Genomic DNA, 144,179 nt, shown 5'->3' on the forward strand with positions numbered 1-144,179 from the left:
GGTTTCGAATTGGACTATAGTGATGGATACGTATGAGAAGCAATATAAAATCCTAGAGGATATTTGTGCGATGGCGTCCAGACCGGACCCTATAACCTGTAGGGGCCCCATAAACCTACACCTGAGTCGCAAGTCCCAGACACTATTGAGGCTCTCCCTGCAACGCGATGGACCCGACACCCGCACGGTGAATCCATGGAATGCTGAGAGGTTTCGTCTCATACGAATTAAAATGAACATTATTTTATGAAAGAAAGTAAAGGTTACTGAAATGGTACAGCAAATTTTTTTACACGTTTTTTTCAATGCCGAACGTATTTCTGATAATTTTGCAAAAATTCATTATCTTTCCTACATGTAAGGTTTGTGCGAAAATAAAAAGCACTTTTTCTTATTTCTGACGAATCGTCCGCTAACTGCCTGTTTATTAAGTCATTGAAGATTTATTCTGTACAAATACGTGTGTAATTAAAAACTAAATTTAAAGTCAATTCTCTCAAAGATGATCAAAGTAGCTTGAAAGATTAAAAATAAAAAAAGCGATAGAGAAATAGACAAAAAAAAAGGATTTATGTTTTATACATGGACTTAACGTTATTTATGCAAAGTATGATAAAAGTAATTTTATTATATGTGCAGATTCATGTTGTAACTGATAAATTCCTTATAATTTATAACCGTTATCCTATTCCTACCCAGTGTGATAAGAGACGCGAAAGAGAGTAAATTTATAAACAATACTCAGTTTTATGAAACGATAAAATATAAAATTATAGGCGTTCTCAAATAGTTATGTTTATTTGAATACATATATGAAAGGATTTATCAATCTCACAACATTTTTTTAAACATTTCAAATAAGGCTTCCGCTATGATACAAGAATTGTTGATCAATTTCCCTCAAACATTTTGATTCTATATCTAAAATAGCCAATAATTTGATAGAATTCGTAAATTATGTATTTTTACATATGATATTACTCAATAAAAATATGAAAGCATACTATTTGTTGCTTCCGCACCCTTTAATTCCAAATGTATTAAAAAACAAGAATGAAAAGAATACATGTTTAAAAAAAAACATTTCGTTTAATTTACATTTACATTGTATAAATTTCAAAATTATCATAAAAAAAATATTCTTTCATTATTTTGTAAAGCAGGAAGAAAATGTTATCTTAATGGAAAGCGCAAAAAAAAATATTATTATGTGCCAAGGAGACTAAATAATTTTTTTAAAGTTCTTTCATTTTATGCATTTACTATGCTATAATAATATTTCACAAATTACTTTTTAAATTAAATATATATAAAGTTATCATATGAAATACAATGTACCACAAACGAATCAATTAAATCTAAGCAAAACTTTTTTTGTTGAGATATGATTTACATAAACAGGGTTTGAACTACGTAATTTTAAGTAACTATATATATATATATATTATCTTGAAACTATGTAATACGAAGATATGAGTAATATCCACGAGTCAGGCGTGAGATAAATATGGACAAGGCCTAGTTTAAGAAAATAAATTTATATGAATGTATATAATAAATATATAACTACGTACATCTTTATTCCTCGTGTCATATGTACAGTTTCTTATCGAATTGTGTCCATATAAAGTTTAAAGATCGGACGAGAGACGTAAGACCTCGGATAATTATTTCCTCTTAATCTTCAAAGCTAGTTTTTATATATAAATATTAAATACAACAATCATTACAATACCTCGCGTCCCCAGCAATGAAGCGTGGTGAAACAAAACCCGATTCAGGAAAAGAAAAGGAAAATGGTTTTGCTATTTCATCACCAGACGTCGCTACTTTTAGAACAATCTTTAAATAAAATTATATTAACTTTAGGTTTTCTGTGCTCTCATTGCTTATATATTTCAAATTAAATTCACATTCGCTAAACTTTTGAAGAAAAAGCTGAACCTATCCGTTCTCTAACAACAGGAATTACTTTAGGTATATAGGATGCCTAACATAAGGGCTTATTCCTTTATGTGTTGTTTTTTAATTTAAAAAAAATCTTCGTACCTACATACATTATACATACATGTTGTCAATATTACAAATACAGGAAAATTACAACATATCCAAAAAATTGATTATAACTACTTTCAATGCTTAACATATGGAAGGAAAATAATTTTGTTTTTTGAAAATGTCTTTCCTCAGAAAAAAATATTGAGAGCATAGTAAGCAGTAACAGATGTAATGATATAAAATTTGATCTTTTTCAATTTAATCATATAAATAACCGTTGCACAAAATAATACAAACAAATTTTTTGCGCAGTTTGTTTTTGAGTAAAATTCCTTTAATATAAATAGTAACTCTAAAAGGAAGAATTAATTTACTAGAATTTATGCAAACCTTAATAAAAAAAATCCGAACTATAATCGAAACTCGAGTCTAAGGTTTTAAAACTTAACAAAAAACATCATTTTCCTTAATTAATCAATAAACGAGGCAATTAAACAAATTATCCATCACAGATTAAAAACTAACCTTATATTTTTTTTATACTAAAGACTTGCTAAATAGAAAGAACTTTTTGCACCAACGATATTAAAATCTATTATTAAAGAAGAACAGTCGATATTCAATATCAACCGGCTACTAGTATGACAGCACTCCTGCCCTTTATTTGCGTGCACATAAATTATTTATTATTGTTATAAAAAGAAATTGAGGGTACCGTTTGGATTATTAATTCTCAATTATAAATTTCGCTATCACGGACGCTCAGTAGGAAGGTAATTATATAGGGTTTATATAAGCGATTGTAAAATATTCAAAACAGTCGGCTCTGTGAGACGGTCGCGTCACTATCAGCTAATTAAGACCGTCGCTATAAAATTATCAGTGTAATATGGTGACAAAAATTAGCACGGTTTCACAGAATATTCACAGTGATAATGAAATTGATTTGGATCAAGCTTTGGACATCGCCGGTTAGTGATTAACGTTGATTTTTGTTTCCAAAATGTTTACACCATACATACATACATATATATATTTACATTAGTTTTTTAATTTACATGAAAAATATTTTTATTGAACATGATAATAAGCAAACGTATATTGAAAACAAAACGAGGGTCAAATAAATGTTTACTGAATAATAATAAACGTTTTATTGATGAACATTTATTAGTCAAAGATTTTTGAAATAAATTTTGAGTGCAAAGAAAAACATTTGTGTTATTTCTCTGTAATAAGATAGCAATCATTAATCTAAGATAACAAATTTGATTTTATAAAATTGCAATAAAAATAAATACTCAGATGACCCATTTAATGTTAAACAAAATACAAGCGGTTTAATTTCGACCCTACTAACAATAAAATAGGATCTATTTAAGTTTAAACTATTTAAAAAATCATTATTTTTTTAATTATTACACATATTGCATGGAAATATACGTCGCTGATATACAACAAAATTTTTATACAAAATTAATGTATATTTCTATAGTTTCATAACAACAAGGGTTTATGTAGAATAAGTCTGTTATGATATTTACAAAGAAATCCACGAGCGTTAATTATATGCGAGTATGAGAACTAACCGGCATTAAGGTTGAAGATGAGTAAATTTATATCGTTATTTATAATTAATAATTTAATTTAACTTAGGTGTGTAGCCGTGTAAACTATGCGAAATTTTTTACAGGCTTAGGTTGGTACAACATAAAATACAGCTTGGCATTAGCTCTATTTCTGATAGCAGCAATCATAGAACCCACCGGATACTCCTTCATACTTCCAGCAGCAAAATGCGATTTACAAATGACAGATTCACAAAGAGGAGTCATTGGTTCCATCCCGTATATTGGTAGGAACGCCAATTTAGTTTTTCTTTTAATTTATATAATTCTGCTCATAACTGAGGTACATTAACAAAACTTTAAGAAAGGTTTTTGTTCTAGGTGTGGTTGTGACGTCATTTGTTTGGGGTTACTTAACTGATACCAGGGGAAGAAAATATATGGTGATTTACAGTTCACTAGCAGCAGGAATATTCGGCCTCGCAGCATCGTTCATGCCCGAGATCATTAGTTTTACCATATTTAAATTTTTGTCATCCTTGTGGTACGTAAAACTCAATTTCAATTGTTTTTTTAATTGTAATAACCGCTTTATCTTTGTGTATCTTTATCTGAATCTTGTTTACGTATAAGCCCTTTCGACTGTAATTTATTTTATGATATAAAATATTTCTTTAATAAACAAGTAATAATCAAAATATACTTATTATATATCTTGCAAAATGTGGATAGCTTTTATATCTATTTATTGAAGTCTTTATGGGGGAAATCGTTGAAATCCTTGACAATGAATCATATCACAATAAAAAAAGATTAGCATATTTTTTTTCTCTACTATAAAGTGATAAAAAAATATTATAATATGTGGCTACAATGTTAGCTTCTTTTATTATTATACTGTTACTAACTGTAGGTTTCCTTACTGCGACTGTTGTTGCTGTACAAAAAAAACTGAGCAACTTGAAAATATCTTTAAAGAATTTAAGAAACTTCAAACCAATAATAACAGAATTAAAGGATAAATTTTAAAGTACATAATAAATTCTGTTCCAGTATTGCTTGCCCGGCTGCAGTGCCATATAGTTTCATAGGAGAAATTTTACCGAAGAGATACAGAGATATAACATTGTCTATTACAAACGCGATGCAGATTACCGGATCCGCTGTTGTACCTTGTAAGTATCTGTAGAGATAAATTGGAATAAGGAAACTTGAATGATAAGGTATAATGACAAGTTTCAAAAATACGAGTGTTCTTCTTGATGAAATATCTGGTGTCTATATTTATATGATAATATAAATATGGACACCTTTTTCCTTAATGAAAGTATTTAATGCCTGGACGCAATACGGTTCTTGTCGAAAGTCATTCCACAACTATACAAACAAAATTGTTTCTCATCTTTTAAAAATCTCTTGCAAAAGACAATTCTTCAAGTATTATTTATAAATCTTATCTGCAATTCCAGTATTGGCATGGGGAGTACTGCCGCTTGATTTCCGAAAGGACTTCGGGTTGTACTATTATCGTCCGTGGAGACTTCTGGCCGCTTTGTATTCGTCATTTTTCATTATTAGTGCTATAATAATGAGTTTCGGTCCAGAGAGCCCCAAATATCTAATGTCACAAGGAAAACACGATGAATCATTACGAGTACTTCAAACGATATATGCGAGAAATAAAGGCAACGAAGCCAGTGACTATCCAGTAATATTATTGAATAATTAAATATGCTACTACTCAGTACCAATGTAAAAATGTTTGACTAATAATATGTAAAACTACTAGAGTACACATTTAAATGAAACTAAGTTTTTTGAATAACTATTCGTTTTTTCATTATTTTATTTCTATATTTTGGGACGATTCGATAGTTGTCAGCAACCGTGATCACGGGCAGACGAGCTGAAACTATCATATTCACAGTTCAATAAGTAACGCGTAGTTATCCGAAATACTAAGTTTCATTTAAATGTTTCATTAATGAAATTTAGCTTGGAATTGAAAAATATTAAATACATACAATATTTTTTTGATATATAATCGTTATTAATAATTATGTGTTCTTTCAGGTTAAAAGACTCAAATTGCCAGATCAGAAATCAGACGGCAGTCAATCGTTCCTGCTTTCCCTAAAGAAACAATCACTGCCATTATTGAAACCGCCATATTTAAAATGGTTGTGTCTTAATGGCGTACTGTTTTTTGGAATATTTGCAACGTAAGTTGACTATTATTAAACTGAGATTTTACAATATCTAAGTACCTACGTAATTCGAAAATATGACATGCGCACCTATTTGAAGGAGGTTTGTTAAATTTTAAGAGACCATAGATCAGTTTCCAAGTTCAATAAATCAAACCATTTTTTAGCTTAAATGGACTTTACATGTGGCTGCCGGACGTTTTAAACCGCGTGTTCTCTGGAAAAAGCGTTGGTTTGACGGCTTGCGGCGTTATAAGGCAGCGATTAAACGAGGTAGGTAGGTACTGTTGAGTCAGACAACAACTACCTACATAAGCCTAACGCGATAATACAAACTAGACTAACTTGAAAGGTATGTATTAGTTAATTTTACCATGATTATGATTTATAATTTTATTGTTATTTTTCATTTCCAGACGTTGGGTTCAGTAACTGGTGAATGCGATGACTCCATTGATCCAATAACGTTTAAAATCAACACAATCGCAAACATATCTTGCGCTCTGATCGCGTTAGGCATCAGTAGTACAGTGAAATTCATCGGCAAAAAAGCGTTATTGATATCGGTCTATATAATTATTGGAGTATTTTGTATATTAAATAACTTTGTTACCGAAAATATGGTGTTCGCCGTACTGCTTTCGTCCGTGCCAATAACTGGCTTGGCTATTGGACCTATAAATTCATACGCAGTGGAAATCTTTCCTACACATTTAAGGTGCTCAAAATTAAAATTTATTATATAACGATTACCCTTAATATTTAGAATTATGTCATTATTTTAACATTAATATTAATAATTTTAACATTAATGTTTATTTAATTGATAAAACCATAACATTTTTAATAATTATACGAAATATAAGTGTCATTTTCTTGCTTGGTTAGTAAATATTCTCAACTCATAAAAATACTTAAACTTTTAATAGAGGAATGGCTATAAGTCTATCGATGATGGTCGGACGGACTGGTTCTATAGTCGGCACTAATGTCGCTGGACTTCTCATCAACGCGGCATGTGAAGTCACTTTTTATTTGTTCGGAGGTCTTTTAGTATGTAAGTATGGATCTGTGATTGTCTTAGGATAACCCTAAAAAAAATGTTCGTAATGAAGAAGTGGTATATTAATAATTTATTTCAATTTTTTCACAATATGTTAGACTGTATTGCAAATATATTTATAAAGGGCCTGAGGTGCTAAATAAGTTTATATGGCTTAAAAAATAAGCGTACTAGTTTCTATCAAAATAGTTTTAATGCAATATATACAAAGTATGTTTTTTTTCCAGTGTGCGGTTTCCTCTCCTTTTTGCTTCCAACATCAAAATCAAAACCAAAGAACTTGATGACTGCCCTTTGAAACTCTCAAGAAAACATTATATTATCTTAATTATACCAAAGCTCATCATTATACATCATTTTCATTCAATTTAAATAGATAAGATTAAGATAAAAATATTTATGTATTATTTTAATGTTTACATAAAATTCTATAAAACAAACATATTTTTTTATTATTATCAATTTAATCTATTAAAGTTTATAAAAAACTTTAGTAAAAACACGATGCAAATAAAACAAAAAATCAAGATTAATAACGATGTCTGCGGAACGGAGTTTTGAGAGCGTATGTTTTGCGTCACTTGCCATCTGTTGATGTCGCAAAGGAGGCAAAACCCTTCTTTTCCGACACGGAAGGAACATTAAAAATTTGGATAGCTGTTCCGCGAACAAGGTGTACGGTAGAGAGACAGCTTAGCAGACTCAGGAGACTAAATTTCTAACGACAAAATCTATGGGTGAAGTCGCGTCAGTGGTCTGGCCATAATGAGATTACACACAAAATTTATTCATTAGAACTTATAAAAGTTTCATAAAAATGTGATCGGAAAGTTTCCAAAAACCCCCGAAGAATATGTTTTAACTAACCAATGAAAAAATAATCTCTATCGACCATCCTTACGTAAATCTTGTAACTGCAAAAAAAAAAACTTTGTATTCAAATTCGAACTCGCAAAACATTATTATTCTATTCTTTCTACCAAACCTAATAACTTATAAAAGTTTCATTTATTTTACAGTCAAGAACTCGTGGAGCTTACACATTTGACTTTGTACCGTTTTTATTACAACTGCGTTAGTTATAAGGCTCATATTATCAGTGAAGAGCCGCATGTGTCCTCGACTGTACCAACAATTCATACTTTTCGTTCCTATAACCCCCCTCCCCCCTCTTAGGCTATTGGTTGACGACGCCCTTAACTAATTCTATTTTGTATAGAAGAATTAAATCACTAAGAGACTGGAAGATGGTATATAATATACAATAAAATAGAAATCAAAGTACTCAATAACAAATAATAACATTTTAATAAAAAATCCATTACCATTATTTATTTATAATAACCATTAACCAAATATATTTTGTTTGTATTAATATTATAAATAGAGGTTTTGTCTTGAAATAAACTCTTTGTGAAATACCTTCACAATATTTAACCTCTTAATCACTATTCTTCTTGACTGTACAATATTTCTGTACAAACCCCTCTATATATTCAGTACCCATTCTCTCTTGGATCATCTTCAGGGATATAGAGAAGACCTCGTGAGATATATCTCTATCTCTGGCTAGAGTCGACTCTTCGCAATAGAAGCAGTTGTTGAAATAGAGTCCTGTGACTCCTTCCAATTCGGAGGCTGTAGCTACATACACTGTTGTTGCCGCTGCTTGTTGCTGAAATAAGGTTATTTGGATACATAGAATACACTAAGGCTTCAATGGCACCAGATTTAAAAAAGCATAAAAAAATTTATTTTATTTTTATAAAGGAAAATCATAAATGTGTTCGTGTGTAGGAAGCCTTATAAATAATTTATCAAGAAATATAAAATTCAGTACATTGTAAATTCATTGGCATCTTATGATTTTATTGACTTTTAAAAATCAAATCATTAATTATGTATTGACATTGCAGTGACATTAAATTATTTAAAAGAAAATAACTAGTCAATAAGATGCTAACAAAAATTCAGTATATGAATAGTTTTATAGGTCCATCCATTCCTAGAAATTATCATTAGAGTATAGAAAACATTTAACTTAAACCCAACTGACCAATGATTTGGTAAACGGTCGAACAATAAAAAATAAAACTTGGTACAGCCACCAACTCTTTGGCAGATTCGTTGAGACCATGTTGCCGGGATGTAAAGAATTCACAGCAATGCCCTTTTGTTTCCACTCTTCACTTAACATCTGTTTGATAAATTTAAATTAATTTACAATTTATTATCATTATCAATTTGTACAAAAACAAAATAATACCTTGGCAGTTATAATATTATAAAGTTTTGAATTTCCGTATGCTGTCATAGCGCTGTAGGATTCTTTGGGATGTGCTAAATTTTGTTTTACAAATACATTTTTAAGGCTGGCTGTTCTGAAAACAATTATAAAGAAAATATATAACCAATGTTAGCTACAAACAGATCGGCTATAAGAAAAATGCATCTCACCTATGTGACTCGGATGATACAAAGATAACCCTTGAGCCTTTTCTCAGCAACGGTTCCAACAACATAGCAAAGTACATGTGTGAGAGATGATTCACTTGGAATGTACGATCTAGCTGGTCTTCTGTCTCTTCATATGGCAAACCAAAGACACCAGCATTTAATATGAGCATATCAATGTGACTGGAACAACAAATCAGTATGAATTTATAAACACAAATTGTGAATACAATAACATTGTTTTAAGTTCAGTAAACATGTGTGTGTCTCTTAAAAGATTCTCTATAACCATTGTCATTATAGTTGGGAATTACAAATTTCTGTTAAAACCATACATGCTTACAACGATGAAATAAAAAATATATTATGAATAACCATTGTATGAACATACTATAAACCCTATTAAAATACCGAATACAAAAAATATATACTACATTTATACATTTTGTGTTAATAGAGCTAACAACATTTTTCGCTCTTAAATTATAAAAATAGCCTTAGATGAGATTATCTAAAAATATGTTTAGAAAATCACAAAAAACTTACTCCGAAAAAACGGTTTTAACAGCTAAGGCACACTTCTTCACGCTTTTCAATGAGCTTAAATCCAATTGAATTGACTTCAAATTTTCTTCGGAAACATTTGTTTCTTTTACAATATCTTCAATGGCTTTTTGAGTGGCTTCTAAATTACGATTTGCAAATAAAATATTACAGCCGTGTCTAGCTAGGGACTTTGCAGTTTCATAGCCTATACCAGCATTACATCCTGTTATAACAGCATATTTGCCTGATAAATCTACTCCATGTAGAACCTGTAATCAGAAATAAATTATATCTATTAATAATAATACCAAAATAACAATACATGTCAAGGGAGCACTAAATAACTAAGAGAAATTTCAATGATTAAGATATATAATACTTCAAAAGAGTATTAAAAATAATTTGTTAATATAATTAAACATTACCCCCTTGTTCACACAGTACTTTTATTCATCTTAAAATAAATTCAAAAAAGAAAAAGCCATAACTAATATGCCGTGAGAACTTGACTGATGAGAAATATGATGAGATTTAAGACTTTTACGAGTATGTATTACTTTGTTACTTAAAAAAAATCTACTCTCTCCATGATCATGGTTGCTGCGAAGTAACCGAAACATCGGGAGTATGTAGTTTTTAAAATAACATCTGATAAGTAATAACTACCTGAAATGCTGTGGTAGAACCATCAAACCGCTGCCTAAAGTCATTTACATGTTTTTTTTCTTCTTTCGAGAAGGCCAGTCGTGGGTCCACATATGTCTTGTTACCGGTTTCCTGATTAACATATAGTGTCTTACCACTTTCATCAACCGTCTTACTCCAACCGAATGGCAAATCTTTTGGGATTACTTTTTTACAACCGGTTCGAGGATGTGTCCATTGTGTTTTCTTATTGCACGAACTGAAAACGTCACAATGAAAAAATATTACTTTTACAACCAATTTTAAATAAAAATCATATGATCTAATCATTCAAAGGCCATGTGTTATACCATATAGGCCATGCATACATATTTGTAATCGAACGAAAATGTTTCTTTTTATTTATAATATAGTAAGCATATATTTTATACTCACTTGACAAAGTATACATTTCCATCCTCAGTAGACTTTTCCTCCCAACCTGGAGGTAGTTCATCCTCACTGTCTGAATCTAAATTATGCATTTTTATTATATGAAGTTGTTCGTCCAGCCCAATTATCTTATCTCTTGTTGTATACTAATGATCTGAAATCAACTCATTCACTCAATTATTATCCAAAACATTTTAAAACTTGAATGACATTTTCAAATGACAAAAACTAATAACTAATAAGACATCAGTTTATTCATATTGTAGTCTATAAAACAATTCAATAAGTTCAAAATAGAAAAGAAAAAAGTGAACAAAAAATATTAATTGTACTTAGCAATTAATATATTTCAAATTAATTTTTCAAACATACAGCTGTGTATTTCAGGACTTAATTTTATTACATATGTATTATTGAATTAAATATTATACAACTCTCCTTTTAAAATTCTATCAATCCAAGCCCTTTATAGAATATTGAATTGTTATTAATAAAATATGATTGCAATAAATATTTTTGGCACTTTTTTCAATGGTGTAGAAATGCATTTGCAACATTTCATAAAACATTTTTTATATTAGTTTGATGAGATCAATTTGTTATGTTTTCTCTTTGCATACAGACCTAATTAATTGGTCTTAGGTTAAACTAGTTAATACTTTTTTTTTTCATTAATATGATATAAGCATATTCTCGTTTCGTAAAGATTATAAGAATGTCGGTGTAAATTTTTGGTATGTATACCAAAGTAAAAAGAGATTTATCACTATAACTTTAAAAAATTTGTGTCCAAAATAAATATTAATTTTTGTAATTACCAAAAAATAAGTAAATTAATTAAGAGTTTATATAACAGATATTCAAAATTATTTGACTGTTAATTATTTTTTAAAGCAATTTTGACAACTATAGATTATGAATGCAAAACATGTATCCGATTTTAGGTTGTGTGTCAAGGCTTAAAGTAAATTGACAAGTGTAGATTAATTTTGCAAGAAATTAAAAAAATATCACAAATATTAGTACTTTTATTGTCCAACAAAATTATTAACTTTATCTCCTTTAATTTACGCATTTTTTTATAATGTCAAAGTTTTTACTAATGTCAGTGTTCTTGGCTTTATTCTAAATTTCGATCTTAAATAATGCTAGTTCGGACGCTCCCAACCGTCATTGAAAAATGGTTTCAATGCAATCTCTTTCTATTTAAGTAGTTAATATATATTGCTTTGACTTGAGAATAGCTGTGACATCAGGAAATTATGTTTGTGAGTGAATACAGTGTTCGGATGTTAGTGCGTCAAAATTAATCTTCTCACAATGGGTGACAAAATAAATAGCGAGTATTTTGTACCAGGAGCAGCAGCGTTCAACTACAACAATGTGGTAAGTTACAATATTTAATTACCTTGAGAAACAACATAAAATGTACTGTCCCTACAACTGAATGTTTTTAATACATATTGCTCTATTTATTCACATAAATTACCACTTCCTGTGGGGTATTAAGTAGATAAATTTGATTTTAAACTTATAAATACAATAGCAAGTAATATAAAACATATTTTTATGACCTTCCTTTCCATTACATTAACATAATATAAAGTAGGGTAGTACAACTTTTTTATCAACTTGTAAAATATATAGAAACATAAAAGTAAGAGAATATTATATTATGATGTACATATAACTTTATATTTAATGATTGTTGGTTAATTTGTTTTAAGTTGAAGATTAGTAAATGAAATATATTTTATCATGTATAAATCTTATTTATTAAAACAATAAACATTGGAAATATTATTGCCAAGCTGAATCATGATACTTATATAAGTGAGTAAACATATACTTAAATTCTTAACATTGGTACTCTGATTTTTTGTCATCGATCACTCTCAATCGGTCCTGTATACTTCAATTACATTTTATGTTGGTTGCCTCTACAAATATAGCTTTTTGTATTTACCAAATCAGGCATCAGGTTTAAAGTAAAATGTTACAGTTTTCATGCATTATCTTTATGACTTCAGAGAAACTAATCATTAATTATCATGGGTAAAAAATAACATCAGCTTCATTTAGTTGTTAAAATTATAATTTTCTAATATAATGTATATGTCAGGGTAGGGTCCAATCCATGGTTTTTAAAAAGAGTTACGTCAGCATAACTGATGTCATCAATGACTTTATTCTTGAACGTCATCAGGACCTCAAGACTCTTGATGGTAACCTCGTAGACGGTTTGATAAATCCCTTACTTCAAAGAGGTCCGATCCCTCCAATAGCTCGAATGAGACTATCCATAATCTGTACTCCCGCCTTTATTTATACCAATGCAGGCTTTAAATTACCTATTTTAATACATTTAAATTGTTATATACTGAACCATATAACGAATTGTGTTTTTAAGAATGAAGGAATATTGAGGTAAATAAGATCTGAATGAGGGTCGATCAAATTATTAACCACTCAATGTTTATAAACATACAAGTAGTACCTACAAACCCATTATTCAATTTAAATTATAAATAGATACTTTTAAAATGACTGGCCTAAACAATATTTACATTTAAGAAAAACTAATATTTTTTCAGATTATCCTATGCAAATTTTATAATTTAAAAAAAATAATATGCTCCTGATATTTCGGTTACTTTTCAGCAACTGTGATCGCAGGAAGACGAGACATTAACACTTTAAAAATTATACTTGCTATAAATCACTGACAGCTTCTAGACCAGTGGTTCCCAACCGCAATGGTCCATGAACAACCAGTGCACTCAAGAAGTGGTCTGAGAATGAATTCAAAACTCTTTTAAATTTTATAAATGTTTTAATAATATCTTTTTGTTGATACGAAATACATTGAGTTTTTTATTAAAGTTTATTTTCTAAGTCATTCATTTTATTTTTCTTTTACATTGTGGTCCCATTCGAACAACGAAGAATACAATTTGGTTCCTAGTCAAGAAAAGGTTGGGAACCGCTGTTCTAGACATGTTAAAGTCGACTGGAGATATTGTGTTATTTAGGTATTCTTCAAACTGAAAACAGAAAATTAATGCAATTCATTTTTATGATTGAACTGTTTTTTCTATAAACTATAAGAAGTAACAAATACAATATGTCAAAATTTTTGTTATATCTTATTAATTATTTTCAATATTAAAATATGTAAAGTCATATTATAATAATATGTAATACATAAAAGGAGATCATTTTTACAAGATAATTAAATGCCTTAATTGTATTCTCTGTTTATTGACTTAATAAATTTATGTAATATACATTTAAATTATTTTTTTTTTAATGTTCTCAATTTATAATTTAACATAAATATAAAATACAATGTAACTGAGATATGTATTTTAACAAAAAAATTCTAAAGAAGCTTTATTATATTCTTGATATGTTTCGTACTAGTAATTGTTTTCACCAATATATTTCTTTTAATTCTTGATAACACTTTTACAAATCATTATTACTGGCTAGGTTTTTTTTATTATAAAACCTTATTTTATAACCAAATTTAGCCTCTTTCATTATTTGACATTCTGTACTGAGACAAATTATTTTTTTTAATTTCTTGGATTAAGTTCATCTAAATTGTGTCATGTATTTGCTTACTTACCTTAATAATGTCATGATAATGAACGAATTTGAAGTTAACTCGAACATGTTCTCTATCTATCTAATACCTGTAAATTTATTTCCTTTTATTTATTTATTAATAATATATTAATTTTAACTAACATATTTTAAAGTTAATTTAGCGGCTTGTTGTTATAAATACCGTTTAAAGTTATATGTCATTAACTTTCATTTTACTTTCCATTAGTTTATAATATTTAATTACATCTGTTAGTGCTTTGAGATTATTGTAGTGTTTTATAACATAATTAACAAGTGGGGACTTTCATGATTTACTTAACAGTAAATTACAGATAACACAACACTTAAGATGGCAACTAAATTTATAATTATTATAGAACAAATAGTATGATACCTTTTAATATATAATTTTGCCTACATTAGTGTAAAAAATAAATTTAAATTTTATCTATTCTTGAAAGTAGAGGAGAAAAAATCTGCTAGACTAACATATAGAGTGTAATTTTATACTAAGTATAATATTAGTTTAAATGAAACTAAATTTTTGGATAACGAAGCGTATTTTATTATTTTAAAAAGTACGTACTACGGACGTTTCGGTTACTTTGCAGCAACCGTGATCACGAGCAGACGAGATGTGATCACATCTGAAAGTCTAAGATCTCAGAATATTTGTTTGTTTGACTGTATTTAATCTGTTGAATTCAGCTTGGAAATAAACTCTTTCTAGTAGTAAGGTTGCCTGGTAGATATAACTACTAGCAATTAAAACTGCTATTTGTTCCGCCTGTTTTTATGCCTTCAGTGTTTTGATTCTGTACATTGGTGATAAATAAAGATTTTAATAAAATGCTAACTACTTAAGATATGTAAACTGACTTTACATTGTTGAAACAAATTTTGAATTTTATAGAAAACAAAAAAGAAAGATCTTTATTCAACAGCTTCTTGCTGTAATAGATGGATTGAGATTTTATTCATTAAGAATTTTATTACTAAATATCCATTTGAGTTTTATTAAAACTATAAATGACGTTATAATGTCATAGAAAGTAACTTTATACAAGTTATCTTTTCAATTAATAAATATTATGTATTTAAATGGAATGATTTCATAGTTAAAATCTATGATTTTTGTGAAAAAATTTAATTATTAACAACAAAAAAGAGATATTGTTTTTGGGTTACTGTAATCAGTTGCTTTATATTACCCTAATTACAGTTATATTTAAGATTTTATTGTTGTTATTGTTGGTTTAAAATATGGCCTTCATCCGTGCAAAGACGTGCACAGTATATTCTGCCAGTGTCGTGTAGAAAGGAGTTACGCTTTTAATATCGTACATATTTTTTTTAATTTTATTTAAACCAGCGTTAAAATATAATACAAATCGGTATCACTGGCTGGTTCGATGCGGGAATTTAAAAACTATAGCATTGTTAACAATTTTCTACATAACCGACAATGAGCTCGTCGATGAACAATAACTGGAACGTTTCTCCCACGACAGTAGAATAACGATGTGGGCCAGACATTTGACACAATTCAATTTGTGCGAAATAATCACTCGCTAGTCGCTGTGTATTAATTGTTGGATGTAAGTTTTTACTCTTTCGTTTCAACGAACAATACGATAAAATGAGAAAACGTTGTTAATTGCTGTTTCAGCTTGTTTCGGAAATAAAAAAATTCATTTAACTTACATTGTGAGATATTATTGTCATTTATTTTTTTATTTTAAACTTTAATTTTTATATATCATATTCATATTGCTCCTTATATTATTCTTTTCTAACGGAAAGTATTATTTTCCTAGTAAGAGAACAAAGTAGTTTGCAAAGTAATTTTATTGCCATCGGCATTGCATGTTCAAGGCGTACCAGGGGCGAGCTGGCGCTTGCGTGTGCTCATATTTAATAGATATACATTTGACACAAAAAAAAAACGTCGCTGCGGCGACGAAATTTGAACAGTCTCTAAGTACACCTTGTAGGGATGTATGTCATAACTCCCGCTATTGAAGTATTTGTTAGAAGTTACTAAGAATGTTTTAAGTAATTGACGCGGTAATAACTTCTAAGTTTATTTAAATAAGTTCCAAGTTTCAACCTATTTGTTTCAGTATAAATACAAGTATTAATTAATTATCTGTAAGGTTTCGTGGACGTTAAATATTCTGTTTTCGTTGTTAATAGTTCGCGTGTCTGCGGCAAAATCATCCGACATCTATCAAATTGGCAGTAGTGTTCTATGTTCAGTTAGTATCTACGGTGCTGTTTTGTCTTGCGGAACGTCGTTTTTGTGTTTATTTTAAATTGTGCCTGTGTCATTTATGTGAGAAATCTCAGATGCACTGACATGTCATGTGAAGAATGAAAAGAGTGTGTCCACCAAAATGGAAAGTGATCAGAACGGTGCGTGTCCATGTAGTATAGCAATATATATATCACACCAGTGTGGGTAAGATAAGTGGTACCTACATGCTATAAATTTAAATGTATTAAAATATTTAAACTCCTATAATACGATGATATATTTTTGTAGCTATAATAAATATTATACCGTCGTTACCCGTGATCGTGAGTGTTTTATAATTTATAATTAGTTTCTTTAAATGGGTTGAACAATTAATTAAGTGGGATGATTCTCATAAAACTAACGTCATTTACATTCTAAATCTACTTCTTCTATAAAAGGTGGATCTCGATGTGATGTTTTTTACATAGAAAATATTTTTTTTTAACTAGGTATATATATATATAAAGTTTGAACTCATAATAATAATAGGATGTTCAACTTTTGCTAAAAGGTTTTACAAAAAGGATTCGGAAGTGAAAAATATAAATCTCTCGACAATTGTTTGAAACAGTCATTTATTTTAACAAAAATTTAAAAGATGTTAATCGGTGCTGAATATTTTTATGTCCTAGATAAAAGTAATATTTTTTTGTTACACTTTATTTTTCTATATCCTATCATATATATTCATTATAATTGATGTTTTAAAAACATGACTTGCAAGTATTATTACAGAGGAAAATAATATTATTTTAACAATTCAAGGAGATCAAATTTAAAACTTTTGTATGTATCCGTTCGCCGTTATAACACATGCGTGACTAAAGTTGTACAGTTTGCTGAACTTGATCTATTAGTTCTAGTAAAATTCAAATAGCATTGCATTAAGTAATAACTGTATATGCAAATAGGCTTTTACCAGCCCTGGTACATGTGACGTAATAATATCGTCCTTTAATTTGGTTTTGATAAAAAAGGAGGTGACTTTTTACTTGTTATAGCGTTAATAGATCTCTATTCTAGTCGTTACGAATGGTACTTAAATGGAATTTAAAGATTTTTGATATCAGACAACTAGAAAATCGACAACAATAAATATTTTTTATTAAACATTCAAAAATCATAAATACATAAAAACTATTGACATATATTATATTATGATAACTTTTAACGATGTTTCAGTCCACAATAGCTCGCTTACATCACTCGTTACACAGCATTTTTCTAGTTATATTTGTGTAGTACACATAATAACAATAATTGCGAGTATTAGACTACAGTACATTATTCCACTTCCCCGTTTCTTGTATGTTAACCGCAACGCGTTCGCTGAGTCGCTGTTTAGAAGTTAAGTTTACGCGTAGTAAGGAATATCGCGGACTAGCGACGGTTTTGTGCTTCTATTGTTTCGAATGAATTTTATTTATTATATATTGTTACTAGTATTACAAGTCACTATACAGGCCTTTAACAGACGGTCTGTTGCTGGAGTCTTAGGTTATCTATAGGAATAGAATACATTTTTTTTCTTTTGTGACCTCTTTTAATTTTTTGATAAGAAACAAAACGGCTTTTAAATATACATCAAATGGAACTATTTAAGATTTTTTTTTAAATAATTACATATGTTACGGGTAATGCTAGAAGTTGGAGTAAACCTATTATTACCGGGTTGACTTAGTTCTACCTAAGCTTCTTGGATAAAGTCCGAATAGTAAATAAAATAAATTTTAATGCGTGGTTTACCCACCTAATTGGAAACAACTAATGAAAAATAGGGCATTCCACAGTGGATTTAGACGAGCTCCTTATAACGCCATGTTCGGTAGCGATGTCAAGGTGGGTTTAGCGTTGCTTCTCTTCCAAAAGAAATTATTGCCAGTATTCACACTGAGGAAGAACTTGAGAAAATGTCAACAGAATTTACTACCGGACCTGAATCTTGTCCAGAATCCCAAGCAGAGGGACCAGTATCTAAACTAGAATCTCAAGCAAAATTTACTTAATGTAGAGCTGGAATCACAGAATTACCATTTACAGAACAAGAAGACGAGAAACGAATTCGAAACAGAAGTTGTAAATACTAAAGAAGGTGGAAGGGAAGTTTTACTACATAAAAATTCAGAAGAAACGGCCAAAAAGAAAGACGAAATGGAGTAAATTTATGCAACCTAGGCACAAGTACACAAATAATAAACTTGTGTGAAATAGGAACAACTCAACAAAATATAAATTATGTGCCCGTTTGAGCTTAGAAAATCAAGCTAAAAGAATGAAAGCTTTATCTAGTTTAAAATTTCCTCCATGTTCTGTTGGAGATACGGTAAAATTGGAATACTAGATGTCGATAGGAGAAGAGGCGAGTTTCGGAAAAGATAGGCTAGGCCTGAAACGAACGCGGTACTGTGCAGGAAATATTCTCAAGGAATCAGTTTTCGGTGTGCCTTGAAAATATATCACCAGAAAACAAAGTTTATGAGAGTTTACAAATGAACAGTCACCAGTTTCAGGAGGCCAGAGTATAAATAATATAAAAGGCGTAATTGCAAAATATAATGTGCTGCAGAGAAGTGTTTATGCAAAGCTACAGGAAATGTTGCGCCTCAAAATGTCACAGCAGTTTATGTTGCTCAAATAAATAATATCTATTTTAATAAAAATTACGGCTACTAGTTTTTGCTATTAAAGCTATTAAGTTTATACTCTTCAAGCGATTACGTTCCCCTTTATAAGTTTTTTAAGTAATAAATGTTAATAATGCTTTTGGATTTCATTTCGCTAATTAATTAGACAAAATATTACCCAGCCAGAGTTGGGTGGACCTAGATGAGCATGGGTAAACCCCGAATTTAATTTTTTTTATTTATTATTCGGACTTTACCCAAGGAGCTTGGGTAATACTAAGTCAACTCTACCTAGTTTTACTCTACCTTCTAGCATTACCCGTAACAGATATATTTTTCTAGTGGGTATACCCGTATACCGTAGTTACACATTCTTAAAAGTGAGGAATATACTTTAACGAGCGTAGCATTTAATTAATATAATTAAATATACACGATATATAATAATCTGTCGACAGTTGTGCAATGATAGTAATTTTAATTTAATTCACAGATAATTAATTAGAATTATGTTCCGTTATTCGTAATAAGTGAAAGCAGCTGCAAGACATTTATGGTTGCGTCGCCTAATAAACTCTGAACTTACCAAGTGTTTGCATAAAAACTAAACACAGACAGTTGAACGTTTCTTAATAATATGTACGAAGATTTGTCTGTGAAAAACTTTAGACTGTCTGTTTGTCTATGGAAACTCATGGTAATGGCACTGTATAATCAAACAAATTTTATACAACCATAGCGATGGTAACACATAAGACATGCATTGAATGCTTTAAATTTTCTTCCTTATAAATATATATATATATATTCAATTATTATTTAAAGAATATCGTTTAATTGTTTACAATGAACATACATATAATTTTCAATTATTCAAACTGTTTTTTGTTACTTCAAATACGCTAGGAACATTTTCTTAGAATTCATTTTATTTCAGTCCGATTTTAATGAATACATTTAAAATATTTTATTTTATAATTTAAATTGTGATGTATGATTTTTTTTTCACTATTCACATAAGTTTATTGAAAAGTATTTTCACAATGCTATCCGGCATAGTATACCCTAGTGTCTCGCTATTCAAAAAAAAAATCTCTTTATAAAGTAAGTATTTAAAAATAGAACATTTTTGGTATTTAAATCGTCACAAAAAGACATATATAGATGTAACCGTCAGAATACTTGTGTTATGTTGAAATATAATAATTAGGAACAGAACAAATTCTGCATCTAATGTTTATTTAATGAATTTAGTGGCTCCTACAAGATATAGGTGTACAGGTATTTTGGCAATAAATTTGCGGCCTCGAATGTTAAATTAAGGTTTTTAATGTATTCCTCCTACAGATTACATCATCGTATAGGATTTGCGTGGATACAAAAAAAAAATACTTAAGAATTTAAATAAAATTATTTTATGGCCAAGTATATAATGAAACATATGTGAAACACATGCTATGTAATTGATACAGTAACTAGTAAGTAATTATATAAAATTGCTTGTTTATTTCTTACTCTGTTCGGGGCAATGATGAACAAAACAATAAAAAAAACACTATCTTAAGTATTCATAGTACATATAGAGCAGAAATGTCTCACATCGTTATGGAAAACAGCTAATACTCTTACACTTTTGGACCGATATTAACGAAACACAGCTAGGGACTAATGCTATTAAACTGATTTATAAATAAACCGAGGCATCAAATTTGTTAATCCGTTTGAGAAGTACAATGCCACGTCAAACTTATTACCCTCTTTTTCGTCGGCGGTTAAAAATAAAATATATCACTGATGTGTTGAGATAGTTTTCTGTACACTTACTGTAAGCCTGCATCGGCACACTCAATACCAATGTTAAGATACGAAACCTCTCAGCATTCCATGGATTCACCGTGCGGGTGCCGGGTCCATCGCGTTGCAGGGAGAGAGAGGGGCTTCAATAGTTCCTGGGACCTACGACCCAGGTGTAGGTTCAAGGGGCCCCTAGCTAACGCGCTGATAGCATGGTCTTTGGGGATGTTGTTTTCCCAAGGAACCGTAAGCTCTATTAATATAACGGCCATTATAATATGCCAAGATTTATGAATGAAAAACTGGAATCGCTCCGTCGCGTCGTAGTGTGTGGACAGAAACTGATGCTAGACATACAGAATAAATATTACAATTTACATAGATACTTATAGCTAATGATATTATCAACGATCAATAATATGAAGGTAGTAATTTTTATTTGTTAGATTTTAAATTAATATCGATTTTTTTGCTATCCTTCTTCCTATAATCTGTTTATTGCGACTTACGCATCAACATGCGAGGATATATTAAATGCACTGTATTGCTACATACAAAAATAAGTATTTAAAAATATTTTAAAGTGTACAACATTTTTAAAACCGTTTAATTAAAGAAATATTTTTTTGTTTTTTTTAATTGCTGTTCTGAAACCACGTAGGTTGTTGAGGATCGATCTGTAAAATGTAGGACAAAGAATGTCTATACAGATCCGAGCTTCCTTATATCTATTAAGGTTAATTGAATACTTTTTTTAATTAAATCTAATAATTATGTTTATGTATACAATTAATTCTATCAGATCTGCTTACTAACGCCACATTGACGTTTGTGTCTCAACAAAATTTTGTGTAACCGTATCGAATCTAATTATAATATTACATAAGTGTGATATAATTATGGAGCCGGTACAAAATATGCGACAATAGCATGTTTTACGCAATACATCTGATGATTTATCTCAATTAAGATTGAACTGATTAGATCTCGGTTGCCTTTCTCATAGATTAATCTATTATAAATAAAAGTTCCATATATATCACATTAATTGTATACATACAGTTATCTCAAGATATTTTATTTGATTGGTGTTATTATTGCATTTGTAAATAAAATTTTAGTATAAATTATTTATTCATATAAACAGTGTAACGAAAGCCAGATTCAAACGGCGACCCAGTTTTTAAAATCGACAGCTCTAGATAGTTTTTTTGCTCGTTGCTATCATAATGCAATAGCGATTCATTCTAGGATTGCATTAATTATCAACAGTCTGTGTGAAAACATTCTAATTTTTTTCTGTATTATCCCCATTTTTTGATATAACGGATCTGTGACAAGTTAATGGTTTATTTTTTTTTTGTTATTCGTTAACCGACTTTATCGTTATCGTTTCTATATAAGCATAAAATTTCATCAGATATTAAATATTCTGTCATGTCAGTCATGAATTAATTCTTTCTATAAAATTTTATTTTATTTCCTCATTCCAGTGGGCAGTGACACTGTTAGTGCTTTATACTTTATAAGATTATTACATAGGCGATAGCTGTGGATCTCGGTTCTTTAGAAAAAAAAAAAAACAATTGTATGTATGTAACTTCTACGAGGTATTTTTGCACTAAATTCCAATAACATCGGTGTAATCCTTGAAACCGTAGCAAAGCAGATAACTATATGCTATCTTATATAATATTTATATGTGTATATATAATTATTCAGTCTAGTTCGTTTTTAAGGAGTTTATAATGTTTCGATTGTTGAAGCTAATATTCTAAGCTGAAATTTTAGTTCAGAAAAATAACTATTTTAAATATGCAGATAATGATAAATTTACTAACACATATTTTTATTAGGCCAAGTACTAAGCGGCCCGAAACTAGAATCGAATATAGTACGTTAGCACTTTAATATGAAAGTCCAGGAATATTTGGTGTAATCATGAAAGATACAAAATTATGTTATAGGAGAGCATATAAAAGTAACAGGTATTAACGCTTCAGTTAACAAGAGTCACATCTTCATCTCTTACGTTCTGTTTAGTCTTGATTGTAATGTTGTTCGTTGAACCTGATGTAACTGATATGCGTTGATGTATGCTCCCTTTGCGGTAAATGCTTGCAGCGGACCGGACTCCGATAACACGCTCCGGGGCTAATAAGACCACTTTCCTTTAATAATAACTTACTTCCCCTGACTTTGTTCGCCGATTCTAATGTGTTGTCTTGATTCAATAATCAATATTAGTGGGCTTTTATTATATATTTTTTTTATTTTGTTTGTTTGGAAGTTTTACGAAAAATGATTTTACATTTAGTAAACATATATAATTTTATTTGTATAAAATATTTAGTCTTTATAAGTATGTCAAGATTAGTGTTAAAAATGTTGATGTCCTCGAATAAATTGTTTTTAATTTTTTTTTTAAACTGTATGTTTTTACACATAAAGATACTTTCTCTGAACAAAGACGTTAGCAAATGCTAGGTTTCAATGAAACCTGAAAGTCGATAATCAATAACTTGTCTAGCCTTTGCCCGGTACGATTAGTCATTAATTTGAAAGTGGCAACACTGCAGTTTAACAAGCTTTCTTATCAATATTAATATGCTTTATAACTAACATCAGTTGCTAGTCTCGCGACAGGAAGTTGAGATCAATTATATATTTATCTCTAGCTATAAAATAAAATTTTAAAGAAGTAATGTTTAGTTCCTCATGAATTCAGTCTGCTAGTAATTGCTACCAAAAGTTTTTGTAAAATTTAAAACGATGAAATACGACTATCATATAAATTTGATGTATATGATGAGGTACAATGTTATATTTTATAAAATTGTTAAGCTTCTGTCCACTTGAATGAATCCTAGATGGTATACTCATCATTGGAAAAAAATGTGTGCACTGTAAAATTTGTGACTGTGTCCAATAGACTTATAATAATGTAATCAATCGCATATGATAAACGTAACCATTAATTAGAAGAGTCGCGGCCCCGTCGTCATATTTCAACTTAGCTCGCCCTACAAACCTATATAGACCAATCCTTTTTACATGCCGCACCACGCGTCCATGATAATTTCATTCACGCGAACCTATACAGTTGAATCATTGAACAAACAGATGATTAATGAATTTTAATACTTTACATATGTTAAGATTAGATACTGTGAAAAAAAAATCTATTATATACGATTTAAATAGTAAAATAATCGTACATGCATTTTATACTAAGTGACTGTATCAGAAGAGTCATATTGGTTCTTTATAATATTTGGTTTAACAACTGTTAAATCCATAAATAATTAAAACAAAAGAAATAGAACAATTTTGTGTAAATTAAATACATCGTTGAATTAACATTCCAATAAATTTATGGATTTGAAATAGTTATAAAGATTATATATTTGGTATTAATATATTCCTTCAAATCTTCTTTACTTCAAATCTATTTTACGTTTATACATGAACATAATTTATAGATAAATGACAATATCCTGGTTTGAGAGATAATGTGATTTATTTATTAAGGCCTTCCGACCGCAGCTGCGCATGGAGACCTTCGGATTCGGCTAGTACTAAATTTAAAGGAAATGTTATGTGATATTTCATGTACATTACACGTTAATACAAGTTATGTAACATTATATAGATAGATAGTAATAGATCTAATTAAAATAGTCAGTATATGACATTTGTATAAAACTTATACGCAGTTTGTGTGTTCCATCTTAATGTTTTTAGATCTCACCGTTCCCTTTGACATGTGACGTGGTGTTTAAAGAAATATTTTAACATATTATCGAATTTTCAAATAAATAATGTCTTGAGTTAGTTTATACAAAATGTGTTCATAGATGATATCATGTAATTTATATAAACCGCAAACGATTACAAATAAAATTGACCAATAAAAGTTATTTCGAAATCTGCTAATGAACATTAAATTTTAAAATGATCCAAGATACCAGTGTTTGGAACAGTCATGATTCTTTACAAATGTAATTTTAATTTATTTAGTGAATTTTAATTTCATTATTTCCGTAAAAATTATATATTGTTTTGATCTTCTCCATTATAAACTTTGCTTGTGTAATAGCGTTTTAAAATTGCGGATTAGTTTAAAATCATATTTAAAAATTATAATAATAATAAAGTGAATTACATTTTAATATGCACTAAGACGCCGATCAATTTTGACTTCTCATCCATTTCCACGTATTCGTATATTTCCACTTATATAGTATTAAAGTATAATTCGTCTGGCACTGCGTCATGCGTACGTCAAATAAACTACGTATATCCCCGCCGGGCGTGATTTGATCTTTAACGATTCATAAATCACGTTTTTTTCACCTCCCACGTATCGGAGAAAGTGAAATTAAAGACGTGTCGATCGCGGTCCCAAAATTAACGCTCGATATATACAAACTTATATGAGGGTATACACTCTCTCACTCTCGATAACTCATATTATCCTGGTGGAACGTAAAAAAATAAAACGGTTTAACAGTAAGTAAATTCTGTCACAAATAACCGCTGTCTTTGAACGGAGAAATTACAGAAAAGTCTGTGGTGAAGTACCGCAAGAAAACGAACTACGGCGCAATCAGAATACTAACCCATCCGATGAGATGTAACCTGATGTCAACGAACTTATATCTAGGCTTCTGTTATGTTTAACATCCAACATTAAATCGATATAAATTAATTGAACGAATAACACGAAATCGTGACCGAATAAAAAATATAAACATACCATTATTACTAGTGTTGTCAGTATGGTAAACGTTAACAAGCTCTCGTCGTACTACCGCTAAAGACGGTGTGTGTTTAATAGGCGAAAGTGGTTGCGTGAAAAGATCGTGCGCTCGCATTTCGACGCCGACATATTGCATTTCTATTTCTTATAGACTTCCGAATATCTTTTGAACTGTGATCAGTTACTCCTAGACCTAATACAATATTAATTATCATTTGATTGGTAACTCACAATCAATTACCTTTCCTACTACAGACCGATTTAAACGCTGTTATTATATTGTGTCGTGATTTGTTCTGTTGCGATGGTGTCACATTTACACAATTCATTGTTAACTCGTGTTACGAAAACACTGATATGAAATTGCTTTTCGTCATATGATTTAATAACTAACTGTCTTATATACGAGTTTGGCCATGCAGAAATTGTTCTTGGACGGATATTAATTATTCTTTATTTACTTAATAGATTAATAAGTATATATATATGTGGTAAGTTGATTTGTGTATGCTTGAAAATCTCAAAATGTTATGCACCGATTCAGATGAAATATTGACAGGACATCCAACACGCTTTAAGGATCGTTATCTTTTTTTATAACATACTAACGTACCACTAAATGCGTCATTAACTAGCCAAAACTCAGTAGCGGCACAGGACACGAAGTTAGAAAATTAAAGAACAACATAGTTGAAGCAACGATTTTATCAGAGCTTTTCAATGATAAAGATGTCCTCATTCTCTGAATTCCCATGATCCCGATCGATACACCATTTCAATTTCAAAGCTTGTAATTCTCAATTCGATTAGCGTCCTCAGTCACAATTAACAAAGCTCAAGGTCAATCTTTAGAAACGTGTGATTTAGATTTAGATATGGATTGCTTTTCACATGGACCATTGTATGTTACGTGTTCCCCTGTTGGAAAACCAGATACTGTCTATATCTACATAAGCAACGGAAGAACAAAATATATAGGTTTATATATATATATATATATATATATATATGTGTGTTTGTGTGTGTGTACGTGAGGGCGTGCTTGCGTGCGTGCTTGGTGTGTGTGAAATGAATTGAAATCTCTTTATTATAATTAGAAGTAGCATCTGGATAAGGATATTCTCACTTAGGAAGTGAATAAAATAATCTTAATTTCAATATGTAGTTTTATCCAGAATAATTTTAAATCGTTTTATGATATTCAAAATGGTATTTTGTTTACTTTTTAAACATTTGTAGGTTAACGAAGTGTATGGACCATTGTCCATACGCTTCAATTTAATAAAAAAATGAATAAAATCAAAAATGTTTACGAATTTTCTGTACGGTTCGTTTAGTATAAAATAAAAAATAAATATAAGGGCATTGTTATGAGTAAAAAGTAGAAAAAGCACTCTGAGGTATTCTCATCAAAAACACCGACGAAGAATTAAATGTTTTATAGTTACAAGCAATATAATAAAAAGAAAATGTTATGTGCATAATACATACAGCTTTGTTAAATAACTTAATTTAAATGTAAATGTGTATCTTTAATGTTCATACATTATTAAAATCTATGTTCCACTCACTTCAACCATACTTCGTCAAGAAGATGAAGATGTGGTATTAGCTCTACAGTTACCCACAAAACACGTTGCCTTAACGCTAGAAATTTAATTAATTGAGAGACTTAATTTTATCAACGTAACGAATAGTAATTGTAATGTTTTTTTTTTATATTTTGGTAATACTCCCCCTTAATTCCCTTTAAAGTTTTTGCTATTGTATTATAAACTCTTTAGCTCATTAATATTTATGGAGGGCAAGATCATTCACCTTTACCTTTTGTTGAAAAGATTAGCTAGGAGTCGTCCCATTCTAACTCAGAAGGCGGATGCAAGCGGGTTATCGTGTCACTTTCCTCGCTTACCGCCAGAAGCGCAAGTTTACAACTAGTTTTATATATGCTCGTACATTGTCTAATCAAAAATCTTAAAATAACACATGACTTCCTCGACGTATAGCTTTCTAAACGATGCCATTGGTCATACAAACGTTGGTCATGTAATTATGCGGAGAGCACTTCAAGTCGGCAATCAAATGCTTCAGCAATACACTTAAATAGTAAAAAAACTGGTTTGTTTAAACGAAACGAATCAAAACATACTTTCTTCGTAAGTGCATTGTCAAATTTCTCTGTATGTATTTGTGTCATGGGCACTGTCCAATAGGTGTTCATTTTTAAATCACTCTTATGTGATACTTTTCTAAACTGGTTTATTCTTTATTGTAACAAATAATTAAATATACATATTTATAAATATTATTTGAAAGCTGTATTGACTATTGAGAGACTTTTGACTGCGTCGCTTTCTGCTTAGCCAATGTTAATTAAAAACGTAATTTCGTAGTCGTTTGGTCTCAGTAAGCTAACTGCCATATTATAATTATTTGTAACAAATTAAATGTGAAATTGTACGTTTTATTATGTAGTATAATTTAATATAAAGATATGTTCTTTCTTTGATATTTATATTGAAAATATAGACGCAGTATATTCTCATGGGCTATAGTTAAAATCGCATACTGTTAATAGTCGAATTTGAAATTAATTGTTTCAGGAAATCCTCTATATAAGCAACATTTAATACCCGATTATAGCATGATAACCGTTATTAAGGGTCGTTTACAATCATTGTTAGGAAACCTGTGTTTCTCACTGAGTAATGAGCATAAGTATGTTATTCTAACAATTACAGTTTTTTTCGCAATCCTGTCTAGATAGAATGTCGTTGTAGCGCATGTGTGTCAATGTTAAGATCTGCGGCCACCCACTCTTGGTCTAAACCTCTAAGGGAAGGTTACATAGGTAACGTCTGACCTTGCAACTTTTGTTTTTTGCCTGTAATTAACTACACCCACATAAGAATCGTCTTCAAGGTGTAGAGCTAAGTTACAAGTGATGGAAGTCATGTTTCCTATTCTAGGTATTTAGTTATACTAAATTGTATGTTTAATTTAGTAGAATGAATATAAATTATGATATTTCTGAAATAGCTTTCACAATGTTATATAATTGTCTCCCTGTAAAGTCCCATAAAAACAGGGAAAGTATGTAATCGGACGGCAGGCCCCCGAGCGCGGTCACGCCCATCCTACGGTGACTGTGGAAAGAAAGTGAAAACGGCGAAATTGTCGTCTTTTCGAAATTACGTTGTTTATTGTCTTGACCGTTCGTATATAAATAAAATAATACGTCTCTTTGTGTTGTCATTACTTTTAGTATTATAAATATTATATTCTTATAAAAAAGGATACAATTATATTCTTGTAAGAAAATACATTTTTATATTTTTTTAGACTACAATCAGAGATTTCATTACAATTGACAGCGAGCTAAAATTATAGGAATGAATAAAGCTAATTTAAAAAACATTTCGGACAAAATTTTAAGACACTAACGAAATCTCTGTTGGTACCTATTTAGGTACGTAAGTAACAATATTTTTATCACCATTATTAGCTGCGATTTCGTATACATGGCCACCACGCCAACATGTAATTGTAAATCGATCCAAACAGTTACATGCCAGCTGAGAGCGACGTGCTATGATTTTAATAGTCCATTAAAACAAGTATTGATGTAATTGCTCTATAGTTTTTCGTTAATACCTCGGCCTAACGAGTAAAAGTAGTTTAGGGGTCTTCGTGAACGATTTCACTGTCATTTGTTTATAATTTTTTCTAACCAATTTTCTGCTTTCTCATTTTAAGTATTCATAGATCTGTCAACATTAGTGCTACCGTTGGAAGGGCATTTTTTTTTTATTAATGTTTTTCACACTCGGTTGGTTCGTTAGGCCTTCATGGTTGTTGGACATTACCCTTGGCTGTGCCACCACCAGAAAAACTTTAAAGAAGTTGTAGGTAGCAATTAAGAAATGCCATTGCTGTTTAATATTTATAACGAATGTGTTTATGCAGTTGTTTGACCTCTGTTTCACAGGAAAATTGTATTAGAATTCAATGGAAGTAGACTCACTTAACGTATTTAATTCATTTGTAACATACGTCACTTTAAATGATTAATGGGATATGCGTTATACATTTTGGTTGCAACTTGAGGTTATTGTTACCTTATAAGCTATTATAATGCAGCCGAATTCTTTATGGCCAGTGATCCTCAAAGTTACGATAGAAATTTTAATATTTACTAACCGACTTTTTATGCTCGATCAAGTGATGTTATCGTAAACCTATAAATCGTATTACAAACATGATTATTTCAAACCGTTTATTTTTGGTAATCTAGCAAACAAAATACAGTTTTTGAATGTGACAGATTTTTTTTTCATTTGAAAACTTGATGAGGATTATTGAATAATCTCAGCTACAGTTAGCGATATAAAATCTGCTAGTATCTCTCTTGTTTCATTCACATCGAATGTATAACAAATATCTAGGACAAGTGTTGTATTGGAGTCCGTTGCACACACTGCTGTGGATTACGTGAAAACCAAGAATATCGTAATCTAAGTCGATAATACTTTCGGTTATTTCGAAATTAAATGGCATTATTCTGTTTGAAACACACTTTGTGATATTATTTTATAACAGGTTTTTTATCGTGATTTTGTTAATTTTTACCCATCATACAGTTATCACAAGTTTGTATCTTACACCACATACGGAGCGTTAAGTTTTTGGTCGATAAGTCTCTGCACATAGATTATAGAACGAGGCACGGGAAAAATTTTATATGTACTGTGACGGTGCAAACTTGTGCTAAGCTTACTGTTTTGACGGAATGAACAAATAAACATACATACATCTCAAAAAGATATATTGATCTTAATGTTAGTATATACATTTTATTAGCAAACGTCATAGGTTTATGAACACATTTCTTCGCGCGTGTTATGCGCCGTTTACTTAATACGGTTGTTGTTAATATGAAATTATGATTTAACAGTAAATATAGTTTCAAAGAAGGCGGGCCGGAAGGCACTTCGGTTTTACGCAACCGTCCGTCCTACATAGATCACTTCTGGTTGAACTATTAAAATTTTACAATCTAGACGTGCTTTAGATGTCTTCGGTTAAACCGACAAAGATGAACGCCCTATCTCGATTTTCACAAATTACGAATGACTTTGTCACTTTTTTGAATACATTTTTTGTTTTAATGTAATTTAATTATAACACCCTCACACAAAATTTCGTCTAATATATGTTGCTAATATTTCGTGAAGATGTAATAACATATACAAACCTTATTTACATGATAAATATTTTTGAAACATACTATACTTTGTAAAACATATCCCGCAAGTTTTTCCTGTAATGAAATTAAACGTAACCGCTTAGAATGTATGTTATTTATATAATATCAGAGGTAAGTGAACACCGTCAATTTTAAAGTCACATATAAACTAGATTTATCATCAAAGCGAGATGAATCTCAAACATAATATAGTAGTAAACGTTACATAACCCTCTGAACATAACAAAGTGTCTTTAAGTACAAACTTGTGCTACTTCCATTCCACTGTTGTATTCATAATTTTTATTATGCGCCATACAAATTGCCCAATTTTATTTAATTGTGTATGATCATATTGTATTTTGCAATTCTTTGACTTAATATACACTTATTGTTATATAATTGTTTTGATCTCTGCTTCCGAATGTACTAAAACGTTGAGAATTTTTTGAGGAAATATAAATGATATTGATTTAAATATATATTTTATTTATGTTATTTTAAATATTCTCTTTGTATGTCAGAAATAACATTATAAGTGTGTCTTTTCGGTGGTAGGTAGTGAGGTACATAAAATTTTATACATTACGGTTTAAGATTTCATAAGAACCGTGGCTTTGGTTGGAATGATGATAAAACTAAAAATATTTTTTTCTAATACTTCAGTTACTTTCTTAATCTGGCATCTGGCTTTGGCATTTATATATTTACACATGCAGGTTCATGCATGCCACATGCACGTAAGCATGCAAGCAATGAAGCTAACATCTCAAAAGGGTACATTTTATTGCGCCCGTGTCCGGCTTTGCTAGTACTTCGCTTTACATTTAAAGGGTTCTGCTGTTAAATGATTAATGTTTTACATCAATGTAAACAGTTTTAAAGAATTTATATAGATTTTTTTTTTAAATTAATTCATTTACTAGAAATGTACTACAACTTGACTTATGTAAGGTAATCATTGAATATATGTTGCCATTTTCTAATTCTTTTTTTCATGAAATTCTACTACAAGGACCCAGTTTATTCATTTAGGCTTTATTCTAAATGTCTTAAAGTACAAAAATGTCCTGAAGTAAAAGATTATCAAAATTATCAAAATATAATCATCAAATAGTAATGTTTATTGAAACATATTTTCAATACACTTGTTAGTTAATATGCAGCAACGCTTCCTCGGTTACGTCTAAATAAAAAAATATCGAACGAAACATTCATTGAAGGTCTCGGTCGGATCACGAAGCAATCCGCTCCGAATACTTCCTGATACTGATCAATACCTATTATTGAATATATCATTTGTCTGACGTCATTAATGCAGTCACCTCCTGTGATAGGGCGTTATGGAATGCCTCCAGTCTCTACAAAACTCTCACGGTGTCTATATGTAATGTCTATATGTTTGTTGTTTTACATTGCTAATGAATTCTACGTGCGTCGTCTGTGTGTATGTGTGTGTGTCAGGTTGTATAACCTAACACATTTTCACAATTATCTCGTAACGTGTTTGATTTAAGTTAATTTATTATTCGTATTGCCTATGGTCAGTTCTCTGTCGCGTTGTATCGCATCGTTGAATGTGTGCTTCGTTAATTGCATTAGAATATTGATTTTCTAATTGACTTTGACAGGAACGATTAAAAATTGTTCCTTTAACAAAATCAATAATTATGCTCATTGGATGCAGTCATGCGACGTTACTGACTTAATAAACGAATTGCACGGTTGTTTGTGGAAAATTTAGAATAATATTAGTTACTATGGAAAATATATTAATAATATTGAATCGTTTTTATACTAATTTGGTAATAAAAAGGACTTTATTCATAATTTATTACGAAGATAATTCTGTTAATTGAATATGTATAATTACTGGGTTATGGAAAGTCTCGAGCGCCACTATATTTTTGCAGCTTTCAAAACACTTCACTCATTGGTTGTATGTCATTAAAGAGCTTTTCATACTGACCGGTCCGACGACATTGACATTTATATGACTATATGACTATTAAATGGACGGAAATCCTAAATGGAGCTAAAAGAAAGTTACAGCCGCATCTAGTCGGATAAGAATTATAATCTTTGTTGATATACAAACTATATGTAGATATAAAAAAAGTATTTACTTCGTTGGATTATTTCATCTTTTTTTTTGTATAATTTTTAGTTATGCGGGTCATTAGTGTTAGAAAAATTACCATGTTGGGTGAGGTCGCTTGACATATGTACGTATGCGGTTCGTGAACTCACCCACGGTGTATTTTACAGCTATGTATATTAAATTCGATAGCATACAACGCCATGGTGAATCACACGACTATATTATATGGTTTCCCACCTCGTTACATATTAAATTTGCACCAGTATCCACAAAAATATAGTTGTTTTGATGTATGAAGTGACATTTAAAAATACTATAATTATGTTTTATGTCTATTATGTTTTTCTTAGTAAACAACTGGCAACGAATTGTCGTTCAACCGATTCTGTACTAGTAATTCTGTTTAAATACAGTGTTTATACACAATTAAATTAATGACAAGTATGATAATTGTTTCAAGCCGAAGTAATAATAAAGCATAATTGAAGTGACGTTTGGTCTTTTTGAAAAATGGCGACATGTTTATATATATATATATCATCAAAGAAAAATTTATATTCCACATCAAAATCTACAGTTTTAAGACGCTGTTAAAAAACAAATATTTGAGTTACTGCTAGTTAATATACCTAGTATTATGATCATTATTTTAATTTTACGAACAAATATTATTATAACGATACTGTATTTTTATTATTCCAACATCACTGAAAACTTTTAAATTGATACTACGAATATAATTTATATCGATAGTTCTAAGTTTCAGGAACTCGCCCATCAGACGTGATCTAGCGTGAATTCTGAAAATTATAAAAAATAAATAATATTTTTTGTATCCCTTATAAAGTATTCAAACGCATGTATAATCTTTTTAGCGATTTTTTTTTTTTAATTTTTCTTCATGTATTCAAAATGTAATTTGTAAATACTGTTGAATGTAAATATCTTGTTAAATGTAACAAAGAAATTACTGGAAATTGTGTTCTTAGTAGAGTTAATCGACATTCTTCCGCAACAGAATGTGTTGAATAGTTGACTTTCTTAAATAAACCTTAGTCTTAACAAATGCCGTACATCATCAGGAGCACGCATCACTGGCCATCGAATACCAGGAGAGAAAATGTGAATAAATAATACTTATACAATATATTCGATACAAGAGCCCGGTCTTTAACGATATGTCGTTAAAATAATGACAATGTACTGTTTTTTTGTCATTCACATTACGAAGTGTCGTTCTGTTAAGCCATTTCAATATTACTTCATAAATAAGCAGTAAATAAATTGACATCATTAACTAATGTATAATGCTGTTTGTATTTATAGTTTCTGTTTGGAACTACAAGGAAATTATGTTTTCGTTTTATTTTGATAAATTTATTTATTTATTATTTTATCCAAAACACCTAACATTATCTTCAGTTTTATGGTTTTTAAATATATATGTTACACAAACTCCTAGTATATAGTCTAAGATGAAAAAAATTTACTTTTTGCGACAATAGTAAAAATGCGGTCTATTGTGTTCTGTTTATTTTCCTTTGCGTAATCTCTATTGTGAATTTAACGGAGGTGAATAAACCTTAAGGTACGATAGAGTCCTGTTTTATGTGCCGATCGTAGTACATAAGGGCACGTCTGGTCTCCGCTACGTCACGTCTCCTGGCCTTGATGGTCGCTGTACAATCGCACTGCGTCGGTTTTACTCGCCTTTTCCCATCCCTTTCGCACCCTATGTCTACCTTTCAAACTATCTCGAATTTCCACACGCGAAGTTCAAGGAAACTGACTCAGCTGTGTTATTATAGTAAAATAATGTGATCGAAACTGTGCTGTATTTGTAAGTACTTGAAAGTTCATTTCCGCATGCGTTGCTATTATGTTACGAGTTTCGACTCGCATACGTCATAGTATAGTTCTTTCTCTTTTTCTCCGTCTTGCACAGCTGCCTCCGGTCAGTAAGTTAAAGGCTGTCGTACTGTGAGGACGTTTGTGAATTTAACATTTTGCTACGACTGTCAGACGCGATTAATCCAATGTTAAAAAAATAAACCGTATAGTCGAAACGTTTTAAAATTAACTTGTCAGTAATAGTTGAAAGTGATTATTCGTATGTGAATTATAGGAAAGTAATACTTCACTTTCCCCGTACGATAGTGAACCGGTTGCATATATATTATCTATTGTTTGTTTCCAAAACATTTTAGGCTTATAACATATCATTCGAGATATCAGTGTAACGCGATGTATCGGTATGTAGAATAGGGTACGGTTACATTTACTTGTGAGTGCATGTGTTACGGCTCAGTGGTTCCATGGCCCTGTGTCCACTGTTCCATTGCTAGCGGTCCTGTGAATCCATTGACTGATGGGAGGATACCTCGCGGTTTGGCTTCACGTACGTCATGCGGGCCCCCGGGACTACAAGTGAAATTGGATTTCTAAAAAACGGCTACCACAGAAACATCAAAGATTCTTGCACCACAGGTTCGTCTAGCAGTCATTCCTTCATTAACATCCTTTTGGTTTCCGTATTTGAGGGTATCTTAATATATTGCTAAATATTCACGATATTAAATCCTATAATTATGACCGACTCGAAGTTTCCAGTTTATTATGCTAATGTGCACGTTAAATGCATTCTTGTTAAGATCTAAATTATAAAAAATATATTTGTCTAAAAAAAGTGGCAAGCTAACCTCGGAGTGAACTCTGTTTATAATTATATTGTAGTAAATAAATACAGTAGCGATTGTAATGGGATCAGTAATGTTTTTAAATGAAGATGATATAAGCAACAAATCTTCAAGATGCGATAAGGAATCTTTAACCTAATATGTCAAGGTGTAGGTGATACGTGTTTTACTTATGTTGAATGCAAAAGTTTCGCGAACAACTAACTTGTCTGACCACCCGAAGGTTAAGCACCAACATAGGTACGTGTTGTGTAATTTGACAAATCCATTGTATTATTCTTTTAGAATGATATTGAAATAATGAAATTTCATCATTATGTATGTAATTTTCATCAAATATATGAATGGTTAGAAATGTCCCGATACGATATGTTTGTATGTAATAGTGTTTTGTTTGGTTGCAGCTGGGTAAGGTCCCCTTTACTAACTGTAATATGAAGTTTAATTGACCATTCACTAACATCGAGGGGCCAAAGAACTTATTATTATACCATAATGCATTTATGTATAGAAACGGGAAAAGATCGATTGTGTTTTGTTCTCAAAAAATCCCCAAGAAATACGTCAATGTTCGTAAATTTTTAAGTGTTTCTTGATTTACATGACAATAACGCTTATCTGTAACAAATACATACATATATATTTTATTTACCTTTATTTATATAAACCATATTTCTCAGCACAAGTTTCAATACAATTTAATATATTTTTTTATCTCTTCCTAAACAAACGTTCTTTAACCCCGGAAAGTAATATCGACATGGTCGCCACCTGACGCTAAAAGTGCAACTCATTTTACAGCTTCCCGGATATAGACATTAAATTAAAATATGTACAAAATGTTTTCTATAACGCTTTAACGTAATAAATAGTCATAAGGTAATACAGTTAAACTTAATCGATATACATCACGGACGCTAAATACTAACGTTTTAACTTCAACGTTCCGTTTATTCGTCGTTTATGACGTGCTACAATCTCACGTGAAGTCGGCACGTGTGGGTAATATGAAGTTTTATTTAACGCGATGTCTAAACCTAACCACGTTCAATGTTCATGGTACATAATTACTCGCAGTTAACATAGTTAACGAAACATTTGAGTATATTTAAGTAATCATTCAAAATAACGATTTTATGTCGCAACTATGTATTTCATTATTTTAGCATATTTCCTCTTCTTTTTTTTTTTTTTTTAAGAATGTGCTTTTGAAATCGTAATTGACGCGATTCATTTAATAGGTACGTAAATTTATTTTAATAACTGATCATTATATGCTTGACTATCCTTTCCTCATGACTTTGTCCGCGTTGTCTTTGGAGGGGTTTCAAGGTCAAATGTTTGCTTAAACAAACCTGGCAGCGATAAAATACTACTGTTTTAGGCTTTGATTCCGCAAAAACTACGTGTATCAATGGGATCATTTAAAATATATTTGTTATTTTCGTGGATTAGCTATATAAGTGTAAAATTTCCTGAAAATCCGTTCAATACTTTTCATGTAAACGTGAGGGAATTATCTGTCCTCAAAAATATTCACATTTTATTATTATGGGATCTAAAATTTAGGATGAATTAAATTTTAAAGGTTATTTCTCCGGGAATTTTATCCGTTAAAAAGTTAATATTCTATCATGTATAAAAGCCTTTTTATTATGTTTCATTTCATTACAAAAATTTATCTGTGTTAGCTTCATAAAAATGGCAGGAAAAAAAATCGATAATTTTAAATCGTATTTTTTTCCATCTTCAATATAATTATATCACAAGATCATCAGCACATTTTCCTCTAAAGTTCCAACAATAATTAATATTAAATCGCTTATAAAAGTAGTGGTAACATTTTTTTTATTACTTGTTAATTCATACCCGTGCTTCCAATCTCGTCTATTGTGAGAGGCCGTCCTTGCGACGTTTGACATTGAAGCGGATATTTTGTAAAACATTTTCTTTTTAATAATAAACACTGTGAAATAATAAAAGACGAGTACTTGGCCTAGGTTTTGTTATAATTTATATTATATTTCGTCAGTGTAGTTGAAACAGTGGGTAGGTTAACAATATAATTTTTGTTAGAAAGGGCAATAAATGTAGTAAAATTATAGATTGACGAATTTTTCTACATACTGGCTCCCTGATATTTATTACAGATAATTAATTCTTTATGAGTGATATGCACAAAATCTTACTAATTTAAAATGTTGTCAAATGAGGTTAGAACAGTCTGGAAGCTAAAATCTAGTTAACCCGATTGTTCGCTTAAATTGAACATAGATAAAGGTCGTAATCATTGTCCACTAATAAATCAACCGGTAAACGTGGATAGCGTCTAGTTAACAGCGGCCCCTTATTTGTATTAAATACGAGCGCGTAACTCGGTAAGTGTTGTTCCACTGCTTTCTATCTCTTTATCTCGGTTCTAGATATCGCCGCGGGTGATATCGTTTCGGTTTATATTTAAACTATAGCTAATAACCGCGACCACGTCTTCTTATATTCGTGTGTTTTGAGTGATGTCTTGTGTCGCTTGTTTAAATCGCATTGCCATTAGTTTTATACTGACTTTAAACTGCAGAATTTATTCATTTTTTCACTTTTCCATGACGCTATCGTGCACTGTCTAGAGACTGTAAATTTTTCATTACATGTTATCGATTTGAATATTATTTTAATTAATTATTTTAAGGATGATTTATTCGTACTTATACGGATAAACGGCATCCAACTTTTCATTCATGTACTTACCTTTGTTGATATTATCATGCCAAATATATGAATGAAGAATTGTTTGGTCTATGCCAGATCGTGGTATGGGTAGAGATGCTAGGTAGTAAGTATGAGTAACTTAATTTTATTCGTCAATTACATAATCATAGCCGAAAAATGTTTTGGTCCATTTAATAATTAAATTTGACATCTTCATTTAACTGTAAAGTTGTGATAATTAAAGTATTCTACTTATTTAGTTTATCTTAGAAGATAGTCGTTTACCATCATAAGTTAACATAGAACTGTGAGAAATACAAACTTTCTTACTCTAGAACGGAATCATGATTTTTATGTATCGGTTCATTGATTTAGTATTTAAGATGTAGTAATTTTACATATAAAATAGAAAAATAAAAGTAATTTTGAATAAAGAAATGAATTAAAAAATATATCTTTAATTATTTTTTTTACTAATGTCAAATATATACAATATTATTACAGAAATGTGTAAAAATTACGTGTGGTTATATTATAAAAGAAATCATTTCTAAAAATAATATGCTATTTGAACTTACTAACATATTAATACCAGTCAATAAACCGCGCCGTCTTGACAACAGGACAAAAAAGAAAGTGCTAAATGCTTCACATTGACGTACCGTTCTGAATACTAGACTAAGACAATGGCTCGCCTCGTGATAAATGGTTCCTACTTTGGACGACTGGTACCAGAATATCTTTTACATTGTTCGAATTCTATCTTATTATTGGTCAGTTAGGTAATCGCATTTGAAATTTAAATTTTCATCAACTAGAATGACCGTCAGTAGGTGATGAGTCATTTTTTGATTTACGTTTCTACTTTTCTTTGAGCCGCTATCATCAATACATTATCTCTTATCTATTTGTCAATGTCAGAAATATAATTCATAAAGCTGCTACTATGAACGAAATCGTGCTGTTTTCATGTATAACGTGGCAAATCAGCAACATTATATATATGCATTTGAATCAAAATATATCTTAAAGAATCATCCGTTAAGTTGAAGGTTAAGAATTTGAGTTTATAATGTATTAAGTAGCACATTGCAAATAACAGGCGACCTTGCTTTAAGTGATTTTATATCAATTCAAGACAAATTATTTCCTTTGTGAAGGGAGAGTCGGCCAGCGAGAGCCGGCGATCACGTTCGATTGCGCGGTAGAAATGTCGCTCATGCGCAACGCCATAGCCGATGGTTGAATGCTAGGTTGAAAAAAATTTAACCTAATTAATCTATCTTTCATAATTGCCTCTTACTTTCGTAAGTAAATTTTTCCTTGTGAAGTACCTGTTTTAATTAATTTGATAGGTTAATATTTTTAAGATTATGTACTGTCTTTACTGTCGCATTTAAAATAAATATTTTCTTATCATGGGTGTATGAATGTTTGTTCTTTGACACTTGTTTTGAATAACTTATGATACTTTATGTACTAAACTTGAGACGCACACTAACCACATAAATAGTACTAACATTTGTCTTACCAATGCGGATATCTCTAAATACAAATACGGTAAACTCATCGTCTGTCTATTTGAAAAATCTGTTCCTATGGGAATATCGATATGTTGATTGGCATCTTTTTATTAGAGACCACAATGCTGTTTATATTTACATGAAAAAACGTACGATTCAACGGACCGTTTGACATTGTGACTCTGATGAAGGTCGTGTACAATGCGAGCCGGTTTACAATAAGAAAAATTATTGCGATTTACCTGAAACGTGATGACAGAGATTGGAACTCTAATCTTATGATAATAGATGTTAGTTTAACAAAAAAATACAAATGAATAACATAAATTTTTCATAACAAATATTCCTTATTGTCAATTACATACGTCAGGGTAAAACTTTACATATGTCTGTATAATATTTTCTTTAAGCCAACAAGTTTATTGTAGTTCTGACGTAATCTCAACAATGTATAGCGCACATTATTATATATGTTACGACTTGCGAGTGATACTATGGCTTTATTAATTATAAATTTGAAATATTTAAAGCTATTCAATTACATAAGATGCTCATATAGTTCGTTTGCTTAATACTATACTTACGCAATATAAACGATATTCATCTAAATATTCTGACCAAAACGAGTTGTATTAATTATATTCGCAGCTTATATTATCGCTGTGTAGTGAAATATTACACCATGTATGTACTAAACTATCTTATTTATTTTCAGGTAAGCTGAGAAATGGCCGTACCTACTTATTGAGACTTCTTTCACACTATACATAGATATGTGAGTTTGTTTGTTAAAATAAACTGTTTGTTCTCTTGATTATGTTTTATTATATATGTGTTTAAACTACAATTTCATGCAGAATGTAGAAATGTATTTAAATTCTATTTTAGGGACATAATCTATATACACGTTGATACAAATTGTCTTTCTTATACAAGACATATTAATTTATATACGTATTTAGAACCTTGAGACAAACGTAGAAATATCGAAATATATGATTAGTTATATCTCATTAAATAGAGTTTTTTCATAATGTATTGTTAGCTCGAATGTCTCAGGTTTAATTTAGTTTTAACCATCGTAGACTACAGATGAGAATTAAAACGTCATACGATGAGGGGAGTGAGTAATTCTTGTGTCTGTACTACGTGCGACCGGTGTTAAAGGGGAAGCCGGGCCACTAACCCATTTATGAGCTGTGGGCGATAATTGAATTACGTCTCTGACGCGGATACCATCATAGTAGTGGCTTGTGTATTGTAAACACTGAGATGCATTATGAATATAGCTGGAACGCATCCACAACTACTGCTTTAATGCAATTTGTGCTGCGTTACGTCACAGTCTTTTGAGATTTTACCGTACGTCGATTTCAATATTGTTCGCTCCGATTGTAAGATGCAATCTGAAATATTTTATCGTTCGACTTATCCGTTGGAATTTTGATAAGATTGTTAAAGAATATTGTATTAATACAATATAAATTCTTTGTTTTTCGTCCAATTTTTTTTTTTTAAATCGAAATAACTCGTCTAAAATGGTGTAATTAAAAGAAATCTGTTTAATTATTTACTATTATTTTTAATTTTTATCATTTGACGTTATTACACGTCACATATTTTAATTGTTTCGCGTTTGAAATCTCTCTAGTAGTTTACGTGACGGTCACCACGTGCGCACATATTAATAATTTAAAATATTATGAAATAAAAATATAAGTTAATTTTTTTATTATTCTGTGCTATTTTGAAATACTGATTTTGATTTAGAACTGGCTTACATTTTACAGTTAAATAAATCTATGATACGTAACTATTTGTGTTTTAGAAAGTACATAATAATCAAGTTATAAAATAATCCTTATTGTATAAATAAGTCTCACGTTTGTGATACTATCGGAACGAGTAACATTAAAGTTACATTTTAGTTTATAATGTTAGTTTAATCTGAGACACGTGCCTTGTCTATCTTAGTGAGTTAGTGACTCGGGCCACACAGAGAGTGTCACAGATTTAAAAGACTTATATTAAATACAAATTTATTTGACATTTTGACTGGTGAGACAAAAATGGATGTTAGTTATTACTTATTGACTTGTAACGAGAATTTAATGCCATTCTTATATAAAATTTCATTTTGTCTGTTCATTTAAATTATTATTTATTATGTTGTAATGTCAATCAGTAAATAATTGCAGTGTATATAGTCATGTAAAGCCATAATGACCAGAGTTGCCGTTCGAGGCGCATGGTGTCGTCACAGAGCGGTGCGCGTGCGCAGACCGTGACGCTGCTTCCGTCAGTATTTCCGTCCCCCACCCTTTAAATCTCCCTTCATATGTAAACCTTTTGGGTTACAATGATTTCTATGTATTGATCTCATTGGAACTGAATTACCGTCATACTATATCAACCAAATAATACCCTAGATCTTGTATTTTGTATCAAATATTTCGTAACATTTAATCCAAATACGTTGTTTTATATACTAGAAATTTAGTAAAGATTAAACGAATCAAATGAATTTATGTTTAGATTCACACACGTGCTTTATCGACTCGATTAAGGATTATGTATCTCAACGAGATAATTTGTTTGAAAAAGCGATGTCGTAGTTCGATATATGTAAGTCGCATCATAGGTAAATTAATTTCTAGTAGTATGCGTCTACGGATAATTTCAATAGTCTCGTTTGTGACATTGATACGTTATACCGCTGTATTAGATTTCGCTTTACCAACACAAGTACACAAATAGGTACCTACGGTCGCTCTAACTGGGGCGTGGAGAAATGGTCGGGTTCTCTTTTTGAGACGATATCAATAACGCTTTACCCACATTCGTAACCACGTTTTAACACACCGTTAAGAGAAAGGACGTGGAGATTTTTATATTCATTTTTAAATAATCGTTTCCTCGATATCAATGCGAACGAGGAAACAGATATATTAAATATAAATAATATTGTAATTAGTTTTAAAATGTGAAGACTAGGTCGCTTAAAGTAGAACGCTAAATAGAAGCTCTTCAAAAGTATTCACAATTATACATTCATAAATATTTAAATGTTATAAAACTCGAATCGCGGTCTGATTTTGCGAAGTGAAAATGTCCTCGAATATTTTGCAACGATAATTAATTTATTCATACATATGTAATTATATAAAAAATAATAGAAATATTCCCACGTGCATATTTTATTATGTATACATTGGAGGAATTCACGAGAGAGTGAGATATTAATTTTTAATTAATAAATAACATTTACTGATTAGATTATTTTCAGATGATATCTAGATAGATTGGACTAGAAATTGTGTATCTATAGACTGAATCGAGCCCTGTATAATCTGTTATCAGCACGTATCTCAGTCTTTTTATTGTGTGGTTCACGCAAAATGTGTGAGTTACTCGTTAAATGTAGCGTCGAATAGAAAGTGTTGCCTAACAATACTTTGTAATGTCGCCCCTCGGTTTAAGCAACGCGACTTGAATACGTGTAGTATTATAAGACCGATATTAATCCCATGATCAAGTAAGTAACCAGAACATAAATCGGAACAGTCGGTGAAAGTGTCCGACTCTAAGAACAATCGGTCACAAATCGAAATGTCACATGTATAATGTTTGAGAATGTACCACAATGCAATTGATGCATACAGTTTCTGTTGAACGTAACGCTGTACCTACCATTCTGATGCTATTTCTGAGTTACGACTGTTCTATATATGGGATTCGTTTAACATAGACGGGTTTATTCGTTCTTGTTTAAGGAAGTTACATAGGATAGAGCTGTGAGGGTGAAAGAATTATGTTAAAATGTTTACCGTCGACCCAGATTATGCGCGGGGCGCTCCGTTACTATTTGGTGTAATGGTCATAAAAAATAGTTGTATAATAAAATAATAGCTGAGTAATAATAATTAACTATTTACTTTACTTTGAAGTGTGGTTCACAATATACGTTTAAGGTATAAATAAAATTTCGTCGCATAAAAGATCGAATATTTTAGTTAACTAACGAAACTTTGTAAAAAACGACACACTTTTTCTAGTTGGGTTTTTTTTGTATGAGTGAAATTTCAAATTATATCGGCTAGCGGTAAACATTAAACGGTCGAAATAAGTCAAGTGGCGCTGGAAAGGAAAAGGGACTGATCCGCTGTATTCAGAAAGTTGCCATCAGATTTTTACATCGAATAATTAAGATTCAGCACACGGTAAATTGATCTCAAACTAGTAGTAGGTAGAGAGTTTTAAAAAGAAATACTGAATTCAAAATTAAAACTCTTGTTTAAACACGTCCACGTCTGTGCTGTTAGAGCTCTTGGACTTTCCGAGTCGGACAGTTCTGTGAAATAATGAAAGGCCCTTGACCCGCGGAACATGACGTCATTTTAAAAAAATCTTGACGATAATAATTATAAATAAAAACGTTCTTTTAATTGTTTTATAACTTCTCACATATTTATTATTAACCTAAGATTTCGTTGGCTTAATTATATTGTTCTTTTTTTCGTTCAATTTTTCACCACCAGAGGAGTTAACCGTTTTCGCACTAACTTCATGTATTTGGTGGTTTTTAAGTATATTTTTTAAAATCATTGCTTTTTTAATTATCTCATTTCACCAATACAATCAACAACTGATCAAAAGAGTCTAGATTTCCGATAAAGTCCGTTTTAAAAGAAACTATCACTGATATTATCAATTGAACTTCCATCAACAATACTACTGGTATTTAATGTGTTATCAAATCTGTGATGAATGGACCGTGTTTTGAATAATTTGTTAGGACCGGTCACAATCCAGACGCCTCCGCTATTAAGACACTCGAGTTGGTAACGCGAGTGACTCATGCGCATGTTCTCGACTGCCGGTTTATTAATGACGTCTATAGAGGTCTTAACACATGGGACGATGGCATACTTACATTTATTATACAACGAAAACAAACGAACTTTTACAACAAATTTGAAAACGAAGTGATCCTTTGGGAACAAAACAATATGTTTTATTCAAGACATCCTCTTAGTGATTGAGTGTTTAAACGTCTCCCAATGCTTGCCAAGTGTGATTCTCAATGTTTGCTGATGAACCCAGTTATTAATGGCCCTTACAAGTCAAAGGATGCTTGTGTGACATCAATTACTTCAATTGCTCTTATCGTTGAGTGCTGCTGTTGGCGCCTTAACCTCAACAGTATTTTATAAAAAACTTAATTAAACTCATATTATAAATAAATACAAGATCAACACATAGCAGTGTTATTTAAAGTCGCATTATATTTTATAGTGAATTTCTTCAGGTATTTCGTTGTTATTCATCAACGTCTGATAGACTGATACATCTTAAGTTACAAGATCAATCGTGGTATGGTTGAAGTTATCATTGGCTTTCGCTTGTCGATACGCTGCGTGGTTTCAACGCAACGGAAAATATCTGGTTTAAGTTTATAAATCTGTAGTAAATGTCTGTGTCACGGTAATGGGATTTTTAAAAACCCGTTCATTATGACTCGTTATGGTCAGAAACCGTTCATTACGTCTTATCGCTAACAATGATTTTCTCTTACAGCTATATATATTATATTTCATATCAGTGTCAAAGTTATATAAATATATTTTTCCGACCAAGTTTTAAAGAAGTTTTTGTTCAATAAGGTTCTAATTATATTCACCCTTTTACTAAGGGTTCGCTGTGTCATTACTATAATCCCGTTATGAAATAGACGGTTAATATCCGGTTATCGTCGATATGCAACCATCGCCAACATCTTATTAATTTCCTGACAATAACTAATAGTAATACAGTTAGTTACTCTTACTTTTACCGAGCAATGTTTTGCAATAAAACTATATGTTTGGAAATAAGAATACGCGAATGTATCATGTTGAAAGCAGTACTGACTTCAACAACTAACACGAATGCGGTAATGTGTGTGTACGTATGGGTGATGTAGTTATACATGTTTGATATTTATTTACACAGAAAATAGTCGATGGTTGAGGTAATTTTAATATGAGAATAATGCGTTGACAGAAATTTATAATGCTCATTGCCTGTTTCCAAATGACATCCGCTTCCTTAACAAAGGTGCGGGAATAAAGTAGTTTTTGATTAACTTTACATTCATTGTCTTTATAAATATATTGCCTTTGTTAAATCTTGAAGGTATATCAAATCGTACGGGTCATTATACCGTGTATCGAGACGCCGGCCTTGAACAGCAGACATTTGATATACTAAGAAATCGACACCTTTCATTGTATTAAATACATTGAAATATATAAGTATAGAAGTTTATAGGTAAACATAATTCCGCTACGTCATGTTTTTTTACTTTAGACGAGAAAAGTTCAACTCCTGAAACTTTTAATAAAGTACTTCAGTTGTAAAAGAAAACTCGTGAGTGTGCACATCAGGGTAACAACAGAGTTTACCGACAAGAAAACTTAGATATATTGCTTTTATTTAATATAAACAATATTCAGTTTAAATAAAAATGGTTGAATTATGAACACGTTTATTAAAAAGTTAGTTTCGCCTGTTAACGCTTATTTAACGTTACATCTGCGGAAGTGTAGGCTGAATACACGGAACTGAATAAAATATTCAAATTCCTAGCAATCAATCGGTGGCTAGTTGTTGATGGATTTAAGGCTATAATTGTTGAAGGGAGTGTTTAGGACATGTACTTGGTAATGTCTCGTTTATAAGATTTTGGTTATAGGTGTCACTTAACATAACTCTTATGTAGTATATCTAGTTTGATTAATAGGCTATCTATAAACACTAATTTTTATAAACGTGCTCAATTTTGATTGTCCAAAGGCGAAGGTCATTGTACTCGTTTGTTACAGAAAAATAAAACAATTCTGTAGTTATAAAAATTTGTTCTTCTTCTTTCTAAAATATAATCTAGTTAACTGTAGATTCATAAACATATTTAAAATGTAATAAAATAACTTATTTCACAGCTTCAATAAAAATAATATTATAGTACAACTGTTTTGTATTGTTAATACTGTAGCCTCACCGACGTTTGTTACCATTATTCGGTGTCAACTTTCATACATCCGTTGAGCAATACGATGTGCAAAACACGATGCAAAGTAAATTGCACTCTTGTTCGACTGTCACGTGTTGTAACTAAGATATGAACAGTGTTGAATCATTAGATTTGTGTAATCTGCGACATTTTTACAACATTACAGAAATATGAAATATTATTATGCAATGTAATCATGGGCTAAAAGTAAGATTACCGTGTAAATCATAATTGTGTAAGTATAATTTTAAAGTTGTCTACGAATGTTTGGTTTGATTGATTACAATTCTCAATGTAGGCGATGTTTTTAAAGGCCGTATGAAAAGAGACCTTCATAGTATATTCGTATCTCGTGAATCGGTTTCACTTTGGCGTTTCGGATTTAATTGTGACTAATTCTCGGGCCGTTGCAATTCATCAGCGGAAAGGCTGGTGGGTGCAACAATCGCACGCCCACGCCGGATACAAAACAATACCCGCAAATGGTATAAACGTTGTAATAAACATCCTACGGACAATTTGCCGGATAGTTATAAAAGTATACCTTAAAAGATGGTGGAGTATGTCCGTTTAAGACGTGACTCTCATCACAAATTGGCTGTAATAATTAAGTTTATGTTATGCAATTGTTATAAAGGGCTTGTGCCTGTCATTTCGTCTACTTTAAGTGAAAGTGCTCAAGTCATAACATCCTCGAAGTAGTTGAGAATGCACTCGCACCTCTGAATTACTATAGGTGATGTCTGAATTACTGTAGGTGAACCGTGATCACAGGCAGGTGGAAGTGTCGCGTGATCACCGAAGGGACCGAAAGGTCGGGATTATGTAGTCATAAAATAATAAAAAAACGCGTAGGATTATCCGGAAACCTTAGTTTCATTCAATGAGAATTTCAGTGTACGTAATACTTGATCCATCATGAAGTGTTGTTAAGACAGTTCAGGAGAATATTATCTGAATATCTGTTATTTTTTTCTCTTTCTATAATTATATGTTTCAATATTTTTCAACGAAGGGAACACGTTAACTATTAATCGATATGTGGGCGTCGACTGTTCTGTGTCCTCACTACGACGTCGTCAAACTAAATACATACAGTTTTCTGTTTTTTCCTTATAATTCATCGCGGGTAGTATATAAATGTAATACTGGAAATGTTTTACTTGTAGTTTGAACGTACTAACTTCTGGAAAACTTTGACTTGATTATTTCAAACTCTCAACTTTTAAAACACCGTCTCATTTATGTTGCCCCGTTTCCGACTTCGCCGCGTTCGACTCGTAAGCGGACGTAATTATAATATACAACTTATGAAACTGTAAAAATTTTACTCTTAATTACATATAACTCGATAAGAAAATATCGAAAAAAAAAATAAAGCTATTGTAAGCTATTGTTAAATATTAATCTATGAATAAAATATAGATTAGTACCAATGGATCCCTCGCGCCGGAATGAATTGGCAGATGGTGGATTTCTTTTTTTTATTTATTAAGAGTTTTACACAGCTGCACGTATTTACAATGGGTGGAGCATTGGCCCATTATTTGGCGGATATTGGCCATGTCCTGTGATTATAGTTGTAAAGCTTGAAGTGCTATTGAGCATAAATATAGCCTAAGTTATTCAAATAGACTGTCATTTGATTACGTCGTACGGAATGCTAAGTGAAATGTTATACTGTTCCCGGGGCTGCATTGATAAATATACGTTTTGCTCGGTGTAGAAATAGGCCTTAATGTGCAATAAATTACGTTATTGTATAAGTTTCAGTGACAAGAATGTTTGAACATTTTTGATAATATTAAATCACTGAAATATGTTTGTTCACAAACTTGAGGTAAAAGAAGATGGCTTGAAATATTCAAATTATGATTATGTTGAACTTAATTATAATTCTTGTTGTTAATAAAAATTATTTTATTAGTCGGATTTATACGTATCTGACATCATCGGATGCAGGTAGTTGCGCAATTAACCTTTATAGAATGTCATCAAAAGATGCTGATTACAAAATGTTGTTGGCTTGACTTGTATATTGAATTAAGACATTTTATGTTATGCTATCAAGGAATACGGACTAATTTGGAATGAATGTCCGCAACAGTTGGTGTAAGGTCCCGCTGAGCAGATGTTACTTTCGAGGATGTTGAAAAAAAATAAGGAAAGATGACTCTGGCAGGTGCTGGACCAATACGTAGCATAAATATCGAACTAAGGCAATGCTTGTATTAAAATGTTGTACAACATAAAATACAAGGTGTTTTCTCTATCGTGTACATTATGCATAACTATAATTTCAATTTAGCAAATTTGAATTAAATAAATGCATATTGTGAAATAAGATAAATAATGTACTTCCATTCAAAATGAGGTTCTATTATTGAACATGTAAGCTTTGTTTTTGCTTGATGTATTAGACTCTTATATTCAATAAAACATGGCTTAAGGTTCTTAATTATCGTATTCTGTACAATTCCCAACGACGTAGGCCTTAAGATCCAAATTTATGCTTTAAGGTCCGAAATTTTATGTATATAAATGTTTTTATTTTGTTATATATATACATATTTAATTCAATGCCCTTAGTTTATTCGTATTTATTTTTTATCGGAACGTTTTTGAGGTAGGTTTTACCAGCTTAACCATTACGTCTGTTTTTGCTCCAATTTATATGAGCTACTAAGAATAAAAAAAGCACGGACTCAAAAAGCTTGGAGTAAATTTATTTCAATGGGCTAATATCAAAAGCAACCTCGTTTCGGGTGTTTTGAATACTGACGGCAGAACAGAAAACAAGAACTTTAACATGTAGATATATGCAGTACAAGTTTTCGGATATCAAAGGTCCTTTTGCAGTTGGTATTTATTTGTTTATAAATTATATATGTGTACAGTAACTGACTTCAATGTCATTTTTACTTTGGACAAAGTGCTAATATATAGAAACCTTGTACCAAACATTATTTTTGTACACAAAGGCCACAGTAACTCGTTGTTTTATTACAATCATTTAAAAATCCTGATATTCATATATTATATATAAGTATAGTATGTATTCAAGTGTACATGCTTTTGTTTGTGTTAACGTGTGTATTAAACTTCCAAAATATAACAAGAATTTTATATATGATTATTAAAAAATATCTCAATTAATTTCTTAGCATTTTCTTTGAAATGACATACTTTATACAAATTTATTGATTTACTATAGCGAAACAAGTATCAATTTGACGTGTATTGAGTGGGTAAGGCATATGATCTCATGAGCTATAAGCCACTAAACTACAGATAAAATTATCTTCGAGGTCACGTCTAAAATGTTACATAGATATGGTTTGTTTATGCTCGCTTTTATATTACATTAAAATAAAACACAAATAAGACTTGCAATAAGACAATTTTTATATTGTTAAAGGGATCTCTTTATATTGTTTTTGTCAAACTAAATTTGTATTTAATGTCTCAATAAATATAATTATTATTGTACAGTTGGTTTAATTACAATATCTGTTAGTAATGTTGTTGTTATCGGTGAAATAATATTTCGTTATGCTTTAACATATCTTAGCATAAGGAGGAATAGAACGAGAAACGTGCCAAGCGCTTACCAAGCTCTCTGCAATTATATTTTTATATGTGTGTATAATTAGTCATCATTAAATATCAGTTTTGGATCACGGAAGGTGGTTTCGTTGAAGCTAACAAGCCGTGTTCCATTTACCGATACTACTTCCCGCGTACGTAATTATTTATGTATAAAAAAAATATATATCATAATTCTATTTAAAAACTGTCAGTAATTACAGTTATATTCGCGAGATGATATGAGATATAACGTTAGCTGCTAAATGAACAAGTAATATATTTCTATAAATAAAATATTATAACTGAATTAAATAAAATAATTTCACAAATATTGTTTTTTTATAACGTTGGTATTTACTATTTTCTATTTCATACCTGCTTTTGTAATGTGTTTTGTACTACTATAGTAGATTTTAGCTAGTAATATAATTACGTTAAATAGGCGTCTGTTGTCATAAAAGTGAAAGCTTTAAACGCTTGGATGAATCTTGTCTCTGTGGTTTATTTTGATGGTGAACTCTTTAAAATCTTATTTCGTATTCAAAGAGTAAAGCGATCTCTATATTTCAAATTATATTTGGACTAATATTAAATTCTTTATATATTCAAATGTACATGGTCTGTTTAATATTATCTGTCGTTTTATATATAATTATACCTAAATAATAATATTATAAATGATGTCAAAACAACTTTTACTCGTTGTTATAACATAAATTTATTAAATATTTCTCATATTGAAGTTAGTATTTTAATGAACAATTCCGATGTTAATATATTTGTCTCGGAGTTGTATTTATGTTCACATACACACTTTCACTTGAAATAAATTTTTAACGGATCTGTGGCCGGTCTTATCTTATAATTCTCTTATTTTAATGCTTTTGTAAAATTCAATTAATATGGTATAATATTTACGTTTAAATTTCTTTTTTCATATTAACCAAAATTATGTGGGAAGCGGATAAATTCGGCAAGACCTCGTATGGTATTAAGAACTAAACGTGGTTCACTTAAATCGTTTTCGTCATTTTCACTGACTTATTAACATATAGCTTAGTTTATTTGTAATAAAATTAATTTAATGCCTTCAAAGCAAATCACTCTTATGTTTTTTCTAATAAAGACCATAATGGCACGTGTAATGTTAATCTTATTATAGATCTTCCTTTAAATAGACAAAAATCGCAATATAAATTGCGCCTACGTTTTTATTTGTGTGCCTCTTTGTGTACAAAATAATGGGTATGTTATACTTTTTTTGGCTAACATTTGGTCGTGAGTCATGAACGTTTCTGGTATGATGATGTTTTAATTGTTCTGTGCTATGAATCTTAATATTTGGTTTGGAGTTTTGATGTCCGCTTTCATGTATTCTCTATGACTTAATTATATATGGTTATTATATGTGGGTAGGCGAAAATTTTAAAAGCAGTCTGATTTTGTACGTAAAATTTATCACGTACAAATTGTGCGTATTTACTATTTGTCTACCTAGAGTAAGTTATATCCGCAGCCATAACACAAGTTTTATACCGTCAAACGTAACCCTAGAAACCGCTGATGTTTAGTTTAACTATGCAAACTTGTATTAAGCTAATATGAAAATACCTAACTTTCTACTGTTTGTATAAATAAAATATCTAGCTGTCAGGCATTATATATATATATATATATATATATATATATATATATATATATATATATATATATATATATATTGAAACTTTAAATTTTAAAACATGACGGACTTTTATTACAAAATTATTTTCCCATAAATTAATAAGAAGCGATAGAGATTTCTTATACAGCAATTTTCCTTTAATGAATCCTTTATGCTTATGACTCCTGAATGGCTAGATGGTTATCAAGGGCTTCTTTGTATAACGAAGCCCTCGGGTGTCAGTCACCGGAACCCCGTTAACTTTTTTAACCAAAACACGATATAAAAGGCGAGCTCTTGTAAAGGAATAACTAAAAATGGTTCGCAATAATACTATTGTCTTAGCATTAACGGCGCTCGCACAATGGTTCACATTTTGAATTATTTTAACAAAATTATTCTCTGTTCAACCGCATCCTTTATTTTCATCTCAACCGCCAAACATATGTACCAACTTCAAACTGAACTCTGAGCATTCAATAAGGTAATAAAGTTTGATTTATTATCATTGAAAGTTAAATAAACGTGACGTAATATTTATCGATCGCTATTAATGTGTGCCTCACACTCATTACTTTTGTTGAAGTCGGGGAGATCTTTAAACAGATCTGGAATAAAAATTTCACATGTCAAAATAAACAACGCGTCGAGTCACGTGCACGTTAAATGATTGGCTGTCAAATTATGTATTTTTATAGTAACGTAATAACGGCGGTGTTTGATTGGAGCCGGACTGGCGTGTGTTTGAGTGGCGTGATCCAAATATTATAGATTATTACAAAGTAACGTCTGCACCTTTTTTTTTTGCTTTCATCTCGATGACTTGTTTTGCTTTTCGGATGCGTTTACGGTAAATTTAAAGTATTTAAAATTTTCTTATTGCTTATGTATGTAACTTTTTATTTGGTTTTTTTTTTTATTTATTATATCTGATATAGATATAATTAACAAAATAATGCAACATTGGGAGTACTGTTATAGATTGTGTACCTGACACCATACAAATGACTGAAATTCAAGGATATCATGATTGGTTCTGCACAAGAAGCTAGTAAGGGTTCGAGACCAAATAGCATGCATATAATGTTCATATCTTTAATCATGTTGACTAGCTAAATATAAGTTGGCGCTGTAAAAATATGACCAAAAAAATTTAAAGTAACATTATTGAAAACCCTATTTTTTGGGTAATGTGGGTAATGTTATCCCTGCGGCTTTGACAGCGTCACCGGGAGAGTCAGAACCTATGCATTCAAATCAAGCGTTAATTGTTCACCTTATGACTCCGATACAGCCAGCTAGCCAGCTCGTTACAGCTCTCGTTTAACAAACAGCTTTGACCAACACCCTCGCAAAATTTCGCTCCGTTAAGTCACAGCTAATTGTAAACTAAAACACAAGAGGCCGGTGGAGCGAGTGATTGTTGAACGACAACACCTCGTTCATAGCGATACAGAAGATCAATTAACACATGTAATAGTACTTTCGAAACGAATTCACAGAATTTCTAACGTTTTAACATGGCTAATTATAAAAAAATATTCATGGGAAATATTCCGTCTTTTTGCTCTATATTATATATTATGTATTTTTTACTACGTCATCGTCATTTGTAAATTTTTCGGTTAATTTATATATAAGTATATGTGTGTATTTAATAATGATATTAAGATAACTTTATTAAATGGATCTTTTATGACGTGAGGATATTTCAATTGTTTAATTATGAATACAACGACGGTTAACCGGTAAATGAAATTAGTTTAATATTATTATATTATGTTGTTAAGTAACGTTTTAATTTCAGTCTTTGTTTCTTATTATACATGTGATGTATAAAAAAAATATTATCAAAAAAGAAATTGTTTCTAAAATAATCGAATAAAAACTTCAAAATCTGAAGGGTCTTAGATGGATTTTAAACGAAAATAAAATCTTATATCAGTAGATACAGTAAATCATATATTTTTATAAAACATTCATTCATAACTACCAAAGAGTTTAAAAATTATAAAAAATATCTCGAAATTGTAATGTTCAGAGATATATCACCTGACTTTAAAAAATGGCACCTGTATGAAAATCGTCAACTCAGTTTATACTTCATATAATATTTTTATCTCAATGAAGTGCAAATATTTTGTTGGATCAGATGTCTCAGCATTGCTAGACATTTATTTATTTTCTTGTTCAATTTTCTTTGTGCAAAACTTATTATTAATTAAATTACTACTTTATATTACAACAACATTATTATTTCATGATACAACTTTTTTTTTATAATTATGACTTTCTATATAATTATTATAATTATTTTTAATATTCCTTTTATTATTTCCTTGTTATTAAAAATAAGTACAAAATGACCACTGCACATGAAGCTAAAGGCGTTATGAGTCGATGGATTTAATTTCATTTTTATTTTTAAGATTATTTTTTTTATGAGAGATAAGGATTCAGAGATTATATTACTTGTAAGATATTGATGTTAGGTATTTGAATTGAATGTATATTTGTTTAGCGAATTAATCTAAAGGTTATTAATTTTTATTTCTCCAGCCCTCAGTTGCTTTACATGATATTATTAATATTTTTTTTATTGAATCATTCAAACGTCCATGTAAGGAGTCGGACTCACGTTGGCTGTACACCGATGAATTGTACACCGGTTCTATTTGCTCTTTGTTAAAATGACAATAAAAATTCTCAATTCGATCCGTGGCCGCTTTCATGAAGCCACATTACCCGTGTAATAGATGCCTATTACATATTAATAAAAAAAAATCAAAAGTAATCTAAAGTATTGAGAAATCGATTGTGTATTTTAATATAACTTTATATAGGACTGATGCCATTGATCGGATTCTCACCTCGTCCTCAATATCTAGATGCATGCAAGTATATTTTTTTATCTTGTACTTGAGGCTAACAAGAATATCTTTAGCTGTACATATATAGGGTTAGGCATATTTTTTATCAATAGAATGACATCCTTGTGTCGTTATATTAAGTTTATATCTCAAGTGTTTAAAACGGTTTTGCATCTGGTTTAAAAGTTTCAAGGTTTGCTTGTAATGTCATCATATATATACATATATAATATATATACATATTAACAAATATCAAGGTGTTGCTTGATAAAGTTGGATGTGTTTGCTATTCTAGTTATATCGGTGTTTTATTTTATTTTAATGTAGCATCATCTGGTGTTTCTTTAGTAAGAAAAATAGAAAAATATACGATAGTAATAAAATGTTGTGTCATCGCGCGTCGGTTGAATGACGTGAAATGAAATTAAATATTACAAGCCCGCGCACACAGAGAGCGGTCAGGAGTTCCGAGTTCCGCGTTCAGCGTTCAATAGAATATACCGAGTCTATAACAACAACGCACACAGAGGGTAGTCTGAACTCGGAACACGGAACTCCTGACCGCTCTCTGTGTGCGTGGGCTCTTAAGGGTTCATCAAATTAAACATTTCTATATATATAGCGATTGTTTCTTGCTAAACTTCATAATATTATCTGTTTAGAAATAAACGCATTATTTTAATATTAATAATTATATCGTCGTATTAATTTTGTAAAACAAAATTTCTGAACTGTTCAGAAACGTTGTTTTTTATGAATCAGAGTATAAAATTATGATTGATCAATAAATCTGCATAAAATACTTTGGAAAACATCAGTCAGTGACGGCAGGAATCAAATGTAATGCATGAAAAAAATATTATAGAGTATCAGTTAATGCAAATTGTTTCATAAGAAATAATAAGGTAACGAATTACTTCAAAATTTTCCCAACTGGGAAAGCAAAAACATCGTTTATCGTAAAAAATATGACAGGGTTTGAGTTATCACCGCTCATGTGACATCGACACTTTAAGTCCGCTTATCAATATTATCATTCTTATCAATTTAACATCTATTTATATTGAAGTAACGTAAAAATAAAACCGCTACCGCTTCAGAATGTATGCAATTATCTACGCATATCTTTATTTGTTATGTAGACAGCACGTCGACGGAATAATTACTGGATGTACGTACTCATATTATTATTGTTATGAAAAATATTTATTCTTATTTTAGACTAACAATTTGCCTGTTCGCAACTTCTACCTCGATAACAAATGAAGAGTCAACATTTAAAACTAATTGCTGTTTCTCTAAAAATAAATGTTTCAGACTTTAAAATGTCGTGTCATAAGTAATTTTTTTTAACTGTTTATGTCGTAGATGGAAAAATATTTGAAGTAACTTGGTGTAATGTCACTGTGATTCGTGTGATTGTTAACAGATTTTCCTTCCTCAGACCTCATTAAAACTAATACGGAACCAACTGAAGAATACAGTGTTGTCGTAGAATAATGAAAAATCATAACCCGCCCCTTCTCTCAGTGTCCGTTAGCAAATGTTATGTGTGTTAAGTACGAAATAAATAAAATAAATGGGTATCGGATGCAATATCACAATTGAAATTATGTCGTGGAAAATTTAAAATATTTCTGTATATCAGAATGACAACCGGCAACAGCACCGTAAACTGTTCTAGATTTCAAAATATAACCGATGATAGAATTTCAAGTGGATTTGTCATCTTAGAAAAAACTGAAGTGTCGATAAAAAAAAAACACAATTCTCAGTTTGCAAACCGCAAAGGCATCTAATGCCGAGTAAACAAAGATATCAGTAACAAAGGCTACGTAACCATTGTTACAAAAACAAATCTCCGTCGAGAATAGACGTCTCATAAACAATATCGGATTACATTTCAGCTCGTTCGTAATTTATATCATAAACAAAACCTGCTAAGGAATATTTTATCAACTCATTATAATGTGTTATTTAAAAAAAAAATCTTTATTACTAGGGCCAGATTGTGGATGTAGTTGGTGTAGGATAATCTTTAACACAAAACTATCAAGGTTATTAAAATTATATTAATAATTATTACAACTGGCGCAGTAGTCGTAACGACTGGTAGCTGTATTGCTGATTTATATAATTTATTTGGCCGTTGTATCTCAATTAGTTATGTTTGATATTGATCGTGGGTCGCTTGAATGAACCACGCTGCTAAATAATAAACCAGCATTCGCTCTGATGATTTAGTGCTGCCAGGGAACACGATTCCTGTCACAACTACTATCTATTTTGCTCCAATTAATTTTATATTTGATGAATATCTTGATGTAGTCACAGCTGCGTAATACTAATAGATTTTATTATAAAAAACTTTATATTTCAATGGTGCCTTTCATGTGTGGCAAGTTTGTGGTCAAATAAAAAAAATTATTGTATGTCTTAGGTTATGGGATTTATCCACAAAAACAAACGTTACTTTCAGCGATCAAATTATATTTATTAAGAGAAAACGTATTGACAAGAACACAGAGTTAACAAAAAGGTGACATCACACAAGTCGTGATGTGAATGTTAGTTCAAAATTGACAGCGACAGTGACAGTGGCGCCAAATTTAAATTTTCAAGTTTCTTTTATTAATTCTAATACTCCCACTAAAATTTAACTTTATTCTTTACACAATATTTCAAAATTCTCAAAAAAAATATATAAACTTAACCAAATATCTGATCTCTCAGATAAACAAATATTTGGGTTGATAGGGCTTTTGTCAAAATATCTGCTAATTGCTCTTTACTTGAAACATAATTAATTTTGATTAAACCCAATTCAACCTTTTCCCTTATAAAGTTATATTTAACATCTATGTGTTTTGTACGTTTATGATAGACAGGGTTATTAATAAGTCTAATGGCACTTTGATTGTCTACATACAATGTGACACATTTAAAACTATCACCCAAGTCTGCCATAATTTGCTGCAACCATAAAATTTCTTTTGCAGATTCAGAGGCTGCTACAAATTCTGCCTCAGTTGTGGAGAGAGCAACGGTCTTTTGTTTTTGACTAGACCATGTTATTGGTCCACCATTCATTTTAAAAATATAACCCGTTGTAGATTTACGAGTATCTACATCACTAGCAAAATCAGAGTCTGAATATCCAATCAGATCACTGCTTTCTCCATATTTTATACATAAATCTATGGTGTTAATAAGGTATCTAATTATACGTTTAACAGCATTTACATGTTGTTGACTAGGATTGTTTACATATCGGCTTAATACATTCACTGAAAAGGAAATATCAGGTCTAGAAACAGAGCTCAAAAATAGCAGGCAACCTATAGCCTCCCGATAAGGAAAGTTAACAACATTCTCATCTAGATTCTTTGTGATAATAACATTTACATCTGCTGGCGTACTGGCAGCATTTGCAGTACTCATACAAAATTTATCAATAATTTCCTTTATATAATTTCTCTGATAAATACAAATACAGTTATTTTTTCGTTCAATTTCCATTCCCACAAAATATTTTAAATTTAATTCTTTAATTTTAAAAGCTTTGTTTAAGTACTCTATTATTTCTTTAATAAGTTGTTTACTTGAGGATATTACAAGGGCATCATCAACATATATTATTAAGAATACTTTTATTTTATCAAAAGTGCCAACATAAACACAATTGTCAGCCTGAGACTGTATAAAACCATATTTCTTTAGGAAATCAGTAAATCTTTTGTTCCAGCATCTAGATGCTTGTTTAAGACCGTATAAAGACTTATTCAATTTCAACACAAAATCATTCTTAACAGATACACCCTTAGGAAACTCAATAAAAATATCTTCCTCAAGAAACCCATTGAGAAATGCAGTTTTAACATCAAACTGTTGAATTTCTAAATTATATTTAGCTGCAATAGAAAGAATAATTCTTATTGAATCATATCTAGTTGTTGGTGAAAATATTTCTTGATAATCAACATCTTTTATCTGATTATAACCACGTGCACACAAACGAGCTTTATAACGAATAACTTTATTATTTTCATTCTTCTTAACAGTAAAGACCCATTTCGTAGTAAGGGTTCGTTGACCACATCTTTTCACCATAGTCCAAGTATTATTAACTTTCAATGCAGATAGTTCTTCTTTGATAGCTTCTGACCATTTATCTTTCTGAGGACTTCTTATTGCTTCTTCATATGATTGAGGTATTGACAATTCTATAAGATTGGCTTCAAAACGCCTATTATGCCTTGGTCTCAAGTTGATACTTCGTGATTCTATGTCACTCAATTCTTGAGATGGTTCATATACTGGATCGTCACTATTGCAACTCAACAAACTATCTTCATTCTCAGATGATGGTATTTCAGTTACACTATCATCTACATTTTCTGACTCAGGAATTTCTGTCTCCTGGCTTACAGGTATATCATTATCAATTATACATATTTCTGCAATGTTCTTTCTAGTTTCTGGCACTTGCTGTTCATCAAAGATGACATTTCTTGATATTTTTATCTTCTTGTTATTTAAGTTGTACATCCTATAATTGGTATTATCATACCCAACTAAAATCATCTTCTCACTCTTCTTATCTAATTTTTTTCTCAACTGATCTGGAATGTGAACATAACCAACACTTCCAAACACCTTCAAATGACCTATCTGAGGTTTTATACCATTCCATAATTCAAAAGGTGTCTTATTAGGGCACTGGCTAGAAGAAGTCCTGTTTAATATATAAACTGCACAATTAACAGCTTCAGCCCATAAATCAAGGGATACATCTTTGGCATACAACATTGAACGTGCACTTTCTACTATAGTTCTTTGTTCCCTCTCAGCACGGCCATTCTGTTCTGGGGTATAGGGTGCTGTACGCTCATGAACTATCCCCTCTCTATCCAGATACTCCTGAAATATCTTGTTGACATACTCTTTCCCATTGTCAGTATGTAACACTCTAACATTATGCATGTATTGATTTTTAATAATAGCATTGTATTTCTTGAAAACTTCCATGACTTCATTTTTATTCTTAATGAAATATACATGCCTGTAACTTGTGGCTGCATCTTTAAATAATACAAAATATTTCATACCTTGTATTGATTCATGACTCATTGGTCCACATACATCACTATATACTAGATCTCCTGGCTGTAATTTTCCTCGTACAGATTTATGAAATGGCAGTCTACACTGTTTGCCATATGCACATGCTTCACAAATAAAGTCACTTTGTTCATTGTCTTTGATTTTCAAGCCTTCAACAACACTATTAGAACACATATTTTTAATTTGCTTTAGATTAATATGTCCAAGTCTCTCATGCCACATTTTAAGGTCACTTTGGGTATTTTGAACCAGGTTGCAAGTATTTGGAATCACTGTTTTTATATTTAACTCATACAAATTGTTTTCTGTAATTTTAGCAATCATGACTACTTCACTATTTTTGTAAATTAAAGCATTTGTGTCCTTTTTAATGATAGTAAATTTTTTCTTATTATTGCCCCTTCTGAAAACAAGTTTCTTCGCAGGCTGGGAACATAGAGTACATCACACAATTCACTGTCCTCCCACTGTCCATTGACATATCTCTGAATTAGAATTTTACCAATACCAGACACTTCCACTGATTGTTTATTTCCCAATGTCAATGTTTTCTGACTGCTCTCAAAAATTTCTATAAAGAATTCCTTTCTATAGGTCATATGTGCGGAAGCACCACTATCCAATATCCAAATATCTTCTGGGTTACTTGTGTAATTACTTTCTATATTAAATGCTAACATATCTGCGCCTTCTTGCTGAGGCTTTCTGTACTTGGATTTTCTTGGTGCACGACATTCCTTTGAAAAATGACCACGCTTCCCACAATTATAGCACTCAAACCTATGTTTGCTATTAGTTTTGTTTTGATTTGGACCACTACTACTAGGTTTGTTTTGATTTGAATGTTTTTTCAATCCTTTATTGGCAACAAGAAGAGCTGTCTCTTGTTGTTGTTCATCTTCACATGCCAAACTTGCTTCTTCATCTAACAATCGAGCAGTTAAGTTAATGATTGTTTGTTGTTCTGGATCCATCGACATCCAAGCTTGCCGCAGTGGTCGATACTTGGAAGGTAAAGTACCAAGTATTTTAGTAATGATGGCCATTTCACTGACTTTTTCACCATTTTCATTTAGCTGTTTTGCCAGAGATTCTACTTTTGATATGTGTTGAGCTACACTATCATTTGGAGACATTTTATATTGATAAAATTTTTCATGGATTAACATCTTACATAGTTCACTCTTTTGTTCATATATTGATTCAAGTTTCAACATGATTTCTTTAGCAGTTTCACAATTTTCAATTAATGTGATCTGACTTAAATCCATTGACGAAGTTATGATAAACATCGCCATGCCATCGTTTTTCAACCACTCCGTACTATTTCCTTCTGGTTTCGGTATAGAAATATCAATTCCTTTTGCTTTCAGAGCACACTTAACTTGAAATTTCCACTGTCGAAAGTTATTTCCATCAAATTTTTCCAAATGCATTGACCGCGTGGGATCCATTTTGAGGTTATTCTCTCGGCCACAATGTAACTTTTTCTTTGTCTATATTTCTTCTTCACTTTTATTTCCAGAGTTCGCTGGGCCCATAACCTCTTAGGTTATGGGATTTATCCACAAAAACAAACGTTACTTTCAGCGATCAAATTATATTTATTAAGAGAAAACGTATTGACAAGAACACAGAGTTAACAAAAAGGTGACATCACACAAGTCGTGATGTGAATGTTAGTTCAAAATTGACAGCGACAGTGACAGTGGCGCCAAATTTAAATTTTCAAGTTTCTTTTATTAATTCTAATAGTATGTACAAGTCAAAGATTACTTAAATTTAACTAGAACTCTTAAGTTTATTTTTGTTAACCCGGAGTGGGTTAACGTTGCAAATTTTAGCGGAAATGTGTAATTTGTTGCGACAGTTTCCTATGTGTCCACTTAATCCTTATTTAGCAGCTGGATCCCTGGTTTACTCGTGTTTCCACTCCATCTAATAAGGTTTAGTCTGGTACATTTACGGCTTCTACGGAATGCTCAAGAATGCTCAAACAACTAATCAATAATATTGAAAATTTTATAGCAAAATATTGTTTTTTCTACGCACTCAAATTAAGTTTTTCGGATTTCAGTGTACATTATAGTGCAGTAACCGTGATCGCGGGTAGATGAGATGAAGTTGTCTAGTCTATGTAGTTTTTTGTAAGGTTTTACAGTAATAGTACGTGATGTGTGCTTATGTTGCAGACGGGAGGCGCGGACAGTGCCAGCGGCGGCTCAGGCGGGTCTGGTATGGAGTGCCTCCAGCTACGATCACCTCCAGGACCAGCCTTCCACTACCTCATCTCGGAGCAGGCTAAGTCTCTCGTCGCCTTACAGGTGATTGATGATGTTTTACTAGCACATTGAATGGTGACGATAACATACTGGTTTAACTTTGCTTCTTTAATATTATGTTGTTCAGAAAGCTTGTGAGGAATATTTTAAACAAGATTATTTTTATTGTTATACTAATGACTGTTTCTAAAGGAGATAATGTTTTTTTGTATTTTTGTATGTATCAATCTGTGTTCATTTGGAATGTTAAGAACAAAACCAATAATCTGTAGGAACTCCAGAATGAGGTCGGGGCCCTGTTGGAGTTCCGTGATCTCGTCATCGAGACGTTCCCTAACCTTCGGTCCAAGATGGCGCCGTCGACGCCGGCCAGTGGTACCCGCCGGGACTGGGAGCCAGGGGTCCGTGTGCGACGGAAACTTGCCGCCGGGGGAGGAGAACCCAGGACCAAGCCCCAACCCTCCGTACAGGACTCGGGCTTCAGCACAGAGACCTCCTGCAAGGACGCGCACTCGGCGGCCGCGGCCCGCCCGCGACCGCTCGAAGACGAACTCTGGGCCTTACTCGATGTGATACAACGCAAAGGCGTCAGGTTGAGAGACGAAGCGGAACTGTTGAGAGGGGAACTGGATGAAAAGCATTCGGAGACGGCCGAGGAATCCTTTGCCAGAGCGCTGTCTACCAGCGACTGTACGGATGTCGTGCGGCTGCGGAGCGAGCGGGACGCTCTATTGGCACACGCTGCGCGTTTAGAAGCTGAGGCGGAAGCGGGAGCGGGAACGACAAGTCCACTGTGCACTCCCCTAGGCCGCCTGGATCGAGCTCTGGCCACGCCCGCTCGCACGCCGCGTGTGACCACACCCGACTCAAAGAAGTTTGCAGCGATTCTCCAAGAGAGCAATCCCGTAGAACTTCGCCGTCATCTTCTCATATCTACGGTACAGAATCAGGTAAATGTGAATACAATAAATAACAAATATAAATCGGCGTCTTTGAAATTTCCTCTATACAATTGCGTTGCGCAATCAGTCGGCTATTTAAATCTTTAGACTTACAGATCACCGAAGTCATAAATGGTTATTTTACAAGTCATTCTATTATATCACAAATTAATATATATATATATATATTTTAAACTGAACATATTGATGAGTCATTTAGTGTTCAATTGCACAATTTCACCGACTTATCGACTTTCTCTGTACAACAGAGCGACAACTCCGCAACACGTACTCGACACTTAAATGTTACAATAGTCTATAATACGAGATGCATCTCAATAAAATTAAAACTCAGATACTTTGATAGTTATTCAAATTGTTTTTAATATGTAATGATTGCTGAAATGGCGATAGTTTATGTGAGGTTTTTTGTTTTCTCTCGTACATTAATCGCATGAAATATCCCGTAACACATAATACTGTATTACAAATGAATAATTTTCGGCAATTCTTTCGACTGGATGTGGTAACCTGGCGCTCGCAATTTAGAGACAAAACCTTCGCTAACGACCTCTAGTGACGTAACTGTTTCATCAGAATACAACAGAAGTCACTGAACACTTTAACGAGTATATTAAAAATAATGCAACGAAGAATGTAGCCCATTCACGATAGATATCTCCATTGACTATTAACACTTTAAATATAAACACCTCAGTGAATGTCCTTTGTGTTCACGCGTCTTGAATTATTCATAATTTCTCATTAATCTGAGGTCAATCGTATCATTATCTGTTTATAATTTCTGTTAAGTTTTCATTTGTTGTCTTTATAAAGATTATAAGTTATGTTTATAAATATAAATGTAATGAAACAGTCTGTTTGTCATATCAAATAAGTACGTATGTTTAAATTCCAAGACAACTTTCTGTTATCGATATATCTGAAACAAATTATGAACTACCAGCAAAATAATTACTTTCTGGATCAGATATATACATATATATAAACAAAAAAAGGCGCTCTGAGATAACGGAAACGAAACAATAAGCAACAATTAGTACAAACTAATATAATATACTACAGACATATTGTAAGGCTCGAGGTCAAGGTATACTGGTTGACATGAAGGTATCATGTTTCAGTACGTGACGAAAGTTCCATATTAAAATATTAAGAGAAACGCTCTATAAATAGTTTGACAATCCAAACACGTGGTAAGGGCACAGGTGATAGTGGCACTTTTATAACAGTGATGTAAACGTCGGATTAATAAATATATTCTAAAAGTAAATGTATGTGTTTCCAGGTGTTCAGTGACCAATTAAGGCGCGCCTCCTCGCAGCGGACCGCTCTACTAGATCAATTGAAACTAGTCGGAGATGAGAACGAGGACCTCAAATTTAGGGTAATTCAGACACATACCTTACATTTAATATTATAACATGGTTTTATACAACGCCAATGTTAATTTTCTTTAATTATTGTATCGAGATAACAATAGTAATTCTTATATAATATATTATAATAAGGGCGTGTGGCTAATGATGTCATTATTACAATGAACAGATAAACTATTAAAATGAATAAGAAATGAAATGATTTAAAATGTAAATTAAAAATTTAAATTCTGAGACATGGAAGCGTTTGCATGCCAGTTTGCAAGACGACGAGTCATGACGATATTATTAGTATATATTATGTAATAAAACGAGTAAACTGACAAAACACGTTCAGAGGAAGACGAACTGATAGACACTGAACATTACGTTGTATCATGTTCCAGCTCGAGGAGAAATGTATCGAACTGGAGGGAGCCCGGGCCCGGGTCCGCCAGCTGGAGGCTCAGGGCGTTAGTAATGCTGATAGAAGCAGCATGAGAGACTTGCAGCCCGTGGTGCTGCCAGACGAGCCGGGGCTGTCCGAGACCCCCCGGCAGCGGCCGAGTCGCATCCCGCGTCATAAAGCCGCGGCCCCCAGGCCCCCCACCGGCGGGGGGACCGGCTCTGCCAGTGGGGGTACCGGGGTGTCCCGTCCGCCGTCCTCTCACTCGGTCCGCTCGAGCCGCTCGGCGACCTCGTGCCGTAGCCGCCAGCCGTCGTCCGGGGGTCCCGCCCCGCTCGGATCCCGCAAAGACAAATCTTCAGTCCCCGTACGCCGCTCGCCCTCTCACGACCCCAAGGTTCGCGGCGGCAGATCCTTCTGGAACTCGTGGTTCACGTTCAAGGACACCTAGCGTTTTCACTCAAAACCTAAATGTACTAATACTCGATACGAACGGAGTTTTTACATGCCATTATGTCGATAGTAAGTTTTGAGTACAGTTCAGTTTATTTCTTCGTATGAGTTCAGTTCAGTTCGTTTTATTATTTTTGTTATTATTTTCTGAACCGAAGTCTTAGTAGACGCATGTCACTAACGTTAACTAATATCACCGTGTTATGTAACACTGTTGACAGCGACATCTATTATAACACATGAGACACTACGTTTCATGTTTAACTGCTGGTGGATTAAGTCTTTTCGTTCTCACTTCAGAATAGATCTTATCTAAAGGGGACTTCATTAATTAGTTTACATTATTTTTTATTTTCAGTTGAGTCCCCCGTGCGACAGCTTTGTGTGGTATGGGTCTTATTTCTTTTTATTTCCTAACCTGTAGTTTGAGATGTCACATTGTATTTTGTCTGTAATACATACATTTCCGTTACTGTGTTCATTGTCGTTGCTTTCTAACAAAACTAAATGGATTGGTTTTAAATTTGCATGCTTTTTAGAAAAGCTATTGATTGAATGTACCTAAAATTTTTTTGTCCAAATTCTAATTATCTTTGATTGAAATTATCGGTAAGTACTGCAACGACACAAACTGCCACATCACAGAGCACTATTGGAATTCAAATATTGCTATCTTTATAACTTTCATATGTAAGAAAAAGATAGCATGATGTGAACACTCGTTCTAACTTTTAAAATATTGTTTGAATGTACGTTCAGTAGATAGAAGTTTTGTTTGATTAATTTATTATAATTTAATTTATTTTTTATTACAACTGTAATTGACATAGTGGCATAACGGCATTTATTGGCAAATCACAAAGCAAACGCTAAAAATGCACTGTTGATAGAGTCACAAGCAAACAATATGAAGAACAGATATTGATACGAAATAAACATATTTGGATGTAATAAAATATATTGATACGTAATCTATATAAACTGTGGCCAAAAATTTAATAAATTAATTTTGTTAGATAGAATTGAGCCAACAAAGGGGAAAATTCGTCGAATATAATCAAAGTACTTATTAAATAATTGTCAGAAAGGAAAAAATATTATTATTAAAATATACATTAAAATTTTATTTCATGTTGAAACTTATATACTTTTGAGTATCCGTTTCGAGAGTGGCATTTAAGTGACGCTCCAGCCTCTATAGAATGTTTAGGACAAACAGCTCACAATGTAATGTGCATTGCATTAATTTAAATACAATATTAAACTGATGAATAAAATTCACAATGGTCTCTAAAAAAATACTTTTAAATTGGTCTTCAAATACTCTTAATAAAGGATTGCGCCTTACAGAATTTGGTGGCAGAATAAGCTTTTTGATAATAATGTTTTCCAAACAACATAGGATGTTTAGTATTTTTTTAACATATAATCTTCCTTTCTGTTTAATGACCAAGTACAATAGTACATTTAATTGTCCAACTACACCGTTCCCCGTATTTAGTGTAAATATAAGTCGATAGCACTAACCGTAACATCATATTGATGGAGGCATGACCTTTTAAGAACCCGACAGGACTTATATATTAATGAAACACGTCTCTACAGACGCTGTGGACGGAAAGTGCGCGGGCGTCGCTAGTGTTGGAGTACGTGGCTCGGACCGAGCGGCTCGCCACATTGGCGCCTCGCCTCGCCACATTGGCGCCACGCCTCACCACACTGGCGCCTCCACTCTCCACCCCGGTTCCACATCTCGCCACTCGGGCTCCTCTACCCGGGCCCCCTCTGCCCCGCACGAGGCCCCTTCCAGCCGAACTCGAACTCGACTACCGCCTGGCCTACACCCCGCCTCAGAATCTAGCACTGGAACTCACCAGGTCCATCCTGTACGAGAACGCGGACTCCATAGAGATCAAACTCAAGTCACTCAACGAAGATTCGCTGTGGAACGGAAAACCACAGAGATACTTCGAGAGCATGAACTACGGTGACGACGATCCCAAAGACTTTGAGGACGATTCCTTAGCTTGATACACACTTTACAGTTAGAGGGTGATGTGTGTTGATAGTAACTAACAGTTTACATTCCGTGCGAATTATGAATTTGTGTAGACGATGTGAACCATGTAGCGGCTGTTAGAGACGTTGAATAAGTATAGTGTATAGTGTCCGTTGTGGTTACGAGGTGTGCTACTTACAGGTACGGTATATAGATGCTACGTAGTGTTTCAAATTAGTCAAATATCAACTAACTCCAAAATGATTCCTATATTCTGCTTGCTATGTTCTCTGTCTCTTTAGTTTGAATAGATTCCTTTGAAAAAAAATTATATCTGTGATAATTTCACATTTAATGTCATGAATTGATTCAATATTTATTCGACATCATTATTTCATTCAAATATTTAGTGTAAGAATTATTATATACCGCTGTACATTTCCTAGTTAATATTTTACATGTATTAAAAAAAAAAAAACTTTTTTTTATGAAAAGCGATTTAAATGAAATATATTATTTCCTCATTTTAATGTTGGCTGATGGGTTTAAAATATATGTATGGATTGAACTAAACGGAAGTTGTAATTTTTTTTTTCATTGAATGGCCAGATTGTAAGTGTTAATAGAGTGAGAGTTTAAGCGACTTTAGCGAGGCTGTGATGAGGATTTGGCTGGTTTTATTAAAGAAAATTGTTAAATATTAAAATGTATACTGTCTAATGTAATATTCCATATATATATTAAGTGTATGTTGTATTCGTGTATTATCTTCCGCTGTTACGAACGCGTGTGAACTTTCACGTCCATTACCTAACGTCCTGTACTGCCTTAAGTTAATTTCGTGACGTTAACGTGCTTTGTATATTGTTTACAGGCTTACAAAATAGGAGACTGATTTTGTATAAAGACATAGTGTTGTATGTTCGTTTATGTCATATTGAATGTTATTCTGCGGTTTTCTTAAATTTAATAGTTGGTGTATTCCGATTCTATAGGACTGTATTTAATGTAATTAATTATAAATAATATTATTAATAAAATAGCTTAATGTGTACAGCTTCAATTCACGCTACTAGTTGCTGTAAAATATTAAGCCACTGTCTAATTACTATAAGGATACTCTTAAAATATCTAGTTGACTTGAATCTAGTTGGACCCGTGTAAAGTTGTACAGAAATCATATCATTATAATTATATACAAATTACTCATAAATTGTTCATATCAACTATATTCGTATTATTTTAAAAGGAACCCTTTTAATTACCAAATAAAATATTCGAAGTTTTGTTTAACTTGGAAAATAATAGAGGTGTTATAATAGAAAATATATATTAAATCAAACGACAAACCTGAGAATAATTGAATTAAGTTATGAATCATTCAATGTTATAGTACCTATAAACATTAAGCTCGTACTATTTTACTGCCCAGAGTAATATCTTTTATCTCATATGTTTCAGCATCTTTATAAATTCTTATAAAACCATGTTGTTTTAATTCTAAAACAAAGAAAATCAAGTATATGGAAGTTTAAAACCTCATTAAGAAATTATCAAGATTTTATAGGAAAGTATTTATATACTTTTGAGTTAACTTACTGAGTATAGAATTGAAGCACCTAGCGACTATGACCCGCCTGTGACCCGATATCAAGGGTCCGGAAGATATAAGTAGGTCAACGTTAACTGGTTTCAGGCCGGATTTTATACATTTATAAATCTTATGCATCGTTCCTTGAGTGCCCCATTCCTCTCTGGGAGTATATGGAAAAAAGGGAAATAAGCATATAGCTACAAACTGTGCCATACATTTTTTCTGAGACAGTGCTTCAGTATAATAATATAGACTATATATTAGTGTCACCGTATAAATCTCTTGGAGTCCGTGGTCTTCTCTGATTCTCCGAGTGACACCTTCGTCCTGTCCAAGCTGCCGAGTGGTGTCTCTGATGTATAACTGTTTGTTTTTCTCATTTCCACGTTCCCTTGTTCATCAGAATCAGCGAGCCCTTCTCTATGCAAGAGCGCCGTCAGCCGACTTTTCTGTACTGAGCCGGGTACATTTTCATTGTTTGCTTCTGAAATGTTATTTTATTTATTATTCTTGTTGTTTTTAATCCACGTTATGAGTCTTTATATACCTACCAGCCGACGGTAAGGCGGTCGTTCGCCGAGTTTCACGATAAGTGATATATCCGCTTCGACGTTTCTTTGGCTGTAAATTGAATTAAAATTAATGAAATTATATATGTATTTAAACTTGAGAGTATTAAATTTGATCATACAACTAACCGTTCTCTGTTCCTCACTGACTCGTTTTTCTGCTCTCGACATTTCTGGTATCTCTGGAGTGGGTAACTCAGCGACATCTGTCGGTTGGTATATTAATATTTCCGGTGCTTCCTGTACGTTTGTGTGTGTCACATCCATTTCCTTGGACACGTCTCGCAGTAACTGGTCTCCCGCGGATTTATCAACATCCTGCGCCTCTTCGTCTATATTATGTGTTGTGGTCCTCATCGGAAAGCGTTGTTCGTTGTGAAGAACGGCTTCCTTCAAAAATGTTGGGAAGAAAAAGATCTGAACTGTTGTGTTTATGGCGCTGATAAAGATTTAAGTTAATTTCTCACAAAGACCATACAAACATATATATAATTGACAGACTTCAGAAGAAAGCAAAACTTTAAAATTTACCTAATGCTAATAAACTAACTAATTGAATACATAACTTATATGACAAGCGTTCCATATCGTCCCTATCTTCCTATCATACCCATCCCCCTATGATCCCCACCCCCTATCCTATTATGCCTACCTGTGTTCGTTCTGTTCTTCTCAAGTAACGTTCTGTGAGCCTCCGTCCGACTTCTCTCGTCGGTCTGGATAACAATACGGGGGCCGTTGGTAACAGATTGATAATATCCTTAGAATCCTGAAGAAACATTCAGAGATATTATGAAAATATTTGAAGGTTTCATAAATATCAAACGATAGCCAGCTTATTGGGCCAAAGCATCTCGAACGTTGATTCTCAAGTCTCCAAACTGACTAATGACTGTGCGGTTTAAAGATAATTAAGTCGGATAATCTAAGTAAAACACTGTTCAAGGGTTATAATAAATATAATAAGATACATTTTAAATGGTTCGTATAAGTATTGACAAATCTTTAATATATATATGTTAAAATAGTCGCATAACTCACCTCACAACGTAGTTCAACGTGAATATTATCGATTCGTGAACGTAAATAATCTGACGTGAGTTTAATTTTCTTGTCAATTATAAGTTTGTTTCTTAGTTTACGTCTCTTCGTCCTGGGCTCTTCTTTCAGTTCCTAAAGATTATATAAAAGTCTCAACCTACATGTTACTAACTATTGACAAGTTAAATTTAAGGTTGAAATTTATTTACATACCCACATTAACATATTTTTCGATATTAATTAATTTCATTCAGTTTTTTATTTAATAGATTATTTTTACCTCCAGAACTATTTCGTCAGTCTCACGCCTTGACTTCTTACTTCGTTTAATAACTTCCTTTTCTTTGACGTTATCTATTCCAAGTTTTGTTCTGGAATAATAATTATAAACGGAGTGAAAATTAATAATAATAAAAACATTTAAAATCTGTTTTACTGGAAAACAGCTAATTAATTTTTGTTCATATTTCTCTAGTTGGCAAATTGTTAACTATTTCGGTAGTTAACTAACTTATCTGTGTGAGGATCGGGATGCGGAAGGTCGGGGATTTCAGGGATTTCTGTGACAGAATTATTCATTATTTAAGGAAGTTATAAGTTTACAGGTATATTATTATTAAGGTTGGTAACAATTCATTACCTTTATCGAAGTCTCCAATATACATCGCTTCCGCCATAGCTGGAAAGAAAATAAACGTGGAAATTTCATATATTTTGCTTAATAAATAAGTAATTCGAAGTGAATGTATCTTATAACTTACATTTACCAAACACAGACACGTCGTGTTCAGGCAGTCTCTCCATCTGTGCTTCGTGTTGGACGAGTCTGGATTTGTCGTGCGACTTGTCGGTGGAGAAGTCGAGCGGCAAGTCTAGGACGCTCTGCTGCGCGGGATTGTCTTGAAACAACATCATCTCGATACTCCTTTCTCCAAAGATTTGTAATGGTTGATCAGGATTGAGTTCGCCGAAACCATCCTGTTATAGGTGTAAAGTATATACATACGTATTTGCTATATGATATTTTTTTTTATTATTGTTATAATTTAAAAAGACGCACATCTAATAAAATTCTATTTTCAGGCAGCGTTGGCTCTTTTAAAGTTATGTCTTCTACATGAGCCACCATATTTCCGCTGTTCTAAAATAAAAAATGCAAATTAATATATAATTTATATAGGTAATTGGAAATAAACGAGGAAAAAGGAATTATGAAATAGAACCTGAATTTTTTCTTCCAAAGCTTCCTCGTCGGGCTGAAGCTCGAAAACAAGACGAGGCAACTCAGGTCTTTTGGCGACGTGTTCACTTGTCTCATATATAGATCTGCAAAATAAAATGGTCTTATAATTTAAAATTTTAAACAGTATTTGTGTATGTAAATATGTTAAAATAACGATTTAAATTACTTAAATTACTAGCAGTACTTACTTTTTGTGAGTAGTTTTCATTACATGAGCATTTATCATGCAAAGATCTCCTAAAAACATAAAAAACAATTTCAAATAACTTTATATGTACATTTAAATGTTGTTTACGAGTTTAATAGTATTGACGCACCAACAAACACGGTAACTTTCCTTTGATAAAGTCGAACAAGACCACGCAAGAGTTGCGAACTGAGTCGTAGCGAAAATCTATTCGTGGGTCGACCGGACTCATTTTTCATAACTTCAAGCAAGTCATTGCTAAAAATATTTTATTATATACAGTTTTAGTTTCTACAGTAATATATCATAAACTACTAAACTTGTATAAGCGTACCATATTTGTCGTATGTCCTGCGACCAAAGCTGACGGTGAGTTATTGTAGCAAAACGCAATGGCCATGAGTCTGCAACCCAACACAAATAAAATCTTCCACCTCTTCGTAATGACTCTACTGGATAAAACATTTTTTCCTTTTCAATACGTTGCAGAAAGTAGCTGTTAGAGACGACGCTAAGTTTCTCAATTTTCGCGCCTTATTTCCCTAAACTCAGTTCTTAGTCACGTGATATTCTGTTCAGAAATAGTATAAAAATATAATTTAAATTTGGTAATTAACCATATTCTGTAAAATTTACTTGCAAAAATAACGTGAAAGCAATTTTAGATGTATTTATTATTTGAAGTATTTTAAATGTTGAATTTAATATGGTTATGTTCAGTTGATCCGATATAGGCGAAGAACGTATTTTTTTATTAGAATATTTTTTTAATACAACAATTACAAGACACTAATAAAATTTTCAATAATTTTAAATTACACAATGAAGTATTTGTTATCTATATATTAGAAATCTATTTAATGTATTTAACTGATTGAGTAATATTTGTTTTAAATGTGGAAAAGTATTGGGAGGATTAAAATTGTTTATTTTTTATAAGGCATAGTAATAAAACGAAAATTATTAACTATAATTTATTAAATCTAATTTAAAAGCTACATCAATCATTCAGCAATACTTTTGTAAAATGTTACATACTCTGCAAACATTACACATCCTTTTCACATACACATGAATTTTTTTTCGAATTATGAAATGAGTATGCAAAAATTATGGTTGTACATTTGTAGTCCTATGTCCAATAAGTAATCAAACGCACAATATAATATTTGGTTATTATTTTTACACTTGAATAAATTGTGTAACAACTTTGTTACAATATTATATAGAATACTCGAATTTTTGTCCAGAACTTTCCATCGTATTCTTTAATTTACGTAAACTTGATTGATTTATGTGATCCAATTGTAAACCATTGTTCAAAGCCATTTCTAGAGTCTTCTTAGCTTCGCTGATGTTATTATCGGTTAGGTATAAATTTATCAATCTAGAATAAGCGTTTCCCACTGAAGTCGCTGAAATATTGTTATTGGATTCCAATTTTTTTATCATTTTGAGTATCAGCTGCGGATCTTTACGGACGTGTGCCTCTTGGAGGAGTCTTCTGAACACAATAGAGCCACTGTTCTGCAGACATTTGTTCCATAGAGCGTCTGCTTCTTTATCTTTACCGGCCAATAGATATTCCATCCACAATAGATTAGCAGGTAATGGATATCCTTTGGATGCAACGATTTCGACGACATTATTGCCTGGAAAATGAAAAGATTATTGAATAATTTACTAATAATTTTTGGTATTATCAAAAAAAATTATATAAAGATACGAACATTTAGATAGAATTTCCTCATTTGTGATGCAGTTAGCCAAAGCGTTGCTTCTCGGGAAGGATTTGAGGGCGGCTTCAATTTCATTATCGTTTGCCGCAGAGTTCACAGCATTCAAGACACTCTCCATGTGAGCTGAGCCGCCTCCCTGCTTGAATATCCCTAATGTGAGTTTATCATCGTAGGTAACTTTGCGGCGTTTCGTTTCACCTAAATATTTCCCTAAGGCCTTAATTCTTTCCACTTCCCCCTCATCGGCCAATTTTCTTAACAGGAATTTGAGTGTGTTTGATTTTGGGAAAACACCGTCTTCCATGGATTTGACAGCGAGATCTGTAGCTGATGATAGTTTTTCTTCTTTTGTTAATTGTTCAATTTTAGTCGTTATTGTTTGTTTGGCTGTCTGTGAAGCTTCTTTGACATCTTGATCCTTTTTAGTTTCATTTTCTTTTAGGACGTTGACCTTTGGTTTTTGATTTTGCATTTTGTTCTCTGGCATGACAAATGGCACTTCTCTGTTTTTGGATATCAGATGACTTCCAAGGTGTGTAAGGAATTTCTCGCTGGGAATTTCACCTTCTTCTTGCAATAGAGTCCAAAGTCCCAACGCCTTATCTGTTTCATCCGCTTTACAATATGTTACTAACAGCTGATAGAAAATGTTCGATCGGTCAATATGGGACAATTCCTTTGTAGCTTCAAGTAATCCTTCCAAGTATTCGAATTTTCCTTCCTGTAATTAAATTAATCATCCATACATACACTTGTATATTTCGCTTAGTGCGTCCTTATGTTTAATTATTCTTTCATTTACAAGCATAACGTTTTTCAAGATATTTCCTATTCATGAACTTAGTTACCTCAACATATCTCTGGCAGGCATCTTGTAATCTTTTTTGTCGTGTGTGCAAGCCGGGTGTTTCAAGGATACGTCTCGCTTGTCTGAGCCGACCACATTCAACGAACGCTAACACTAAATCATGCAAGATATTAACTTCGCCATGAATCTGAAACAGTATAGAGTTATTAAATTTACATATATTGAATAATAGTTAGGTGATTTGAGTTGTTTCAATCGTTTTTTTATGAAGACTACTATTGTGCTATTAATATAAATCAACACTATGGTATTGACATATCAATGATTTTTAACATATTTAAACTTCAATATGGCGTATTAATTAACGTGATAAAAACTTAATATTGTTTTTAATCGCTCGTAGTAAGTTTTTTTTAGCAGCCCATATAATTTTTATACCTGAGTGCTTATATCAGCGAGCCACTGTAATTTGGTCGCATCTTCTTTCAATATAAGAGTTTTCATCAGTTCACCCTTCCACGGGGTACTTCTGTATTGTTTGCAACAACGCTCGAACTCTGTGAGCGAACCCTCGAGGTCATCATTCAACAAATGCACTTTAATACTTGGCCCTAAAATAACGTTGCTGGGCTCGACGTAATTGTTTTCGAGTAGAGTTTTCGTCATTAGCTTCACCTGAAACATAGAAATTATAGTTTGAGTAACATAAGAAATGGACAACAAGATAAAACTAATAGTAGGCACAAACTTTTTCTATGTCCTTTTGCTCGGCCAAATTGTTCAACATCTGCCAGATTTTAGATTTTAATACGAATGATACGGTATCTGGATTTTCAGAACCTTTATTATCATTCAGAAACTGGATAGCCTCATAGATTCTATTCGCCCTGACCAAAGCGTTCGCCATCAGTACCAATTTATATTTATTCAATTGAAATTCCTTGTCCTTAGCCGCAATCTGAGATTTCACTTCCATGGCTTTTTCGATCATATCATTGTCGCAGTAAAATTCAAATAATTTTGCCAAAGTCGACAAATTTATCTCGAAATCAGGTGATTTTTTCAAATCTTCAACTATGCTAGAAACTTTTTCGACGTTATTTTCCTTTATGTACTCTGTGATAACTTGTTTTTGTAAGCGATTGACGTTTTTCCCTTCCTTGGCTTTCAATTGTTCCAACAACTGCTCCAGCTGAGCAGCACTACGCGGTCCTTGATTGCGTTTGACAAATTCCAAAGGTGCTAATTCCAGACTCGAAGACGTTAGTTTTGAGAGTAATTCAGATATCTTAGTTGTCATCCTATCACCAAGAAATCTCTGGATCTCTTCAGCTGATGACGTATCAATCCTCAGTCCTTTGGACAAGGCTTGGCTTAGAATATCCTCTGCCAAATCATTTCTGGCCGTATTTTTGACAGCTGTTTTAAGAATGCGCCCGACTTCACTTACATTACTATTGTCATCACTCGGTCTATCATCATTAGATACGTCTTCCTGTGTTTGAGGACTGCTAGCAACGTGAAGGAGTTTAACAAACGATTCCACATCCTTCGTTCTAATCAAACAATTAATGAGTGGACGTGTGATTAGCGAGTATTGACCTCTTAGCCGATAACTCAGCGCAATTTCCGCGGCTTTGTCTAGTTTCCCTGATTCTAGCAAGTCGATCATAACCTGCCTTGCGCTATGAATGACGGGTACATTCGCTATTTGGAGTTTGACTATAACGTTTTGGGGGATATCGTTTTGCATAAGATATGGTATAATGTAATCTCTTAAGGTCTCTCCGGAAACTGCAATGCCTTTGGAGCTCATTTCACGTAATATGTGAAGGAGTCCTTCTTCATCATTTTCTTTACCCTTTTGTACCAAAAGTGGCCAATAGTAATGCGGTCTTATTTCAACGCCATCTTTTTCCATCTCAGCAAAGAGTCTCTGAGCCAACTCACATTTACCCTGCGTCAGTGAGGATTCAGTAGCTATGTATAAAGCATTAGGTATTAGTTCTTCATTCTGCAGATCTCTACAAGTTTCAACTATGGAATCAATTGATCTGTTCAGTTTTAACAAATGTTTTATGTAGAAAGCTCCCTTAAAAAGTGTGTCATCTGTATTGCTTGTCTTTGGCATAGTTTTCATAACTTTTTTGGCTGTGCTGTCTAAACCACTGTTCAGTAACTTGAAGATAAGGTTACAAACTTCCTGGTTGTAGCCCAGACCTTTGTGCATATGTGGGAATATCTGTTCAATTTTATCCTCATGACCACTGAGCGCTAGATGTTCTATTATATCTAACAAGTCCTGGAATAAAATTAAATTTTATATCTATTATTAACTGTTTCAAAAAACTCTTACACCCTATAAAAAAAACTATAATTTTTATTGAACATACTTTATCAGCTAACATCATTTCTTTATCCTTTGCAGTACTAATGATGTTCTCCACATTGGCAATATCGCCCTGTTTGGCATAACCACATGCCAATAGAGCATAGGTTCTATTGGAAGGTTGGAGACCAGCTCCAGCCATGGTTTCCAATACCGCTTTAGCGCCATCAGTGTCACCATGGAATGCATGACCCATAACCAAAGCATTTAGTACCGGTTCCGATACTGGCATGTTCAATTCTCTCATCTTTTCTAGAACTTTTGTAGCACCTTCTACATCACCTTCTTGACAATAGCGCCACATGAGTCTCTGATACGTTACCCTTAAAAGGAAATATTCATATAAATGTCATGATTAGAACTATTACAATATGTTATAATTGACATCACAAAATAGTACCACACCTATTTGGTTGTAGGCCTTTCTTCTCCATTTCATCTAGAAACTGAGCTGGTGAAAATGGGTGCTCATTTTCAATATAAACACGTAGTAATGCATTGTAGTGTGATACATCCATGGGTATACCTCTCTCTGTTAGAACATTCCATATCTTTTGAACTAGAAGGGTCCTCTGTTGAGGCAGCTCTTCTGGCACGAGTTCTCCTAAAAATATATATATGATATGGCTTTAGCTATAAATTAATTATAAAATTAAGTGAATTTTTAATATTCTCTTTGAAAAATTAAAAAATTTTATATAAACTATTTTGCTCCACAAGAGCCTTACCTTGTAAAAATGAAAAATAATTTTTAATTTTCAATAATAAATAAGATGTAGTTGACTATATATAGTAAATATTTTTATTAATCTTTAGTTAAAGATTAATTTCTAAACCATTAGTATTTACACTCACCGCAGCATCTGATAACTAATAATGACTGTGAACTTGTTATATCTTGCTTAGCTCGTATTTCATCAAACACTTCATCAATATCCCTTTTAGTGATCCTTCCATATCTTCTCACTTCTGAATCCAATCTCTGGAGCAACGGCTCTAGACTTTCACTCTTTTTTGTTGCATAATCTCTCAACAGGACACTAAAATACATATAAATATATGAAAAAAAATCTATAATACTTTTTAAAGGATGGATAATATATTACGAAATTTCAACTTTATGTAAATTTGAAGATTTTCTTTAAATAGGTACTATTTTCAGTTTAAAACCACTAACCATTTTAACAAAAAAAAACAAATTTTAAATACATAAGTTAAGTATATGTCTTTAAATAAAACAGGCAACAGATAACATTCTCATTTGTCTTGACATAAACTATATGTATTTATGTATATGTTTACCTATAAATCTTGGAAGCAAATTGAAAATCATTAATCAATCAATTTAAACATTTTTTATTTAAGCTTATTGCTGACACTACATAGATGTTTGTCTATAAGTTTATGATACAGAAGTTAAGTCATAATAAAAATAATTTAAGAAAGAATACAGTTTCCTTAAATAAAAAAGGTCATCAAAAGCACATCAATCTTGTTTTCGATGTCCCATTTAGTTTTTAAAATGAGCATATATGTATTTTGTGGATATAGCACACAAAGATGGTACCAAAGATTATACAATTTAAGGCCAGAGTAGAAGTTTTAGTAAGTAGATAAATGTATGAATATTTGAAAATTAACTCTATTTACTTACTTATTAGCCGCACTTAAAGCTTTAGAATTAAGTAAGAGATTGCTTTCAGCTGTTTTTGCAGAGTTTAAAATTAAAGTTCTTGCGGCTCCGGTAAAATATCTTACAAATTTGGTTGATCGTAAAAGCGACGACATTTTATTTATAAAACTTGAACATTAAACTATTTAATACGTTTATTTTAAATGTCTCGTCCCCAAATACTTTAAAACATTTACAGAGATCACAAATTAGAAGAGAAGTTTTGAGGTTATCTATATCACGATTATGTCACTTTACAGCAAATGCTGCCAACATAATGATTTGAATAATATTAACTTGGTAGACGATGGGCTTTCAGATACAAAATTTTAAATTAAAAGCAAATATTGTTTATTTACTGTATATAGTTCATAATAGTAATTTGAAAAAAACATTACTCCATTATACAGGATTACTATAACCTCGGTATATTACATTTTTGTTTTATAAATTAATATGGGTATCTATATAAAACAATTAGTTATTTTATACCTATCCATAAAATATATATAATATTTAATTTATATTTTAAAGTTCGTTCAGTTCGTGGCCAAATATACAACTTCGAAGTTGTTTTTACATAGTAAAGGGTTAACCACTATTATGACATGTTTTCCGAACCAACATTACGAACATAATCCAGACCGGAGTCCACGGAACTGGAAGTTACCTATATGATATTGATAATTTAGAAACAAGTAGGAGATACAAGATACCGGTGTAACTTTCAAGAAATAGCTGACAAGTTGGCTCTTTCAAGCTGATATACCTAAGAGCCGATTATATTTTATTAAAACTTTATAAACAAAAAACTTTTATTAATATTTTCGCAAAATGGTAAGTTTTATAACTGTTTATCATTGACATTGACTTGACCTTTATTTTAATTGAGAAACTATGTATGATTAATTTTTATTTGAATGAATTCGATTAATATACAAATGTCTTAATAATTAACACTAAAATACAATTTTACGTAAACAAAACTGCACCTATTTGTATATAATTGAAACTTATAAATCCTTACGATTTTCTTAAAATTCTCTTTCTTAGTTTGTGAATTTTCTTTAAACTAATCAATACCTTAAATAACCTTGACATTTGAGTGTTGTTGATTATAAAATTACTAAATATTTAATAATAAGAATAACAGAATTTGATAAAATATATGTATATTATATGTAATATGTAACCTGACTATTTCAGGCTGCACCAATCAAAGTTGTTGTAACAGGGGCTGCTGGTCAAATCGCGTACTCTCTTCTATACCAAGTTGCTTCTGGAGCGGTTTTTGGCCCAGAACAACCTGTATTCCTGCACCTTCTTGATATTGCTCCCATGATGGGAGTGCTGGAAGGTGTTGTTATGGAACTTGCTGACTGCGCTCTACCTTTATTAGCTGGTGTTTTACCCACTGCCAATCCTGAAGAAGCATTTAAGGATGTAGCTGCTGCTTTTCTAGTTGGTGCTATGCCAAGAAGGGAAGGAATGGAAAGAAAAGACCTTCTTTCTGCTAATGTACGCATTTTCAAAGAACAAGGTCAAGCTTTGGATAAAGTTGCTCGCAAGGATGTCAAAGTTCTTGTTGTTGGCAACCCTGCTAATACGAATGCTTTGATCTGTTCTAAATATGCCCCATCTATTCCAAAAGAGAATTTCACTGCTATGACTCGTCTTGATCAGAATCGTGCCCAGTCTCAATTAGCAGCTAAGCTTGGTGTACCAGTACAGGATGTTAAGAATGTTATTATCTGGGGTAACCATTCATCCACTCAATTCCCTGATGCCTCAAATGCGAAAGTCATAATTGGTGGTGTTGAAAAATCTGTGCCGGAAGCTATAAACAATGATGCTTTCTTAAAAACTGATTTTGTATCCACTGTACAAAAGCGCGGTGCGGCTGTTATAGCAGCTAGAAAGATGTCATCAGCTTTGTCAGCGGCGAAGGCAGCTTCTGATCACATGAGAGATTGGTTCTTGGGAACTGGCGATCGTTGGGTCAGTATGGGAGTTGTGTCTGATGGTTCTTACGGTGTTCCCAAAGACGTTGTTTATTCCTTCCCCGTCACTGTCTCTAATGGAAAATGGAAAATTGTTGAGGGTCTTACAATCTCTGATTTTGCACGGGAAAAATTAGATATCACTGGAAAGGAACTAGTTGAAGAGAAACAGGATGCTTTGGATGTCTGCAAAGATTAAATATAATATAAAATAAGAGCAAATATGTATTTGTAGCTTTATATAGATACACTTACTTTTTGATGATATTATTGGCAATAAATTTGTTACTGTTATTCAAAATTTTTTTAATTCATCTTATTATCTCACCTCAATACTTTTTATCCCACATCATATATTTTGTAACACTACTTGCTTTGCATTTTTCTAGCACTGGAATCATTGTGAAAGCAAATTATTATCTAAATAAATATTATTTCAAATAAAATCTATTTAATTTGTTTGATATTTGTTATTTATTGGTGTCAATTGCATAAGTGAAATAAAGTTTTTTATTATTATAAAAATATATAAGAATCTACATTATTCAGTATTTTTCGATGTGTCCGTGAACTATTAACAATATTTAATTTTAAAATATGGCTTTCTGTTGATAATACAATTAGGCCATTCTTACCCAAAAACCTAAACATAAAGGTACCTTAAAAAATATTTAATAGTTGTATAAGAAATAGTCCATACTGTTAATGTGACTATAATTGGTATAACCAGAGGTAAATAATTTTTTTGCTTATTTCGCCTATATCTGATACTTATAAAAGTAAAAAATAAACTGAAATTAAAAAAAAACCTTGTGTTATAGATAAATTCTCATCAAGAACTAGAAATTTCTTAGTTGACTACAAGTTATGTAATGAACTAAGGTACTCATAAAATAAAATATCGGTAAATAAAGTCTTTATTAATTGTATTTTTGTTTTATAACGATCAATGGCCTAACTGTATTGGAATACTTTGTTTTTCTTTCTAATACAAGTATAAATCGATATTTGATATCAATATACTCTGAAATTATCACTAGGTACTAAGATTATCTTGTACATATTACTTACCAGTCAATGGTAATACTCTTGAATTACTCATTTATCATTTACTGTATTAATACAGTAAACATATTAATGTAATCATGACGATAACTTACTATGAATAAAATATTTAGGTATCTAAGTGTTTTGAAAGGTCTCCTAAGAATAAGTTTGAACGAGTACATGACTCAACATCCACATTTCATTATTTTAAAAGTAAAACCCAGATTCAAAACTAAACGCCATCTCAATTCTCAATATCACACGCATAATCTTTTGCGAATATTTATAAACATCGTCACTAGATGGCTACACTTGTGACCAAAACTAAGTATAAAGTAAATATTAATAATTTTAAATGAAACTTATGAATAAAAGAATTGTATTTTTTTTTCAAACGGTTTATATTACAAAAATATATTTATTCGTTTTTTTTATTTCGTTCAATGAGCGAAAGTAATATTACGGGATAAGTAATAGACAAAAAAAAATTATATAAATTATAACCCCTTTATTACTTTACCCTTGAAAAATAACGATTTTTTATTGTGTAGACACAGGCATCGTGCTTACGCGATTATGATTATATTCTTCGTATGATTATGTGAAAGATAAGTTGGTTGTAAAAAGTAGTCGTAATATAAATTAGTAAAGTCGCTGATTAACATTAATTATACTCTTCTGGGCTACTTGTAAATATAAAATGTAATAAGTTAGTTTTCACACGGAAAATTTAATACGTTTATAAAGGAAGAAATACCGTTTGTTTTAACTTTGAACTGCGTTTCATTTATTAATTTACAAAAAAAAAACAATTATCATTTATACGTTTCTATTTTAAGGAAAGCAACACATTAGTGTATTGATTGAGATAAACATATGTCTGGCTTTAATACGATATTTTTTATCTAAAAAGATGAACCTGATATTTATGTATGTTGGTGCCTTTTATTAATCTCATTAGTTATTACATAAACCTTTAAATTATTTTTGCTGATGAATTTGTGGAAAAATAATAACAAATTCTAAATAAAACTCTTGTATTTGATTTTATATTTTGATAACTCCAAAATATAACATATTTACGTTAAAATTAATATGGTTACGCAAGATCGTATTGTGTAGAATTGTTTATAAGAATTATCATTATCATCATTATTAATTTGTCGTCTTAAGTATCTTTAGGTCATCAGGTTCAAATATATTATCAATAATATTATTTTTAAATGTTTAACAATAAGCAAGCATGCTAGAAAAACTAAGGGATATGTGTGTTATCGCCGCTGCTGTAAAAAATTGTAATGCTGAAGGAAATGGGGCAAGTCCACATTATTTGACCTTTGGTAAACTCAGGTTTATGTTGGATAACCTATACTTTATAAAAACAATTATTACTAACATCTAATATTGTAATGGATGGGTAATTAATAACAATTATTAAAACGAACCAAATTATAATTGGGTATTTGCATGATTTTTCAATCCATTAAATAGTTGTCTTATAACTTTATTACTTTTTTTTTTAATTTTTGGCATATTTTTTTTTGATTCATAACATTTAAACTATTTAACATTTTTTTTTTAATTTAAACGAATAGGTAGCTCCCTCTTGGGCACGTGACGTCAATGTGCATATTCCAATCCAATTTGTTCGCGCCAATCCTCTCACAGAAAGTTTTTATAAAAACGAAATAATATGCACAATGACGTCAGACCAATCACATCACGTTTTACATCACGTGACTTTTATATCGTATTGGACCACATTTATTTATTTAAAAATTATTTGTTAAAATTAAATTTTAATCTTACTTAGGTATTTAATGTGTATCAAACAATTTATTAACTGAAGTTTATTTAGAAAATCATTTACGTGTAAATAATAAAAATCATGATATTTTAAATATAATTCAATTTGGTACATACAGATTGTTTGAAAATAATGGATTAAATTATTAACCTTCTATATAAATATTTTTTTAAAACGAATCTTATAAGTTTCCCAGACGGAGCCAGGATTCGGCTCTGCTAATTATATTTTTACAAAGTTAATTTCTTATACCTACTAATATTGAGAATTAGTTGTGTTTGATATACATTAGTTAGTAAAGTAAAGGATATTATATTAAATCTTGCTTATGGAAATTTTTTGCTCCAAAAAAATTTATACACGTTTTATTATCTATGTTTTAAAAATTTACTAACATAAGTCATGAATTTGCTTGTAAACTCCTCTCTAAGACTGTATTTTAATGCGAAATATGCAAAAAATCTGTGAACGATCGTAAAAACTAGTAAACAAATCATCTGTGTGCTGTAAGTGTGATCAATCATCCCCAAATCCCTTAAAAGTATTTTGGAATCAGCGTACAAACAAAAATCAGTATCACAATTCAAAGCAGGACGCATCTGATACAAAGCTAAACAGAATCCATTTAATGAATAACGTAAATAAGATAACGACATTAGAAATTTCATGAAGGTTTCTATATGAGATCCAAAACCCAGGCCGTAACAACATAGGGCTAGAAGTGGAGAAACAGTCGCTGGTCCAACGATGGAACCGTTCTGAAATTAGAGATTTCTTTACATACATATATCGTCCTAGTAAATATAGCCATATCGTTGTAAATGATAAGGCGCCACTAATTGTCTAATTATTTTCTAAATTAAAAAATATTTCATGGATAAATTTATTGCGATAAAAAATGTTTTGCAGTTTTAATTGGTTTTATTAAACTTAACAATATAATTTTATATTGCTTTGAGTTATAATGTTGAACTGAGATAACGTTGATTTGTTTTTACACAATTTTTGACCTTTTTGGGTATATTTCGAAAATCGAATCAGAATTTTCTTACTTACGGTTACGTTAAATGTGGATCCGATCAGTAAGCCGAAGCCTTCAGAACATATTCCAGTTAAAAGCCCCGTGATTGTGAATAGCACGAAGCGCTCGAACTCAAAAATTTGCCCTGACATGGTGTAACAGATGACTATAAATAAAGTACCCAGGATTATCTGAAAATAAATATATAATGTCTATTTCTATCTCGAAATCTTAAACGTCTAAGTTCTTGAAATAGTATCGTAACGAAATGCATATAAACATATCTTTAGGAAATTAAATATAATTTTATAAAATATCAAATGAGGTGAGTAGTAACAAAATCATTTTCATATAAGTGATTTGAAAAATAGGTCAAGACAAGAAGTCTGACATAAGACAATCTAAATTACATCCATTTAGTAACGTCAACCGCACGCCATCTCCCCACACAATTTGCAACTGGTTTCAATTGTTGGCTTTATAATGCTCTCCTATGTTTGCAGAATGCATTAGTGTATAACCAGAATGCAAATCCAATCTACGTGTATTCTATGTTTGATTTTGATATTATCTAAAAAGTAATATTAATAGATCTAGGATTTAATTTCTAACTTAAATCCAACAAGTGTTGGATTTAGTAAAAACTTCTGACGTTTTTTGACAAATGGAAAAAAAAAGTTAGTCCAACAAACAGTACACAGTACATTTGATTTGACTTATTTATATAATTTTTTTATTAATTAGGCTTACTAGCAATGGTATTGTAGATAGTGTCAAAGCTGCGTAATAGGCTTTCAAGCTGTACCAACAGTTAAAGTACTCTCGACGAAGCATCCTTAATTCCGTTGGAACTGTAAAGAAATAATGCAACAACTAAAAATATTGTAATGATACATTAGAATAAAATAAGTTCGGTTGGGAAGTTGAAAGTTTTAACTTATAACCTGTATAGGCACGAGAAATGAGTTCTCCAAGAGAGGTTACGTAATAAAGAGACTTCCCCCCCACGGACTCTTGAAAAGGATAATATAGATGTAAATTGAGAATCAAAATGGTTGAAGGATTGTCTTTTTTTTAAATGAACTCATAATTTTTTTAAGTTATTGCAATTACACTTGCAATTATTTTATAATTAAAATAAAACATTCATGAGGTTTGCTATAATTTACATGCATCCAAAAAAAGTTTACTAATTTCATAAACAAAAATACTTCGTTGTGAAATATGTACTAAAATTTTTCACTTTAATAAGTGTAAATTATCCTTTCTTTCTGTTAAGCAAAGGTATTGTTCTCCCAATAGAGGTATCATGGTGGCGTGGTCAAATTATCTTAAATGTAATCTCTTATCTTCAATAAAAAATTATAAAACTTACACAACAATATAGGAATCATAAGGTACGTGTACATGAAGAATACAACACAGCTGATACAGAATTTGAAATTGGCGATGGGCTGGTTGCCATCGTTTCCGATGAGAAAGAATATCCCGCCCGTTAGCAGAGCTCCAATCACATGATGGAGCAGTTGTATCCATAGACTAAGCTGGAAATATGATTCGATTTAGCAAAGCATCTAGGTTTTATTGCAATGTTCTTTAGAAAACATTTTTCATCATAAAAACGTAACAATAGAATTACTTTTCCAATTTTTGGTGAATAAAGTTGTTAAACATTTAATTTTAATGTATAATTGTCATCGGCCTTGGTTAACGTTCTTGTATTGTTAGGTAAATTACATATATTTAAACGTAAAAATTTCATTTTTCATCAATTTTTATTGTATTTTAAGATGCTAAGACTGCTAACAATCTCTTGCTTATAAAAATACAGTTATTCTAATAACTTATATGGATATGAATAAAAAAATAAGTTTACTTAAGGGAATAATTTAAATATTTCATATTAATTCCTAGTGCAAAACGTAGCTATAATAGCGGAAGATTGATTTGTTATACCAATACTTTTTATTAAAGATAATTTAATAACATTCAGTTAAAGTAAACGATGTATTTTAAAAATGCTGACTTATATTCAACTCACCGAATTCCTGCTCATCTGTAAAAACATTCTCTTAACTAAAATCAGAAACTGTGTCGTGAATGATGTTGGAAAATTCATTTTCTGCAGTTGTTCTTTCGCCACGTGCTCTGTAAATATTCTTTGAATTGATTCATACGAACGTAACTCCGGTTTTCTGTAATATGAAAATCAAAATTAATTATCATTCAGACAATGTTATATTAATGATAAACATAATACAAATTTATCACCTCCCATCCCTTGTCATTTTATTTACATTCCTACAGAGCTTCCCATTTTGGCATAATTCCGACATTTGTGCTGCCGTATCCACATTACCAACTAGAGTTTCCAGCACAAAATCTGCTGGGTTATGCGTTTTTGGACAAACATGACCGACTTCAGCCAGATATGGCACAAGAAGAGGCGCTGCGCCCTGAAAGAAAAATATGAAATATTCATTATACTTCGATAAAACGTAATAAAATTCTATTAATAATACAGAATTGAAGATATATTTTTGGGTCAAGTTGACTATGGCGATAACATTAATTAATTGAAGCGAATATAGAAAATGTTTTTTGCATTCAGATGCTGTTAGCCCTGAGCCTTTGACAGTGTTACTGGTGGAATGTTAACTAAATTATATTTTATACAAAGTCAACCAGCGTTACCAATTATAGCTTGGAGTTCTTTTGCATTGTTCAGTATCCTCATTTGTTGGAAAAAAAATACATATACAAAAGGTAATAAGAAACACATCAACATATTTAATAATGAGCTGCTAAAAACAATGACAAAAAAGTAGCTTGCTCGTTCTTTAAAAGACAACATTTTAATTTTTACACACCTAATTTGAATAATACTATGTAAAAAAAGCTGAGGTACAAAGGTGTGGTGCAAATACGAATAGTAAAAATGCGCGTTTCTTGCAACTTAATAATATAAATGACTATACTCATGGAAATGCTCTTTAACAAATAATGTTTATCGCCAGTGATAAATATGAGAGCGCAAACAAATTATAGCTTCGAGTGAGCAAAAAAGTTTTACCGTGATAAATTGCAAGCGTTGAATTAAAGTTAAGTTCTAATCATACCAACACTGATGCTTAATATTCATATATCATAATGTTTTTATGTTAAAAGTAACGAATAGCAGTTAATATTACCAATGGAAATTTACAAATATGTACGTTGTTTTAGATGGACTAATGTTCATTGTTACAGGGAGTTGCGATTTTTTTATGAAAATGTTAAAGTAATTTAAAAAGTCTAAAAGTAATTTTGATTTTAATGAGACCTCTTTCTACGAAGCGGTTAAAGAGAATATTTAATATGAATGCTTCTAAAATATTCACCTTAATTTTTTAAATAACGTTCCGCCACAGCCAAATCTAACATATAAAATTATTATGTAAAGTCTACAAGCACTTTGAGTTTCATTTAAATAATTGTTTAAATAATTTAAATGATTGTGATTTGTTTATGGATCGTGTATCGCTATTTTTGCTATCTAAATATTTCGCAAATTATTAATACATAACATTCAAAACAAAAACATGTGTTACGGAAAAAGATTTTGTTATTAAATAAACACTTTTAAAAAACCCTTATTTAAATAATTGTTTTATAGACTTATTATGTTTAGTGGACTAACTTTTTATCCTGCTGTACAAAAGTGTCTGAGATTACTCTTTTAGACTGTTGTTTGAATTTACTAATCGTTCAATCTAATCTATATGGATACAAATAACGTTCTGAAAAAAGATACAAGCTTTTATATAAAAAATATTTAAATTATTAAATTTCAATTTTGTGAATAAAAGCATAAGTAAGGAACTTTTTAAACATTTTTTGGCAAATGAACCATGAGTTTATGTTTAGTAGAATCGACAGTGAAAACCTTGTCGCATCCCAAGGGTAAAATATTGACCGTGTACGGCACAAAACATTTATGTATATTTATCATGATGTAACTTTGTATGATGTATTATTTCAATAAAAAATGTGAGCCGCAGTGGGACGCCTGGAAGATATAAAATATAATTTTCACATGTATGATAAAAAATATTAATATATAACTAAAATAAGTTACTTTAAACGTAGCGAAACACACTATTTACTCCACATGTACAAAAAATACCGCTATGAGACATCGGTATTATTCTTTTACGTATAGTTTTAGATATTTCAGTTTCCACATATTATATCTAACAAAGTTTAATATAATGTTTACTAGCATAGATTGAGTTTGTGTAAGTCAAGAACACGCCATCTCAAAAAAAAAAAAATAAAAAAAATTCAAATATCTGACATACAAATGAACGTGTTGAAGGGAAGCAATTTAATTTATAGCAGACATGTCTAGCATAAGCGAATTCAAATTTTATTGTTTCCTTGAATAATACGAGTAATCGTAAATACGTGATGCTGAACCCTTTACAGACGAAATTCATATAACGTGCCTCCAAGACTGTGTTTTATCGCATTAAAACATTGCGCTTATAATTTTACTGAATACATTTCGTCGTTTATAAAAGTTAGATTTATTTAATTGTATTCCACGAACAAAACTTATAAAAATGTTAATAAAAATTCTCGAACAAGTTTAATTCATCGAAAACTACGTTTCCTTGCAAAGTTGTGAAAGATTTACTCTTCTTGGGGCCCCGTGGACCAGCTAATAAAAGTCACCAACGAGATATACTGCTATGAAAAAAATACGAAAATTTTGCAAGTTAGAACTATGTACTTACGTTTATGGCTTGTGTGTTTTATATTCGTCATATACATACCGTCTATGGAGAGCAAATTTTTATTTCTCAACGTGTTTTTGTCACTAAAAACCATTGTCAGATTTAAAAAAGATAAAGAAAAATATTCTGTTTATAATCGACTACTTATATTGAGAGCGGCTTCACTAGTTTCTATTTAGGGATTAATTTAGGAAGATCAATCCAGAGTTAATCTTTTGGACTTGATAAGTTTATCGCAAAATACATAGAGCATTTTCAACAAAGCCATAAATCCTTAATCAATGTTATGTAATTCGAAAGTTTCTAATTATATATATATTTTAGTTGGTTGTAATAAACAAACATTTTTAAATCGGTTTGTTTATTTCTAAAATAAATATTTTTATAATATTTATTTAATATTTAAACGAAACCGTGATTACCTCTAAGAGGTAATTGGCCTTCAGTTCTCATTCCTGTCCAGAAAGAGGTTCTGTCTACAAGGTGGTGTCTACTATCTGAATAATAAGAAGCAATTTTAATATAAAATATATTTTAAGCTTATATCGAATAGTCTAGACTACACTAGTGGGTTGAATAAAATAACATAAATTGTTTAGATTTTATTTTAAAGTATTATTTGAATCATTAATGAAAATGGGTTCCTTTAAAACGAACGTTTTAAACGATATGTATTTTTAATCTATAAAAGTCTAAATACGCAAATACTACGATAATAAGGCTGAGAATAGCAGTTCAAACTAAAAATAATATATCTGTAGATGGCTGATAATATTCTAGATTATGCTAATGATGTGACAGCTGACAAGTAATTATTATTTATTCATTAAAACTATCGAAGTATAATAAATAAGATATGATTAAACTGGTAGCATTAACTGCTAGACATACTTTAATGTTATTTAAAAAAAACATATCAATGTGTATATCGTATATTTGCGTATACTCATCTAAATAACACAGTTTAAAGTTATATATGAGTTACTATGAGTAATTATGAGTTACTATCAGCAAAACCGTAAATTCTCACTAGTATGTACATAAAATTTAAATTATTTATGATAATCTGAGAATAAGTTTTCGTTGAATAAATAATTTGATGTGGGTTGAGAAGTTTGAGTTCAGATTGGCGTTCGGATTACCTTTATCAAGTTCAATAAATTAACTGTAAGACAATTAAACTTCGTTTGAGGGCGGAATACACTTTATTGCTTTCTTGATGACTCCACGAAGATTCTTGAGGGAAAATTTTTGATGCGATTTATCTGCCCCTACGAAACTGAATTCCACTTACATTACTAGAGGAATGAGTATATTTAAATGACTGATAACAGTTTAAAGTTAAACAGATTGTAATTAGTTTTTTGTTCTTGTTTGTCACTAACAAAACATTTTCCTATTTTGATTAAGTCTTAAGCGTTATTTATTTACAATTGAACAAAGTGTACGATTATTAAATTAAATCATTTATTTCTCTTACATACATACACTTTAAGTCGTCTCAACTATTCATTGTAAAATTCGTTTGTCTCTTGTTGTTTTCGAACTGAATTTTTTCAAATATACATTGCATCACATCCTTAGTAGGTCTAGAGCTACGGTTGCTTTGAAGTTTGAACTTGTTACTGAGTCAACACAATCAACTGCGGCCCATAAGGTCCTTCATTTCGGCCTTCCTAAGTAAATCAATGCCTACTGCATCCCTTTAGATATAGTGATTAAAATGATGGTCAAATTAACAGTTTCTTGAGTTTAAAAGTTTTAAACACACGACAAACGAAAAGTTTCCCGTTTCTTATTTAATAACCAAAGTCATTTCTATAACGTGCGAAGATTATAAAGTAAAAACCTGCATATGTACTGTATGTAGTATAACGATAGTCTCGTGCTAAGCATACAGATTGCTAGTTCGCGTATTCACAATTAAGATAGAAAATGATGTAACGCATTTTTATAGTTATATAGTTACAATTTAATATCATAAGTACAGATACGTGTTTAGAGTAAATTAAATTAGCACGTACAGGGTTAAAAGCTCATCTTTTTATTAAGCAGATACAATCTCTTGAAGGATGTTTACCATTTAAAAATCATTTAATCTTAATGACCGCTACTTCGTTATATACTAATATCAAAATTTGATTGAAGTTTTAATATTATAAAATCTTTTGCATTGTTACTTTAATATCTGTTGTGGTATTTTGTGAGGGTTATTTTTATACGATTAAAGATTTCTACTAAAATAAAAACTGTTTTTGTTCTCATTTTCGTTCGTGTTAAAACTCTAATGAAAAGATATCAAGTACTTTAAATCCGCATTTAGAAATTGAATCCAATATCGACGTCTAAAAGAGGCAATTAATATCAATTATCTAGGGTAATTAGGAATAATTCCCCGGGTTTATCCTCGAATAATGTAATTAGTGAATTCAGTTGGCAACCCTGACACTGGCTGACTGTAAGTAGATTTAGGTTGTTTGCAATAATTAAATTATGATTTACTTTAAAATGTTTGATACGAAGAATAAGTTTTAGACTTTATTATTAAATAAGAGATTAATTAAATTGAAAATATAACAAAGACGAGCATATCGTTTAAAAAATGTTACCTGATAACAGCACAGTCCGCGGGATAAAACGTAGACTCGGTCGAATAGTGAAAACAGCGATGCTGACGGTTGGTGGATCGTACAAATGATAGTTCGGCCTTGACGTGAGAGGAGACGAAGCAGGACTACCAACTGACGAACAGATACTATATCTAGACCGCTGAAATATGTTCAAACATTTTAGTTGTATGCCTACATACATCAATAACTCGTTAGTTAAAGTTACCAACTGGTTTTAATATATGGAAAGTTTTCTTGAGAACTTGATCCTGACATGAACTTGAGATAAATTGAATCGTCGTTTTTGTGCTCACACCGATTACTTGAAATGTAATCATGGAAATATTCTAAATTATTAAAATCTACTAAACATAAGAAAGCCAGAAAATTCAGTTCCCAGAAAGTTATAACGAACGTTTGTTGTAACTGTTTACTTGCGGAGAGTTTGTTTTGAATTTGTCGAGTGTGGTTAAAGCATTTTGCCACTAGGTGGAAGGAAATTTTAGCTCCTAAACTATAATTACGTATGAAACTTTATTCAGGAAATGTAAGTTCGACTGTAGAATATTTAATAAGGTAAGTGTAGTTCCGGTGTGCTTCGAGAACATTGAAATGATAACTTAAAATAATAAAAGTTCTTTGAGAATCGTTATGCTAAAATCTGGATTTGCATTGTGAAATATAGAACGCTTTCGGTAATATTTACAACAGCAATAACTATAAGGAAATTCACAAATAGCTTCTTACTCGTTTATTCATTTCATTTGTATAATAAAAATATAAGATTCCTTAATGTATTTACGTGCAAAGTGTAAACGTTTAATACTTATATATTTTGTACTAACGAAGACAAATAAGATTAACTACTAAAAACTAATAAAAGTATCATGTCCATCATAATTGACTTTTCCGTATGACCTAAAAATCTAGAGTAAAAAAGGTTAAATTTTTTCATATTATGTTGAAAGCATCCTCAGAGCTCGGACGGCGATCGAATAGATTGTTGTTTAACTAACATAAATTAATCTGATGAGCTTCGTGTAACAGGAATAGCTTCTCCAAGGAATTGAACATGTTTCAATTTTCCAAACACGGTTTGGGTTTATGACCAATAAAACCTTACGACGAATGTGATTAAGCGAATTGCTTTTCATTGTATCGAAGCTATTTTGTGTAATTGTACGTTACGACTCGGTTGGGCATTGATTTTCTTTTTTCTATATGTAATTGTGTGTATTTAAATAAAACGAAATGATAAAATATTGAAACTGGGCCGCCGGAATCTTTTCATTAATATTATAAACGCGAAATTAAAATTATGTGCTGTATGTCACGAGGCCTCTTTAGTTTTCTTTTTGGCCCTTAAAACTAGCTGGTGTATGTAAAACATTAAACATGATTTAGAGAAGCTGTAATTAAAATCAACTAATCAAAAAACAAATTAAAACTTGAGTATTAACAATAAGGTTGTTTTTGTACTCTGAGTCTAATCTCATGAAAATTCCAAGACGTATAGACAAGAAAATGACAAGGGTAAAAACAAATGCTGCATTCGCTTGCCTTGGATTAAATTAATGTTCTGCGTTCTTTAAAAGAAATGTGTCACAAGTTTAATATAAAATTAACTGCTTTATTTTAATTTAAAGATATTATACTATTATAATTTATGAAAATGTTATAAGATGTAGGATTTCTTTTCAACAAAGTTGTGTCTTTTAGATTTTATCTTTTTAATGCTATTGTATTACTTACGTTGTGGGTTCATCGAGGAATATAATCGGTGGATTGTTGACCAGTTCCAAGGCAATTGACAGACGTTTCGATTGTCCTCCAGAGAGACTTTGTGACATGGTGTCTCTATGATCCCATAGTCCCAAAGTTTGTAGAATTTCCTCCACCTTTGGAAAATTTATTTTAATGAATGTATTTTATATTGAAAAATTGAGTGGGGCCTATCGAGTATGGCTAAAAGCCTTCATATGACACATTCTTTTTTAATAGTTCACTTTAGAATCAGAAAATAATCCCGTCATTCATCTTTTCACAGCCTAAAGTTATAATGCCTTACTTTTTTAAGTTAATTTCATAGCAGAAAATTATTAATATATTTTGTATTGCTTGCTTGTACTATTCCGTTCAGTATATTTCCGTATTTGGTGTAGCTCATATGCAACTTAAATGGATTTTTTTCCAATAACCGGTACCTTGACGCAAGCTGTGACGTCATACCACCAATACTCTTAGTACGAGTTTGTATCGCAATGCTAAACATCGACAGTTACAACTTTTTACTTCTAAAAATAATAGTTAGAAAATTTACATTTTCGTTTCTTATTGTTATAACCGAAGAGGATATGGAACTGTCCGTGAGTCGTCTTATTTTTTTTTGTCATCTACCTCCAATGATTTCTAAATATTCTCGTGTACTGCTTAGGATTTACGTAGAAGGCTTAACCAGTCTGTGTGGTCACAGAATTAAATATTATTCATAATAAAAAATATATATGTAGTTTTTATGAATAAATATATCTGATAAATAAAAAAGTAACCTTTGATTGATTGGTGTAAATGTCAACAGTTTTTTTCGTTTACTTTATTGACATTTATTAAGACATATTTAATTTACGTAGAAAATTTACTTTCTAATACTTAGTAGCATGTTTCCAACGTAGCTCATACAGTTGGATTTTAGTTGTTAGTTAAGCAAGATAAGGATTTATAATGTTTAGTTAATTGTTGGAATTGCATTGAGGTTGACAACGAAACTCGTAGTTAGACCATAACAAATCAAATGTCCTTTAATTGAAATATAAACTTAGAAATATTTATTAAGATAGACGATGTTTGTTCTGCAATGGTATTTTGGTCTCACTCTAAATTCTAAAACCTGCGCATATTTTGTATTGGTACTTTATATTATATACATTTTTCAATTTAATTTATAATACTTGATATTAAAAAATTAAAGAAATAGAAATAAAAATAGATTTTCGATAGATATCAAAAAATTTACCGATCGTTTATTAAATTAGAAAAAAATATGGAATTAGCCGCCGAATGCGTAGGAAAACGATGAGAGATAGCAAAACATCACGCTTTCAATTGTAATGACCATTTATCATCCTAAATATTTATTTATATAAAAAGTGTTCTTTAAATATATCCTAACAATTTTATAAAATTTTGCGAGAGCTTCTCTTTTAGATTACGTTTTTTGTGAGATCAAAACCTGTTATGATATGAGTTCAATGACACGGATGGATTTTAATGAACTAGCACTAGCTAGACAATCCTAACCTCTGACAATTTATCAAGAATTATCCGATTATTTGACGAGAGTTAACACGTAAATAAACAAACAAGGAAGAAAAAAAAATTACCTTATCAGACGAGTGAAGAAAGGATATTGAAAAAGAGATGGGTAGATAAATAAGTGGTTGTAAATATTAAATAACTAACCACAATTTTGTTCATTGCCCTTCAACGAACTCATTCTTTCAGATATTAATCGTTTTTATATACAATTAAATTTGTTAATAAAAAAAAATTGAGGTATGACGCTTACCACGAGTGCCTTTTCAGCTTTCCCTAGTTCTGAACCCAGTTTAAGCTCCGCAGCTATCTTCAATGATTCGTTGACTGTCAGCCTTGGCTGCAATATGTCATCCTGCATGATGTAGCTGCTGAGTTTTTTAAACACCCTCATATCCCTAGCTTGACCGTTCACGGTTATTCTACCATTGACACCGGACAATCTGCGAATGTAAAAAAATATTGCATTGTATTTCATTATTGTCAGTCATTAAGTCTGGTTTAAAACGTAATTTAAGTACTCGCGAAGTATCTTTTATTTTTTTATCCTTGTAACTGCAATCAATTTAATGACACGTTTTGTTAAAATTATACATTTCATTTAAAATAACAAGAGTTTCGAAAGGAAGATATCTCTCAAGAAAACATAAGAACCTTTATCGATAATTAATGTAACTCTTGTTTGCTGTATAAGGTAGGTAAAAACATAAGTATACGTACGTATACCCAGCGAGGATGTTCAGCAAAGTGGATTTTCCAGCTCCTGAGGGTCCAAGTATGCAAGTCAGCTCCCCAGACCGAAACTCACCTGATACGTTGTGAAGAATTGTCCTCTCACCTATAACATGAATCGTTCTAGTATTTCGCTATAAAAATTAAAATATTATTTTAAGGAAATAATACTATATGTTTCTGGAATAGTTATTTTTTTAGGAATTTGTATATAAATTTTAATATTACAAATTAATTTACTTGTATTATTTACGAGAAGTCGATAACGTGATGCTTTTATCTTTATTTCTTTTTTAAAACGACGAATCAGACAGGATTTACTAGTTTTAATACGGGATTCTGTATCTGTTCCCGGGGAATTATTATGGTGCCTGTGAAGTATTAACATACGAAAGCAAACATTCAAAACTATAACATCCGCGAAACGTGTTAGTCGAAAAGTTGTTAATTAACAATGAGCTGTTTCGTTAACAATAAATTGTTATGTGATAAAAATGTCCTAACAAATGATTGTTTTTAACGTTATCTTAGATAACTATTGTAAATAACAATAATAATAATAAGACCTTATTATATTGTTAGAATAGTATGTCACATGAGATACGCAATATGTTCATTGAGTCGTGATGTAAAATAATGTCGGTTGCAACATATCAAAACAAGACATGACTTCAACAATCATGGCTATTGTGTTTAACATCTCGTTAAATTATAACCATACAAAGGTGTCATTGATATACCGTAAGGTATAATGAGTTGATAAACAAATATTCAGATATTCGTCTTTTAATTTAAATTTATATTCTTTTGTTAAAAAAAAGAACAACCATCAAAATTATCATCAAATAGGTTAATGTACAAAAATATTTGTTTCAAGTTGCAGGACGTTACATTTACGACCCATTCTGTTCGTTAACCAATATACATTATTTAGAACAAATTGTAGTATTAAATTTTACTTTTATAGGACGGTCACGCGGAGTTTATTGATTTTGTTATAGTTCTTTTTTTATTTATAGACTTTATTCAGTGTGTAATAGAATATTTTTTTGAGAAGTATTTCGTTTTAATTTTTATTAGAGATTAAAATTAATTTTATGGCAACTTTAAAGTTTTTAATGTTTGAGCGTTGCATCTACAGAATTTTGATCTTAGTTCAGATTTTTTTTTCCCTTACTTTCCTTTTTTTCGTTTTTTGCTTTTAAAAAAGAAATATATATATTTTTTATTTAATCAAAAGGAAGTATTTCGTAAATGTAATTAACTATTAACTTTTCGATTTACCTTTTTTTGTATCTGTACGGATAGGATTTAATCATAGATGTTTCGATATATGCAGTACAAATGCTTGCATATTTACACATACTGCACACCTTGTTTCTAACAAAGGATAACCTCAAAAAGATATTACGGAGCGTAGTTTTTAAAGTTGTTGTGTAGCCACATTCATTAAGACAGAAAATTCTGCGGTAAAACAACCACAGAGGCTCTGCAACGGGAAATGGTTCGCGTAAAACTTTAATTCTGAAAAACATTTTTTTAATTCATATCAAACTTCGTTTTAACGTATTGTTACACTAATACAACAACAACATATTATAATCTCTTTGAGTTATTACAAACAGCAGGAATATGTTTATAAATAAAATTAATAATTTAACTGTAATAGTCATTTTATTAAATAATTATTAATTCTATTCTAAAATTAATATTTCTTACAATTATAAACCTATAAATTGGAATTAAACAAACATAAATTTATTTGCATTTTGTAATCATTTGTATATAAAATGTAGCTATACATTTTGCATATGACAATTGTCATAAATTACACAACACTTATAAAATCATTGACCGATTCTTATATATATATTTGAATTAGTTTAACTATAAAGTGTGCAATTATTGTCTTACAATTTATTGTTTATTGTAATTCATTTTGGTCAACCTTGTTTCCAGTTTTATGTTATGTTAGTCATATTTCAATGTTATAAGTTATTCAGTCGATTAGTTGATTAATATCATAAAAATTACAAGCGGCCAGCCCCGAATAGGGTTGTTAGTGTCACTAAGAGTGAGGACGGCGGTCATACTACTGACAGCTGTCATACAAACTGCACAAGTTTAACCTAGTGGCTCGTAATCAGTTTTCATCTTATTATTTGGCATGGTTGTTAAAAATAATGAACGTTAAATATGATTTAATTAATAGCTATTAACTAGTTTTTTTTATATACGGTCAAGGGTAGATGGTTTTGCCTGACTAATGATTGCGACTGTCAAAGTTCAAGGCCTCCATAGTCATGTTAATCTTGTACCTGATCCGTAAATAGATTGTTACGGGTACATCAAGCATAAAATACAGCTAGATTTTGATTGCGTTTTTATCGAGGCATTTATGAGCAAATGCCTCGATAAAAACGAAAAATCCTTTGGGTAACATAAGGTAAATAGATACGACTGATCAAATTTCTTTTAGTATTTTTGTTCTCTTCATTTAGGGATAAATATGTCAAATCAAGAAAAATAAAAAAAAATCCAGTAATAATATTGAAAATACAACTTATTGTCTGAAAGAATTTATTGTCAGTATAAATTGACTTGAAATTTTACGATAAAATTAAATTAAATTACTGTTGCTTTACAAGGATTATTAATAATAGTTTTCAGTTTCATTTCTTTACCGAGTAATGGAATACAAACCTTTTATATAATACTAACTAAAAATATAGCTGTTATAATAACCAAAGCGTCTTTCTATCGGATAGGAGCAATCAAAATCATATCAAATATCAATTAAATGAAAAAAATGGATATAAAACACAATACGTTTTTATTAAATCGTTTCGTCGAAAAATCTCGAGCCTTAAGGAACGGGTTTGGCGTGCAAATGTTGATGTAAAAAATTATCGAATTAAAAATATGAATGTAAGACTGCGAGCAGGTTTGCAACGAAGCTCGAATCAGATTTAAGCGTCAAGTTCATCCGTTGTACATTTTGCCAATTTTATAGTCTTGATGAGATTTCGATTATTTATTGAGACTTACCTTGTGTACCAAATAAGTTGAACCTCTAAAGGCTGATTATCTTTTTTCTGTGTCAATTATAACTAAAGTGATTAAAATTACTAAATTGAATTGTTGTATCATATATTTTTAAACAAACAAAAAAAATATGTTGTCAGGATCAAGATCTCACTTAAGATATGAGTTTTTTTTTATAATTTGTTACACAGGTAGCATTTTTTAATAATCAATAAAATGCTGATTTATGCAATATGATGTTAAATTCATCATTACCTACCTAGTGCTAGAAATCAAAAACTTTATTAAAATATTGTCCCCAGTCCAATTGACTAAAAATATTAATGAAAAGGATCTCGAGAAACTCTCTATTCTGGATGTCGCGATATTTGGATATCCAAGATGTAATACTTAATCAGATTCCTACGAATGTACGAACTGGTTATGTTCAATTATTAATTTGGTAAAGGCTTAAATATAAAGGTCATCATCCTGATTGAATCTTGTCGGTAGTTATCTTCCGGATGCAAAAAATTTTATCAAAACAGGTTTATATAATTGATTTTCGTAATGTTATAAACTTGTATACACTTATAAATACATTTGTAACCTGAAATTCAAATTAGCATCATAATAAATGTCTAAATGACGTCTTAGTTGGGTATTGATTTGCTGGACTAGATCATTTTAAAGTATATATTAAGTCAGCATTGTTTCAAAATAGACACAAGACTTTGTTTTAGGATCTTGTAACGAAACATGATATGTATTTATGTATGTATATATATATATATATATATATATATATATATATATATATATATATATGTGTGTGTGTGTGTGTGTCGGCGCAACGACATTTAAAAACTATTATAAAGGGTAGTTGTTTCACAAGTACTTTTTTTTTTACTTCAGAGGGTAGATGTGACATAAACAATGTCGAGGCGTTAGTAATTACTTTAACAAAATTATTTGTTTTATGGATCGTCGTATGATTTGTATTGAAGGATAGTTAATGTCAATTCGTATCGTGATTTGTAATATGTAAAGATAAGTTATTCTGTAAGTTTTAGTAAAACACAAACTTAAACAGTAACCATTTTGTAATCAATGTTATTCAATTGTTTTCTATAAATTTTAAGTAACAATATAAAGTTTAGTTGGTTTTATAATTGATTACGAAAACTTATGTAATAATTATTGATTATTTGAATTACTAAGAATAATCATTGTAACTTATTATTTAAAATTAAGAGTAAATGTAATGACTCCACAAAAACCATTTATGTTAGGAAACGTACTCACGTCTCACTATCCGGTGAGGACATAGTAGTGTGAGAGCTATCCTGGAGTAATTACTAAGTGTTAGTTAAAATTGAAAATAAAGTGGTGCAAGTAAGTGAGTGTTTTATTGGTGAAAATGGATGGATGGATAACCCGAGAGGTGGAAATAGTGTTAGTGACGATAGCATCGCTGACGTCACAGCTCTTAATAATCAACTTGAACATGGTTCTTCGACATATATATATGTCAGAGCGAGGGGATCCTCGTGGAACCTTCGCCAAGACCCTAGTCCTTTAAAAGGCTTTCGAGTCTGGGCGTTAAGTACCGATGACGATGGACAGGCTTCCATTTTGAAGCAAAGATAGTCTTTACTCAAAATGATACTTGTTTATTGCTAACAAATTCTTACAATGAATGTCAAGAATTGTATAGCAGAGATTCTACCACTGTGGCTCCTAAGAGCGACCAATGTAGAATGAATTAAGTACGATTATGCTTGAATTTTTATATGGTAAATTCTGTATTACAATTGTGGGTACTTGAAAAAAACTAATCAATAAAATTATTAACATCGGTGAAGTGGGTAATTTGAAAACAATTATAATGAACGAAAACACGAAAAGGAATATTTTCGATACGATAAGGCTGTCGGCGCGACATTTACTTGAAACTCATAAATAAAAATAAAAGGTGGAATTGGAATGTCAAAAAACAAAAATTTTATACTCTTTAAAAAATGACTATCACTTTAAACTGCAGGTTATACACAAAGAGGGGAAAAAATCTAAAATGATCTTCGAAAAAAAAAAGGTTTAAGTGCCCATGTTGTGCTTAAAGTCATAAAGATTTTTTTCAATTTATCAATGAAATGTCAAGGAATTCAAGTTGGCCTGTATCCGTTCTGTTTGATTTAAATTAGAATAAAATTGTTAACTATAAGGCTTTTGAGGTAAAACATTAGCTTTACTAACGTGTAAGTATTTCTGACTCTGACGTCCTAAGGCGGAATTTCTAATCTAAAACTTTGCTTCAAATTTATTTCATAATAAAGACGAATAAAAGGTTTTAAACCTTCACTCAAAATGATTAACTTTATTATGAACCTTTATTACAAAAGACCTTTGACGCGCTTTAAATTTTGAACATTATAAAAGCTTGAACAAATTTCATAACGAAATTATATTGTTATGTCTAAAAACATATATGATTAAGGAAATAAATTTATATTAAATAAAATGTTATCGCAACTTGGAATCCTTTAGTTTTGGTAGACCCCTGACTAAAGAAAATTAATAGTTGTTACTTAATTCAATAATCTCGACGAAAAAACTAAAATAATACAATAAAAAGCAGCTGAAAACTTAATATACCAATCAATTGTTTTATTTTTTTTGTCTCTGTGTGTTTTCCTCGTAATGTCTCTGCATGCCAATCTTCGACATTATTATAAAGATATTCTGTTTGACTTAGTATGAAAAATATTTGTACCAATAACTTTCGGTGAAATAAGTTAATACGAATTTATTTCAACATGGTGTAATATAATTTAATTGGGTGTGGAACATACGGAAGCTGTTGAAAGGGAGTCATCCTGATTTTTTAAAGATTTTCGTTCCCTTATAAAGAAGGTATAATAGATACGTCAAAGGTGCGTGACGTAACAAGGGGCTTTTGAGATCGAATTGCTGGTTAAAAGACAGGGGCCAATTGATGGAGGATCGTTAAAGGTTGGGTCTTTATCGGTTCTATTTAAACCTCGTTGATGGCATATGGTTGTTCTTCAATTGAAAATAAGGGTTTGCTTGATTTGTTTTTTTTTTATTCAATACGTCTCATGATTGCCTATGTTTAAAGACTTTTTATATTATTCGTAATTGAGCGAGACATATATATATATATATTAAAGTTTTAATTAAATAGTAATGTAACAATAATATATATGATAATTGCAAACAATGAATAAACTTATCTCCTAAAGAGATCTATGCCAGCTTTTAATTTTTGTCCGAAAATAGACCTTAGAATGGTGCTTGGCAGAGTTGGAGATGGCTGGCATCTGCTGATTGCACAGACTATATACAGTTATATTCAATTATTCTTGAATTATTTACTTGTATTTGTGTCTTTTAACCTTTACTTGTATATTAAATTCACATACGTAATTATCCCAAATCGTTAGTTAAAGGTAAATTTCCCCGATAAATTAAGATGCGAAAAATAAAATCCTCGTATTTTATCGTCATAAAGCATCAAACCTTATAAGTATATTTTTATTCATTGTTATATTAATAATTACCATATAAATACATATTTGTAGGGAAAGCTTATAATATTTTTTCTTACTTCGTTACCTGTACAAAAAGATACGAATTCTTAATTTTTTTGTAATTATATCTTATATTTTAAGATCGCTGTTTCCGAACGAGTATTTATTCTGACGTTAACATTTAAACGTTGGCAATACAACTGAATAACTAAGTTTAAGTCTAAGTTGTTGCGTTTGACATGAAAATTTTATATGTATTTTAAATAAAAAGTAAATGTATTGGATGCTTCAGAGTTCTTTTCGTAATTTTTTTTCCGTTAATATTTCAAACAAAATTTTTTTTGGCATTGTTTATTTTATTTATATTCTATTATCAATGATGTACCGTGTTATTATAAATTGAAGTTTCGAAAATGTCAACTCATAGATGTAGCTACGAAGATTCGAGATTCTATATTCAGAATAGGAATCGTAGATTGAGATATAGAAATGGACGTCGGAAGTTTTAACAATAAGGTCCGACTTTCAAAGGGAATATAACTATATAACTTGAAAGATGCGCTCCATCACAGAGGTATCCAGTACAGTTTGCACGAATTATGTGCGGTCACTAGACATCTGAGGTCATTCGTTATAAGTTGAACATATTGATTATATTAATTAAATAATATTTATTTCATAACGTAAAATATTAATTAGTCAAAGTATACTATTAATTAATCAATGCTGTAGCTACGAGTTATTTCCATTTAATAAGTCGTTGCATAGGATACGGTGTTATTATTTTATGTATAAAAATGATTTAATTATATAGCTCACATTTTGTGATTTGTCCTTTAGACATTCCAGTTGTGTTATATACATATATTATTATGTATAATAACGAGCTTCATTTCAATATAGTTTGCCCTTGCTGTAATTACTTGAAAGAAGGTTGTTTTAAATTATTTAAATATATTTATTTTCATTATTAATATATCAAAGACATATTTTTTTTATAAATAATACGCTGCGGCATTCATAATTTATTTTAATTGAAGAAAGTTCTTAACAAAGTTTTGAGTTAGATGACACTGGTTTAAAAGAACAATTTGTTACAACTTACGGCTGTTTGCACTAAATACTGGTTACTGTCACGATGGCAGACCTATTTTTGAATAATTCAAATGTGTTCTATATTTTTTTGAAAATTAAGAGCAAATTATATTTCCGATTAAATAAAAAGATTTTCAAAAAGGTCACTTCTGAAATGTATTTATTTGCCTAAAAAGCAGTGTACGTTGAAATTGCGTGTTCTGATCCGAGATGAAATTGTAACTACGAGTCTTTACAAACTAACGAAGTGCAAGTGTTATAAAAAAATCATCAATCTCAAGACGTATTTTGAACATATAAGCAGAATTTGAAGGAAATAATTAAGTTTTTATATAATCAGTGTCTATATTTAAACAATAAAAATAAAGAAATCATTTAAGTTATTTACAAATATATGTAAATAAAACGGCTGTTTGAAATTGTTATTTACGTTTCACTCGATTTTATGTTGTTGACAAATCTCAGTTTGATGTGGCTTACAATGTGGCTAATTAAGCAATTAATTATTATTAATTAAATAACCAAACTCATACACGAAAACCTAATTCAATCTCATTTAAAATGAAATAACAGAAATGTACTGAATAGTAATGATTATCAGTAATTTTTTAAAAGAAGTTTTTTGTTTTAAAAAAATTGTGTAGGATAAATTGAGACTCGAGTATTGTGATTCAAAGACCTGCTGAAATAGAAAATAAAACGTCTCAGTAAATTCTTATGTTAGCATGTCAAGTAGTAAAAGTGCCACATATATCAAGACCGCACAATACTCCAACGAATACTAAGACCTCTGTGAGGCCTAATTCTACGTTAGTTTTGCCGCAACTCAAGGGACGAATTCGATTGAACGTGTGCGGTCAACGTCTGCTATCCTATTAACACAAGACCCAAATCGACACGTTTCTTGGATTGTCAGAATAAATTCAGCATTGCGGCGTCACTATTAGGAATACGATTCAAATGTTTCCAAAACCCGGATAGTATTCTATACGTACAATGCATATAAAATTCAGATTAGACATCGTGAGCTTACTTTAATAATATTTTTTTAGGTAGATAAGCTGTTTGATTAAAATCATTATAATACGTGTAATTATATTTTATAATTTTCATTCTTTTTGCCACGACCATTGAAATCTGTATGATTATTTTGCGAAATATTATAGTTTTTTTTTATTGTGATGTGAGTAAAAAATTATTAGTTTACATTACACTAAATACATATATTAATTTATAATATTTATATGCATATATATATTTAACAAATCATCAATCACAACAATCATACATTGATGGTCGATATACTGTGTACGGTTGAAACGGTCGACTGTTGAAGGGAAGCTGACTATCTCGCGAACCGTGCGTCATCAGGTGAGGGGTACGGGGACGGGTAGGCTTGAAACAGTTAATTTATTTCATTTTCTTGTTTTTTAGATGCCAAGTACTCGCCAAAACGGCTTATCAAATTATAAACAAGTTTATGAAGATGTAAAAGTCGGATCTTCGTTAAGAAGAAGAACTCAAAGAATAGACTGAATCAATCAATTCCTTGTTGAGGTATGAACGTAAAAGAGATGCGGCCCGGTATAACGAAAATCAAGAACTGGGTCTTAAGACTCACAATTGATCCAATATTCAAGCTGGCCTTTACACAATTAGAATTGTTCTATTTAATCGGAATTTGTTTACTGAAATTTATTTCTTACCTGCATTTATGACTGATAGGCCAAATCCTCGAAATCTAATAATGGTATATGACTCTATTCAGAATACTAGTGCACCCGACGATAAAAAGCCACCGAAAATAATTACCCTCTGTTTTAAATCTTTAACTAATGTGAAGAACTTTGTAATACAGGTATTTTTGTACAACAATCGAATAGAAATATGTAACAGTGCTCCCAAGTCCCGAATGCTGAACAGGAACATGTTATTGCAGATCAAGAATCCTTGATTGTAAAACCCAGACATGAAAGTACTGGTGAGTTCAGCAAATTTTACCTAAACCTAATAGTTCTCAATGTTTTCCTATCTGTACGAATCAAACAGATAATGTTAAGACTTAAAGTACACCACCACTGTTTTCGCCGGAAGTATTACAACCTTTACAAAAAGTTCGTCCAAGGAAATAACGAATGTGGGTAAAAAGTCAGGAAATCTAAAACAATACAGATTAACATGAAAAAAAAAGAGATTAGAAGAGAATATGATAATTGACAAAGCGAAAAAAAGCTAAGCAAGTTAAAAAAATATTAGTTGGAGGGAAGATTTAAAAAAATGCTACAAATAGGATAATATGATCACGTAAAGTGAATGATCCTCATCAGAAGAAGAGAGATGCTATTGGCTTATTTATATGACAACGTATTCCGAAAACTGAGAATGTAAAATATGGGCCCATGAAGAGTGCACAGAAAGTAATCTTAGTAATTTTTGCCATAATTGTAAGTTCGAATTATTTTGTATAACCTTTCTGTGTGTCTCCATTAAATTATTTCTGTTTTATAATGTTGCTGGTTTTAGAAAAACTTAATATCGAGTTGTAAACAAGTTTTATAAAAAACATCGTTATCTGATTATTATGAGCCTAAGCTATACTTAGTGTAAACGATTGATGGTTGATTCAAAAATATTTTAGATTTTAAGTATCATCGAAGACTAAAATCTTAATATAAATGTACCTACGTTAAAACTAAAAGTCTGAGATAAATAACAACCACTGGATGAATTACTTCACATTTTCGTCATTTCTAGTATCTTTAATTGCTGTTAAAGGTAATAATTTTTTTACATTACGAAAATCAACAAATAAGATGTTTAAAAGATAAACTCTTTAAAGCAATATTTTTTGTGAAATTGATTTCTTGAGTTGAAGTGAAGAAATTAAGGAAACTTTTTTATACTTTCGAGCTACCGGATACCTTCAAAACTGCCATGTTTTTTCTGAGTTTTGATACAATTTACGAAAAAGATTTCGCAAACTGTGCCGATATAACAAATAGCCGACAGGAAATTGGTGTTCCGCAAGCTGGGTACAACAAATTACAGCGATTTCCATTCTTCAACGGTTTTTCGACTTCGTTTCCCAGTACATTTACCATCACTACATCATATGATATTCGTACATCAAACAACATATGACCTTGATCTTTACGACACATGAGATGGTATTTAAATGTTTATGGGTTATAAAACTTTAATAATCTATAAATAAAAATATAACAATATTGTGTTGGTATAAAAGGATTGTCTAAATACTATTTTATGTGCTATAACTTAATAATTAATTATTTAATTAAGGGTCTACACATTCTAACCTTTCTGAGAAGTCATTTGGAACCATTTGCGTCACTTTTCGGTTAATTTCACCCTGAGATTATGAGTCAAATATTTTCGAAATTCTTGAATATTTTAAGGTTTACAATTACACACAGAATCATTTAAGATTATGAAAAAAATATTTTTCACAAAAATATATTTTGATTGTGATTGTTAGAAGAAATAGGAATTCTATTTTCTTATATATATGTATATATGTATGTATAGTCAACAACATAAACCATTTGATGAATTGGAAACCAATAAAAAAATTGTAACGTATATTTAGGGGAGTACATAAAAAATAAATAAGATAAATTCGTACGGAATAAAGAATCTAATTTATTGAGCATAAACATAACTTATTTTCATATCAATTTAAGAGTCACAGCTTGACTCAATCTTTATTAGAAATTTTTATGTATAAGATTTTAATATACATACTTAATAATGCAAATATCTAACTCATAGAAGTATTCCTAGCAGGTAGCTTTATATAGCAAGGTAAAATTATATTAGTATTTAAGTTTTGCCTGGGAATCAATTAATCTCTGGCTAATATATTCTGCATTTTAATAGACAGGTTCTTAGGACCTGTTCATAAACAAAACTTGTTTAAATACATTTGTATTTACTCTTATACGAATGGAACAAAAGTAGAAAAAAATTATATCAGTGATCCAATGGAAAATTTTGGTAAGATTAATCGAATAGATATTTTTTAATTTGAATGCATCAAAAGGGAACGTTAACGAAAACTAAATCTTTTTAAATGGATGAATTTAATTTTGCTAAACCTACGTCATATGTAGTAAAAAATCTTAAGCATAAAAAAAAGCTTCTTAAAATATTTATATCTTAATATAATTTCACCTTTGGACTTAAAAATTGTGTTAATTAGATAAGTTCCTCGACACTTCGCCAACTTACTGCGATCGCTTCGAACTGTATTATTTAACAAAATGTTCGTTTATAATATTCTTAATATATTCACTTAATTCCACAACGTGTCGGACGTGGGATAATGACTTTAAGCTGACACCAGGGTATAATATAAGCCTTCTTATATAAAATATTACTTAATTACCACTATTATTATAATAACTAAGTAAGAAATCTAAATAAATGTTGAAGTTTATTTTAGTATTTTTAATGGATCGAATTCCGTCTATGAGAATATGTTGATATCGTCATTTTTTTTAATTAAATTAAATTTAATATCGTCTTTATTTTGCAAGATAGATCTTTCTAAACTTTGTCTTAATGTTTTTATAACGTACATACGTATATTAAAATTACGATCATAATAAACTTCATTTTATTACAAAATAATAGTTTTTTTTTAATTAATTTCATTGAACGCTCAAGCAGTAACTGTTGGACTGAGGTAATTATTAATTATATATTTTTTTGTAATCGCATAAATATTTCTTCGATTCGTAAATAATAGTTCCTGCCTCGATTTGTTCGACAAAAAATTAAAAAAAAAACAACCAACATTACAATTTAGTCCTCATATGAAAATGAGAAATGTTTTTTTAATATTCTTTTGACAAAACTGGGCTGATGAAATTTGCAAAGTCATGTTATTGATCGGATGTCCATTGAAAAATCATGCAGAAAATTTTCCTTCAAAATATTTAATAAGATTATTTATAAAATTTGTATATCAAATTCTCTGACTAACCGAGTTATATGTCTCTCCCTGACAATATATCATAAGTACAAAAATGTGTCTCAAAAACATCTCCAAATATATTTTTTTCTTCATACCTCTTCCATTAGAAAGGAATAAGGAAAGTGGAAGTTTTCATGTTTCTTTTTAGAACATTTTGTCGCGCTGTGGAATATTTATCTAGCACAGAAGAGTCGACTGAGTCACGAGAATATAATATTTTATAGATTTTAGCAATACTGCATGTGGGGTCGAACTTGAACCCTGTTTGGCTGTCATTTTGGCTTCGGGGTACTGACATTAAACTTCACCTGAGACGTCGATAGCCCGAATCACGATGCTCTTGGAGATTGATATGAAGCAATAGGCTTTCTTTTGTGCGATGTGGCCACTATATATCTTGTTATTAGTTTTTACATTTGGAAAAGAATACCTACTTTGATAATATACTAGTTAGTATTGAATTATTTGAATTTGAATTATTTCATTAAGGATAAACTTAAAAGAATTTTTTGAACTGACTTCTAACGGAAATATAAAAATTAAAAACACGAGGTAACGTTTAATTGCAAACATTTCAGATAGTTTTTTGTCTAAAATAATGCAACATATACTAACGTTCCTATAATTAAAAAAATACAAACCTATCACCTTGACATTTAAACAATTGTTTAAAAGTTATAATTAAATTCTATATTGAGTAGGAATTTTTTTTGAGAAGGTCAGTATTATTCGTAACTAAATCATCATTATAAGCTCATTTGTCATACTTAGTAATTATTTTATGTAAACCATTCAAATTATTTTATGTGGGATAATTTCAATATGTATTTTAAAATTTAAAGCAAAACGAATAAATATTTTTTTTAATACCTCTTTTTATTGTTATTTAGTTTTTAATTTTTTTCTCCGCATATTTAATCTTTCTCGAAAAAAAAAAAATATTGTGTTGACAGATTAAATAAAAGTTTTAATGAAATAATAAATTAGCTTTTATTATGTAAGATATCATTTTCCGATACAAGTGTCAAAATATTCAGTTTGAACCTCCAAGGAACGAGTTATTCAACAAAGCCAATGAAAAAAGGTCACGAAAACGGCATAACTTTTGTTATTCTTTGTGGATTTAGCAATTTAAAAATATGGCTGCCGAATACAGGCAGATATAGTAAGTCTCACGTTTCCAAATTTATTGAATAACGTAACGTAACGGTAACGTTTTCGGAGCAAATATCTCGTTTTGCTTTTGTACTGCCAAATCGTATTCCGTATTCAAATTTGGAACTTCCCTATATTTTTCTCAATTAGCATTAGTTTGATAAGAATAGATTAATAAAAACAGGAAATACAGAATTCTGACTATGTTTAATTTTGCATTTCCTTAATTAAAATTTAAATGAGACGTATACAAATAAACTATTCTATTGTAAAATTCATTGCGAAGAAATATCGTACAGAACAGCATAGTATAATACATTTATTATTTTTAAACCACTTCCAGCAACTTTACAGTTTTGAAAGTTACGAATGTGTATTTCACGTCGACGGGTTTTTATTAATTTTTTCGTTGCTCTTGATTGTGACTTTTTTTCGACGCAGTGTTCTAATAGTTTCACTTATATATTTTTTGTTTTTTAATTTGTAAGACCAAAGAATGAAACCATTTTTATAACACTTGATTTTTTAGTTTACCAATATACAGATGATGTAAGAAATAATATATTAGACGGTTTCAAAATAACAAAGAAGACTTTTAAGATATTTTATTTCAATGTTGTCAATATATAATACTCCGTCTCTAAGAATCTAAATATTTTTTTTATATTTAGTTCTTGGTTAGAAACTATATTTTTACACACTCTTAACTGATACAATTAAGAAAAAAATTAAATAATAATACGTTTTGCTTAATCGCAAATTAAAGATTCGTAACAGTATAATTACGACAATTTAACATCTATGTAGATTGTATTATTATTGTAGACTAGCTGTTACCCGGGACTCCGTCTGCGTAAGAAAAACAATAAGAAACAATGAAAAAACTTAAGCTCCGTTTGCGCCCTGCCTCCCACTCGCGCGTTATAATTACGGGATGGGGATTCGGGATCTCGATAAAAAGTACCCTAAGTTACTCCTTATTACATAAGCTACCTGCCAATAAAAAGCCCGTAAAAATCAATCCAGCAATTTCAGAGATTAGCCGGAACAAGCAGACAGACAGACAAACAAAAATTGTAAAAAATGTTATTTTGGTGTTTGTACCGTATACATTCATATGCATGTAATAAAAAAACGGTTATTTCAATATTACAAACAGACACTCCAATTTTATTTATTTGTATAGATTGACAAGGAAATTATCAAAGATTAGATTGCACCGTTTTAATTATTATTTGCCAAATTCATTGATGATATTTAATGAAAAGTCAATTTACTGAAAATTAATACATCGTTTTCATACTGACATAATAATGTACGGACCAAAGATCGACTGTTTTCGTCATCTTTTTAATTCTGTTTCCTTAAACGTCTTGTCAATGAAGACACATTAATATATGTCTTTGACAGCTAACGTACTAACAAAACTCACTTATTTATAGTATTATGTACGATATATAAGGTTAATAAAAAGGTGCGATAGAATTATGAAAAGAATACTTCAAAAAAAACAAGTTTCTTTCCTATTAACTAACACACTATTGGTTAGGTAGACAGGAGGAGAGCGTTTAACGCGCGTGAAATAGGGTCCTCTTAAACCTACAACTGGTTCGCATGTGCCAGGCACTGTTAAAGCTGCTCTCCGTGCAACGGACCCGGCACCCGCACGGTGAATCCACGGAATACTGAGAAGTTTCATGTCTTGTAAATTGATTCTTACCTTATCCTTAGGATATGTACATTTTTTAAGGTTGAGATAGACATTGAAGAAATAAACTATTACAATGATCACAAACGAAACAAACAATTATATACCACTAAATTTATTATACATATTGGTTTTAAATTTTAATTAATATTGGTTTTATATTTTGTTAAAATATTAATGAAAATCGAGAAACGATGACGGAAGCTCATTCAAATACTTTTATTAGGTTTATACATTGAGTTCAACGAATTTTTATTTATTTAGCATATAATTATATTATGGAACATTAAATGACAAATAACCACATTTCAGTAGCACGTCTTTTAATGCTCGCTTTTAGTTCAGTTATTATGATAATGTGCTAGTTTCTTATACAAAAGATTTTAAAATTCCAACTTCACTAATTGTTATGGAATGCCTTGAGTTCTGCAATTGCAAAAGCTTTTTCTTTTGAGACTGAAGACAATGGTTTTTAATGTGCTTTTTCAACGTGTAAGAAAAATATTAGTCAGAATCCTCGGTTCTGAATATATATTATGTTAAATTATGTTACTGACTTTTTAATGAAAACGTATACTGATAGAGGATGTCATTAATTTTGTGTCTTCCCTGAAAAACAATTAAGGTAAAGGGAATCTTATATTTTTTAATCAATACAATCAACACAGTATAGAATTAATATTTTTAAACTATTGCGCGGACTAAGTCATGGACGCAGATAATAAAATAAAATTGATTGATGAAATAACATGGCCATTGTTATACGTTAGCAAAACACGAATAAATATTACCCGTACATATGTACATAATTTTTATTTTAAATTATAAAACGTTAACTTCCCCTCTTACTAAAAATAAAAGCTACTAATTATACCCTCTTATTATGAAAATAAATGATTCATTTTTATTACCACAAAATTTGATCTATCTTATTTTAAATTGACCTGGTGCATTCAAAAGTAATCTCTACCATATGTGACTTTTTGTGAGTGACTTGTTAAAAAAAATTATATGATCTTTTTTCAACTGCAGTTTTTAAAGTATGGTTTAATATTCTTCCGATTCCCATAAGCAATTTCTATTTCTGGGTAAATTGTTTTAAATTATTATATAAATAAAATATGATATAAAAACGTCGGAGACTCATTCCATGCTTTATCTTGGTGACGATAGATATTGCATTTGTGTTGTGCAAAACATGCAATTCACGTGCCAAAACACGAAGAGTGAATTGGTCGAAGATTTACGACTATAGTTCTCTGAGATAAGATCTGAGGATGGAATTCGATAGATCAACTGAACAACTACAGATGTTTGTTGCAAATATAGTTTTCAGATAGTTGCGGGAATTGAATTTTGTCAATTGTAACGAAGTTGTTTGGGACTAATAAATGAAATCGAGAAGGAATCGCCAAGGTTTGTTCTACTAAAATACATTTTAAGATAAGTCCTTTCTTAGATATATATATTTTACTGTTATATAATAAATTATAATTTGGTTTGGTCTTAATAGTCTACAGTTTAGATTGTTTTACATAAAATTTCTTTCTCATTGTAATTATACATGGTAGAAAGAAAACTAGAACCTTTAATTTTTTTTAAGAAATTGTAGGAAGATATAAGCATGTTGTCCATGTTTTTTATAATGTAAACAAAATGAGGTTCGATTTTCAAAATTGTCAAAGAATAAATATATTTCATCGTAATAACTAATTAAGAACATAACGGTTTTGGGAACCGTGTTTCTATTCATCCGTATTGCATCATAAATAGATCGTAACCACAATCGGGGCAATACATGCACCTATGAATAAATGTCAATTTTACCAATATTCAAATTTAATTCTACCATGACCGCACGCTATTGGTTTACCTTTGGTCAGAATCGCTAATATCCTTAACGTGTTTCATTGAAATATGTATTCAATTATGATAAGTTATTATTATGATGCTTTTCATTTTATAGGTATCGGTTTGGAATTATATTTACAGATTAAAGTTTATATACAATTTATTGCTTTGTTTCACCAATATGTATATATATATATTATGACAAAATTATTCAATTATTATATTTAATTGAGTTTTTGATTTATTTTTCCGTATTTGTTTTAGTTTGCAGTAAATTTACAACGAAACAGTATGTACTAATATCAAAAGAAACACTCACGTACTAAAATAGCGTTAGTAATATAATGTAACTAATTACGTCGTCCAGCTGTTTTTTATACAACATTGCCCTCTTTGGTACTTTATTTAGTAACATTTTTATTCTCTTATGTTAACTATGTTACGCATCTTTTCAGGACTGCCGAGCGGCTAGATCGATATATTTGTAACATTTACTTCTGTATACAGTACATTAGTCGTTTGTGTACTTAACCCATATTTTCCGCAACTAAAACCCGGCTTGTACTAAATAAGACTTCAGTTACAAAAAGTGGAATTAAGGTGTGAGATAATGGTTTATAATTTTTAACATATGGAAAATATTAAAGTTAGTAGAATCATTTAAAAATAAATCAAATGTCAATAGATATTATTTGTACAATCACTTCAGTGTTAGAGAAGTAAAAAATTTACGGTATTATTCAAGACGAATTCGATAGTTAAATTAATTAAAGAGGTGATACTAAAGAGATAAGAAAATAAATACTATTCAAACAATAGTTTTACCTTGTTATGTGAAAAGCCTCTTTTGAAACAGGTGCGTGAAAACAAACACCTTATTTCATACGTTAGGAAGTGTATTTCAAGCCAGACCGTGCGTTCTTAAAGTTAAATAATATACAGTAGGTAAGGCAGAATGGGAAAACTTTATTCATTAGCAATGTGAAAAGGTAAGGTGCTATTATTACTTAGCTTTAGAAAAATTAAAAGCAGTTCAGTTTACTTTTCTTTTTATACGTAGTTATAACAAAAGGCTGCGATTTAATGAAGTTTAATATTTTGTTTGACCATTGTAATACCTTTTCATTGTGGAAGGTTCTATTAATGTGAAGTATTGAATGATATGTGACACATAAAATATTACATTGTATGTATCGAAACTAGGATAGTTTCACTTTTAGGGTTCCTTGGGCAAGATGACGGAAAAGTTTGTCTCATGGATTCTGGGAAGGTGAAATTCCGTACATCAATAATATGTACAGAACGATAGGAAAGTAAATATACATTTTTTAATTATGTTGCCTTTTTTAATTAATACTATTTTCAATTATTTTTATAGTTGAGTAGTGAAAATAATGACATGTAGTGAAAATAATAATGAGTAGTGAAAATAATGAAATTCAAATTTCAATAACTATTTATGATCAAGAACCCTTGCAGTGAAAGCGAGAGTTTGTTCCGATTTCTATTTTCTTAGTATTAATATTAGTCTGTTTATTTTGTTTGTGGAGCAATTTGTTATCTTGGGACTCGTCTAAGGATTTCATCTTAATCCATTTTTTCTTTCTTTCTTTCTAGAAATTTCAAAGAATTCAAGATTGTATTTACTAAATTTTTTATTTGTTAACAGTAAAATTTCGTTTCTGTTCCTTCTATTTTAACAATTTAGCGTTTGAATAGTGCAAGTCAATTCCAGTCATTAAAAACATTAATGAGACAAGTTGACACTTTTAATTTTTTTTATTGTTGTAATGATATTTGCTAAATTGCAGACATTAAAAAGATGGTGTCACATTAATAGTCTTAAAAAGGCTGTGCGTAATACTAAAATAAAACCTTATTAGATTTTCTTCGTATTATCACTAGCAGATAGCAAATTTGGTAAGAAGTAACTTTATTTTTTAGCAATAATAAAAATATGAGTATTCATTTATTTTTCAATAACATTTTAAAATAAACTTGCTACCTGAAGATTACAATCTTATAGTACAGTCCTGTAGAACTTGAAAAGCACCGACGCGTGATCACGTGAAACGTTAAACAAATTAATTTACAAAATATAAGAATATTACAAAAATCACTATATGTATTTCTTTACTTCAAATACATAATTGATAAGGAATCGCAAATCCATATAATTGTATAATAACACTTAAAATATAACGTAGACGATGTTGGGTCACAGCTAGTTTAAAAATTAAAATGAACGCCAATAATTATCGAGGTGTCAGTTACAACATGTCGGCAGATAAATTTTGTGTAGATTTGGATCGTATCTAAGCTACAGTTAAGGAATTGAAGTCGTAATAAGGTGTAATTATCAATAAAAACCACTTATTTATAAAGTCAAACGATTTATATGGAAAATTGTTGACTTTTAACTACGTAAAGAATGTGTTATGACATTGTTGCTGGTTGTTATTGCAATTTTTAAAGTTAGCGTGAAGTAGTAATAGGATTCAAAGAGTTAAATGTAATACATTTAACATGCCTTATTAATATACATATTAGTTAGAATTCGCTATTTGTTAATCATGAATTCTTAAATGATATTATATTTTAATATTTAAAATTAATGAATAAAGAATGTATCGAGATGAGCACACAAACGTGTAAAATGTATGAAATTATTATACATATCAATTTGGTGCACCAATTTCACACAAGCTAACACAATTACTCTTCCATCCACTGAAAATTCTATTCAGCATTCGGACATAAAAAGACTTTTAACTCCAGTACGTTTTTTGTCGCGTTTTATTTGACTGTTAACCTGCATTGGTACCACAAACAGACGACAGAACCGTACTGTCAAACAAACCGATTCGTGTCCCGATTTTCTGTACAATGTTTTATGAAAAAAATTCAAATCCCATAATATTACATCCATATCTATCGAAACACTTTCTTTATTTAGAAGATTCCATATTAAATATTATTACTATTTAAGTTATACACAAAAAAAAACCACTTATACAACGGTGACATGTTATTTTCCGGTTTCTACTTAAGGGGTTAGTGAACCTTTATTTTTGTTACTTTTCGACGTTAATTAAAATTATAATGCCGTGGACTCAGAACACGTTTGCTGTAATATTTTATGTGTATCAAAGTTTGTACTACCCGTCATAAAACTACATTATTATCCTTTTTATATGAATTTATCACGTAAGGAACCGTAGCGACATAATATTAAATATTAATTAAAATTATATAAACCGAGATTTCCTGTTTTTTTTTCAGTTTGCTCCTGTTGTTTTTTTTTTATAAACATTTTTATAGTCTTTTCAAGAGCGCCATATTGCTCTTTTGACATTCTCAACGTTAGCTAGCATAAATTTATTTTAAACATCAAGTAAAACACTCTATTGTGCAATTGCAAAAAAGATTTTTTAAAGGATTTACTTACTTTAATTTTTTCTTAATTCATTTTTGATTTATAAAATAATAGTTCTTACTATGATAAACGTTTCTATCAGATGCAAATTAAAAGAAAAACTTCGGGACCGTTTGAAATGTATCAATAAAGTAAACTAATATCTACAAAATACTAGACACAAGTCTACAATCCAATTTTTCAGGTGTCTTATAATATAAATAAATAGTCCGGTTCGTGGATTACATATGTATCATAGAATTAAGTCCACAGTTTTTAATGGATCATATTTGTTCCAATGTAATTTTAATCTTATAAACATTTACCCTATGTAACTATGTGTAAAATCTGACTAGACTTTGTGTGGGTCAAACACGTAAATCTTCACACTTCACAGATATATGCATCTTAGTCGCCCAGTCAAACGTTGTTTTTTATTTTTAAGATACCGACTATAATGACAGTTGAGTTAAAGTAATAAATATATAGGCTGTAGAACATCTGTTAAGCCACCGGATATTACTCACAGTGAAATTCCTTAAGGCAGCACTTAAAAAGCAAAAAGCTTCAAGGTTAGCGAAGTTATTAAAATATTGTATAAAGTTTTAACTGGTAACTTAATATTTTTCTATAAGATACTACTATTCTATTTTATATACTAAATTATTGATAATATTACGTGAATTTTAAATATATTTACTGTTAATAAATGTTGCATTTTCATAGGTAATTTATTCACAACGCCTTGTATTATTGTTTTCATTTTATAGCATTTTTATATAAAACCAGTCTAGCCACAAACATTTTATAATCAGAGGATAGACTTTGATTATAAAATATTTGAAGTGATTATTATGATGACACGAACACTAATAATTTATCTAATTGCTTCGAAGACTTTACCAGAAAGATGGAACATGTTTTTTTTTCTTAATTGCAAATCGTCAAGATCTATTAGCTCGTTAAGTGTATAGCATATCTGAATGCAAAAACTGATATGTTTTAAAGCCATCGGCGTGTATACGAAAAAGAGTTTGTATATTAATTTTCGTGTATATATTTATTTTAAAAATTGTTACCTTCTACAATATCCATATTCATACATACATATAAAGCAATAGTTTCATAATATTTGTATTATTTAACAATGGAAATGTAATTAATCTCTGCCAAATATATTTCCTGTCATAAAAATATAATGAGGAATGATACTATCTCATGAAAACCACCGTTTAAGGTACGTTAATTATAAGTACACATAAGGATAATTCGCATACCATAGGGTTGTCACGATTTGAGGAATCTCTTTACGTGCATCTCGAACATAATACACATTATTCTAGATAAAATCTTCTTAAAAACTTTACAGTTAAAATATTTTTCTTAACATATTTAGAAAAAACATACAATTGCAGGTAGGTATATTTGTTCTTGTATTCAATTTTTTTTATTTCTGTAAGATTATCGGAATTAACAACAAAACGGCGGAATGAAAAATAGTTTTTAAAAAAGTTTTTTTTTTTGGTTTATAAATTTATAACATATTAAGTGTTGCGAAGTTAGCTTTTAACTTTTGAATAAGATTTTTATAAAAAAAATTTCAATAGTTTTATATCTTTTATATTAAAATTTATAAAATATAAATTTCCAATATGTAGAAAAGAGTTATTACTCTGACCAATATAAAACTAGTTTCTAAATAAACAATATTAAATTATGATTAAGTCTTTGGAAGAAACAACATTAGTGTCAATAACCTCAAAAACTAATGTAAAACGAATTGTCAATTAAAAAAGCGTTAAGCGGTTCTAATTTCATTTAAAGTGTTAATAACCAACGATTCATTTAATATTAATTTATAATTTGTGTGGCTGTGGAAAAAAACATCATTATGATATAATTGAATTAAATTAAATTAATGTTCTGAAACAATAAAATATATTATAAGATCATTGTTCTTACCTTCGCTTGCGTTAACTGTGTATCCGACATCTTCGAATATGATGTGAACTGGGGGACGTTTTGCCATACGATGGAGAGCCTTTAATGTTGAGCCAGCTCGTTCTAAAGCAGCTGGGGCCCAATGGTCGCCTTCAGGATTCATTGAAGGGACGTCAATCGAAGTGGAGGTTTGAGCAAATGTTGCACCAGCAATCGCGCGACGAACCAAAGGCACATTAGACATTTTTTCAAATCAATTCCGGCTTAACATATAACACAGTTACAAAGAAATGTGAAGTAATATATATAGAATAAGCAATAAAAAAATAATAATAATGTTTTTATTGCATATAGTAATTATTAAAAAATATAATGCACGATTTCACAAAGCAGCACATGCGTGCGCGCATTTTACATAGCAGCCAGAGACCAACTAACAAGATGAATTCGAAAAGTCAGGTAACTTGTTTACAATTGACTCAAATAATAATTATAGATTCTTTTCCTTCGTATAATAAAGCAAAACTCTCAGAATTATTTTTAAACTTTATAAGAAATTAGTTACGAATATAAATTCTATTAAAGGGTAAAACAGCTGTTTAGCGCATTTGAAATTAATTATAATGAATACGTTGTTTGTAGTGCTAATATTTAAAAATATTTAGTACAGTCCGAATAATTTTATTTAGTGTCCTTGTTTTGAAAATCTAGTTTCTTTTCAGAATGTAGGTTTTGTGGGTCACCGTATACAATTATTTTAACAGTGATAAACTTCGAATAGGCATGAAATTTAGTATGTATTTTAGTGCATGTTTTAGATTAATAACGCAAAAAAAGCTATCTATCAATCCAAAAGTAAAAAAAAGCAATCAAATAAACAAAATCTGACTATTAACTTTTAGGACAACCTTTTGAAGCTGTCACTACTTGTTAAAAATTTCTATAGTGGGCATTTTGTTAAAAAAAATTGATCCCTTCACCTCGGTATGACGGTTCAGCAAATTGAATGATTTATTTACCAAATTGAGTAAGGGCACGATACTGTAAATGGCAAAGTGACTGAGGTGATATCCCGGATGTACGACATAGTTAAAATCTTGATAGTGTCAATGTTTTTTTTATTCCGTGTAATCTTTATTCCTTACTAAATAAGAATTCTCATATCATTCATAACTATTTTAGTATTATTACTTTAAGAAGACTTCTTTTTGCCATTTGATGTACACATGTATTTCTATAACAGTCTTCTATATCTTTGTATTTATTTTGTAAGTTTTACTTCTTGTCTAGTAACAGTGTAACTTATTTAGGAATAATTTTAAATGTCTGAGTAACATTACTAAATACCAGTACCTTAGCTCGTAAGGTAATTTACAAATTCTAACTAATTGAAAAATAAATATAGAACCGATTTTGTAACAGCACAGTTATGGAGTGGTATGAATTAATCTACTGGGATTGCAGGCATCGAAAAAAGGTGGGAAGAGAGGACAGATTAGAGTGTGCTAATTTCACACTACACTCAATCTCCAAATGGATCATGGTCAATCTTGAGAAATTTAGCACCAACACAAGCGTATCTTTTCAACGCTTGAAGGAGTACGTTCATCCTGATTTTAACTTTTCGGATTGTATCCTTAGAATATCGTGAGCGCTTATAGATTTTAGGGAATAAGATGTCCTATAACCTGGACTTTGCGAGGTTCATTGAGCTGAAGGTCAGGAGAGCTGCATGAAAACTCTGTGTCCTTAAAAAAGTGCAGAGGTTGTAACTGGCAGAGACGGATTTAGTCTTGTCCTTGGTCATTTGGGTACTTTTTCGTACTTTACAATCTCTTACCTTGTGAGGCAATTCTGGAGACATAGTGATTTGTTTTGTTTATATTTCATGAAAACATAAATGAAGTTAAGATCAAGGCAGGTCTACATTAAGGAAGAAGAAGAAGCCACCTGGGTGGACGCCTATTGTCATAGTTCAACAGTAGTGGAAATAATTACGAATGGGAGGAATCATTAAATTAGACTCGTCAGTTATATTTGATCTTATAAACAAAGGCCAAAACAACCGAAAAAAGACAAAGAAATCCTCCGGTGACGCTTTTCCTGTAACCTAAATTTATTAATACGTATATTTTCTTTGCTCACATAGTATACAAATGTCAAATAATAATTCAATAGTGCAAAAGTTACATCATATGTATATTTTTTAATCCTTTTAAAAATGCATACTGTTCAATTTTAATAGAAACCAATCTAATACTTACAATTTTAATCAAGTATATTTTTAAACAATAACTTTCAGAGTCAATTAGCAAAAAATAGTCAATTTGTACGAAGTAAAGACTCGGTTTTTTTTATATTAAAAAAATAGATTGAATAGGGTCTCTTGGAAAAGCTTTCGAACTTTTTTATTTGAATATCTTAAGTAAATATATTTTTAATTTTCATTTTAGTCTTTAAAAATAAGTTTGCTTAAAAAGATTTCGTTGAAATAACAACAAATCTCCTCAATATTATAATAAAGATTTTCTAAAATTCAGAATTCTATTCTGTTTGGTCGTAAGTTATATATTGAATGATTTTTGGTTACAAACGTCATTACTATTGTTACCTTAACCCCGTCCCCTACAACGGTATCCTACCTATGTAATCATTAAATTATGAGTAATTACTTATATTGTACGTCAAAAATGTATTAAAATAAATACATTAGAGTGAAATTGATAACTTAAAAGTAACTTTATTGAGCTCTCGTTATCTGAATATTAAGTATCGACAGTATCGACACATCTTTTGTAAATTTACACACACTGGCTGTTTATGAAATTAAATACATCAAAAACGACCTATAAAAATATACAATACTAACACGCGTATTCTTTATTCTTTCATGATATTATATATGCTAATGATAGTTTTAAACAGCTTCCTGTAACCTACAATCCTAAACAACATTTTGAGCTTTGTTCAATAGCCCGAAACTGTTTCTGCCATTTACTCTTGCCGCTCAAACTGGTAATGGCCAGAAGGATTTTATTCACTTCAGTTTGCACTTTTTTCAATTAGACCTATTGTTCTCCGGTAGAGTTACTTTCTAAGTGATTATGTCTGATTGTTCCATTCACAATAGTTCACGCGGACACGTTTGGTTGGTTTTATTGTTGGCATTTAATTTTATCCCAATGACTGATTTCAGGTTTTATCTTTATATCCATCTTTGTTATAAATTTTGGAATTTTCATTAAGTTGATAATTTTTGAATGCATTATGACAATTAGTACCGAAAGTGAAGGAAAAAGCTGTTTTTATTAAGTAAGCTGTTGGTATTGTTAAACTGTTTAGTAGCATAAAAATATGTTTGTATTAAACAATAGATGTAAAACACAAAATATCTAACAATGAACAAATTACCTTAATTACCTTAATATAGAATAATTGGTAATGACAAGCAAACCATTTTTAACGTATTTAGTGTCAGAAATACAAGATATTAAAGTATGGGTTGTTTGTGTAACTGCAGTCACAATATGGTATTATCTTAATAATATAGTTGGCGTTTGTTTCCGTTATTTCATAATATACAATGACAAATAAAATTGGAATAATAGCTGGCTATTAAAGGGTGAAGTGACCGCGACGTCTCCAGTGAACATTTTTTAATACCCATAATATCATAATAGTTAATAATTCAATTGTTTTTCTTATAAATATCAATTCATTTTAATGAAGTTTGAAAACATTATAAAAAGTCTCATTAAAAAAGTTATATATATTTTTACTTTTATTCCGATGTTCTGGAAATAAATCTCTGCCATTTGTAATAAGTCTTTTCCTGCCAGTCTTTATAGATAGAGACTTGAGTCTTGAAAGAAACATAAAAAAGATAAAAATATACAAAGAGAAAATAAAAACGGCGGTCCGCAAAATGAGAGTTTTCAATTAGGGGCATTGTGTACAGGAAAAACTTTGATTTATTCGTTCATGCCGGACCTTGTTAAGTAGTGAAATATCCACATGTCCTATATAGCTATATTTTACAGGTAATGCGAACCTATTTATGTATCATAAGGCTTTTAGTAAATGGAACTAGATTAATATTGTATTATCATATTATAGCAGTATATATTCTTGTATACATCGTTTAATAACTTTCATTTTAACTAATCACCTGTTTTAAAAACTTATATAATTTGAAGTATATGGTTATTTGGGAAATATATATTTTGACGTGAACTCCGTCTGATTTACTGCTGAAGGCGGGCAGGAAGTAGAAGGCAAACATCGTAAATTACGGAAACAGTGGAAACGAAAAAATACATTCATTTTTAACATTCATAACACAACGAATACCTTTCCTCTTATTCGACAGCGTATATTAATATTTGTTAAAAAAATAAAAGAATGTTAATTCACTATTGTTTCTTAATTAAATAATTTTAAGGACGGTTTGTCAAATAAAATTATTCCATGCTTTAACTAATTAGGTCTAAAATTTGGTTTACCTTTTTTGGTACTATGTATGTAAACAGATGAGTTATAGTCGAAAAAAAACTTAAGTTGTTTAGGCTTAGGAACCTATTTCTTTTACGCTTTAGAGCGAATAAGTGTTCATAGTATATGTTAAAAGGTTTGAAATCCACAATATATTATTATATGACAATAAAATTTCAGTACAATTTTTTTTTGGCATGCTAAAAACATATATAAAAAGTAATGAAATTTAAAATCAAACTGTTATTGGCAGTGCAAAGTTAATTTCGAAAGTAAATTGGCTAAATATGTCACCTGTTTTATATGACGGTCATAATATGCCCTTCCGTTTAACAGTTAAAATCGGGTGTGTGTGTAGATGAAAGATTATAATTACTGCCTAGATTTCATAATCTTTATTAATTGATCTGATAGATCAATATGTGAGAATCTTAAATACTATAAAACAATGCGTAATAATGTCAAGTGATGGCCAAATCGTTCCGCGGGAATTTACATACTCCCAGGTAACAGGTACATGAGGATATCTCGGAATTTAATAATGAAAACAAATTTCGACATACTCGAATTAAGCGTAACTGGCAATCAGTTGAAGAATGTGTTACCTTTGGGAATAAAGAAGTCACAAATATTAAATTATTAAATTCTTTTACCGTTATAAATTAAATTCTCTACGAGTATCTACAAAAACGATGTTTTAAGTAAACAAAGCTTGTATTTAAATATTAATTTAATGATTTTCGTATTTTTATTGCATTTTATGTTTTAATATAAATTTATACGTAATAAGCACGTAATTTTTTTAACTGCTTAGAAGTTTATTTGGAATACTGCTGTGTTTGTTTATACTTATATAATCTGGGTGTATCTATAATAAAATTATAGGTACATATAATATAATTAAATATAATAAATTAATTAATAGGTTAAGGAAAGGTGATAAGATATTCTTCATGATCGAATGCGCAAGCGACCCCATGGCGCTTTGTGGATGTTCGGGGCCTATCCTGAGGTGTTCCACCTACCTCTGCCACACTCCTTAAATAGTTATAATTAAAATAATACTTCTAATGAAAATAAGGACCCAAAATTTACCGTACAAATTTGTCGTCTGTTTGTGGTATCAATACAGGCTAACAATCAAATAAAACGCGACATAATACACATTGGAGAAGAAGGTTTTTCATTTAATGTTAAAGAGGTGAAATTTGTGACATATATTCTGAATAAAGCACCGATTAGTATGGTATTAACATTATTTAATTGATTATTATATTTCTCGTATAGTTTTAATAGAAATATTGTGTATGATAAAATATCACAAATACTGCAAGTGGTTTTTGCGTGAAAGATTTACTAAACAAACATTCACACTACATACTAATCGCTTTCCACAGATAGAAGGTCGAGTTCCGCTAAAACATTTTATATTTTTTTCTTTAATGGTATAATGGAATATAAATATCAGTAGCTTTATACGTTAAGATTTTTATAAACAGACAATGATATAATGAGATCTAAGATTTTCGCGAGTATTCATTTAAATGAAACTAGTATTATTCGGATTTACTACGCGGATTTTATTATTTAAAAACTACATAATCCCGACGTTTCGGTTACTTTGCAGCAACCGTGATCACAGGCAGACGAGGTGTGAAACGTCGGGATTGTGTAGTTTTTAAATAATAAAATCCGCATAGTAAATCCGAATAATACTAGTTTCATTCAGACAATGATATTTTAAAAAAGACGAAAAATTCTTCAAGTTTTCTAAGCCATGATTGGCAGAAAATTAACATAGTACACGTAAAGGTTGGCGATAATTTGAAATACTTATATGTGAAATCAAAAAATATGTGGTAAAATTCGTCTTTTGTAGTGAAAATTGTTATAAATTAAATAATTTACATTAAGATAAAGTGTATTGGAATGGGTGAACTCCTATATTTGTTAATTCAAAAATCATATTCGAATTCTTATCACTAGAAACCTGTATAATATTTAAATTTTCGTTTTCATTTCATAAAATTCTTAAAAAAAAAACAAAAATAATTATAATTTGTGTTTTACTTAAATATATGAAATAACTGTACTGGAATCAATTGATTTCATCTCGTATAACATGGGTTGACCGAGATAGTAAACTGCTCTGAGAAAATCGATTTGAAATATCTATCACTGTAACTTTTTGTGAATGAGTACTGGAAGCTGTAGGCTGAAACTATTTCCTCTCAGTTATTTTTACTCTATTTGTCCCATTTCCACGAATTCTCTGCATCAAGTATTATACAGCAGTTCAAACGGAAGGACAACACGCCGTACGCTATCCTTTTGTTACGTAAAAGTAAATTAAAGTCCTGTTGCATCGATGAGCCTTACATCGATTTTTGTTTCAATAAATATCACTTTTAATTTTGTTATTGATAATGATAATTGAATATCACTGGACGAGGGTAGAGATATTAATGAACTTCCATTTATCAGAGGATTTCGCAATTATGTTTTTAATTGAAATGCGATGTGCAATTGTTTTTAAGTTATTCATAATAAGATTAACGTATTTGCCGTGCGCAATATGTTTCCATCACGCAAAGGAATTAAGTTCAGATAAATTAACTGAATATTCTAGTAATATAGAGAGGGGGATATATAATATACAGAGAGAGAGAGAGAGTGGGAGATATAATCTATATACGCCCACAATATTTAGATAGGTCTATAATAAAAGCTATTCGCAGTTTATCAGTTTTAATATCGTTAATAAAAGGTTGAGCGTTTTAAGAAATTCAGTAGCATTGCTCATAAAATCCGTTGTTTTATGTCACGGGCGATGCGACATACGCCATGTAAATCATATGCGGGCATATCTCGTGGGAAATAAATGTGAATTACTGAGAACGTAATACCGACTTATTACTTTGCGTCAAACATTTGTACCTGTTTTGTTATTGGTTTAAAGCGGAAGACACTTTTTATATAATAATCATATACTATTATTTTGAATCTTCTGATTGTTACGATGTTAAATAATATAAATTATCTATTACATTATATATATACAAATAGTATTTAAGCAAACTTAGTTTATAAAATTTTATAATACTGGGTCAATATGAACATTTTAACTTATAAAGCGGCTAGCGTTATATACAAAATATTAATGGTCTTTAGTCAGCCAAAGTAGGTGGCAGAAGGAAGCTGAGAAACGAAGGATTATGTTAACGACCGTTATGGCTTTAGCAACAATAACCAGGATCGGACTAAGTGGTTTTAATTGCTCACAAAAACATATTTCACTGTCCTCCGATTCAATTATTAAAAAAAAAGCAGTAACGCTTTAAACCGTTTGTTCAATATAATAGATTATACGATATTTTATGAAATCATAAGCCTATAATTTTCATAGTAAATTAAAACTGACAATTTATATAACTAAATGATATTGGAACAAATAATTTTTGTGTTTTATGTTATATATGTTCGTAAATATATAAATACATCTCCATATATATATTTATATATAAAAGATTGATGTCCACTTGTATATACATATATGTAGATTCATGGTTAATGTAATACTGTCTGTTAAAATGAGCTGTACGACACAGTCACGCAACATCCGGGAAGCAGCCTCTGCATCAAAGTATCGATCGAATACACTAATGACATTGTATCCATTCCTACCTTCCAAAGCAAAATTCATAGAATTAACCATTATATATTTATATATTATATTAATCTCAGAGTATTAAAATTTTTATTGCATTAAATTTGCAATACTGTTCAGCGATAACGTTCTCACGCATATAACAGAGAATACAGAGCCTGCTAAGCTATTTATAGTGTGGCTATTTGAGAGTAAAACTACATCTTACAGAAAAATGTTTCAAATAATTTTTATATTTAATTAGTTGATTAAAAATTTTAGGCTGAAATATTTTTAAAGTAACAATATTAGTTAGCTATATAGTATAAAAAAACAATTTTGTCACTTTTCCCCGGTGATTCAATTTTTACACAGACGGGATCAATGAAGACTTTTTAGGATTTCATTAGAGTGGTAAAGGATTACGTGTCTGCGAATTTACAGCTTCATGTGAACATAAAGGTACCCTTATTTTCGAGGCTAATTTGACCGGTTTATTGGTAGAAAGATTACTTTAAATTGTTCCAAATCAACGACTGTTTAGATTTTCATGCGTAATATAACTTTGAATGAAACTATACTTTCTGAATTAATTTGTTATTTATTGTTTGGAATTTAACGTCTGTTGAAAGAATTTAAAATATTTAGCTGCACATTTTACTAGTACGTAATATAAATACTAACGCAGAAATACGATGACGGTGGTAGTGTACCTAAATGTTCACTGATTTTTCATATATTTTTAGCAATTTTTGTTATTTGAGCGACTGAACGCTCGAGAAAATCGGTGGTTTGAAAATGTCATCGGCATTCAGGTTTGTTTTAAATAAAACTTATTTTTAACCTAAAAATTGTTGCTCGTATAGATACAAATTTTTATCCAGCTGACGATAGAGAATCTATTAAATGTATCCAGAGTAAGAAATAACTATTCCCAGAATATTACTATAAGTTAATATTCTTTTTATAACAAATGACTTTTCTCATCCACAACGATTATATCTTTAATTCGTTACCTATTTTAATGTCGATGAGTAGTTGTGAAGCTGTTTTGTATTATAAAATTTTGTTAGTGACAATCTTGTTTTAGGGTGCTTGTTTAAAACTAAATCCTGCTGTATATGATTGTGTAAAATAAAATTTTCCATAACTATGACATCATACGATAAATTTGAATACCAAATGACAGTAATTGCATCATATCTATGACTAGTAAAATATATAGTTTTGTTTTGTTTCGAAACTTGCACACAAATGAATTATCTATGTATATTATTTCCACATTTATTACAACATTAAGCATTGATTTGTATTTTGTTTCCTACTATGTACAGTTCAATATTTAAAACAACGAGAGGTATACACCCGCCATTTTTATACCATACTCGTAATTCTCATGAAAACGATTTCGTCGCGTACATTCCTTCGTGTTTTCGCTTTTCCTTCTTCCAAATAAACTTACTTTGTGTACAGTTTAATGGAGATTTATGTCAAACATAAATGAGATCGTTTTACGACCATTTGACTGTTCTTTTAACATTTTTCCGATACAAGTATAAATATAAATATTCTTTTATATTAATAAGTTGATGTACGATGACCTTGACAGATTTAAGTTATTCTTATTGATTTTCTAGATTTTAAACGCTCGCTTTTGACACTTAAATGGGAAAGATATTTTTATAAACTAAAGTAAGAATGTCTTTTGATATTAGAACTTTTCCGTCTTGCCTTTTTATCTCCGAATGTATTTCGTTCCATCGCATGCAGTACTGAGTTCAATTACTTGGTTTTGACCTCTCAGTATAAAGGAAGTTTTTTATTACCTTAACAGAATGTTTAAAAGATTTTAAATGTTTTTTTTTTTTGCTTTAAAAATAATTGTCTGTTTTTCTAAAGCATAACATTTGAATAAATTGACTTTAAAATATAAAAGAAGTAATAATTAATTTTACTAAGTGTTTTTGTTTTTCCAAAATTTTAATTATGTATATACATTCAATTAATTTGCAAAGAGTATTGTACGTATTTTTAATATTTGATGAATTACAATATCATATATGATTAATCAATTATGATCGAAAAATTAAAATCACTCATTTGTACATAACGTAGATAGCAAAGCGTAATTATAATCAAAAAGGGACGGCGGTTTAATAAAACCTATTATTTTATTCTAACATTGCCGAAGTCAATAAGGTAGGCATTCTTTAATTATTCAAAGCATAGTTTTTATGTATTACATATTTTTTAACATATGTCTACCACTATATATAAATATGACAGCATAATATGGAGTTTTTTTCCAACGAAACTAAATCAAGAATATTTTCTAATAAAACTAAAATTATCACATTATATACTACACTTAGTTTGTCGATTGTCGTCAAAGCTAATATTTTTACAACTAAATGAAATTGAAATTAAAAAAAAAAACATTTACTATAGTAGTATATGCAGAGGAACTTTTAATTTAAATGTTTTATGTATTTCGTCCATATAAGAGAAAAGGTTACATAATATTAATTAATATATTATACCACACTTAAGTCAATCACCTTAGTCATTACGTTCTTTTATATTAATTACATTTTAATTATAGTCCTGAAAATTTGAATTTCTTATGTTTCCTCGACAAATTTTTGTTATGTACCATTACAAATGAAAAGAGGTTAATGTTACTTGTGTTTACTTCAATTAATGAAAATTTTAATTTTGATAAATATATTGAAACTGAAATATAATTTTTAGTACATGTATTTACATATCATTTACATAATAGAATTCATAATTGAATAAGTGAAAATAAAATCAGATTAAAAAATAGGAAATTGTTATCATCATTATTTGTATGTTATATTGTTTATTAACTATTATATTAGGTATAAATTAGGAATTTTTTTGTTATTTTCAATGATTAATATTATAAAGAAAAAAACATGAGCAATGTTTTTAATTTCCACATTGAATAATTTAATAATGTAGGCGTTTTAATTTTGAAAGTATTAGAGCAAAATAATATTAATTTCGATCAAATTAAATGTAGACAAAAAAGATATTCCTAATTTCTAAGTATCACAATAAATCTTATGTGTATATTCATCTTTTTATTTTTTATATACTTTTATATTTTAGCTAGTTTTTTTAGTACATCAATAGTGTAGTAAGAATTACTAAAGGATAATGTAATGATATATAATGATAAAAATATTTTTACCAAAAACTAAAATATTTCACTCATCAATAAGAAGATACGAATGTAGATCAAAAAGTTCGCGGAATGGGGGGGAAAATTTAAGAAATAAAATTCCTTTCCTTTTCTATGTTTACTCCTTTAACTCTAATATACATATATTAGATTAACTCTAATATATTAGATCGATCAATTAATTTATTTTTACCTTCGAAAAAAAAAATGTTTTGCCTTTGTCATCGAAATGTGCCGAAATTTTGCTCTTCATCTCTTTATCGCTGAAAAATTTCTTCCCTTGAAGCTCTCTTTCATTTTTCTGAATAAATTATAATTACTTGGAGCTAAAGGGAGGATGTTCCAAGGTTTTGAAAGCCACTATTTGTACAGCAGCTATCGTAACTTGTAACTTGTGCACGGGTGCATTTTCGTGCAAAAAGAACACCCCTTTGGTTATTTTTCAATGCTTTTTTCCCTGACAGCATCTCGCAGACGTTCTAATAGCGTAGTACTCTCCAGTTATAGAGGTACCTTTTTCTTTAAAGTCAATAAAAGGAATTCCCCCTGTATCCCAGAAAACAGTGGCCATGACTTTTCCAGTCAAAGGAAACACTTTGTATTTTATTGGGGTTGGTGTGCCCTTTTTGTGCCAATGCATGGAGTCTTGTTTGGTCTCAGGTTTATAATGATGAACCCAAGTTTCATCTCCAGTTACAATCCGTTACAAAACTTCGTTCAAAACTTGGTATTTGTATACATTTTTATTTAGAAATTGGAAAACGGGTATGGTAAAGTGTTTAAAAGTGGATTGCAGTGAAAACAGAACTCCTAAAAGCTAGCTTTCTATATTCTAAAGAGCAAATGTGTCACTTCGTGACTGAGATGTTTATTTACACGGTTGGAACAGCTATGCCCAAGTCTATAAGTCTGTATATTCCTTGACTTGACTTTTATAATTTCACTTCCAATTTTAAATGATTACTTTATAAACTTTCCGTTGTAACAACTTGTACTTACATATATTTAGTGCAAATAACTTTAGATATTGCTTAAATCAATGTATTAAAATCTAATTTTTAACAAGATTAAACCTACTTGTATGTGTTTTATTAATTATTTTTTTTCAATTTTACAGAATCGTTCATACTCATACAAAATAACTTTTTTTAAAGTTAGTATAAAAGTCATCTCACCTTAGTCCTTTTAAAAATTTGAGACTATAATTTCCTCTCTCATCGGAAAGGATGGTCGGCAATGCTTCCGTAGTTTTACGTATGCTGCAAATGTACGTTGCATATTAATTCTTTGACAACTTTATTGGGGAAATAAAACAAATGAATTTCTTATATAGAATACAGCTTTTCCTAAATCAATTCATAGTAACTTAATTGCCATGGTCTTTTTAGGTCTTTTGGTTACTAGTTTAGACTTGTGATTAATGCCTGTTCATATCACGAAGAGATGCCAATATAAAGAGAAAAAAAGGTGGAGATAAGATAATAGTTCACCGACTGTAATATCTATAGAAAAGCTACGCCATCTGCCTTCCGGTAACAAGACTTGCAGTCAATTAATCAGACATTGTTTACATATTTAGGGATTATAAAGTATATGTAACAAATGAAAATATACAAAAATGCTGAACGTTGCATGTAATATATTTATTTTTTTGTAAATATCCATTTTATGTCTCAATATACAATAGGTATGATTTAAGATTAAAGTCATCCGTCATTTTTTTCATCTTTATTTTAAAACAATTTTTTTAAAGCATCGATTTGAATTAAGTAAGCATCTGTTTCTAAAACATTTGGAAGTTCTTCATCGATGTTCAGTTAACCACATATTGCTTTACAAGCAAAATATTCATAAATATGTTAAATTTATATGTATGTGTAAAACCACAACGTCTCCCTTCTTTGTAATAAAAATTTAAGGCATAAAGAAAAATAAGGTATGAATATTTTTATAACTAAAATTAACGAAATGATGGCATTTTTTTCTATGGGATCCAACAATTGATCAATACAAGTTTTTTATATATTTTATTAAATAAAAATTTACCACTTTTTCAAGTCTGTTACTAAAACGGCTTCTCTATATATATTTCGAGTACAAACAAACCGACGCTGTCGGAAACTTTGTAAACAATCAACTTCAAAATTTATGTGAAAGAAATATGTTGAAAACCTGAAGTTAACTTGCCTTTTTCGCTAAATTTAAAACACTTGTTCCAAGCCAGACAGCTTTAGATCCCAGTTACAAAACAATTTACAAGCTTTTAGTTCGTTGAATGTTAACAAGTGATCGGTGTTCTAAGCCAAAGCACAATTTCAATGTGAAAATTGTCTGCTTCCGACTTTTATGCTTATCAAAAACCAGTTCTACCACTGCACTGGCATAGAATTTGCGTTGTATAGAGTTTAACATTGGTTTTAAATTTTTATTTCTATGACCATTTTTAATTCCAGCCTCAGCGCGGTTGTGTATACGATAGTATTGTTTTTATCTGATGCTGTTCGATTGATTGAATATAAATTTTTTGCTTAAAGATTTAAAGTACGTTTGGATCTACGTTGAAGATCAAATTAAAATCATTGACTTCAAATAATCCATCCTGTGACAATTATTTGTGGGATGGAAAAAAAAGGGACAATAATAAATAATTTTACAGTAGATCCCGTAAAAGGGATTGTACAGGTTTAGGTTTAATGCTATTTTATGTTTAAAGAAGCATGTGCAATATTCACTTGAATATATGTCGATGTTTAAAAAATAACATAAAATTTTTAAATTAAGCAACTACGCGAATTTAATGATTTCAAAAAATACTCCTAGGGAGTATATAGTTTTTAAAATATCCGAAAAATATTAGTTTCATTTAATGACTACTCATGAAAATCTTAGATCTCATTAAGTTGTTAAAGACAACACTTGTGCTCGGTTTCATTTTTTATGCCGCAGACTCTGATGCTCAAAAAATAGCCTCCGTGTTTTTTTGTTCAACTCATAAATACCTGTAATATTGATTTGGAAGTAGTGCGTTAAACTTACTAAAGTTTATTCTCCATCTGCCTCATGTGGACTTGCTTAACTCAGGTTGTATCGTCCCACAGAAAATCTACGTCAACATTTATCTAGCTCGTGAAGTTGGACGTATTTTTATTTTCCCTTTTCCGTATAATTTTTGTATCATAATAAATAACAATATCATTGAAAACTAATTTCTTTTTCTATGTTTTTCAACGCTAAGCCTTATACTATGTTTCGGCAAACATTTACGGAGTAATAGGTCTTTGGATATACATAATTTTTTGGCTTCATAAAGGATATATTCATGCTGGTAGAACTGCAGGAAAAATCTAGTATGGTAAAGAAATAAACTTCAATAATATATGTTACAAGTTTGTAGGACATAAATTATAATACTTCACTGTATACGAGTAGCTTCGTACATGTTGTTAAGTTTAATATACGTAACGTTGAAAGGAACGAGCCGGGAAAACACCCGATATCTTTTATCATCTAGCTATTCCCAGGAGAATGTCTTTATATTTCTTCATCATATCACATTACCTTTCACCCTCATCCCACTAGCAATTCATTCTTTATATCTAAATATTCCATAGTATTTATAAATAATAAGTTAAAAATTTATAACTAAAATAAGAATACGTGTTTTTCCATACAATACCAAATTAGCGAAGTCATTAAAAAATGGTAGGTACTTAGTAATTACTTTATTGGATGAATACAATCTTATAAATATTAATCTCATAAAAATTAAATTAAAAATCAAATACTTTACGTAACAACTTTGGAAATATCTTAAATTTAGACCAATTTGTAATGTGATACTGATATTAGTATAAAATAAGAAAAGTTTGGCTTAATTGCTTTTCCTTAATAATTGTAAATTATCACGATTGTATTTTAATGACTTGTTTGTTTAAGAATTGATTTAAATTGTAACGAAGTACTTTGAACTCATGTTTTCTTACTAAATTAGTCCCAAAAGTGTTAAAGTCCTTGTAGTTCTAAAGTTTAACTATTAAGACTTAATTAGTCCTGAGTGCCGTATAACACAAGGGCAGATTTTTCGAATTGTTACTCCGAGATAGATTAAAAAGTATTAATGTTTCATGAGGAAGTTATAAAAAAGGTCTTAATGGAAGGATTGCTTATTTAAAACAATATCCTAGGATAAACAAATTTATTCTGTAATGTGATTTTTATACTATACGTACGTTTTGGAATTCTTGTCATATACAAAATTAGGGATAGAAGGAAATTAAAGGTTAAACTCATTTATAAATAACGTAATATGGAAATTCCTAGAATTGTGAACATTTAATAAGGAAAAATTACTTGTGTAAGTGGAAATGAGAGCAAGTTTAATATTAACACAATAAGGAAATATATTCAAATTAGGTAAATTAAAAGATAGTAAAAACATGACAATACATTTTTAAAGTTATTTATTCGTTTTGGTTCGAGTTTCAAATAACTCTGAAAATAAATAATGACTAAGTATTTATGTATAGGCAGTTTCATTAAACATAAGATGATATTTGAATTTCTTTTAGAAGAGTGATTAGAAAAGTGTGTGTGTGTGTGTGTGTGTGTCTATCTGTTGGTATGCCTGTCTATCTGTTTGAATTAAGTATAAAAAATGTTTTACATATATAAGCGATAGTTTATTTTTTATTTTGTTTCTGGGATGTAAATGCTGAATGACATAGTATAATTGTAGAATTACACATTTTATAACTATCGTATTCAATACAAATCGAACTCAAAAATTGTTTTTTTTTTTATATTAATTCCGTTGAGTTTATGAATGCTTATTTTATACCTCAGATCGGAAAAGAGGTTTAGAGTTTGACCTGTATGTCTACAAACAGGTGTGACGATTTTTATTTATGTAGTATTTTCGAAAAAATAAAAATTCCTAGTTCCATATTTTAAACCAAAATTTTCTGACAGCCGCAAAAGCGTTTTATTTATTTTTTATCTACCGTGTATTTTTTTATGTGTTATAGGAACATTTAATTATGTTATAAAAACTATTGAATCATATTTTTTAACATTTATATTATTGAACGTTCAATATTTTACGAGGGTATAGATTAAAAATAAAATAAAAAATAGAATAGTTTTTATTTAAAAGTTAAACACATTTGTGATGACATGCTTTATGTAGCGTCGGGGGCATTTTATTATAGTATGCGGTAGTCATATATCAGTAGTTTTATTAAAACTGACGGGAAATGCTGGAGACGAGAGTCTTTGCTTATTTTTGACGTTAACTCAGTTTCTCTGTTATTACTTATCTTCGTGAAAGGTCGGTACTACAACAACTACGTGTACAGAGTATACGTTATTAAATTTTACTTAATAACGTTTACTTTGTACACTCTTAGTGCCCTATCAGAATTGTCACACGATGAATAGTGACTGCCTTCGAACATAGAAAGTATTAACATAAGTCGTTTTCTTTTGAACGAATGCATTTTATACAGTATCTCGAGAAACTTATATTAGGGGAAGAAAGTACCCAAAGAACAGTTGATCCATTGCATATAAGAACGAAGATTCGTTTAAAGTTACGCTGAGCACAGTTATGAGATAATGAAACGGACAATATTGTTTTCCATCACAGATTTAGTAGGTATAAAATGTATACAGGTTTTTTCTATATACTCTATTTGGCCATAAATATTTTTACAAGCAAACATGTATTTTTTCGTTCGTAACATGTGTTACTATTATACGATGTTAGTTTACTACTTTGATATAAAACCATTAATAATATATAACGCTTTTTTTAAGTACCTTCCATAAGCGTTGTAGTTTTACGGTGTTTTGTGCCATAAATAAAGAAATATAACAAATTAATAAAGAAATCCATAGATATTTCTGCTTTGGGTCAGTATTGCAATAACACATTATCTTATTATAGATGGGTAAATTAATGGGATAAAAAGTAACCTTTTAATTCTTTTTAAATTTTTTAACAAAATGTTTCTCGTCAAATAAAATTCTCATATATATTTTACTACTTAACTTTTTTATCTCAAAGTCATTGCAGTTTGTTCGCAAGCCAGTTATCACGGTTTCAAGGAGCAGTACTTTCGAGCAAAAACCCCTTCGAAATTTATATTACTAGTGGATGATAAAAATCTATAGATTTATTTTGGTACTCTTTCATTGAAGTACACTTCGTGAATTTTGCATGGTTTAAAAACAAGTTTCATAGAAGCTTTTCATATTGTTTTGTATTTTTTCTTTCAAGAATTTTTTTTTTTTTAACATTGTTACAATAACGTTTATATATCGAGAGTTTTTTTTTTTTTTTTAAAATACCTCCTTTTTGTCGTCAAATAGTAAGGGTTATATATATTAACCGACCAATCCGGGATTCACTGCAGTATCTACAAAAGGATTTTTGGTATTTTATATAAGAACTATAATTTTAACTTTTGCAGATAAGTTTTTATCTCATAAGTATAAAATTATATCTAAAATAGTAAATTTTCGTCATATCTAGAACTTTACGTTGTGCATGAGATGATCTAAATACCTGATTTTTATGTTTTTTTTATTAAAATCTATTTTTGTATTTTTTTACTTGGGACATATAGGTATTCCACATTATTTAGTATTATATGCTTCGTTGCTAATATATTTGAATGATTAATTATTTTTATCACTGAAATTAAATTATAATTTAATAACTGTGTAAAATAAACAGTTACGAAATCTAAGAAATACGTAAATACGAGGTTATTAATGATACTTTACCCTTTAGTTGTGACAGTAAATAAGTTTGCTCAAAAGATTTACTGTTCTCTTATGTATGTTCTCAATGCATTAACAAAGGAGTATTGTTTGTTGCAACAGTCGTTTGGATAAGCTGTCTTAAAGTTTCTTGTTACTTTGCCTTATACCAGTCGCTTTAGAACATTCTTATCGATATATTAAGACTTGACTATAAAAAACTTTATTTCGTATATGACTCTTATATGACTTAAGCTAAATCATGGCCAAATAAAGTTTTATTAAATAAAATATAATCTGCATTATTTACCACGCCAATAAAAAAACTTGTCAATCATCAATTTCAAAATTATATAATAACTAGTAGTATTAAATTTTCTAAGGACAATTTTTAAGAGCATTTCAAAAGCCATACGACTCGATATCTCGTGAAAGACGTGTTTTCGAGAAGCAACATTCTTAGTTCTACCCATCACTTATATTGTAACAATTAATTGTTAAAGTATAAACCGATAGTCAATTGTTTTAGCGAATAATAAATTTTAAAAAAGAAAATATATATAAATTTGAAGCCGGTCGATCTCTGATTATTTTATAAATGTCAGTGGAAAATATTCATATTCAAGTTATTTTATTGTTGTAACAAACCGGTTTCAGATTATCATAGGTCCAGCAATATATGATTCGTTTATATTATTGTGATTGTTTGTATTTTCCTTGCAAAATTGGATTTAGTTATCAAGAAACCATTACTGTACAGATAATTTTATGCGGCAGGTATGTATTTAAGGTGAAAGACAGAAATACTCTGTTTCATCGCCAGGAAAGTAATGGTTAGTTGAATAATCTGCAAATGGTGATGTACTACCTCAAGGCATCATTTAAGTTTCCTAATATTGCAGATATCAACAAACGCAAAGGGTGGTCACTGTAAAATTTGGTCTTTCGTTTATTTTTGTCTATTTTTTCAATAAAAGGAAATAACAGATGAAGGGTATCAATAGCTATAACGACAGTTCAAAAAATAATGCAGGTAAAAGTCAGTTTTGAGGAGAAAATACGTATTGAAGTTTGTTTTAGAATGGCTGCAAACCTTTTCACCTGTTCGCCACGATCTCTGTCATTGTCAACGTTAGTTCCCCAGCTGCAGCGAAACCTATCTCAAGGAGATGCGCTTGATACGCTACCACTGGAACTTGATATTTTAAAATACAAATTACATAATGGAAATTTTATCGATACGAACAAGTTTCAACCTGCGACCTCTAGAATATAATATTCTAGTTGCTTAATTTTTTTTTTATATTTAGATATTTAATCTTATATTAATTCTCACTTCATTTTGATAACTCTTCGATGATATTATGAGAAAACAAATTCATTTTATTACTTGAATTATATTGTCACAAAAATTCTAGTTTATTAATATAATATAGACTAAGCTGTATTATATTCTGATAAAAAAATTCAATATAAATTGAAAGAAACATCAATAATAAAATATTAAAATATTTTATCTTTTAAACATTTTTATAATATTCTTAGAATATTTGTTCTGTAAATAACATTAATTGTATTACATATATAAAAAATTATTAGTATCCTATAAAAAAATAATAATGTTAATCAACATATAAAGATTTCTTTTTGAATCTGGATATCGTTTCGTAACAAATTTATTTCGTAATATCTTATTAATTTTACCTTCAAAGACGTGGGAAGTTGGAAAGATTTCGCTTTAAGTCTATCTAAGAAAACAAAACTTAAGTATCCATAATATACTCTTCACGTAAAATGAAAAAAACAATCTAAATTCAACAAATGAGATCAATGAAACATTTTCAATCTTGTACCTGTTTCTCGTTTTCCTCTTAAATAATCTTCATCGCGATGCAGATGATGAAAAACTACTATAAGCAATAAGAAAATGTAAGAACTCACTTTATTATTAAAAATTTCCATTTAATTTAGCTTAACATTGTGCGGTACGCATTGAGAAATCTTTTTAATTCAAAGTTTAAGCCGTTAATATTTTTTTGTCGGTCCCAGTCTTAAATGAATCTTAGAAATGTTTATTAAAAATTATCTGGACTTTACTGGATTACGTCACTTCATATATAGTTATGAAATCGCAGGTTTTAACATTTACAGATATATCAATTATAATTACAAAGTATTTTTTAACTTTAGTCCTGGCAGTTGTTGTGAGAAGACTGGAGTACACATTTCAATTTCCTCGACCATATAAAACACTGGAAAACAAAACAATTAACAGTATGGGTCATATTCTTATGGCATTTATATGCACTTCGACTTTATCAGTTTCATCCTTATCCTTTCCAATTCTAGTTTTTATAGTCTGAAATTTCAGATTTTGATTTCCGTATGTTTTTTTCGATATGCTGTTTTATCATCTATTTTATCTCACAACTAAAATTTTTCGTCCAACTCTGCGTTTTAATCAAATTAAATACGACATTGTTCTTTATTAAAGGAGAAATGATGATTAAATGGAGGAGGTATTTTCTTTTGTAAATTTTTTAATTAAGATTGTTTCTGACATTGATATTTAATTGTAAAACGTAAATTTGCAAAATTAGGACGTAATAACTTATAATCCAATTTAACTTGACAACTTGTTGTCGGCTAATAATGATTATAATGTCTATCATCTTAATAAATTATTAACGTCGGCTGCTATTGAAACTTTTTGAAGTTGTTTTTTTTATTTGAATTGATCAACGAGTATTATACATAAAAGTATAGAGAAAAAATTGGTTAAAAGAGGAGGAAGACCTATGTTTAATGTTTAAAAAAAAACTAGGATAGCATTCATTGTTTTGAACTTGATTTAGTTCTATTTTAATTACTTGTTTAATGAAATAATAAGTTTTCTCAGTTTCTTTATTTACATTCGGAATTCGTCCTGTGGAGGTTTCAGAACACGTATCCTACAGAACAAGATATGTAACTTAACGGTTATTGTTTTTCTTCATTCATTACAAAAAAAAAAAAATAAAACTATTAAATTAAAAAATTCTGAGACACTTTCTATGTATTCATATCTCAAGAACTATTAAAAATTTTATCCTGTTTATATTTTTGAATAACCAATATAAAAAGGTACTAAAATTATTTAAAGAAATAAAGAACAGTGATGGAAAAGAAAATGAATGAACTCTTATTATAAACACTAGTTAAAATTACAAATTAGTGGTAAATAAATGGATCATTATGATTATATCATGAGAGACTAAGTCATTCGATATTTAAATAAACTTCCCCAACAATTCATAAATTTTCCTATAACCAACATACTTCAAATAACTGTTACCCGATACGTTGTTTTGAATTTACTGGGCAGGTCTTCCATTTTGAGGATTTAAAGTTCTAAAAACAGATAAAGTGTAAGCTATTGTTGTAGTTATCTAATGTATTTAAAAATTAAAATTTTTACTAACTAACAATTCTCGATTTTATAAGAAAGAATCTTTGTGCATATTTGTATAATTAGTATAAATTTAATAAATTAATTCCATCCAATTTATATTACGAGCTATATATATGATATACCTTAACGCTGAAACGATATATTTTGCTTATAACATAGCCGTTAAAAGTAAGATACTTAGTGATTTTTACAAAGCCATTTCACAGAAGTCCAGTAAGATAAGATCTCTTATTTATGTGCGCAGTATACGTATCTCGCTTGCGGTCAGCCTGCGTCGTTTAGGTTCCGTTACTGCAAATAGAATGATTCTGGTTAATGGACCCAGCTTTGGGAGTAACCCTACTTTGAACAAAATTATTTTAGATTAAAGAAAAATGAAGAAACTCTTGGCCCGATTTAACTCTTTTATTACTCCGCTTATCTTTAAATATTTATTTTATTGCTAAATAAATATTGTTGTAACTCACAAACGAAATACAGAAATTCTGATTTTCCTTAGCAACTAAAGAATTAAATGGAGTTTACTATCAAAATAAAAATAAAAAATATTAAAATAATAATAATAATAATGAAATGGTTACTCGTTAACATTCCTGAAATTCAATTTTTTAGGAAATTGGGAAACTTATCAAAACTCATAAAATGTATTTATTTTTTTATGAACATGATATAATTGATCATATGCGATATTAAGAATTGGTAGCAGTTGGTTGTATGTAAATTGTTTAATTATACTATTTCTATATCAATTAGCTTTGTGTACATTGTCATTGACGATATGACAAATAATTCTTATGATCATGAAGGGAAAATTGCTTTAACACCCTAGAGGCATACTAATTTATTAAATGAAATAGAGAGATGAGGATTATTGAATTTGTCTGTTGTGACTTATTTTTATTATAAACTACTATTTTACTTATTATTATTTTAATTATAGTAATATGATATTATAGCTGTTGCCTGTGACTTTGTCTGCATAACAATCTTCATTTGAGATTCTCGTCATTATCTATATATCTTCGATAAATAAGAAATAGGATACAAATAAATTAAAAAATATGACTACGACAAAACAAATCCGTTTGTAGGCATTTAACTCAGAATTTATCTAAAATAACTTAAAAATTTGAAAAGAGAATGAGAAATCAATCGTTGACAAGATATAAAATATAAATTTTAACAGGAATATGCATTTTAGACTACGGAATGAAAGATGAGAGAGGGAAGATCAAAATCAAGCACAATCACGTGGATGCATGGAGGTTTGGACGTTTGTGATGAATTTTAACAGGTATATATTTTAAACAATCAAATAAGATATATGTGGAATGTAATTTTTGTATAAATTTTGTGTAATGTCTGTGAGACCGGAGCATAACAGTTGGATATTGCATGACATGGCATAATTATTAATTACGTGATCTATAGTTGACGCTGCTAGGTGGTTACTATATCATTTGTAACTTCATCAATCAATTTCTGAGTCCGACTTTGAAGTCAACCCAGACGAATTCGTATTCACAAACTAGTACTTATCTCTGATCAAAACACACCCATGCCGTTGAACACTAGTGTGTCTCATGGAAAATATCTCAGCTACATTGTTAGTTGATAGGATATATGATCGATTTTTTTTTCAATTGAAAAAAGGATATCAAATAAGTGAATGTGGATACTACATAAATACTGTGGAATATGTACATATATATTAAATTTATTATACTTATGCAGCGGTCTCTGTGAATTGTCGACAAAAAAAAACCTTTCATTTATTTGCCTCGGCGGTTGCGTCACGGATAGAAAAATATACATTTATCTTTCAAACTGGAATCTAGGCACGTTGGGGATACCACAAAAGTAAGTAATTTGTTTTTACTATTAAATGTTTTCCTTTAATTGTTTCACATTTTAGCATTTATAAATATTGCTATTGGAAATAGTATACGTAATAGTCTGTATTAAATGAAAGTTATTGCTGTTCTTCATCTATATTTACAAATTGTTCTTAAAATCACAAGTCGCGTTGGACTCTTGGGATGGTGTTTGCAATGTCGTGTCCGGATATTGAATGATCATAAATACGAGATTTTATTGAAGTAGCTTTGGGCAAGATATCTTCAATATTATTGGGAAAACATTTTCTTCTGTATCCACCTTCCGTCTCATTTTGAAAGGAAATAGTTATTTTTAATTCGTATATAAACATCTATTATATTCATTGTTTAAATACTTAATTTTATATAAGCTTTGAAAGAACGCAACAACTGGTAGGTTAGTTGATTGGTGGCGAAAGTATTAATTGGCAATTAAGTTTGATCTCATTTCATTGTTATTTTCAATGTTGACAAACATTAATTAAAATCTCTTAGGAAATACATGAATTTTTAGTTTACATTGCTGAACTCTGTAATATGATAAATGGAGTAAAACAGGTACAATCAAAGAAAATATTCAGTGCTAAAATCATTTGCAAAAACAATAGGTTTAACTTTGAAATGTACATCGTATCGTCTACGTTGTACGAGATATTTAAAGATTTAAATCTGATGAATTAGGAATAATTTTTTTGGCAAATAAATCTAATAATAAGAATTACAATTCACGCATACAATTTATTTATTACTTTGTTTAACATCGTAGAACTTGTTCTTGCAATTACGTTTTGAATTATCAAAAGCTAATAAAGAGGAATATTTAAGTTTGGAAACACGGTGCAGGTGTTAAAACTGGGAAATTCATCTTTACCAGTTAAAGGCTTTTAAGAAAAGACAAAGGGTCGTTTTGCTGTTATAATTTAATAAGGAAAATGCGGCGTAATTAAAATTGATAAAGGAAGGCGGCAAGCTGTTTTGCCACAAGTGGGAAATTTACTGAAATTACTAAATTAATTTGCTTCTATCACTGGAAAAATTTATGTTTTAACATTATTTCTTTGTGATATAAATTTTAAGCATAAATTTATTTACCATAAGAAGTCTTACAATTTTAATCAAAATTATATAAAATATAATTTTATTTTAATTTCGAAATAATCATAAAATTTATTATTCATAAGCTTTACTGTTGTAATAAAAAAAAAAAAATAATACATCTGTATCCTATTTAGATTTGAAAATGGTTACTTATAAGTAACATTTTTAGTTTTAATTATTTATCAGTCGATGAATATATAATGTACCTCTCACAGCTGCTGTTAAAGCTAGTCCAATTCCAGTGTTTCCAGAAGTTGGTTCAACAATCACAGATTTTCCAGGTTTCAATATTCCCTTCTTCTCAGCATCCAAAACCATTCTATAAGCTATG

General features: G+C 30.3%; 8 protein-coding genes across 13 annotated transcripts in view; 3 read left to right on the forward strand and 5 right to left on the reverse strand.

The window, feature by feature from the left end:
- The first annotated feature begins 2,807 nt into the window (after positions 1-2,807).
- Positions 2,808-7,270, forward strand: LOC116768764 (synaptic vesicle glycoprotein 2B-like). 2 transcript variants are annotated; one of them, XM_032659573.2, is made up of 10 exons: positions 2,808-2,969; positions 3,692-3,853; positions 3,948-4,110; positions 4,620-4,741; positions 5,036-5,274; positions 5,640-5,788; positions 5,941-6,046; positions 6,190-6,491; positions 6,703-6,830; positions 7,064-7,270. In XM_032659573.2, exons 1-10 carry the CDS (start codon positions 2,888-2,890, stop codon positions 7,132-7,134), a joined length of 1,524 nt encoding a protein of 507 aa, XP_032515464.2. In that variant the 5' UTR covers positions 2,808-2,887; the 3' UTR covers positions 7,135-7,270. The 2 variants fall into 2 exon arrangements, with proteins under 2 accessions (XP_032515464.2, XP_032515466.2); XM_032659575.2 differs by lacking the exon at positions 2,808-2,969 and having other exon boundaries at positions 3,716-3,853; positions 3,935-4,110.
- Positions 7,271-8,125: 855 nt separating this feature from the next.
- LOC116768664 (WW domain-containing oxidoreductase) lies at positions 8,126-11,142 on the reverse strand. The gene is made up of 7 exons (XM_032659441.2): positions 10,917-11,142; positions 10,503-10,740; positions 9,837-10,105; positions 9,294-9,473; positions 9,103-9,217; positions 8,893-9,033; positions 8,126-8,511 (listed from the first exon to the last, which is right to left on the reverse strand). The coding sequence occupies exons 1-7, from the start codon at positions 11,003-11,005 to the stop codon at positions 8,278-8,280; spliced, it is 1,266 nt and encodes a 421-aa protein (XP_032515332.2). The 5' UTR covers positions 11,006-11,142; the 3' UTR covers positions 8,126-8,277.
- Positions 11,143-11,869: 727 nt separating this feature from the next.
- On the forward strand, positions 11,870-69,257 carry LOC116768358 (uncharacterized). 5 transcript variants are annotated; one of them, XM_061524967.1, is made up of 7 exons: positions 11,872-12,299; positions 40,991-41,050; positions 62,764-62,895; positions 63,126-63,803; positions 65,104-65,202; positions 65,581-65,976; positions 67,638-69,257. In XM_061524967.1, the coding sequence occupies exons 3-7, from the start codon at positions 62,809-62,811 to the stop codon at positions 68,061-68,063; spliced, it is 1,686 nt and encodes a 561-aa protein (XP_061380951.1). In that variant the 5' UTR covers positions 11,872-12,299; positions 40,991-41,050; positions 62,764-62,808; the 3' UTR covers positions 68,064-69,257. The 5 variants fall into 5 exon arrangements, with proteins under 5 accessions (XP_032514944.1, XP_061380951.1, XP_032514943.1 ...); XM_032659055.2 differs by lacking the exon at positions 11,872-12,299 and adding an exon at positions 35,224-35,837; XM_032659053.2 differs by lacking the exon at positions 40,991-41,050 and having other exon boundaries at positions 11,870-12,299; positions 63,135-63,803.
- A 130-nt stretch (positions 69,258-69,387) lies between these two features.
- Positions 69,388-73,130, reverse strand: LOC116768824 (uncharacterized). The gene is made up of 16 exons (XM_032659664.2): positions 73,000-73,130; positions 72,796-72,923; positions 72,667-72,715; positions 72,459-72,561; positions 72,296-72,376; positions 71,997-72,213; positions 71,876-71,914; positions 71,747-71,795; positions 71,516-71,606; positions 71,236-71,367; positions 70,847-70,963; positions 70,324-70,584; positions 70,177-70,246; positions 69,896-70,109; positions 69,631-69,785; positions 69,388-69,531 (listed from the first exon to the last, which is right to left on the reverse strand). Exons 1-16 carry the CDS (start codon positions 73,128-73,130, stop codon positions 69,437-69,439), a joined length of 1,932 nt encoding a protein of 643 aa, XP_032515555.2. The 3' UTR covers positions 69,388-69,436.
- Positions 73,131-73,625: 495 nt separating this feature from the next.
- On the reverse strand, positions 73,626-79,532 carry LOC116768327 (leucine-rich PPR motif-containing protein, mitochondrial). The gene is made up of 9 exons (XM_032659015.2): positions 79,256-79,532; positions 78,457-78,641; positions 78,007-78,205; positions 77,606-77,924; positions 75,961-77,514; positions 75,651-75,887; positions 75,253-75,399; positions 74,396-75,125; positions 73,626-74,317 (listed from the first exon to the last, which is right to left on the reverse strand). The coding sequence occupies exons 1-9, from the start codon at positions 79,387-79,389 to the stop codon at positions 73,887-73,889; spliced, it is 3,936 nt and encodes a 1,311-aa protein (XP_032514906.2). The 5' UTR covers positions 79,390-79,532; the 3' UTR covers positions 73,626-73,886.
- A 310-nt stretch (positions 79,533-79,842) lies between these two features.
- On the forward strand, positions 79,843-81,723 carry LOC116768555 (malate dehydrogenase, cytoplasmic). The gene is made up of 2 exons (XM_032659296.2): positions 79,843-80,110; positions 80,480-81,723. Exons 1-2 carry the CDS (start codon positions 80,108-80,110, stop codon positions 81,470-81,472), a joined length of 996 nt encoding a protein of 331 aa, XP_032515187.2. The 5' UTR covers positions 79,843-80,107; the 3' UTR covers positions 81,473-81,723.
- A 1,617-nt stretch (positions 81,724-83,340) lies between these two features.
- Positions 83,341-119,742, reverse strand: LOC116768729 (ATP-binding cassette sub-family G member 1-like). The gene is made up of 11 exons (XM_032659532.2): positions 119,337-119,742; positions 96,568-96,685; positions 96,101-96,290; positions 94,288-94,433; positions 92,536-92,695; positions 87,420-87,604; positions 87,190-87,343; positions 86,524-86,692; positions 85,899-85,999; positions 85,184-85,339; positions 83,341-84,885 (listed from the first exon to the last, which is right to left on the reverse strand). Exons 1-11 carry the CDS (start codon positions 119,557-119,559, stop codon positions 84,496-84,498), a joined length of 1,992 nt encoding a protein of 663 aa, XP_032515423.1. The 5' UTR covers positions 119,560-119,742; the 3' UTR covers positions 83,341-84,495.
- A 21,238-nt stretch (positions 119,743-140,980) lies between these two features.
- The window catches only part of LOC133319927 (cystathionine beta-synthase-like), a 3,716-nt gene continuing 517 nt past the window's right edge, over positions 140,981-144,179 (reverse strand). The window contains exons 3-4 of the mRNA XM_061526232.1: positions 144,055-144,179; positions 140,981-141,164 (exon numbers count right to left, since the gene is read on the reverse strand). The exon at positions 144,055-144,179 is cut by the window's right edge and continues 46 nt beyond it. Coding sequence (XP_061382216.1) covers positions 141,106-141,164; positions 144,055-144,179 — 184 coding nt within the window. The 3' untranslated portion in view covers positions 140,981-141,105. The remainder of the gene's footprint in view (positions 141,165-144,054) is intronic.

The sequence above is a fragment of the Danaus plexippus genome, chromosome 4 (genome assembly GCF_018135715.1).
Source record: "Danaus plexippus chromosome 4, MEX_DaPlex, whole genome shotgun sequence".
NCBI lineage: Eukaryota > Metazoa > Arthropoda > Insecta > Lepidoptera > Nymphalidae > Danaus > Danaus plexippus.

What these genes read in the sequence shown, in the direction of transcription:
- LOC116768764 (XM_032659573.2), top strand. Translation starts at nt 2,888, where the DNA reads ATGGTGACAAAAATTAGCACGGTTTCACAGAATATTCACAGTGATAAT. An exon ending in AAATTTTTGTCATCCTTGTG is followed by an intron (nt 4,111 to 4,619) that starts GTACGTAAAACT and finishes ATTCTGTTCCAG; the next exon opens with TATTGCTTGCCCGGCTGCAG. An exon ending in CGGATCCGCTGTTGTACCTT is followed by an intron (nt 4,742 to 5,035) that starts GTAAGTATCTGT and finishes CTGCAATTCCAG; the next exon opens with TATTGGCATGGGGAGTACTG.
- LOC116768664 (XM_032659441.2), bottom strand. Translation starts at nt 11,005, where the DNA reads ATGCATAATTTAGATTCAGACAGTGAGGATGAACTACCTCCAGGTTGG. An exon ending in GTATCATCCGAGTCACATAG is followed by an intron (nt 9,218 to 9,293) that starts GTGAGATGCATT and finishes AATTGTTTTCAG; the next exon opens with AACAGCCAGCCTTAAAAATG. An exon ending in GACCGTTTACCAAATCATTG is followed by an intron (nt 8,512 to 8,892) that starts GTCAGTTGGGTT and finishes ACCTTATTTCAG; the next exon opens with CAACAAGCAGCGGCAACAAC.
- LOC116768358 (XM_032659052.2), top strand. Translation starts at nt 12,234, where the DNA reads ATGGGTGACAAAATAAATAGCGAGTATTTTGTACCAGGAGCAGCAGCG. An exon ending in AGTCTCTCGTCGCCTTACAG is followed by an intron (nt 62,896 to 63,125) that starts GTGATTGATGAT and finishes AATAATCTGTAG; the next exon opens with GAACTCCAGAATGAGGTCGG. An exon ending in ACGAGGACCTCAAATTTAGG is followed by an intron (nt 65,203 to 65,580) that starts GTAATTCAGACA and finishes ATCATGTTCCAG; the next exon opens with CTCGAGGAGAAATGTATCGA.
- LOC116768824 (XM_032659664.2), bottom strand. Translation starts at nt 73,130, where the DNA reads ATGTTTTATCCAGTAGAGTCATTACGAAGAGGTGGAAGATTTTATTTG. An exon ending in ATGAAAACTACTCACAAAAA is followed by an intron (nt 72,562 to 72,666) that starts GTAAGTACTGCT and finishes TTTATTTTGCAG; the next exon opens with ATCTATATATGAGACAAGTG. An exon ending in CCCGATCCTCACACAGATAA is followed by an intron (nt 71,607 to 71,746) that starts GTTAGTTAACTA and finishes TTATTATTCCAG; the next exon opens with AACAAAACTTGGAATAGATA.
- LOC116768327 (XM_032659015.2), bottom strand. Translation starts at nt 79,389, where the DNA reads ATGTCGTCGCTTTTACGATCAACCAAATTTGTAAGATATTTTACCGGA. An exon ending in AAAGGCCTACAACCAAATAG is followed by an intron (nt 77,925 to 78,006) that starts GTGTGGTACTAT and finishes TTTCCTTTTAAG; the next exon opens with GGTAACGTATCAGAGACTCA. An exon ending in TGAGGAAATTCTATCTAAAT is followed by an intron (nt 74,318 to 74,395) that starts GTTCGTATCTTT and finishes TTCATTTTCCAG; the next exon opens with GCAATAATGTCGTCGAAATC.
- LOC116768729 (XM_032659532.2), bottom strand. Translation starts at nt 119,559, where the DNA reads ATGTCTAATGTGCCTTTGGTTCGTCGCGCGATTGCTGGTGCAACATTT. An exon ending in AACATCCTCGCTGGGTATAC is followed by an intron (nt 96,291 to 96,567) that starts GTACGTATACTT and finishes TTACATTCGCAG; the next exon opens with ATTGTCCGGTGTCAATGGTA. An exon ending in TATCTACAATACCATTGCTA is followed by an intron (nt 85,340 to 85,898) that starts GTAAGCCTAATT and finishes ATTTATTTTCAG; the next exon opens with ATAATCCTGGGTACTTTATT.